Source organism: Chelonia mydas, chromosome 8 (genome assembly GCF_015237465.2).
Source record: "Chelonia mydas isolate rCheMyd1 chromosome 8, rCheMyd1.pri.v2, whole genome shotgun sequence".
Classification (NCBI taxonomy): Eukaryota; Metazoa; Chordata; order Testudines; family Cheloniidae; genus Chelonia; species Chelonia mydas.
This window is the reverse complement of record NC_057854.1, coordinates 56,435,372-56,579,550: the sequence shown is the minus strand read 5'-3', so window position 1 is coordinate 56,579,550 and position 144,179 is coordinate 56,435,372. Positions and strand designations below refer to the sequence as shown.

The 144,179-nt window shown below is 41.3% G+C and overlaps 2 long non-coding RNA genes across 3 annotated transcripts; both read right to left on the bottom strand.

Annotated features, from left to right (window-relative positions):
- Positions 1-32,947: 32,947 nt before the first annotated feature.
- LOC122461487 lies at positions 32,948-125,864 on the bottom strand. Of its 2 annotated transcripts, none has more exons than XR_006283414.1 (4): positions 125,582-125,864; positions 35,807-35,925; positions 35,379-35,451; positions 32,948-34,041 (listed from the first exon to the last, which is right to left on the bottom strand). It is a non-coding gene; the product is annotated as an uncharacterized LOC122461487 (long non-coding RNA). The 2 variants fall into 2 exon arrangements; XR_006283413.1 differs by lacking the exon at positions 125,582-125,864 and adding an exon at positions 76,171-76,435.
- A 9,150-nt stretch (positions 125,865-135,014) lies between these two features.
- Positions 135,015-140,033, bottom strand: LOC122461516. The gene is made up of 3 exons (XR_006283454.1): positions 139,330-140,033; positions 136,255-136,400; positions 135,015-135,134 (listed from the first exon to the last, which is right to left on the bottom strand). It is a non-coding gene; the product is annotated as an uncharacterized LOC122461516 (long non-coding RNA).
- Positions 140,034-144,179: the final 4,146 nt, after the last annotated feature.

Sequence of the window (144,179 nt, the reverse complement as noted above, 5' to 3'; positions counted from 1 at the left end):
TAGCAGCCGTGAGTCAGGCTCTATGGCTCTCTTGGTAAAGGTGTGCGGCAGAGAGTCTTCTCACATTTTGTGTCCTTGTGAGGACAGCTCCCTCACTATTCCGCAGAGAGACACAGCACTCCAAGAGTGCAGGAGGGGCAGAGAGTAGGCAGAATCATTGCTCTGTCTCCCTCCTGCCATGCATGGTGAAGTGCACTGTATTCTGTGCAGTGGTGTAGCAGTATGCATAGCTCCCCTTGCACACCAGGGAGCTGTGGGAGACAGTGAACTTGAAGAGAGGGGAATTCTATTGGTAGTGGAGTATAACTGCACCAGACCATAGGGGGCTGCACATAAAATGGCATGATCAAGTCTTTAAATATGTATTAAGATTTGTCACACTCCCTGAAAAGTTACATCTCTTTTTAAAATATGTATGCATGCTATCATAGAAGGCACATAAAGAGATTAAACCAAATAAACAGTCAGATCACAATATCATGATGATCTATAAAATTAATATACCAAATATAGCAAAAATTCTTCCAAGAATTATGCACATGCTTAACTTTATGCACTGTGAATAGTGATATTGAAGACAACAGAACTATTTAGGGTCCATCGAGTTTATTGTTAAATGGAAGTTCCTTCATTTGGGTGTTGAGAAATATCTATTTTAAAAGGCTTACTTCAATTCATTTCCATTAAAGAATACACATTCTACAAAACACATGCTATTCTGGGACAACCCATCAGCTATATTTACTGATCACAAAGTTACATATCCAAAACTGTCCCAGCAGACAGAAGATGGAAAACAGAGGTCATTGAAGAAAACAAATCAGTCTTTTCATTAAGTTTCAGAAATGCCATAATTCAGAGTTTCCTTAATAGCATCTACAAACTATAAATCCACAACCACGAACACATTTAATACCTTGATAATCTCTAAAGACTATCAAGCAGAAGAAAAGAGGAGGAAGTGTGTGGCTTATTTCTTTTCCAATTGATTTAATACCACAATACAAGATTTATTACCCAAACTCCTCAAACAAACCCCTTGAGATAAATCTTATCTCGCTAAAATCCATAAACAAACACCTGTAACTTCAAAACCCTCACTCTCTACAGTATATGCATGATCATATCTGTTTACCCAGATTTACCAGGTTGTTGCAGGTGGAGTTGGTGAAACACAGAGAAATACTGTCAGAAACTGAGGAAAACTGCTCTTCACTTCCTCTGACATATTGCTTTCCAAAACATTTATTTTGTCTGATGGACAAGAAAACAATCCTCTCAGATTCTCAGGTACTTTATAGCTCTGGCTGTGTCCTAAATACCAGAACAGCCTCTGATATAGTATTACACTGATCTTTGAATAGCTCTTAAGACACTTCATTTTAGCCCAAAATTATGCTTCACACAAAGTAGTAGTCCTCACTTACGTGATTCTTTCAGCAATAAAACAGAGTTAGAAAGAGGAGAAGGAGAGGGAGAGGGAAAGACTAACTTATTTACACGTAAGGAATAAATTGCAAATTAGGTAAAATTTCCAACTTGAATAATTTCTTAGGTGCCCCCCATTTTGGTTCCTTGGGTCCCACATTTGGGTCTTGGCAGGTTGAAATGCATGTGTCCTACTTTCAGGGCTTCATTCTAGGTTACTAATTAGTCAATAGAAGTTTTGCTTGAGAAAAGAGTGCATAGTATAGCTTTCATTCTTGATGACAAAAGAGGCATTTACGTTTTTTGGAGCTCCAGAAAACTTTCTCAGAGGTTTATTCAAAGTCATTTTAATCCCAGCTTTTGCCTATTCTTAATTATGATCTGTCCCAAAAATTAATTTTGCAAAGGCTTCTTTTATTTGGAAACCATTAAAAATTCCTTACCTTATAAAAAGAGAGTATTCAGTCAAGAACAGTCTGTTCAGTTTAATTGGCCTACCACTATAATATATTCTTATGCAGTAACATTGTGAGAGTTCTATTACTTGAGTCACAGTTCTTTACCTATCCTATCCTAAAAGTAGGTTTTGTTTCTTCTTGGAACCAGTGATTTTGGCTGTTATAGAGCCAATCTTCACCTGCTGAATAGTGATAACAGGTTGATTTCCTTCCTTCTGAGACTGCTCTATGAAAACCCATCCATCAAGGTGTATCTAATTAAGAAACTTAGTAAAGATATGTTTGAAGTGGATATCTGAGATTCTTAAAGGACTGGGGAATTGAATCAGTACTTCAGACATATCAAATTAGTTAATGATTTGGGGATCTTTATTCTGCAAGAGCATGTAAATTAAAAAAGGAAAAAAGAATTTCATTTAAGCTCAGTAGCATGGAGGAAGGAGGACATTTGGGTCCCACTGCATGTAATTTTAAGTCTGTTTCATCTGAATAGAGTATTAAAAACTTAGGGGAAAGTTCTCTTGTAGATTTAGTACTTTTTTTTTTTTACACTGAATACTGATGACTACAGTCTTCAGTGTCTCTTTTCTGCTAGTCACCTGAACTAAATGCTGCAAGTGTTTAAGCTGACATGTGGTAGGGTGCTATAGGTTGTTTGGTAGTGCTAATTTTAGATCTTGCATATTCAGTTTGAATTGCATTTCCCAGCCAGCAAGAAGACAATTTTAGAAGGGGTAGATGGGAAACGAAGGTTGGAAGACTCCCCACAGTGAAGAACAGTGAGAGAGAGAGAGAGAGAGAGAGAGTTGATGGGTAGAAGCGTGTAGTAGATGCCTCCTTTGCAACAGCTGTAGGATTCCATACAAGTACAGTGAAGAGTTGGGCCAGATGGTTAAATCCAGTGCAAGTATTACCATTACATTAATTGCAACTGTGCATGGTATCTGCTTTATAGATTCAGTTTATTACATATTTTTATACCTCCATTTTGGTGCAGAGAAAGCCTGAGATACATGAACTACATCCTGAACTAGTATATAGAAAGTGACTACACAATAGCATATCTGCACTATGACCTGACAAGCAAGACAGAGCCACCTCTAAGTTGGCTGGGTGATGCCTACAAAGAATTAATTTCAAACTACAAGAAGAACAGTAAAGAACTTTACTTTATCCATCTGTGTCATGTCAATTCTATTCCAAGTCTGATCAAGTATAAGCTTGGACAAAATATTACTTTTATGAACTGCCAGAGCTGTACATACTTTGCTAACTGGATTATTTTCTTGCGGTGCACTGTTATAAAGTTGGATAAAAGGGCATGATAGGTACTTAAAAGAATTGGAACAAACCCAACACTTAATGCTTTAAGGACATATAGGGTATATCTATACTGCAATTAAAAATCTGCAGCTGGCCCATGCCAGCAGACTCAGGCTTTCAGGACTCAGGCTCATGGGGATGTTTAACTGTGGTGCAGATGTTTGGACTCAAGCTGGACCCTGGGCTCTTGGACCCTGAGCCCCAGAATCCTGTGAAGGGGAGGGTCCCACAGCCCGGGCTCCCGCCTGAGCCTGAACGTCTACACCACAATTAAACAGCCCTAAGAGCCTAAGCCAGCTGGCATGAGACAGCCGCAGATGTCCAATTGCAGTGTAGACAAACCCATTGCATCAAGTTTCTCATCTAAAGTGAGCACTCAGATTTGCCAAGGGACAAAGAATCCAGATATAATTTTTCTATGGAGCGCATTGTGTGCTGCACAGTAAAGTGGAGCAGATCCTTTGCTGATGTAAACTGGCATAGCTCTATTGGCTTCAGTGGAGCAACCCTAATTTACACCAGCTGAGCATCAGGCCTAAAATGTATATACATAAAAATGAAGGATGCTCCATCCCAAAGTTCCTGTTATGCACTTATCCTGACAACTGATGAATAGCTAGTAGTCAAGCATATACTTTACTCTCCATTTCTTGAAGAGGTGTTATTTGTTCACAAGTGCGAGATACCTGTCTGAGACAATATGATTAGATTTTATATGAGGCAAGCGTTCATTGGCTGTATTTAGCAAACTACTGTAATACCACGGAACAGATACTCTGTCAAGCGTTTTCCTGTTGGGCTTCGTTCAGAGTGAATTGTTTCAAAGAAATGGAGAATAAGCAGCTAAATCCTCTCTTTCTAAAAATCTTCCCCAAGAGCTTTGACAGGCAAAGGATTACATCTCTAAACAGAGGCTGTAGCACATAGCATGTAAGATTAGAGCCACAGCAGCTTCATATAATGGACAGTGAATATTGCAGCTTGTTCTAAAAGGATTCATGACCCAGTTCACAGGCCTAAAATTTTACAGTTTTCTGCCTTCCTTAAGTGGAGACACAAAATCTCTGAAGGATGTAGCATTCCTGAAGTTAAATCTTTGAATGCTGGCAGCCTTTCATGGGGTGTTTTTGCACTGTCCATTCTGGTCTTGATCTGATTGCAGAAGTGGGAAAGCATGTAAAAATAGGAAGGCCCAGTTCTTGAAACCAAGCCTCCTTTAAAATGCTCTAATAACAAAGAGACCTTAAAGTGGAAGTGGGCACAGACATACACCCACTTGAAACCAGCTTGGAGTGTTTAAAAAAAAAAGGCACTTAAAGGGGCCCTAGTGCAAATAAATAAATAAATAATAAAAAATTCCTGGAGGGAAGGGAAGGGAATTATCTGAACACACACGAACCTGAAAGTAATTTATTCACAGTATGCTGTCCTGAACTGAAAGGTGAATTTGAGGGAAAAATGAAGAATGGCTCTCATGAACTTTCCAGCCCCTTTTGCAGACTCAAGAGGTTTAGATATAACTATACCTGAATGACAAGTTTCAGAGTAGCAGCCATGTTAGTCTGTACCTGCAAAAAGAAAAGGAGTAAAAGTAATGACCCATCCACTCCCAGTCTTTATTCAAGCCTAAGTTAATTGAATCCAGTTTGCAAATTAATTCTAATTCAGCAGTCTCTCCTCGGAGTCTGTTTTTGAAGCTTTTTTGTTGAAGAATTGCCACTTTTACGTCTGTAATCGAGTGACCAAAGAGATTGAAGTGTTCTCCGACTAGTTTTTGAATGTTATAATTCTTGACGTCTGATTTGTGTCCATTTATTCTTTTATGTAGAGACTGTCCAGTTTGGCCAATGTACATGGCAGAGGGGCATTGCTGGCACATGATGGCATATCTCACATTGGTAGATGTGCAGGTGAACGAGCCTCTGATAGTATGGCTGATGTGATTAGGCCCTATGATGGTGTCCCCTGAATAGATATGTGGACACAGTTGGCAACAGGCTTTGTTGCAAGGATAGGTTCCTGGGTTAATGGTTCTGTTGTGTGATGTGTGGTTGCTGGTGACGTGGGGTATTCTATCTGCTACCCAAGATCCATAAAGACTGGGAGTGGATGGGTCATTACACAAAGTAAAACTATTTCCCCATGTTTATTCCCCCACCCCCACCCCCACCCCGCACTGTTCCTCAGACTTTCTTGTCAACTGCTGGAAATGGCCCACCTTGATTATCACTACAAAAGGTTCCCCCTCCCACCCCGCTCTCCTGCTGGTAATAGCTCACCTTAAGTGATCACTCTCGTTACAGTGCGTATGGTAACACCCATTGTTTCATGTTCTCTATGTATATAAATCTCCTCACTGTATTTTCCACTGAATGCATCCGATGAAGTGAGCTGTAGCTCATGAAAGCTTATGCTCAAATAAATTTGTTAGTCTCTAAGGTGCCACAAGTACTCCTTTTCTTTTTGCGTATACCTGAATGGTGAGCTTTTAGATATCAGCCACGTACTCATATTTACTGGCTTAAATTAAGTAGGATAAAGGGTTTGAGGATTATTGGGTAATTTAAAACCAAAGCTGTATTTCAAAATAACTCCCTTTTGGGGGGCAGGGGTGAGGGGTGAAAAACTTGTCACCTTTTTCAAGAGCCCTACTGGGAATATTTCCTTCAGATCCAGACCAGATAATAGGGTACTTGTTTTGTCAACCACTTAAGTCAAAAAGTGTAGCTAGCCTTAGAAGTAGACTGCAACGAGAGTTGAGGAATCAGTATAAAAATAGTAACTGACTCAATTTAAAACCCAAAGTACACACAAGAATCCCTGACATCTAACACTGACTTGTAATGTTCTTATGATTGATGAACTAACTGCTTACTGAAAATGGCTTGGACAGCTTTAGCAAACACAAGTAGTTTTGGGTTCACAGTCATTTCAGTTTTAGGCATCTGCTCTCATCCCTACTCAGGTTATTCAGGAAAGTAATTAGAAAAAAGTCTATTATGGAAACTTTCACCCAATCAAGCCAGTTAAGCTAAAAATACCAAGGAATTGGAATTTTGTTCCCAATCTCTATACACCACATACAATATTTCTATAGCACTATGTCATCCACCATTTTACCTTATTTATGAAGGCTGATGGATGCTTTCTGCTCTAAAATCCCATTTCCAACCTCTAGCAAGTGAAGTTGCAAGGGTGGCAGAGATTACCTTTGTAACAAGATAACAGGAGTGAAGTAAAATCAGATTATTACCAGAGGTGCACATTCACATTTTAGCAGAGGCTGGCATATTTGTTCTTAATTTATGAAAGCCCTTTCAACTCCCTGTGTCAGCATGGTGTAGGCTGCAGACCTGTTTGTCAGCCCAGGAAGGACCAGTGCTCCATTGTGTCTAAAAATAAACGGTGCCCTGGAGGAAGGGCCTGGAAAGACCTGATAAAATAGCTCAATAGAAAGTCTATGTACAAATCCATTCATTTTCCCTAACCTAGGGTCTTGTGGGCCTCTTCAGGGGCCTTTCCCCACACATCTCTTTTCTCCCCCATGACCCAAGAATCCATCAGCTTTGAATCAATCTCAGCTAGGAGGTATTTGATCAAAGGTAAGGCTGAGCCCAAATCCTTTTAAAGGGCCAGCTGCCTCTGACAGACAATCTCTATTTGCAGGCAGGAAAAAAAAAAGGCTTTTTTTTTCCTTTTTTTTTTTTTTAAGTGTATTAACCTGTTGATATTCAGAGAGATACTGGGTGAGTCCCAACATTAGTAATGCACAAGAACGACAAAGGAGTCACTGTTTGAAACACTGAGTCACCAGTCCTAGAATGGTAATGACTGAAAGTGTTTTTTGTCAGTCTAACAGATGTTAAGCTACAGGTCTGATCCAAAGCCCAGAGAAGTCAGTGGAAAGGGTCCTAGTGACTTCAGTGAGATTTGGGAAAGGTCCTTGCTAAATCAGGTTTAATCTTATTCAAGACTTAGTGGACAGCTATCTTCACCCCATCACAAACCATAACAACTGGCCCCTTTATTGGCAGGCTTAGCTAACAGACCAGACAGCAAATGAATATTCCAAACAAGGTTGAGGAAGGCTGATAGGGCACAGGTCCTGACCCAAAGCTTTTGAAGTCACTTCTCATTTACTTCAACCATCTTTGTATCAGACCCAGAAGAGGGAAGCTTACCAGTTCTGAGGACAAATAAGGGGCTCAGTTGTATTGCTGTAGCACCTAGGAACCATAATCACAGACCAGGACCCCTGGTGCTAGGTGCCGTACAAAGACTTTCAGTCCTCAGTATTGTCTCCATTACCCCTTAAAAAAGGATGGCATTTATTTTTGTTTTGTTAAAAGCAGCTTCACCAGCTTTGCAATAGAGGAAAGGCAGTAGATCATCTAATGTTTGCCAAGTATTAGGTCAGGAGTTCAGGATCAATCCAATTAAGATCTCAAAAGATCAGATACTTAGACATTCACACTGGTCCTATTCAAATGAGACTCCTACCATCCCTCAATATTTTTGTGTTTCCTGGCCTGCCAGAAAGCTGGAAGTACAAGCACTCAAAATAAAAAATGCTGAGGAGAAAAAGTGAGTGTTAACTTTAGCATGGGATCAGATCTAGAAGTGTGTAAAGGCTTAGACACTCTTCTATTTTGTGTCTTAACTGTCTTCTCCAGGCCTAATGAGATATCTAGAAAAAAATCACAATTAAGACTTGTCTTTATTGATAAGTGATTAATATTCACTGATTTTTAATTCTCCCCTAGGCATTCAGATCATATCATGAGAATCCCTTTGTGATAAATGAAGGGTTACGGAGTAGCTCCCTTTTATGGACACCTAGTCAGCCAGTAGCTATAAAATCCCTCTTAGTAGCTGTTCTCTAATTGTTCTACCTGTAAAGGGTTAAAAAGTCATACTGCTATGCATAAGTAAAAGGAATTGAGTAGGCACCTGGCCAAAAGAACCAATGGGAAGGCTAGAACTTTTAAAAAAATGAAAAACAACTCCCCTTTTGTCTGTCTGTTGTTCTCCAGGGAGAGGCAGACAGGGAAGAGCTATGCTGTAAGAAGCTTGGGGCCAGGTATGAAAAATCCTCAGTATCATACTAAGAAACTATTCATTTCAAACCTCAGATATGTAAGTAGATCAGGAAATGTCTAGGACGATGTAATTAGGTTTATCTCTTTTTATTTCTTTATGGCTTGTGGACTTCTCTGTGCTAACCCCCAGGTGCTTTTGTTTTGCTTGTAACCTTTAAGCAGGACCTCAAGAAAGCTATTCTTGATGCTTAATCCTTGTAGTTATTCTTTTAAAATCTAGCAATAGCCTGGGTTTCTAGATGTATTTTTCTTTTTTCTCCTTTTTAATAAAATTGATCTTTTAAAAGAACAGGCTTGGATTTCTGTGTCCTAAGATGTTTGTGCACATGTTGTTTAATTAGCTGCTAGCAACAGCTAATTTCCTTTATTTTTTTCTCAGCTCTTCTCTGGAGTGGGTGTGAAAGGGCTTGAGGGTACCCCACAAGAAGGAATTCCCAAGTGCACCTTCCTGGTCTCTCAAAGGGGTTCTGTACTTGGGTGGTGGCAGCATCTACCAAGCCAAGGTCTGAGAAAAGCGGTAACGTTGGGAGTTTAATACAAGCCTGGAGTGGCCAGTATTAATTTTTAGAATCCTTGTGGGCCCCCACCTTCTGCACTTGGAGTGCCAGAGTGGGGAATTAGCCTTAACACCTTTTTTTAACAAACTACTCTAGATGAGGACTATGTTATACAAACCACAGTGTTTCTTGGGCACATGTTTTATTAACTTGTTAACCTTTATAAAGTATTTACAAAATGTACCCTTAATATCAAGTGTGACTGTGTTATCACTATGTTCACACAGATATTCAAATGAAACAGTTTCCCAAGCCTGTTTTTTTTTTTTGTTAATAACTAAAGGCATGTCTACACTATGAAATTAGGTCAATTTTATAGAAGTTGATCTTTAGTAAGTGATTTTATACAGTCGATCGTGCATGTCCCCACTAAGCGCATTAGGTCATGGAGTGTGTCCTCAATACTGTGGCTAGCATCAACTCACAGAGTGGTGCACTGTGGGTAGCTACCCCACAGTCCCTGCTACCCACTGGAATTCTGGGTTAAGCTCCCAATGCCTGAAGGGGCAAAAACATTTGTGGGTGATTTGGGGTACATGTCATCAGTCTCCGCTCTCTCCCTCCTTGAAAGCAACAGCAAACAATTGTTTCACGCCTTTTTTCCTGGGTTATCCATGCAGACGCCATAGCATGGCAAGCATGGAGTCTGCTCAGCTGCACACTGTTTTTGTGAGCTTTGTAAATACCTCATGCATTATCCTGCAGTTTATGTGGAGCCTAGCTAGGAGCCACCAGCATGAGGAAGACTGTGAGGACGACACGGACACAGACGTTCCTGAAAGCACAGGATGTGGCAATTGGGCTATCATGTTGGCATTGGGGCATGTTGATACAGTAGAATGCCGCTTCTGGGCCTGGCAAACAAGCACAGACTGGCGGGACCACATAGTGTTGCGGGTATGGGATGATTCCCAATGGCTGCAAAACTTTCGCCTGTGTAAGGCCACTTTCATGAAACTTTGTGAGTTCGCTCCCCTGCCCGAAGCACAGGAATACCAAGATGAGACCTGCCCTGACAGCTGAGAAGCAAGTGGCGATAGCCCTGTGGAAGCTTGCAACGCCTGACTGCTATCGGTCAGTTAGGAATCAATTCGGAGTGGGGCAAATCTACTATGGGTGTTGCTGTGATCCAAGTAGCCAGGGCAATCGATAACCTTCTGCTAACAAAGGTAGTGACTCTTGGAAATGTCCAGGTCATAGTGGATGGCTTTGCTGCAATGGGGTTCCCTAACTGTGGTGGGGCAATAGACAGAATGCATATTCCTATCTTGACACCAGACCACCTTGCCAAACAGTACATAAACCACAAGGGGTACTTCTTAAGGGTGTTGCAAGTACTGGTGGATCACAAGGGCTCGTGGAATGGCCAGGAAAGGTGCATGACGCTCGCATTTTTCGGAACTCTGGGCTGTTCTTTCCCAGACCAGAAAATTACCGTTGGGGATGTTGAAACGCCCCCAGCATTTTTGTGCATCTGGGTGAGGAAGATATGGAACTTGGCAAGGAGGGCAGGTGGTTACACAATGGCTGCAGTGGTCATCTGTAGTCTAGTTGCCTTTCCTGCAGCTCTACCAGATGCCTCATCATGTCAGTTTGCTCCCCCATTAGCTTCAGCATCTCCTCCTGCGTGTTCCGATCATGCTCACTGTATGCTTTCCTGGCCTCTGCCACCCAACGCCTCCATGCATTCAGCTGTGCCTTATCAGTGCGGGAGGACTGCACGAGCTCTGAAAACATGTCATCACCAGTGTGCTTTTTTTCACCTTCTAATCTGCGATAATCTCAGGGACGGAGTTGATACAGGGAGCATAGAAACATTTGCAACTGCAGGGGGGGGGGAAAAGGGAGAGCAGAATTTAAGAAGATACATTTCTGAGAACAAGAGAGAGACTCTTTCACAGTGAATCAAGCAATTCACAGCAGACAGCACATGTGTTTCAGGTTCAAGGTCGCATTTTGCCTTTTATATTGAGCACCTGCTGGTATGGTGACACATCACACACGGCTGGGCAACAGAATTCAGTTTCCAGGCAGCCATGGTAAGCCAAAGGGTACATGGAGGTTGGCTTCTTCCATGTTCATAACATGTGGGAATGGTTTCAAACTGCAGCGCCCTCCTTTCCCATAGCAAGCAATGCAGATTGGGTTTGCTGTTTAAAAGGAGGGGCTTCTGTTTTGGGGTGGATGTGCAGCACCCCCCCCTTCCCCGCACATGGATATTCTCTGTGATGATCCCTTTTAGCCAAGCACTAACAGCACAGCATGACCGGGGTCTAATGTGTTGGGGATCACCAAACAAAGGGGATTACTGGTCCCTTACAAAAATTCCCCCATTTCAACCATGATATCACTCTCCTGAGGCTGACTCAGAAAGATAAAGACTGAATGTTGCATGAATGCGACCAAAACTCAGGACCATTTGCTGCCATGCTTTGTGCTGCAGTGATTCCAGACTACTTGCTACTGGCTTGGTGTGGTAAAGTGTCCTACTGCGGAGGACGAAATAAGGCAGCCCGCCCCAGAAACCTTCTGCAAAAGCTTTCAGAGTACCTCCAGAAGAGCTTCACGGAGATTTCCCTGGAGGATTCCCGTTCCATCCCCAGACACATTAACAGACTTTTCCCAGTAGCTGTACTGGCTGCGAATGCATCCCAATTGTTCAGGGCAAATCAAACATTAAACTCAATTCCTTTTAATTGTAGTGTAGTTACAAATGTGCACTCACCAGAGGTGCCTTCTCTGCCTTCAGGGTCCTGGAACAATATGCCCTGGGAGGGTATTGGCTCCAGGGTGATGAAAAGGTCCTGGCTGCCAGGGAGAATGGATTCTCCACTTGCCTACTGCACATTCTCCTCCTCCTCCTCCTCCTCCCCAAAATCCTCCCCCATGTTGCATGAGGCTGCCACCTTGCAGGCTTCCCTGGATTGTGGTAGGGTAGTGGTAGGGTCCCTGCCCCTAGAATGTCATGCAGCTGATCATAGAAGCAGCATGTCTGGGGCTCTGACCTGAAGCAACCATCTGCCTCCTTTGTCTTTTCATAGACTTGCCTGAGCTCCTTAATTTTCACTCAGCACTGCTGTGTATCCCTCCTGTAGCCTCTATCCACCATGCCCTGTGAGATTTTGGCATATATATCAGCATTTCGTCTGCTGGATCAGAGTTCTGCCTGCACATACAGCAATCAGATCCCGTGTCTTCTCCCCATGCAGCAATCAGATCCAGTGTCTCCTGTTCACTCCATGTTGGAGCTCGTTTGCAATTCTGGGACTGCATGGTCACCTGTTCTGCTTAGCTCGCTGTGTTGACCAAACAGGAAATGAAATTCAAAAGTTCCTGGGGCTTTTCCTCTGTACCTGGCTAGTGCATCAGAGCTGAAAGTGCTGTCCAGAGTGATCACATTGGAGCACTCTGGGATAGCTTCCAGAGGCCAATACCATCGAATTGCACAGTGCTGCATCTACAGTACCCCAAATTCGACCCAGGAAGGTCGGTTTTATCACTACTCCCCTCATCGGGGAGGAGAACAGCAGTCGATTTTAAGAGCCCTTTAGGTCGGCGGAACGGGGTTGGTTGTGTAGACCCATTCCTTACAAAATTGACCTAACACAGCTAAATTCGACCTAATCTCTTATTGTAGACCAGGTATAGGGACCTAGACCCGGTGTTCCTCAGAGTGAGGAAAGAACTAGTGCTAAAGAATTGACCTCTGAAATTTGAGAATGGGACTTTTCAAGCCGTGCAGCTTCTGGTGAAGCATGTGATTAAGATCCATCTCCAGTGTGCTAAGATGCTGTGTAGAAACAGGATAGTATTTGTTTTCATTTTTAAAGGGCCATTGATAAGGCTGGTAAGCCTAACAGACCTAGCAGGCCGTTTACATTAAAACCACTTTACATCACTCTGGTAGGCATTTTTAGGCTCCTTCACACTAGCAGAGCAATAAAGTGGCCTTTGTGTAAATAGGGATCAGGTGTGCGTTTGGTTGCCATCTGAAAATTGTGCCGCTGATGATGATCAGAATGTGTCCTGTTCTGAATATTATCCATCCCTTTCCCTCAGAGTGGATCCAGCCACCAGGAATGCAGGGGTGTGCAGAGGCTGCAATGAATGAGTGAGCTCTGTGATGAGACCCCCCAGTGATTAACCATGTGTCCCTGAAGCCAGAAATGTTGCTGCTTCAGGGGAAAAAGGGGCTCTTTGAAGGACAAGTCAGGGAAGAGGTCAGTTTGTAGAATAACTCTGTAATTCCAGTGGTCCCGGTAGTCAGACAAAAGACATTTTTCTATAAGGTTTCCTTCCTACCTTGATTGTTTTGTACGCCTTCTCCCCTGTGAGGTAATTGTGCACTTACAAAATTCAACTCTAGTTGTACATATTTTAGTGTTCTGAAGTTTTGAAAAAGTCCTAAATGAGTTAGAAACCTAAATGTAGGACTTTCAATGAGACTTGGGAGCCTAAGTGCCAGAATCACTTTTAAAACTGGGGCTTATGCACTCTCGAAAATTCTACCCCTTACTCATAAAGAAAATAAGGATACAGGAACATTCTTTATGGTAATGTACCCAAAAATAGCCTTGGTACAAGATTATGTATATTTTCCGTCAAATAAAAATATATAGGCAGGGATTTCCAAACAGGTCTAAACCCCTTAGTCCGCTTTGGAAATTCCAGTCAGTGTGCTTTCTTCTCTTGTTTTATTTCCAAATTTCTAAAGTATGTTTTATTACAGATTTGAAGAGGAAAAAAAATCTCTTAAAAATAGGTTCAGGAAAATGCCATTTTGATATGTAAATGTAAGAATTTAGACTAAATTGTGCTTTTTTAGACACTTCTGTAAGGTAAAAGTTATTAACTAAGCACCTCTTTCTGTCATGTGTGAATGGCAGAAAGTTTCATAGTCAGACATATGACAGTTTTGAATGATTTCTTGTTTCCTATGATGTTTATAAACATTGTAACAAAATTTGTTTTGCCAAGGGCAAACATTGCCTCTGGAAAGATTTTAGCTATCATGAGTATAAAAAAAACCAAAAACCACACACACGGTATTTTAGGAACTATCTGCAGAATTTCCATTATCCAAAGGTACATTACACATATCGCCAAGGTTACATGCTCTCCAAGGCACATTATTAAATATCTGCAAGGTTTCCATTTTCCTGACAGAAACAATTACAAATGCCATGCAAGAATAATTTCACACAGAAGTGAGGCAGGCATCAGAAAGTCTCTTAGGTAACAGTTGCAAATATCTATGCTAATGTTATAGTTCAACTTTTATAAAGAAAGCCAAATGATATGCCACAAAAATAAGTTATATGTTTTTGCAGCAACACACTATGCAAGCATAGTGTATATGGCAAAGACTTGTAGCACTCTTTAAACGTAAATTGTTTCAGACCTTAGACCATTCCCCACCCCCTATTCTGTTTCTATTTCAATAGAATGGTGAAGTTCTGCCAGATATTCTTTGAAGATTGCAGAACACCCACTGGCACTTTATACAAACAAAACAGATGGAAAGGGAGTCTGGTTTTGAGTTTGTTACTCCTGGAAGTCTGAAGAATGGATTACATTGTTCTCACCTCTCCTGTTGACTTATTTTGCCTTTGGTTTGTAATCATAAAAATGGTCGATATTCCTTTCCTGCAGTAGGTTTTCCCCCCCCTTAAACAGGAACAGTTAATGCTGATTTACTTTTCGCATTATAGCACTAAAATAATAAAACTGGTTAATCTCAACTTCTATTTTGAATGGATAAAACACCCAAGTCTATGCATTCATTTATAATTTTGCTGTAGACAGTTACAGTATACAATGATATTTGCATGTGTTCGACCCCCTCTCTTGGCTATTCCTCAATCTTCAGGCACAGCAACCAAGTGGAACGTTTCTTTATTGAAACTCATAACCAGAGCAAGGAAGATATATAACCAAAGGCTAGTTGTAAATCATTTGTGCAGGTCACCAGCCCCCAATGCAAATGGAGTTATTTGAAAGTGGGTAGGCAAAGGGTGTGCTCAGAGTTGATAAAGATCCCACTATATCTGATTAAAGGAAAAGTAGATGAAGAGCCTCCACTGTCATTTGTTTCACAGGTCCTTATTGCGTTTTGTTATACTCAGCTGAATACTGATTTCTTTTTAGATTATTTTCCTTAATGCCTCAATTTAGCAAGGTACTTAAGCACTAGAGCTGGTTTAAAAAAAAAAAAGACAGTTTTTTTTCTATTGAAACCAATGTGCTTAATGGGAACATACTGGCTTTGATTAAAGTAATTGGGAAGCTGTCAGGTCAAGAATGGAATTTCTGGTCAACATGAGAGAAACTCATCCTGGAATAGCCAAGAGCATAGTGATCAGGGCTCTGGTCTGTGGAAGACCCAGCTGTGAGTCTGGGCTCCAAATCAGGCAGATAGGAGACTTGAACCTGAGTCTCCCACAGCCCCAGTGAATACCCTAGCCACCTAGTGATTGGCCATTCTCCGGTATCTGCGTCTCTATGAGAAGTCAAAACAAATGTTAAAAACCTCTAAATTTTGTAGGGGGCTGAACTCTTGTTTTCCAGCCAGCCCTACTAAGCAAATACCTGACTTTAAGGATGTGAGCAGTGACTTCAGGTCCTCATATGCATAGAGTTAGGTACATGCACCCTGCTGAACTGGGGTCCAAATAGGGAACTCTGTACTATTGCAAAGTTTAAAGGCTTTTGCCTTTCGGTATTTCCGGACAAGTAGTGTGGTCCAAATCCTGCCCTTCTGTGCTAATAAAGGACAAGGCTGAAAGTGCCCTGTTTTCTTCCTTCCCTTAGAGCAGCAGTACCCTGAAACAGAACACTATTTAGGAGTATCACGTTCCATGGTACTAAGAATCTCAGTTTTTTTCAGCCAGAGGCTGTAGCCAAACCTCCACTCAACTTGAAGGCATGCTGCTATTTATAGCATGCGCTGATCTACTCCTTTTGGATGAAGCAGCCACGTACACCCTGTTATGACAGCTTCCAGCGTTCCCGCTGGGACCATGCAGGATCCAAGGGGGAGAAATTCTCTGAGCTTTATCCTTGCTCCCATGCATAAGCATTCACCGAAGGCAGGATCTGGTACCATTTCAACCCTTTTTAAAAAAGACTGCCTGTGTGTAAAGACATATAAACTTAAAAACTTGAGCCCACTAGCCACATGTACTACAGAAATACCGTGCACTAAAATTAGTTATCCCGTGCAACATAATGGTAACTGCGTTATCTCAGGATAACATGGTAAATTTATGTCACACTCTGCCTACAAAAAGAAAAGGAGTACTTGTGGCACCTTAGAGACTAACAAATTTATTTGAGCATAAGCTTTCATGAGCTACAGCTCACTTCATCAGCTGCATTCAGTGGGGGTGGGGAAATTGGAATCATGTTTGGCTAAGGGCAGGAATGGGAACAGGAACACAGGGGTAAGGCTTTGTGGTGTCAGAGCTGGGAAGGGGGACACTAAGGAAGGAAACTGGAAACATGGAACTGGAAGTTCACCCCAATAAACATCGAATTGTTTGCACCTTTGGACTTCGGGTAGTGTTGCTCTCTGCTCATGCGAGAAGGACCAGGGAAGTAAGTGAGTGAAGGAATAAGCTCCCTAACATCTTGAATGCATCCGATGAAGTGAGCTGTAGCTCACGAAAGCTTATGCTCAAATAAATTTGTTAGGCTCTAAGGTGCCACAAGTACTCCTTTTCTTTTTACGAATACAGACTAACACGGCTGTTACTCTGAAACCTTTTCTTTTTGCGAATACAAACTAACACGGCTGCTACTCTGAAATCTGCCTACAAAAACAGCTATGTCCGAAGAATTATTTAACACAGTAGATTGTGAGTCAGCCAATGTTCGCTGAGATCTAGCTGGTCCCCTCCGAGCTGCAGTGAAGATTCCATGGAGTCCATTGCCAAACCTCAAAGGCCTTTTCGTGCTATTAGTATTTTATTCAATATATATTGTTTCTGTATTTAAGTTCATAATATTATCCTCTTTTAGTGCAAGTTCAACTATTGGGCCTGATTCTGTTGAGAATCAGGAGTAATGCCATTCAAGTCAGCATGTGTAAAAAGTTATAATGGAGATCAGTGAAGCCTACTGCTTGTATGTACAGAGACAGAATCCAAGGCTGTGGAAATGTACATCAAGGGGAAATGTAAAAAGCTACAACACATACCCATCACTGTCCAATATTCACCATTCCCAGGAGCTTTGAGAAGCATTCTGCTACCCATCTCTGCACCACTGCAATCTACAACTGTAACATCAAGGCATAACAGGCCCTAAAGAAGGAAAGAGACTCATTCATTTCCACGTGTGCTATTCAGCTAGTCCTGTGTGTTTAGAGAAATAGTGCCCCACCCAGTCAGACACTGGCACATCAAGTCTATTATTTTGCCTCCAGTGCAAACTGTGTTAGTATTTAAGAGAGACTGGGGACTAGGACTCAGGTCTTGCTACTGACACACTGTATAAGCTTTGAAAAGTGAAATTCAAACCTCATCATGTGAGCTGGTGGTCACTTGGAAGTCAATTCAGGTTATGCAACACCTGGCATGATCAAACCCTACCTCTAAAATGGGTATAAATATCATGCTTTAAAGCCATCTTTTGATGTTTGATTTAAACAAAATTATAAGCCTGCAATGATATTGTAAATACAAAAGGTTCCATTATAAAGCATCTAGGCAACTCACTAGAATGTGAGATACTATTTCCAAAGTCCGACAGCATTCCAGCTATACCCTAAAGCATGTGTTTTGATCACCCTTGATACAGAGACTGACTCTTGTGTTTTACATACTGTATAGGTGAGGTTTTATACTGTGTTAAGTATGGATAATGCGGTGCCTTCCCTTATTTCAATCTCCATCCATTCTGAATATTCAGCACGGCGCTGGTGTAAAATAATTGCTACAGTATGTCATAAGTGACAGATTTAAAAAATCTGTCATGTCTAAGTGTCTGGCAAGTATTTTACGGAACATTTGATTACAGCTGCTTAGTTCACATTTGGACGTGGTAATGTAGGATAGGACTGACCAATGTATACTGACTGGCAATATGTTACATTATATTGTGTTTCGGGCATTTTTACATTTTCCAAAAATGTACACATGTATGACTAAGTAATCAGGAATTGATGCTAACCACTGGCTGACAGGGTATGTTGTCTGTATGTCACTGCCTCAATTATTTAGGGACTATGACAGAATATACTCATGTTCAGACCCCACACACTATTGTAATAATGTTTGTACAGAAGTATGCTTTGTGAGGTATCATTAAAAAACACAACTTGCTGATCAATAGCATGGCAAAATTATATATAAAGTTATAAACATCTGAAATCATAACTGAAGTATATTTTCCCAGATAAATCTGGGGAATGGCTAAACCAGACAAAGGGCAAGCTGATGCCCCCTCCAGGTGTCCACAAGACTGAGATCATTACCTGCTAAGTGGCCATTCTTTGGTAAGGCAGGGGACAGAGAAAAAAAAAACAGCAGAAAAAACAGCATGGTGTTTCCTCTCCTTACCAGGCAGCCTGTTGCCTTGCTCCCAGCTGGAAATGCTTCTCAAAGCAGTGGACAGAACTATAAAGAGGGGCAGACACCCCCAAGATACCCCCCCCCCCTCTCTCCCTGTCTGTCTCTGCACAGCACCTAAAACAACAAACGAAAACAGCCAGTGGACTCCAGGTTGGGGAAGGGGTCTCCAGTAATTTGCTGGAGCATGTAGTGAGAAGTTTTCCTTGAATCTAATATAGTTTGTGGAGTTAGGCATTAGTAAATGTTTTATCCTTATTTTTCTTGTAACAGTTTTTGACATTTATGACATTACTTATCTTCACGTAAAAACTCTTTGTAGTTAATCTTGTTTTACTGTTTTATCAAATCCAGTGTGTTTAAATTGGAGTGTTTGGGTAACTATTTAAAAGAAACTAGCATGTTATTCCCATAAAGTAATAAGTGACTTAATATATTTGTCCTGTCCAGGAGACGGCAGTACAGGACATACATTTCTGGGGGGAAGATCCGGAACTAGGGGTATTTTGGGGTCACCCTGCAGCATAATGAAGGCTGGTATGAGAACGCGCGCACACACACACAGAGGTGGGAGTGACTTAGATGTGGGAGGCTGTTTGTGAGCAGGCCAGGTTGGAGGCTACAGCAGCAAGACACTGTAAAGGGCACCCCACGTTATAGGGCAGGGGTGACAGTCTCCCACTAATCTGATTGTGCCTTGGTATGTCACAGGGATATGATCTAATTCAAGGCCACAGCTCCCAATGACTATACTGGGCATGAGCGCATCTGCATGGGCGCCTCTGTGGGAAGAGATGGGTCATTTATAAGATTATTTCTCATGTTAGATGTTTGAAGTTAAACCTGAAGCATAATTCAGTTATTTTCCTCTTCTCTAAGTAAGAGGTTTTAGTACTAACAGTACAGAAAAAGGTTGCTAGATTTTTTTTCATGAAAAATCCAGCATTTATCTAGAAAGCTCAATCTCAGCCTCATCCCTCTCTGTAACAGACATGGGGTGGAAATACCACCTGTGGTAACTACTCCCGAAATCAGGTTAGAATATAAAAGCTTACTCCAATCAGTAAGTGATTTACCATATCCAAGTTCTGCTAACATGTGAAAAATGACCACACACCCTGGCACTAAGATCTTTTGCTCATCTAAAGAACAAACAGCTAAAAGTTCTTTAGAGTTTATAATCTCTCAAAGAGGCAATATCATCAACTGGTGCAAATTATCTGAGCCATGTCTATTATGAAGGAAACCAACCTGATTTATGTGTATAACATATGAGAACTTCATCCGGTCGCATAGCGGAAGCTTTAGCTAAAGTCTTTCCATCACAATTGATTAAAGAAACAGTACTATGTAGTAATTACTATGTAGGATAAAGTCTATCCTAGATTTAGGTATAAGTGAAGTTATAACTTCTTAGAGCAGATGGGAGAGTATGCTCATTCTTGTCCTCACTGAACGTGTTCAGCGCTGTAGGTGTTAGAGTTTCAGAGAGCTTTTTGCAAAATTCAATTGAGAACTCATCTGCACCAAGAGTCTTTCTGACCTTAATTTCTCTTATACGCTGAGAGAGTGCTACTATTTCTAGAGTTTCTTCTGAAAGGCAGATTTGTGACAATCTACGGCATCGTTATTGATTCCCTCTTCAGCTAAATATAGTTATGAATAAAACTATTGAAATTTATATACATCCCAGTCAGATATTAATTTATTGCTACTATCACAAACAGTAGAAATCTTATTTTGTTAGCCTTTTGCTTAAGTTTGTATGTCAAAAGCTTGCCAACTCTCTAAGATTCCCAGAAGTTTTGCTTCAAACAGAATAAAGCAACCTCATCTTTTTGGGACAGAAGTTTGTTGATTTCATATCTTAGATTGATAAGGGTTCTGAGTTTCTCTGGGGCGGGGGCAGAAGCATAGTCTACACCCAAGGCCTGGATTTCCTTGGCAAGAGTATCAATGTTGTGTTCTCTCCATTTCTTTTTAAAGGTAACAAAGAGAAATGACCTCTGATGAAGGTTTTAAAGTCTTCCCCAAATGTGGCACCTGATGAAGCAGTGGGAGCATTTGTTTTAAGAAAGTTCTAGCTCCTGCTGGATAGAAACAACAAATGTATCAAAAAGCAGACAGGTATTTAATTTCCACATTTTATTTGGGGTGTGTACCCTGAAGGCTTAACAGACACATGCATAGGAGCGTGGTCAGATATAACAGAAGTACCAATGCCACAGTCAGTAACAAAATTGACCAAGTCTTGTGACATGAAGAAATAGTCCAATCTTGAATATGTTGAATGAGCTGCAGAAAAAAAAAAAACAAAACCCAAAAAACCCCCCCACAAACTAGAGTCTTCCTCTGTAGGTTACCTAATCTCCACATACCTCGTAAATCTAAATCAGCCATGTATTAAGTACCTGGCAAGTACTGGTATTTTTATGTGGAGATAGAAAAGATCAAGGACTGGGTCTAGAGCAGGGGTCTCAAACATGCGAGCCGCGCTGCATCCCTGCTCCTCCACCTACTTCCCGGCATTTAGAACTTTCTGGGGGGGGGAGGAGAGGCGGCATGCTCAGGGGAGGCAGTGGAGAAGAGGCGGGACCAGGGCGGGGATTTGGGGAAGGGGGTGGAGTAGGGCAGAGGTGAAAGTAAGCTGGTACGCCCAGTACAGCGTACCGGTAAGAGCTGGTGCCCCACATTGGGACCAGCTTTCCCAGAAGGCAATTTAAAGCCCTGGGATAGTGGTGGCGGGGCTGTGGCGGGGATTTAAAGGGCCCCGGAGCTCCAGCCGCTGCTACCGCCCCGGCCCTTTAACTCTCCACCTGCCCTGCTGCCAAAGCCCTGGGGTAGCAGCGGCGGCGGGGCTCAGTCGAGGATTTAAAGGGCCCTGGAGCTCCAACCACCACTGCCTCCCCAGGGCCCTTTAAATCCCCGCCGAAGCCCTGCTACCGAAGCCCTGGGGTAGTGGAGGCAGGGCTCCAGAGTGGATTTAAAGGGCCGGGTCGGTAGCATCAGATGGAGCCCTGGGGCCCTTTAAATCCCTGCCAGAGCCCCCCCACCCCTACCCCAGGCTCAGGCAGGGATTTAAAGGGCTCGGGGCTCCGGCAGCTGCTACCACAATGGAGCCCCAGGCCCTTTAAAGCTCTGCCAGAGCCCCGGGGTAGTGGTGGCAGCTGGGAGCCCCCAGGGCTCCTCAGTGATTTAGAGGGCCTGGCGCTCCGCTGCGGTAGCTGGAGCCCTGGGCCCTTTAAATTGCCCCGGGGCTCCCAGCCGCCTCTGCAGCTGGTAGCTCAGGGGTGATTTAAAGGACCCTGGGCCCCCAGCCACCACTACTGCAGCTGGAACCCTGGCCCTTTAAATCAAGATTTAAAGGGCCTAGGGATTTAAGGCCACGCCTCTTCCGGTTGAGGCCACGCCTCTTCCGGTTGAGGCCACATCCCCTGCTCAGGACTCTGGTGTACCGGTAAGTCCTCTAACTTACTTTCACCCCTGGAATAGGGGCAGGGAGGGGGCAGAGACTTTGGGAAAGGGGTTGGAATGGGGCCGGGGAAGGGGTGGGAAGAGGTGGGGCAGGGGTGGGGCCTCATGGACTAGATGAGCAGTCTGAGGTATGAAGTTCAGCATGTGTGATTCTTTGCTTGGAGTAGCTGGGAAGAATGTTTGTTAAAAGTGGCAACATATTTTGTATGAATAGTTACTTTAAAAAGTTACTGCCATTACAGCTATGATGATAGACTGTTAGCATAGATCATCATCAGTGTTACTGACCACATAAGGAATAGTTATAGGTGTTTATATTTTATTAAAACCCCTCTTCGCATTACAGTTTTAAAAAAGCTAATACATTGACTTTTAATAGCATACTATATTACTCTTCATTTTTTTCATTTTTGACTATACTTTTGTACCATTGTATGAAAAGGTTTCAGTGATGTGGCCCTCGGGCCAATGTATTAGTCCTCATGTGGTCCTCGTTGTGATTAGAGTTTGAGATCCCTGGTCTAGAGTTTCATTAAAGTCTTCACCTATAATAGGATGATGGTTATGGTTAAATTTTGGTCATGGGTATTTTTAGTAAAAGTCACAGACAGGTTAAGAGTCTGAATTTTTGTCTATTGTCTGTGACTTTTACTAAAAATACCCAGGGGTGGGGGGGAGCCCATTGCAGGCTAACCACTGGCCCCCAGCCACTGCTTCTGGACGGGGGCTGACAGCTGCTCCAGTACTGACGCGGCAGCAGGCTGAAGTCAAAGAAGTCACAGAGGTTCATTAAAGTCACAGAACCTGTGAGCTCTGTGACAGAATCATATCTTTATGGTCCATGGCACTGATACTCAAAGAAGTGATGAAAGATTTGGGATCATCCTGGTTTGGCCTGTACAGATTGGCAAAGAGGATTACAGAACTGCCAATATCAGCCTTGATGAGAGTAAATCTGTTCTCACCGTCAGACCTTGTGCTCAGAATATTAACATTCAATGTTATGTATTAGCAACAACCCTTGATTAAGAATCAAAGCAATTGGAAAGTGAGAGGCCTACCCAATCTGTTAAATTTAGAAGCTTTAAGTTCTGTCAACTGTGCCTCCTGAAGCATGGCCATGTCAACCTTCTCTTTGTTTAAGTATTGAATATACATCTCTCTTTTAATAGGGTTATTAAACCCCCTTATATCTGAGGAGACAATTATCAGAGCCATCATTGTTAAAATATACCAGATAAAAATATAAAGTCGCTTTGTGAATAAATGAGAAACTGCTAATTTTCCTGAGCAGCATACAGTTCTTGCATATGCAAGCAGCAAAAGTTACATAATCCGGGGCAGGGTGTCACTTCCCAATACATGTTCTTCAGGGGTGGGAAGAAAATTCCCAGCATGGAAGGGTAACATGGGTGTGAGGGGCAGAAGAAGGAATTAACTAATGGAAAACATAATGGAGAGAGAAATATTCATTAGTACCATACAATCAAGAAGAATCAGTTTAAAAAAAATACACCCAACACCCAGAGAGGGCAGCTAGATCAAGTAAAACTTGGAGATCCTCAGTCCCTAGGGCCCCAAATAGTACTACTAAAGTAATCGCCTATCATCAACAGAACCTTGATACACTAGTCCATAAGGAAGCACCATCTAATAAAGCAGTGGTACATTTTACATTGATGCTCCTTTCCCATGAGTTAAGGCAATATGAAGTACATTCATAGTGATCCTTTAAGGAGGTACTAACATATCAATATCAAGAGGAGCCTATCAACTTGTTTAGAGCAGCAATATGAAATCTTAGAGAGCAATACATAAATCCCATATGCTTGGATTATCCCCCTAGGACAGGGTGGGCAAACTTTTTGGCCTGAGGGCCACATCTGGGTGGGGAAATTGAATGCAGGGCCATGAATGTACAGCTGGGGGAGGGGGTTGGGGGTGCGGAAGGAAGGAAGTGCGAGGTGGGGGAGGGGGTGCAGTGTGCAAGAAGGGGCTCAGGGCAAGGGGTTGGGGCGCTGGAGTGTACAAGTACAGAGTGTACAAGGGGGCTCAGGGCAGGGGGTTGGGGTGCAGGAGGGTAGAGGTGAAAGTAAGTCAGTGGGGGCCGGTACGGCGTACCGGTAAAAAGTGGCTGCCGGTACCGACCCCTACTGTCTTACTTGAAAGCGCTGCCGTGGCAGTGCTTGAAGTACCCTGCTTAAAGCGCTGCTGCTTTTGTGCCCCGTCAGTGGCTCTGCCGGGTCGCGGCAAAGGACCCTGCTTAAACCACTGCTGCGGCAGCACTTTATCATCGCTGCCCCTTTTGCCCCCCCAAGTCTGCCAACAGCAGGGGGGAGAGGCAAAAGGAGCAATTGCCCCCAGGCCGGCGATTTAAAAAGTCCCGGGGCTCCGGCCACTGTTACTGTAGCGGCAGCAGCGGCCAGAGCCCCAGGCCCTTTAAATCGCTGCTGGAGCCCCGGGTGGTGCAGACCAGACAGCCTGGAAGGGCTGGCTGGGGGATGCTGACCCCACCCTCCAGCCCCGCCCCTTCTGCCTGAGGCCCCGCCCCTTTCATGGGGGACAGAGCCCCCATACTGGTAAGTTTTCAGTTTTACTTTCACCCCTGGGGAGGGTGAAGAGGGGGCTCAGGGCAAGGGGTTGGGGTCTGGGGTGCGGGGTGCAGGAGAGTTTTGGGGGTGCAGGCTCTGGCCTGGTGCCACTTACCTGGAGTGGCTCTGGGGTGGCAGTGGGGCTAAGACAGGCTCCCTGCCTGCCCTGGCCCTGCACCCTGCTGCTCCTGGGAGCGGCTGGCACCACATCCCTGAAGCCCCTGGGGGAGGGAGAGGCAGAGGGCTCCGCACACTGCCCTCGGCTGCAGGTACCTCCCCTGAAACTCCCATTGGCCGTGGTTCCCCGTTCCCAGCCAATGGGAGCTGTAGGGAGTGGTGCCTGTACGCAAGGCAGCGTGCGGAGCCCTCTGCGCCCACCCCCTGCCAAGGTCGTAGGGACATGGTGCCAGCCACCTCTAGCACTGGCGTGGGGCCCGCGGCGCCACAGGGGTGGGAGTCCCGAGGGCCGGATCCAAAGCCCTGACTGGCCGGATCCAGCCCGCGGGCCGTAGTTTGCCCACCCCTACATTAGGATGTCATCTCTTGCAGGGAGGAGTTTGCAGATTGAGGTACTTTTCTGCTTCCTGAGGTAAACTGAATGATGATATTATCGTCTTGCCATTCTTAATATGGAGCACTGTTGGGTATTTTATTAAATACTTTGAGTCCATCTTCTTGCCCAATTATTTCACTTGGTTAAAAGCTGCCTTCATTGTAATCACAGCACAGGCATAATCTTGGGTGGGGAGGAAGCAGTATTTTAATTGTTGGTTCTCCCCATAACCTTTTCCCCCTCCTCTGGACTTCCGCAATATATGCTCCTTCATTGTATATTTCAGGAACTTCAGAGTCAGTGCTCGAGGCTAACCTCCAGGAGCTGGTTTAGGAAAAAGGGTTAGGTGTGCCCATTCCATATCAAAATGGACATCTAGCAGCAGATTCAACAACTTAGTTAGTATAGGGATGAATTCAAAGGGTTTACCTTTCTCTATTCCCTCAGATAATTCCCAAATCCTGATATTACATCATTGTGAATGGTTTTCTAGCTCAAGCGGCTTGGTCTGAATAGTCTTGATATAATTAGTTCTTCGTAATATGTACTTTGTCCTCTTTGAGATCATCTTCCACTTCAGAAATTCTGTATTCTGATTCACCATCCATCTGGAAAGAGTTTGTAGTGCACTCCAAATCCCAGTCATGGTGGTCTATAAGGTGGGAACTGTTGATTTAATTTCAACAGTGTCTGTAGCCATCTGTTGTAGTACAGCCATCAGCTCTGTCCCATCAGGCTCAGGCACCATTTTGTTTGTGGAAGGGGAGGCAGATCTCTTTTTTCAGTGCTTTTGTATTCAGAGAGGAACATATAGAGCTATAGGGCATCTTCTGGGGTTCCAGTGGTCAGGCACAATATTTCTTAGGTTGGATGGTGAGGTTTAAGGTAGGATGTTTGGGGATTTCCTGCAGGCCTGTTTAGCACTCAAGCTATCTGAATCCACCTTGGTCACAGCAACCTCTGATGTCCCAGGTATTGCCTACTTTAATTTTCACATTAGCCACCTGCAGGAATCAGTCAGTCAGTCACATGGAGCAGATAGAGAACCTATAATACTGTATTCATTTGTATGGTCCACAACAATATTTATAGCCACTGACTGACAGTTTTCTCTGAATTTGATAGAATCCTCATTTTCCTTCCTAGAGTGGATTCAAAGAATTCTGATGTTATGGCTCTACTGTTGGTTATCTTAAGTCATGCCATCTTTTACATTACTTGACTTTTAGTCAAGGTTTTAAGGCCATCTTAGTTTCAGATGTTAAATTCCTCTTGCTGAACAGCCTACATGTCCACTCAACTGAACTTGTTTTTCAAGTCTCTACTCAGTGTTCTAGCCCTGTAAGAGGACTTGCATCACAGTTAACAAGAACTTCATAAAAATAATCCAAAAATCCACAAGGTCAAGTTCTATCCATGACTGATACCAAAATAGATGTCATTCATATTACATAGTATAGATCTTTATTTTATGCTAACCTCTCCTTGCATGCTCTGATCAGCAGTGAAATGCTTAATTTTGACATTTACGTCAACAGCCCACTGAGATGAATGGGAAAAGTTCACACCTTTGATGTTGTTTCAGGCAGACATTGCCGCACTAGTTTACACTTGATTTACATTGCGAAGAGTCTGAGATTTCATTGTTGTTAAATGAAGGCTTAGATTTGGCAGCACACTAGATGGCAGGCACAGTGAGAAGCACGACTCACCAAGACAAAGCAAACCTGATCAGTGACTCCAGTAATGACGTGATAAATTAGTAAAACTACATCTTTCAAAAATCTTGCATGAATGAGGAGCCTGCAGAGCAAAGAAAGCCAGCATTTTGTCTTGTATGTATGTTGTATATTGTTTAGAGATCTGCTAGCTAATAATTGTAAAATCCCCCATGTAAAGTTTTAGCTGAATCTGTCCTCAGGGCCAGCAGCTCTTTTGAGGCATCTGACTGCAAAGCCGGCTAGCTCCACCCACCTAAGTGCTTTGATCTTCAGGTGACATGTCTGTTTGGATCTTCTCCAAGAAGTGATTTACATGGTATATAGCATTTCTTACAGACTTAAATTGACATTTCCTTATTGTTAGGATGATTTCAACATGTTGCTCTACCAGGAAGAAAAATGTCATTTTTTATGTTCTTGCTATGAAAAAAGTACCATCTCCAATATGCCCCAGAACACATCAGGCTGAATGTTTGTTTAATTGTAGTGAAACTTAAACCATGTTCTACATAGCTGCATCTTGGCAAAGTATAGTATTAGACATTTGCACCATGAAATTTTTAAATGATACTTACTGCAGATAAGTTTGTCCTTAATCAGTGTACAAAATAACTGAAAGCCATTGAACATGTGCGTTAAGAGTTAAAAACATCTTTAACCTTTGCATATTGTCCCTTAGAAGCAGGAATATTTCAGGATTCAGGACATGGTAGGATATTCTGTACGTTCTCTACTGCAAATTCTTAGAAAAAGGAAGATGCAGAGTGGCGAAGAAGCCCTGTGTTAATTTGTTTTCCTCATCTGTTTTGCAATATTACTAAGATGTGCCAAGACATAGACTTGAGACAATATGGGACAGATCAATTTGAAGAACTTATGGCACGATAGCGAAGAATCTTAAGATGCTGTGAAGTTAGAATAGGTTCATGCTATCAAAACTATGACCTCTGGTTTATGATTCAGACTGTCGTATCAATAGTTTTCAATACTGAAAGATCAGAAAACCTTTGTGCAATGGAGGCAAGGTTGCGTCCAAAATAAAGGAGGCCTTTTGAGATAAGGGAAGTTTGAGAGATCAATGCATCCATTCTTTGAAGTGAAATGTGGTACTGTATGGTTATGAAGATGTTTAGGGAGACATAACAAACCTCATCATACTAATGAGGCACTTAGCTAGGCATTACCCTCAGAGGCTTTAATCATGTTACTAGATAGTGGCTGAGAATCTATAACAGCGCTCTTATTAGTGCAGGGTCAAGTGTCCTCAACTCCCTGTCTTGTTCACCACTTTTAATCTTTCTTTTACATACAACACTTCATCTATGCTATGCAAGTTGAAGCCCTCGAACACTCAAATGTGTACAACTGTATAATATGTTCAACTGAAGTCATGGACATTAGTATTGGCCATGAGACAGCTACAATAAGTGTAAGATGTAAAGCAAAATAGCATTTTTCTTTCTAAGTTAATTTTCTGTATACAGTATAATAGCACCAGTTAGCATATGCCATTAACATCCAATACATGTATAACAGTGTTGGTACTTGTACCAAACAGTGATCTGTTAGCTTTGGAATAGCAGATAAGTGTTTGCTATTCCCCATGGGCTAGCTTAAAAGATTTGCCATCCTCAGAAGCTCTTTCAAGTGTTACTTGTTTTTAGATGAGAAGTTCAACACACAGGACTCTTCAGGAGGTGTATTTGACATACATGAGCTTTAGAACATAAAAAGGCAGCAGGCAGGTTCTAAAATGGAATCTTATTGATGTTCTAAATGATATTGAACCTCCAAGAGTTATGCCATTCTATATTAAATAGCTATACTAATACATACTCTTGTTTTATAAATCGCCTTTTAAAAACTTTTTAAAAGGACACTTTCTAAAATTTGTCATCTTCCATTTGGTAAGTTTTATTCTTTGTAATCGTAATTAATGGGGCTTGACTCTCCTCTCACACCAGTGTAAGTCACAAGTGACTCCACTAAAGTCAGTGGAGTTAAAGACCTCTAGGCTAAGGTTTTGTAAAGTGTGTGACACATTCTGTACCTCGTGGGAACACCCTACACCCCCATGTTCATCCTTGTAATATAATCGTGTAGTATCTAATGCAAAGTTTGTCATGTCAGGTGTCTTCAGAAGGCTCATGGTGTACGGAGCATTGTTGTTATGGTAATGTTATAGTAATGTTATAGGTTGTAATTTCATGTGTATAGTTATGAGGCTGAAAATGTGTCCTCATGGCTTAAAGCAAGCCCAGGCAAAAACTCTCCAGAAGCAGAGGGGCAGTTCACGCCTCATCAGGGCATGTATGGGACAAACCCAGCCCAGCATCCCAGGAACAAAGGACACTGGGCTAGGCAACAACAATGGGTCTGTTGGACTCTCGAGTGAGTCACCCCCCTTCCTTTGGTCAGTCTGGGACTGCAATGGGGTAATGCTCACCTGACTCTGAAGGGGGTGGGGGGACAAAGCCAAGAGGGAAGAAAGGGAGACACATTTGCTATGCTCTTCCTCTCTCTTCCGCCTCCATCTACAGATATCCCCACCAAGCAACTAAAGCGCTGATCAAAGTGGAGAGCCTGCCTGAAGGGCAACCAGCCAGCCTGTGGTAAGAAGCATCTAAGTTTGTAAGGTTAAGTCGGATTTGGTCAAATGAAATAAAAGCAAAATGCATTCTAAGCTTATTCTTACCAGCTTAGGTTAAAAACTTCCCCAAGGTACAAACTTTGCCTTGTCCTTGAACAGTATGCTGCCACCACCAAGCGTTTTAAACAAAGAACAGGGAAAGAGAACACTTGGAGACGTCTTCCCCCCAAATATTCCCACAAGCCCTACACACACCCTTTCCTGGGGAGGCTTGAGAATAATATCCTAACCAATTGGTTACAAAATCATCTAAGACCCAAACCCCTGGATCTTGGAACAATGGAAAAATCAGTCAGGTTCTTAAAAGAAGGATTTTATTAAAAAAAGAAAGGTAAAAATCATCTCTGTAAAATCAGGATGGAAAATACTTTACAGGGTATTCGGATTCAAAACACAGAGGATCCCCCTCTGGGCAAAACCGTAAAGTTACAGAAAACAGGAATAAACCTCCCTCTTAACACGGGGAAAATTCACATAAAACAAAAGATAAACTAATCCGCCTTGCCTGGCTTACCTATACTGGTTGCAATATTGGAGACTTGGATTAGGATGGGTTGGAGAAGATGGATTTCTGTCTGGCCTCTCTCAGTCCCAAGAGAGAACAACCCTGTAAACAAAGAGCATAAACAAAAACTTCCCCCCGCCCCCAAGATTTTAAAGTATCTTGTTCCCCTTATTGGTCCTTTGGGTCAAGTGCCAGCAAGGTTAGCTGAGCTTCTTAACCCTTTGCAGGTAACAGGATGTTGCCTCTGGCCAGGAGGGATTTTATAGCACTGTGTACAGAAAGGTGCTTACCGTTCCCTTTATATTTATGACAGTATGTCTAAACAGCAATTAAACACCCACAGCTGGCTTCAGTCTCTTGGGGCTCAGGCTGAGGCCCTGTAAAATTGCAGCACACAAGTTCAGTCTCAGGTTGGAGCCTGGGCTCTGGGACCCAGGGAGGCGGGTAGGATGACCAGATGTCCCGATTTTATAGGGACAGTCCTGATATTTGGGGCTTTAATCTTATACAGGTGCCTATTACCTCCCACCCCCTGTCCCGATTTTTGACACTTGCTGTCTGGTCACCCAAGAGACAGGGGAGGGTGGTTGTCACAGAGCCAGAGCTCTAATCTGAGCCCGAAAAAGTGCACTGCAACGTTAGAGCCCTGGAAGCCCAATTCAGCTGACCTGGGCCAGCCATGGGTGCTTAATTACTCTGCAGACATACTCTAAAGATGCTTTTGAAACAGTTTATATTTATTCTACAAATTACCAGGACACTTCGTAAATGCCTCTGAACACAGTTGTACTGAAGTGCCTTGGTCTATACTTTCAGGGAAATCCTCCCTTTTCAAAATGCACATCTTGCCAGACAAAAGCCATGGTAGAGCGGATTTAAGGTTGAGCACACATATTTAATTTAGAGTAAAATACATGACAGGGATGAGGCAGTTATTCTAAAATAAATAAACATTCTCAACCGAGAAAGTCAGGTAGATTAAACATTTAAAATAAAATCCAAGCAGTTAAAATATGGAAATCCACATTTAAGGTACTCAACCTTAACTATACCGTGCAGTGGCGCTGTGCAATGACCATACAATGGTTATTGGATGGATATTGGTGCTTGTGGTCCCAGATTAAATAAACTTGCCTCCCATACACACAATTTTCCCCTGTGGGGTGCCTGAAACAGGGTTTTGGAGTAAACAGAGATACTGTGAATTTGTGTTTGTTTTTTTAAAATTAAATTAAATTACTAAAATGTACTAAACCTTAACTGCATCTTAACATTAGTGTCTAGGAATTTCCTTGTTTTTGTTTTTTTAAAGAAAAACACAAACATGAATACTAAAGTAACTCAAAAGTAATTATTGCCATGTAATATTTCTAATTTGAAAATATGCTTTACAAGTTTTAATTCTTTTTTTGTTTGTTTATTGAGGTTTTTGTAAACATTTTAGCTTTGGGGGCCAGACTCACCAGTACAATTTAGGTGCTGTATGCCACTCTGGAGCAGCACAAAGCAGCAAACATTCTGGGTTTACAGGTATTATGCAACATCGGACACTTTGAAGCAAGTTGAGCATTTAGCCTACTTCCCTCCCTTCCACATCTGCCTGTGTACACTAACCCCAAATTTCCCCTTCTCCTTTTCTCCATGTTTCCATGCACACGACTACACAGTTGTCTCCTTTAGTTAGCCAAAACAAAAATGGAATTGATTGAATACATCACCCTCTCTGTATCTTACTCCAGTGGTAAAGAGGGAGAATAACTGAAAAGTGGCTGGACGAAAATGTGTGCATGTCTACTAGAGCTGGTCAACATTTTTCATTTGAGAGACTCAATGAGCAAATGGCCTGTTTACAAAATGAAAGTTTTTATGCAATTTTTTTTTATTTTATAATTTCAATGAAAAACCCAAATCTTCTTCCATTTTCAGCTTTTCATTGAAGAATTAACGTGACTGTTTTGTCCTTCAGAAATTCAGGAAAAATGCTTTTTCTGACTAGCTTAAATTCCTATCCATTTTATGTATTTCTATAGAGCGTGCGCACACACGCATTCCTGGTCATTACTGTAGTATCTGAGCTACAAAAAAAAGAAATCACAAAAATCTTGGCTTTATTCTCAATACCCTTTTTTAAAGTAGCGGTATTATCACCTATTTACAAAAGGGGAACTTTGATACACAGAGATTAAGGCTCGTCTACATAGGAATACTTACCTGCATAGTTATCCAGTAAAACTCTGCACGTGAACATATTTATCCTGGAATAAGAGGACTCTTCCCCTCCCCAGTTTAGCTTAAATCCTGTTCAAAGCAGCATCAGGTGAACTGGAAAAGAGTACTCTTATTGCAGGATAGAGCATTCACAACCGGGAGTTTTACTGGTAGAGCTATCCTGTTAGCTAGGCCACTAATTTTCCCCACTCATTGAAGCCCTAAGAGATTTGTTGAATGTCACAGGTGCTGGAGTCGACCTGCACCACCACGATGCCATTTTGACAGAACCAGTTTCTAAAGCAGAACTGTGCTTCAAAAGTAAGTTTACTCTGGGATTGTCAACACCTAAAATGCTACAGCAGCACAGTTGCACTGCTGCAGCGTGTCACTACCGATGCTGACAGAAGGGGAGCTCCCATCAGCGGCATAAGTAATCCACCTCCACAAGAGACGCTAGCTGGATGGAAGGATTCGTCTGTCTGTACACAGGGATTTAGGTCAGTGGAACACCACACCCTGATCAACATAGTTAAAACAACATACTTTTCTATTATAGACCAGTCATCAGTGGAAGCAGAGGTGGTGATGCAGGCAAGAATAATAATAATAATAAAAAAAAAACAACAACAACAACAAAAAACAAACAGAAAATTACCTAAGGAGACACTATTGATAAAAATACTGCCACTATTGAGGAGAATGGGGATTATGGAGGAAAATGTTTTAATGTGAGTATAGCTAAAAAGGAATGGATGCAATGTGTGCCAGGGACTACAAGAAACTCAAGAGCTTAGTAAGCTTAAAGAGATTTTGTATTTCACAGTTGCTGGTTTTTCCTCCTGGATCTGCAGGGTTAGGAACACAAAAAATTAAAAGAAGCAAATAAGACAGAGTAAAAAGTAGTCTTAGTCTGTATTAGAAATGTGATCTCACACACTTTCTAGCTGCAAACATCAAACATGATCAAATAAAGGAAAACAAGATTTGTCGCCTATCACCACATATCATGCCTTTCAATCCTATCTTGTTTAAACACTATTTGTATTCTTCTGTTCATTTCAGGTGCTCATGTAGCTGTAGATTTACTGTTACAGCTACAATGCCAAAGGTTCAAAAAGTCTGAACAATTTCAAGGCCAAACATATCTGTTGCAATGTCAGACTATTAACAAACTAGTAAATCAGGAGCCATTATTAACCCAGATGATTTTGCTCAGCAAGCACCATGATTAGTGTCTCTCAGAAAGCTAATATGTCAAGCACAATAGTTACTGTATTTCAGAACTTGATCTCTCAGACTAACTGATATTCATTGCAATCGATAGCTTTTCGAGCAGGATGGTTATGTGCAGCTATTAAGCATTCACCTGCCAACACTGAAGCCCAAAATTCCCACCCTTCAGCAACAGAGCAGCATAATCAAAGGCATGGTGCCCAATCCTGACACCCTTATTGACCTTGATTTCAGTGAAACTTGTTGAATAAGGTACTCCTCATTGTAAGTAAGGGTGTCCATAATAAGGAGGGACCTTTTGCCATGCCTGAAGCAGGTATTCCTCAGATATTCCTCTTCTTTTACCTAGGAACTTTGTTTAGGTGGTCAAATCGCGCTTGACAGTGAAAAATGATCCTTACTAGCATGGATATATTTAAACAGCTATTTTATTCTATATGACAGATAGATCGTGCAATCAATAGGCAGATCCTGAAGTCCCTGCACAGTCTGATTTCCAAGAAAAGCTTGTTTCATTTCAGTACATTGAGTTTGAGTTGGTTCTTATTTGCTCTTACCCCATCCCTAGCTGCTGTCCTTTTGTAATTGAGAAACCAAAGCAAAACTTCTTCCATCCCAAAGAGGACTTGATTAGGTCCATAATGCAAAGAATGGAGGTTAAAATTAATCCTGAAGAGGTACAAAAGAAAAAAAGACTTAGCACTGAAAGATATAACAGCATTCAAAAGAAAGCAAGAGACTCATTACAACAGAATAGTCTCTTCCTTTCCCTCTAGGGATGTTTACTAACTTTAGGTTATTTTTCAGAAACCTTTGTATTTATATTTTTTTGATTTATTCAGTAAAGAGGGATGCCTGTGACAATTAGCATCCCTGCCACACAGAACAATAATTTTTTAAAAAGTAATTTACCCTGATCACCAGCAGAACTCAAACTCCCTTTCACACAGAGCTAAATGGAACAGACACTTAATTGACATACAAAAGTAAATATATATCTTTAAAAATAAAACTGAAGAGTATATTTAAAGCCAGAAGGTTGCATGGACTTTTTAACCAAGCAGTTGTTCATATTCTGGGGAGAAAATGGATAATAAATGGAGCAGGTTTTGAACAATATAGAAAGCTCCTTCAACAATTTATCTTTTCAAAATCTGAAAAGATGTTTTATTTATCCATCTTGGAACGATACTCGGAGTATTTTTTTTTAATTTATGCTATACGCTCTCTTAAACAAATATAGTTGACAATATTTACAAAAGAAAACTGCACTTTAATAATCCTGGGATTGATTCATGTTTGGAAAAGTATAAGCCTCAAGTCAAAAGGACAATAATAAGGACAAAGCCTATAAACATTTGTAAACCCCTGTTTATGAGATTATAGAAAAGGTATAGTGTTCTTTACAAATTTGGAATGGTATTTGGTTGCTCAAGTTTGTAATATAAAGGTCTTCCAAAGAAGGTCAAATTTGTTCATTAAGATATATATAGAGAGAAATCTCTTGAAAGGTGACGGTTTATAATGCTACTTTGCACCACATTGTGTTAAGGCTGAACTTTGAATACTGGGGGCAAACACAAATAATCAATAGATTTGATGTTAATGGGAGTTTTGCATAAAAAGCACGCCGGATTGGGCCCCAAATTCTCCATTTTTATATCCCATAAAATCATCATCATTCTACCTTAAATATTATGTTATGCAGTTGTTTTATTTAGTGTAGGTACTAACATAATCTAGTGGATTAGAAGATTAATAGTTGACTGCCACTTTTCAGATTTCAGGTCCTCCCCTGGTAACCAGCTGGAATCAGGAAGAAAGTGGCTCCTACAGTGTAGCGTTGAAGAACTAAACCTCTTAACTTTGGCTGTTGGCCATTTCATTCTTAGATTTCAGTCAACCAACTTCTTATGCAATGCTGTCAATTTACCATTGAATACCTACAGGTTTACTAAAAACAACATAACATATGAGAGAATAACTGTGTCTTTAGGCCAACTCACCAGCCAATGCATCATATAACATTCCCAGCAGCACCAAGATTTCACTCCCTTTTCTTCCATGTTGAATTTATTTCTTTAAAACAAAACCATTCAACAGATGAGTCAAGTCCTTCCCTTTCCCTACCCCTCGCCCTACCCCCAGCAAGTGACTAGCCACTTGTAAGTATCCTTCTCAACTGATAGGACTGTTGCCCTGCTATTTAAGGCTGCAGATCATGTGGTCCTACCACCCAATCCCTGGCCTCAAACACTTCACCAGGGAGACAGCTAATCAGAGATGGGGCTAACCCCAACTCTCTTAAAGGGCCCTAAGAGATATTAGATTAATTACAATCATTCTAAGACATGTAATGGGATTATAAAGTGACTGTTAATCCTGAATCTAAATGTGCTGTCTGTGAAATACGTTGTCTTTTTCCTTTACTCACCTAGACTGCCAAACCTTCTCAGCCACATACATTGGGTGGCAAAAATGAATTATGTCATGTGAATGACAGCAGGATAAGGCCCATAAAATTTGATGTGTGTCACAGAAAGCACCTGCAGACTGAATTAAAGACACAGAGGCAATTAATCGCATCCACCCTCCAGCCAATAAAATAAAACAAACAGGAAGACCAGGAGGACATGCTTTATTCCATCAAAATTTAATTGTACCATTATTTTATCCATCTCTTTACAGGCCTAGATAATAATCTTTTCAGATGCGTGTCTGCCAGATAAAATCAATCATTAATTTATAATATATGATGTGTAACCTGGTTCTCTCTCCCAACCATCAGTTACTGAAATTACAGCAAGAAGCTAAACCATAAATATTATATGCCATCTCTTCAAAGTGCCTATATTGCTTACAGCTATTAATCAACTTGCCTCCTTTGTTGATTGTAGTTGTCTGATTTAATTGTGTCTATTAATTGTTTGTTTGGCATCAAGACCTTAGCACTAAAAATCAACAGATGCAATTGACGCAACTACTAATGGCACCTGGAGCCTGGTTTATGCTGAGCACTTTAGTTTTCTATTTCTGACTTGGGAGAAAGTGGGCAGTGGAGTTGTTTTAAAATCTAAACAAAAAAAACAAAAAGAAAAGAAAAATTACATCTGGAGAAAGCAATTAAACTTAGAAAGCAAAGGGGCCACTGAACCATAGCTGTGCAATATACAGGTCTGCACTAGCTTGGCTCCACCAGCTAGAGAGGGAAGTGTTTTTCATTACATTAGAAGATAGGTACAGGATAGTGCCTGCAGTGACTGGAAAGGGAGGATTTGGGTTCAGTCCCAGCACAGAGAAAACTGAACTCCTAGGTACCCACAGATTTATGACTGCATAAAAACGTAAGGGAGTCTTTTTTTAAAAGGGCCCACAGAGAGTCAGATACACATTTCTCAGTTGACTTTTAACAAGAGTTGGACGCTTAATTCCCCTAGGCCTTCTTTGAAAATGCGAGTGTAAGAGCTGTTATTTTTCATAGTTAGATTCACAGGGCCTGAGACTCATTCTATACCACTCCGGCAATGTGAGGCAGCCATAAAGTGGGCAAAAGTGACAGTTGCATACACTTTTAGGCTCTGCACACTGTCAGTGCAGTACAAAAGGGCCTGAGTATAAATGAGAATCTCCCATAGATTTTTAAGGTCAGAAGGGACTGTTGTGATCTAGTCTGATCGGCTGCACAATACAGGCCATAGAACCTCAGCTGACTTGGGAGAAAGCAGCCAGTTATTCCTAACACCCAGTAACTTGGTTGAACTAGATCTTTTACAAAGACATCCAATTGTGCTTTAGAGACTCTGTGTGACAGAGAATGTACCACTTTCTTGGTAAGTAGTTCCAATCATTAAATTACCCTCCTAGTTTAGCATCTTATTTCCAGTTCAACTTTGCTGACTTTATTATTATTACTCCTACCCAAGGCCTAATCAGGATTGGAACCCCATCGGATGAGGTACTGTACATACATAAAGGGAAACCAAGCCTGTGTGAAACATTTTAGAATTTAAAAAGAGACAGAAAGAAAAGCAGATGAAGGGTGGTGTAAAGGGCTACAGCATTCAAGCAAAAAGGCCATGATACCAATTGGCATATGTCCTGTTTGATCCATGTCCATTTTTTGGTACTGATTTGTTCACAGGTTTATTTTACTTAGATTACAAAAGCTCAGTATCATGTATATATTTTTCCTGGGGACAGTTTTGGGTGGAACGGGGGGGGAATGAGTGCAGGGGGAGGAGGAGGGCGGCACTGGGCAGGAAGAGTGGTGTTGGGCGGCTAAAGGCTGGGATGCAGGGGACCAACAAGTAATGGCAATTCAGCACATGGGGGGTAGAGGGGAATAAGGGGGAATAAGGAGCAGTCCAGAGTCTAGGTTTCAGGGAATGACGATGTCAGGGGCCTGTGCAGACTCTTTTTGGCTTAAAAAGATTAAAAAGCCCTGACCTACCCTCTGAAACCTTGTCTTAGCAAATGCTGGCTTGTTTGGGAAAGGTTCACCCTGGCTCTGGGATCTCCATAATTCACCCCTGTGAGCTCCTCCAGGACTTGTGGTAGGGCTAAGCAAGTGGTGAGAGAGGGCACAGGACCACAAAGATTAGGCCACTATTCGAATCCTCCTCTACTACTAATCCTCCTGGCTAGTATCACTTGTGCTAAAGAAGAATCTCTACTAATTCCTATGACACATGGTTGGGCACTTGTGATTGTATCTATTAGAAGACTATGGTATGCATGCACGCGCGCGCGCACACACACACACACACACGCGCGCGCGCCAGTTCATTACTATAGGGCCTAGGACATAGTGTAGTAGTTCTTCAGCCATGCAGCAGAGGACAGTTGTGCACATACACAGTCGCCATTACAGTAGTGCATTATGATCACTATTGGGATCGGCAATCTAAATTCCGGGCACCCCAGGATGCAGAACTGTCTTTGAAAGACATATCTAAAAGTTTTACCTTTTTAGCGGGGAACATTTACCTTAACACTGTTTCTATTAACTTACCTCCAACCCCTAGTATGTGCAGAAAATTGGGATCCCTATTCAAAATCTAACTTATAAATCCTTTAAAAAGCAAGCAAACTCTTTACAGTTAATTCACAGAAATATTCATATTTTCTTCCCAAATACTTGAATTGCATTTTTGCTATTTCCCAGCAAGATTTAATACATGCATAATTTATCCAAATACTTCTCACACCATTAAGACATTAAGTATTCCATCCCACTAGACATTAAACAGTGAATTTCAGAAGTGAGATGAATTGCTGAAATTTCATTTTGCTTAATTTGAATAAGGCTCTAAAGTAATGCACAGATCATGTTTGCATGAACAACTGAAAGGCCATGGATGTCACGGAGGTATCTTGAGAGCCAATTAAAATCTTCTATAAAATCATTATGCTGAAAGGAAGCATTGTAATCCATATTTTTACAAGTTTATAAAAACTTGTAAATTATATTGAAATAGCTTAATACCTCCTGCTGGGTGATATCAACTGCATAGGAAGATGTTGAAATGAATGTGCTGGCTAATTTCAGAAACTGTTCGATATTTACAAGAGATTTTTTTAAGGGGTAAATATCACAATGCTGGTCACTTCAACTTAAAGCTTTACTGCTATTCTTATTGGCCTGAAAAAGTTATAAGACAAAAACTTTTCAAGAGAGAGGCACATAGGGATTTTGAAACTTTCCCTCTTCTTTGCTCATCTATTTTTAAAAGTTTTACTTTCACTCAAGGATTTGAACTTTGCTTTTATTTGGGTCTCTCAGCCAGATTCTCAACTCACTTACAGTGGAGTAAATTGAAATCACTGCAGTTACACCAGTATAAAACCTATGCAACAAGATGAGAATTAGCTCCTGCCTTCTAATTAACTAGGTCCAACAATGCATCACATTCAACATTTTTGGGGTGGGGAGGAGAAGTCCTTGTGTTTGAAGGATGGAGGACTCAGGACATTTTGAGCTCCCTCCTCTCAAATGCAGCTGAGGACATGGCTCTACGACATTCCTGGGGATTCCCTGATCCTGTGGCTGCTGTGTGTTGAGCTAGTCCCCAAGCACAGGTAAGAGCAACTTAGAGATCTCTTGGGCACAGAAGAGCCTCTGCCCTGTCCACTGTGGCAGGAGATCATAATGCAGAGGATGAGGTGTGCAAAGATAGCTTTAAGCCACCAATCCACACCCTATATCCTGGCAAGCTACGTGCTTGGCCAGTTCCCTCATGTAAATTAGAGATGCTTGAGAGCCACTTTGACTTCTGCCATCTGCAAAGAGCCCCAAAGGGCCAGTACAGCAGCTGCAGATCACAGGGCCCAGGAAGGACTTGGTCACACCCCTTTTCACTAGCCATGGTTCCTATACCAGCTGCCAGCAGGAGAACAGTGTAAGGCCTGGTCTACACTATGAGTTTGGGTCGAATTTAGCAGCATTACCTCTATTTAACCCTGCACACGTCCACACAACGAAGGCCTTTTTTTTTTTTTTTTTTTTTTAAAATTAAAGGGCTCTTAAAATTGATTTATTTACTCCACCTCTGATGAGTAGACACAAATCAATGGTATTGGCCTCCAGGAGCAATCCCAGAGTGCTCAGTTGTGACTGCTGGAGAGCACTCAACTCAGATGCACTGGCCAGGTAGACAGGAAAAGGCCCACAAACTTTTGAATCTCATTTCCTGTTTGGCCAGCGTGGCGAGGTCACCTGCACAGGTCACCATGCAGAGCCCATCAGTACAGGAAACCATGCAGTCCCAGAATCGCCGAAGAGCTCCAACATGGACCGAACGGGAGGTACGGGATCTGATTGCTTATGGGGAGACGAATCCGTGCTGTCAGAACTCCATTCGAAAAGAAGAAATGCCAAAATATTTGAAAAAATCTCCAATGGCATGAAGGACAGAGGCTATAACAGGGACCCGCAGCAGTGCCACGTGAAAATTAAGGAGCTCAGGCAAGCCTACCAAAAAACCAGAGAGGCAAACAGCTGCTCCGGTTCAGAGCCCCAGACATGCTGCTTCTATGATGAACTGCATACCATTCTAGGGGGTGCAGCCACCACTACCCCAACCCCGTGCTTTGACTCCATCCAAGGAGTGGGAGGCAACATGGAAGTAGGTTTTGGGGGCGAGGAAGATGATGAGGAGGAGGTTGTTGTAGATAGCTCACAGCAAGGAAGCGGAGAAACCGCTTTCCCCAACAGCCAGGATCTGTTTATCACCTTGGACCTGGAGCCAGTACCCCCCGAACCCACCCAAGGCGGGCTCCCGGACCCTGAAGGTGGAGAAGGGACCTCTGGTGAGTGTACCTTTGTAAATATTATACATGGTTTAAAAGCAAGCGTGTTTAATGATTAATTTGCCCTGGCATTCGTGGCCAGTACAGCTACTGGAAAAGTCTGTTAACGTGTCTGGGGATGGAGCAGAAATCGTCCAGGGACAAAGCTTTGTTCTGCTGAATTGCTAGCATTCAAACAATGCCGGTGTTTGCTGGCATTCTAACAACATCCATTCTTTATCTTTCTGTATTACCCTCAGGAGTGATATCATTCATGGTCACCTGATTGGAATAGGGTGGTTTTAGTAAGTGGACATTCAGAGGTGCCTGTTCCTGCTGGGCTGTTTGCCTGTGGCTGAACAGAAATCTTCCCCGCTGTTAGCCATGTGGTGGTGGGAGGGGTGAAGCCATCATCCCAGAGAATTGGTGGGGTGTGTCGGGGGCAGGGAGGTTAGCTGGGTTTCTGCTGTACGTTAACCCGGAAACCGCAGCCCCTCCTTTTAAATTGCCAACCCATTTTAAATGGCCAACCCAACAGCTACTTCATATGGGAAATGAGGGCGCTGCTGTTTGAAACCATTGCCACATGTTATGAAGTTTAAAAAAGCCAAAAGACTGTGGCTTACCATGGCTGCCTGCAAGTCGAATTCTGTTGCCCAGCACTGCATGAGTGATCTCTCACACCAAGCCGGCTTACCCTCAATAAAAGGCAAAATGCAACCTTGTAATGAAAGCACATGTGCTATGTAATGTTATGTTAACAGCAAGGTTTACTGTGAAAGAGTGTACCCATTTTTCTATAAAATGTGTCTTTTTAACTACCACTCTCCCTTTTTTCCCCTCCCCCAGCTGCATATGTTTCTCCTTCCCAGAGGCTAGCAAAGACTGGAAGGCAAAAAAAAAAAAAAGCACTCACGATGAAATGTTCTCTGACCTCATGCTGTCCTCCCACACTGACAGAGCACAGCAAAATATGTGGAGGCAGACAATCTCAGAGTGCAAGAAAACACAATATGACTGAGAAGAGAGGTGGCGGGTTGAAGATGGTAGGAAAAGTCTGTTTCTGGTGGCATCAGCTTGCTGAAAGAAGGCAGGAGTCAATGCTTAGGCTGCTGGAGGATCAAACTCATATGCTCCAGCGTATGGTTGAGCTGCAGGAAAGGCAGCAGGACCACAGACCGCTGGTACAGCCCCTGTGTAACCAACCACCCTCCTCCCCAAGTTCCATAGCCTCCTCACCCAGACACCCAAGAACGCAGTGGGGGGGCCTCCAGCCACTAGCCACTCCTCCCCAGAGGATTGCCCAAGCAACAGAAGGCTACCATTCAATAAGTTTTAAAGTGCTGCGTGGCCTTGTCCTTCCCTCCTCCACAACCCCTCCTGGGCTACCTTGGTATTTATCCCCCTATTTGTGTGATGAATTAATAAAGAATGCATGAATGTGAAGAAACAATGACTTTATTGCCTCTGCAAGTGGTGATCGAAGGTGGGAGGGGAGGGTGCTTAGCTTACAGGGAAGTAGAGTGAACCAAGGGGGGCGGGGTTTCCATCAAGGAGAAAAACAGAATTTTCACACCGTAGCCTGGCCATTCCTGAAACTGGTTTTCAAAGCTTCGCTGATGCGCTCCGTGCCCTCCTGTACTCTAACCGCCCTGGTGTCTGGCTGCGCGTAATCAGCGGCCAGGCGATTTGCCTCAACCTCCCACCCCACCATAAACATCTTCCCCCTTACTCTCACAGATATTGTGGAGAGCACAGCAAGCAGTAATATCAATGGGAATATTGGTTTCGCTGAGGTCTAAACGACTCAGTAAACTGCACCAACATGCTTTTAAACGCCCAAATGCTCATTTTACCACCATTCTGCACTTGCTCGGCCTATAGTTGAACAGCTCCTGACTACTGTCCAGGCTGCCTGTGTACGGCTTCATGAGCCATGGCAGTAAGGGGTAGGCTGGGTCCCCAAGGATAACTATAGGCATTTCAACATCCCCAACAGTTATTTTCTGGTCTGGAAAGTAAGTCCCTTGCTGCAGCTGTTGAAACAGACCAGAGTTCCTGAAGATGCGAGCGTCATGTACCTTTCCTGGCCATCCCTCATTGATGTTGGTGAAACGTCCCTTGTGATCCACCAATGCTTGCAGCACCATAGTTAGGGAATCCCATTGCAGCAAAGCCATCTACTATGACCTGCACCTTTCCCAGAGTCACTACCCTTGATATCAGCAGCTCAGTGATTGCATTGGCTACTTACATCACAGCAGCCCCCACAGTAGATTTGCCCACTCCAAATTGATTCCCAACTGACCGTTAGCTGTCTGGCGTTGCAAGCTTCCACAGGGCTATCGCCACTCGCTTCTCAACTGTGAGGGCTGCTCTCATCTTGGTATTCTTGCGCTTCAGGGCAGGGGAAAGCAAGTCACAAAGTTCCATGAAAGTGCCCTGATGCATGCAAAAGTTTCGCAGCCACTGGGAATCCTCCCAGACTTGCAACACTATGCGGTCCCACCAGTCTGCACTTGTTTCCCGGGCCCAGAATCGGCGTTCCACGCCATGAAACTTCCCAACTGACACCATGATGTGCACATTGCAGGGGCCCGTACTTTGTGAGAAGTCTATGTCCATGTCCTCATCACTCTCTTCACCACGCTGCAGTCGCCCCCTCCTCACCTGGTTTCGCTTTTCTTGCAGGTTATAGTTCTGCATATCTTGCTGGATAATGCGTGCGGTGTTTATAGTGCTCATAATTGCCGTGGTGACCTGAGCAGGCTCCATGTTTCCAGTGCTATGGCGTCTGTGCTGAAAAAAGGCGCGAAATGGTTGTCTGCCGTTGCTCTGACGGAGGGAGGGGCGACTAACAACATGGCTTACAGGGAATTGAAATCAACAAAGCGGGTTGCTTTGCATCAAGGAGAAACAGAATGGCTCCCTCAAGGATAGAACTCAAAACCCTGGGTTTAGCAGGCTGTTGATTTCACGGAGGGAGGGAGGGGGGAGAAAATGAATACAAATGAATACAAAACAAATCTGGTCTATTTCTTGTTTTGATCCACTTCATCTATCTTTATACATCTTGCTGGCAGGAGACGGTGCAGTATGACTGCTGGCCATTGTCGTCTCCTGGCTACTCACCAGAAGTCGATGTAGTACGACTGCCGGCAGGACTGAATCTCCATGAGATGAAACTTAAAAAGGGAAATAACCTGGCTGAGTCACTCCCATGTCTTCCCAGGCACCCCTGACTGACCTAGCCGAGGTCGGCTAAAAGAGCACCCAGGAGTACGGCAACGACGGCTACCAGTCATACTGCACCCGTCTGCTGCCAAAAGACAATGAGCTGCTGCTGTGTAGCAATGCAGCACCGGGTCTGCCAGCACCCAGGAGACATATGGTGTCGGTGAGCTGAGCGGGCTCCATCCTTTCCGTGGTAGAGCGTCTGCATGGGTAACCCAGGAAAAAAAGGCGCAAAATGATTGTCTGCCATTGCTTTCATGGAGGGAGGAGGGAAGGGGGGGCCTGACCATATGTACCCAGAACCACCCATGACAATGTTTTTGCCCCATCAGGCATTGGGATTTCTACCCAGAATTCAAATGGGCGGCAGAGACTGTGGGATAGCTACCCACAGTGCAACACTCCAGAAGTCGATGGTTGCCTCGGTACTGAGGATGCACTCCGCCGACTAAATGCGCTTAGAGCATTTGTGGGGGGGGGGGACACAATCGACTGTATAAAAACGCTTTCTACAAAACTGACTTCTACAAATTCGACCTAATTTCATAGTGTAGACATATCCTAAGAGGCATTGCACAAGCCCAGTGTTGCCAGAAGTGCCCCCTACACTGGGATTATGAGTATTAGGGTTGATTTGCACCAGTAGTGCCAGAGAAATAGGCTACACCTCACAGGATCAGGTCCAAAATAACTATTTTAGTTTTTTTATATGATGACAATTAGACTCGTAGGTAGGCACTGACCCTCTTAGGATCACATTCTTTTAGGACCCTCAACAGAAATAAAAAGAAACATGTAGTGGCTAATGCACATAGTCCATTCTTCATAAGTGAAGCCAAGTGTTAAAGCCAAGATGAATATCTGAGACTGCAACCAACTGGCTGAAAGTAAGGTCATGAGCAGAGCTGGATGAATTATGATAGTTCAGTTTAGGCAACATGCTGAAAAAAAAAAATCAGGAAAAACCATTTAGTTCTCAAAATGTTCAGAATTTGTTGGCAAGTTGTAAAATCGATCTTTGGACTAGTAAACCTTACTTGCCTGGAATTTCAGAGAGACATTAAAATCGCCATTCTGTGACAGAAACTTGAGCTCAGACCTCCCCTCTGCAGGTGTGCTCCTAATCACTAAGCTAGAGAGAGACAAAGCATGACTCTACAGCCTGGTGACTAAGGCACTCCCCAGGGATGTGGATTCAAATCTTGTCTCTGCCAGATTCAGAGAAGGGATTTGAATCCATGTCACCTACCTCCCAGATGAGTGCCTTAATCACCTGGCTATAGAATCAGTGCATATTTAAATAGCTTTACAAAGTGAAACAGCTTCAACAGCAGAGATTAAGAGTAGCCCACTCAGTATAGCCTGGCATTTAGGCACTTACCTCCATAAGAGGAAAGCTTAGTTAAGCCTCTGCTTCAGAATGGGGATTCAAACCAGGACCTCCCACATCCCAGACAAGTCTCCTAATCATTGATCTTAAAGAACAGGAAGGAACACACCCGCACCAAAAAGCTGACCCTGAAAAACTTTTCTTCAGCCAAAAACTATTGGGTTAAATTTGTGCAGTTTGGGGTTGACTGGAACTGCATTTTTCAATGAATAAACTATTTGTGTATATATATCACGCAGCTCTAGTCATGAGTGATGATAGAGCACCAGCCTTCTAAAAAGCACTTTTTTTTCAATTGGACCTGTAAACTATAAGAGTATTTCATAGCTACTGAGCTTGATCACTGAGACTTTAAAATAACAAACTCCACACTATTAGGCCTATCATACTAAAGCTTGCTAATCTCCAATAGTAGTAAAAGTTCACCAAGCACCGTCTAATCTTCACTACAGTATGAAACTTAACGTTTTAAGAGATTCTTCATGCACACCAACCACCACGTTACTTTTCTAGGGACGAGGGTAGGAGAGAGATGCTGTCCATCTCAAATTTAATTTTCAGAAGCTGCCACCACGTCACAATTCTTGTTATCATCAGCCTTTTTCTGAAGTGAAAGCTGCATCTTCGTGATAGCACGAAATAAGACTGCTGAGCATGACAGCTACATCTGCAGGACTCCCTTGGAACTCAGAAAACTACGGACTGATAATACCCAGAAGTCATCCTTCTACAGGCTTCTGGATTTTAACAGGTTTTGCTGTTTGTCAAATACAGTGGTCCTTAACTGTGGGCCGCTTGGGGCCCAATCAGCACACAGCTGTGGCCCATGTGACATCCTCAGGGCCATGTGGATGTGGCCCACATAACAGAGAACTGCATATGCGGCCCACAGTGGAAATAGGTTGAGAACTATTGGTCTAATGTCTGCTGATATGTTGTCATTGAAAGGAACATGGAGAATAAGGTATAAACCCAGTCTCCTGTTCAATTGATCCAAAGAACGTAAGCATCATGCAATGAATAAGGAGATCAAGTCACAGGAAAAAGGGACAGGAAGGGGAAGATGTGGTGACAGAATAAGGGGAGAGGGAATGTTGTTTTCATTTATTTATTCCCAGCCAATTAAAATATTTAATATCTTCTATGCTGTATAGTACATACACAGTATGCTTCATATAAAAAACGTGGCACATGCTGTGGATAGATGGTTTGTCAGACCACAGAATTTTGCACAATTATCTAAATTACAATTTTAAAACAAGTAAATTGCTGCACTAACCTTTTGAAAGTACAATTTAATTATTCTCTATGCCATGATTCACATTTATGCAAGCTTTTCTTTGGAATTAATATGTCATTTATCTTAATTGCTTTAAATGCCATTAGGAGATCTGATTTCTACAAGCTCACATCAGTTTATTTTGGGAAACACTGTATGATCACCTTTAACCAGCTTTTACAATACTAAAATAACTATGGTCAATGTTTTAAATAAAGTCTAGTCCTATTATGTGGGATGTTTGGGAGTATTGCATCTAGAACCTATTACTGGCACACACCTTTGTAAGGAAATATTTTGCTTAAAGTTCATTCCATGGTGAGTTTGGCAATACAATGGTCCCAATCTTACCCCCCCCCCCCCATTTAAAAAATGGTAATGATTCCCATTGATTTGAGCGATAATAGGAAAAGGCCCACTGTCTGGAATGAGAGCAAGTGTGTGAAGTGAAAACAAACATTGCTATTTATGTGTTAGATGCCTCAGGTTCCCTCACTTACCAGTAGATAGAACATATTTTGCTCTGAATCACATACTTGCTGATATCAACTCCAATTTTCTGTATCAGGCATATGTTTATTTTCCTTGTGGATTTTTGACATGTGTTACCGACTGCACTTGAATCCAGCCACAAGAACTTTTAAAATACACAATATAAAACTTCTCATCAGCAACATGAATATACAGTTAGCAAACAGCACAGCTGAGTGTGGATGTCAAGCACAGGGATAGGGGAGATATTCTCTCTTTTTTTTTAGTAATATTGTTTTCAGACAAGACCATTTTCTGTAATGCAGTCCCAGCCACAAAAATACATTGGCCATACGATCAGAGATGAGAAATGGAAAACATCCTATTAAATCATTTTCACCATCCACCTACAAAATACAATTTCCCACATTCTCTATCCTCAAGAGCTTTAAAATGACTCAGATAGGACTTCCCTTGAGAGTCTAATAGATTCTCATAGGCCATTTTCCCTGTTATTATTTTATGACTTATTTCAAACTAAAAAGCCAGCCCTTTGGAAACCCAGTATACTGAAGCAGGTCATTTCATACTTAATACATCAGACCACTATTCAGAAGTCTTCACTATCCAGCCCTCATCTTTCAGAATGAAATAGCACAGCTTAGATTTAACATATTAGTGCTCGTTTCCATAATAGAGCCCTTATTTAGGAATTACTTGTGATGGTAGCTCTGTAAGTCTAGTGGTCAAAAGCCTTGAAAGAATCATGCCAAATTGATTGTCTATGAACGGGAAGATCATTTGCACATTTAAAGATGATGACTGGAAGGAACAAACTCTTCAACACCACAGATTTGCACTCCTTTTATAAAAGGGCTTTTACCTCCATTGTCCCTGAAAGAAGTGCATGGCCACATTCAGTTCTATTCTACTTAGATTCTAAAGATGACAGATATCTGTTCCAGTGCAGCTGCCTTAGTGATAGCTCCTTTTTGGCAGTACCTACCTTCAGAGATTGCAGTGGGCTAGATGAAGTGCCCACTCCAGGGGGCCTGTTTCTGTTGATTTACAAGCTACATGGTTTAAACTGTCTCTGCCTTTCTGAGGCTGCCCACCTGCTGTTACTATTGGAAGCACTCAGTCTACCTCTAGCAACCCTGTCCTCACACACACATGCACATGGGAACCCTAGGCCCCCATCCACACAATATTGTCTACCATGCAGCTAACTGGTTAGAGTCACAGTTAGCTAGACTAAAAAAGATCCACACTGAATATGGCAAATCAGTCAACCCATGAAAAATACCACCCTTGCTTCAGGCTTAGCCTGGCATACTGCTCAGCTCCTGAAAGCAGCTAGGCACATAGTAAATTTGCACTATGGATAGACTCCATGACTGTGTAGTCTATAAATCTAGTCCTCTCTCCCTTCATCCCACAGTGCATTTTCCCCATGTGGTATGGTTGCCACTCTGTGTGTCTGAGTCCCGTGCAATGCACACCTCAAGTGTAACATCCCCCAACTGTAATGTCTTGGTAATGTCTTATGACCAGCCCAACTAGGAAGTGGGAGCTGTTGCTAGTGGCCGGTCTCCAGCATGGTATAGCATCTCTTGCCAATGGTGAAAATAGCCCTCATATAGATGGTTTATCATTGTAAGGCAGTGCCTCTCAGGAAGCAGATGGATATTAATTTTGAAAAGAAATCCCATAAGCTTAAGTAGAAAGGCTGAGAGGAGGCTCTTGTAGAATTACCCATAGTCCTTGACATGGGCAGCTGATGTGGGATATAGTTGCCTAAAATCTTGCAGGATCTACTACTAAAATACATGATTAAACAGAGAGCTAGGTATTGATGTCAAAATATGAATGGAAAAATTATTGATTACATTAATCACTAATGATCTGGATGATGGGTTCATGGATGACACTAAGCTGTGGGGGGAAGGTAGATATCCTGGAGGTAGGGATAGGGTCCAGAGTGACCTAGACAAATTGGAGGATTGGACAAAAAGAAATCTGATGAGGTTCAACAAGGACAAGTGCAGAGTCCTGCACTTAGTACAGAAGAATCCCATGCACCGCTACAGGCTGGGGACCGACTGGCTAAGCAGCAGTTCTTCAGAAATGGACCTGGGGATTACAGTGGATGAAAAGCTGGATATGAGTCAACAGCGTGTCCTTGTTGTCAAGAAGGCTAACGGCATATTGGGCTACATTAGTAGGACCATTGCCAGCAGATCTAGGAAAGTGACTATTCCCCTCTATATGGCACTGGTGAGGCCACATCTGGAGTATTGCATCCAGTTTTGGGGCCCCCACTACAAAAGGGATGTGGACAATTTAGAAAGAGTCCAGCAGAGGGCAACAAAAATTATTAGGGGGCTTGGGCACATGACTTAAGAGGAGAGGCCAAGGGAACTGGGTTTATTATCTAAATACTGCAAGTTTAAGGTTATTTCCAATAGTAAGAAAGTATAAGAGAATACTACTGATGCTGAGGTAATCTCTATTTATCTTTAATAAAGTGGGTAAGGTTTTAATATTGGGCATCTTTTTTTTTTTGATATATCCTTTTATATTCTCTCTCTCAGTATTTGTATTCTGTCATCCTCCAATAACAACCGATTAAAATGTAAACAAACATTGGAACATTTCAGCATCTGGGCAAAAGATCGGTTTGAGCTCAGTCTGAAAAATGGACGAGGATTTAGGGGGGTTATAATTTCTCCCATTTCTAGTAATAACCATGCCCTCTGTTTTCCAATATCCCTGTCCAGAGAAACTTCTCTTGCTCACAGTATCTGGCTCTCCTCTAAGGATTTTGGCAGATTTCTCAGATGCCCACTATAGATACAAACAGCTAAGCTGAATAATGCCAGCTTTAGGCCTTTGTTAATTATATTAAAATATGAAAGGGAAGATTTGTTTGATGTATCTTTAGCAAGTTATGGACAGAAACAGTCAGGTAGGAATATGTTTTGGTCTGGATTTCTGCAATCATTTCAGACAATCAGGTATCTAATTTTCTGTGGCAAACAGCTATGACCTAGCCACACTCACAAGTGGTATCCAGAAACATGCAATAACCAAAAACAGCTGACTATAGCAATTATTTCCAAATTATTAGTCATTTACATTGGAGTGTTTCTTTTAAATCTTTATGCACGAGAATTTGTACACAGAAGTAATGTAATAATTAAAAAGATGTATCATGCACTGTATACTATTGCCCCGTTATTTCAGCTAAATACACTACTAAGCAGAAACCAATGTAATGGAGGTGGCTGAAGAGTGAGTTTATTTAGCACTAGATCTGATATGTCATATGGAGAGTTATGAACTGGTAAAATGCTTTTAAAAGGGTATCAGCAGCATAGTTTGACTAAACTTAGTTAACGGGGAGATATTTTCGGTCTGGTACTATAAAACAAATTTCTTAGTTACATAGTGGAAGATGAACTTCAGGAGGAAGTTTTTATAGCTCCCCCTACCCCCTAAGAATGAATTAGTGCCACATAGAAAAGCACAAAAAAGGTGTTCGCTCTACAAGCTACAGGTTACAGACTAACACGACTATCACTCTGAATCAGCAAAAACAATGAGGAGTCCTTGTGGCACCTTAGAGACTAACAAATATGCGGTTTTAGCCCACAAAAGCTTATGCCCAAATAAATTTGTTAGTCTCTAAGGTGCCACAAGGACTCCTCGTAGGTTTAGAACTAGAATTCTTATATGTTCATTACAAAATATCAGGGTATGCATAAAGAGGTAAAAAATTACTACTACTAATGGACAAATAAATATGGCCCAAAACCGAAGCCACCCATTCACTCTCCTCTCTTGCTGAATCTGAAGCCTTCTTGTACCATCCAATCTTGCTTGGGGCATGAACAAGGCTCCACCATCTCTGTCTATCCTAGGATGCTTTTGCAGGTCTTCTATGTTAAGTCCCATAAGTTTTCCCTCTCGGAGTGAAATTCAATGGAGGGATTCTTTTAGTCTGCCTCTTTTGCATATTCCTCCAGCTGCCCAATGACACCTGCCATGACAGATGCACTGGCTTAATTCTAAACACATGTCCCAGATATTTCCATCTTTTCTGGATAACTTTGGAAATAAGGAATTGAACTTTCTGAGGAACACTGGCATTTGTTACATAGTCATTAAAATTAATATCTAGTATTTTCCTGAGACATTTGATTTCAAAGTCAGACATCTGACTATGCCTTTAGTTGATTTCCAGCTGTCATATCCATATGTTAAGAGCGAAATAACTTTTGAGTTGAAGATAATCATTTGGTCTTTCACAGTTTTTCAATTACCAAATCTTGTTTAATCATGTGAAAGCAGCTGTTGCCTTGCCAGTTTGTGACAGGTTGTCTTCTGAATAGCCTCATTGGCTTGCATGTTCCTGCTAAGGTATGTGAATTGCCTCAACTCTTGCATTCCTTTGCCGTCTAAGGTAATACTTGAGTTTGGAGAGACTGGGGTTCTCCTTAGAGCTTTTTCTGGCCCTAAGAACCAGTTATTAACCCTTTATTGCAATGCTGGACAGTGTTTTGGTCCTTCACCTAAAGTTTTTGTGTTTTCAATTACAAGTTGAAATTTTCTTTGGAAAATTTCACAAAACGACACTTCTTCGGTTTCAGCAAAAGTTTCCAAAAGAAAACATTTTTTGACTACAAGGAAAGATGGTTTCTCAGGTAACCCGGGCTCAGATTAGTCAATTAGTCAAAACTACAGCTGGCTAGAAAATTTCCATCAAAATTAAAATTTAAAAGAAAATCCACAATGATTTCAAGAAAAATGTTTTCCAATCAGTTCCTTTGGTCAAAACCCAAACCTCAATGAACCTGAATCTAAACCCAAACCCAAAACCCAGAAATGAACCAGAAGCCAGTACTGATTGTGTCCCTTTAGCAATTTAGTTCCTCCACTTGTTCTTCCATACTGTGATTAGCAACAGTTTACATGCTGGAACAAAGGCTCAGGTAAATGTTGTACTGATGGTACATAATCCGCCCCTTTAAAAGAAAAGGAATCAAATGTTCAAGGACAAAACTCTGTTTTCAGATTAACAGGATACAGCCCTCCTTACATATTTTGCTCTTTGTGTACAAATACTGTTAACATGAAAGTGAAATCTGCACATCCAAGGAAAGCAAAATGTAAGAGTAAGTAGAATTTTGCCACTAAACCCTGCGTCCAACACGAGTGTGACGGCAGCCTACTTATTTCATGTACCTGTCTCAAAAACTGAAGGTTTATTAACATTTTAAAAGGTGGTCAAGTGATGTTGTCATTGTTAGCCTTATACAATTAAAATATTCATGTGAACAAGGAAAGAAGGCTCCTATGTCACAATAGTGCACCATAACGGAGGGAAAACGGATGTCTGATCCTATGTTAATAACTAGGCAGCAGTGTTCTGCCATTTGGAATAGAGTCACGCTATTCATGCTCTAAATAAGTACCTCAGTTTGCTGTTGCAACTGATTAGCTCTCATCTATACCTACCAAAAATGCATTTATAAAACTCTCTCAGGATTCCTTCCAGACAACGGCAGAAAAAGCGTGGCATGCTTTTAGAACACCTGGCTTGACCTTACTTTCTTTAAGTGCTACCATAAAGGAACACTTTTTCATCTCTAACGTGATTTAAAATGGGTGACCAGCAGTGGAAGAACACACAAGTCTTTCAAATTGACAAATCTGTATTAAAACCACTACTGCTGAAAACCATTGATCAACAGGTTCTTTCTTTCATCCCAGCCACTGTCGGCTTGACAAGGTGTCCTTAGGCTGACTCATTTCCTCATGCTTCATATTAAATTGCAATGAGACATAAAGATTCCTAATGTGTACGGTAATGTTTATATGGTGTCTTGCTTAGCCCCAGGGATGCCCTTGAAAAAAGGATTTATATATAATAAAAAAAAATCTCAACAGCCCAGCAGGCATGTCCTGCTGAGATAAGATGTCCTCAATAAATGGTGTCTAACCTATACACTGTATATACATTATATGACATATGCATGGAACATACACATTGATTTAATTCTGCCCTTCTGTTCAATCCCATTTTAATATATTTTAACTTCTTTAGCCTGTAAAAGACAGTCACAGTTCTAGCACAGCAACACATTACTCAAAGGATTGAATGTACATTTCCTAGCCTTTAGAAATATAGGTTATTCTATCAGGCACATCAGTTCACAGTAGAAAGTTACTAAACATTTTAATTCTACTTATTTTCTTGGTACTCTGTGGCCCAGATTGTCAAAGAAGATAAGAGACACATTGTCAAATACTCAGAAGCTACTACTGGGGACATTGTCAGTAGATCTCAGCATCCAGAAGGTCCCATTTTGACATTTATAGGCAGGATTTTCAAAAGCACTCAGCACCAACATGATGAGCAATTTTGAAAGCCTGTGCACCTAATTTGGTGCCTGAATAGCTGATGTCTTGGCAAATCTGACCCTCATTTTGGGTGCTGAGCACTTTTAAAAATCTGGCCATATATGTTTAAGAAAACAGGTATTTAAGAGTTATGTTAATATATCCATTCCCATTGCGTGCAAAGCACTGAATATGCAAAATTAATTTGAAATAGTAGAATTTAAAGGATTTTTTTGGTTCCAATGTGGCTTATTTTATTATATCTGAATCCAGTCAGGAAAAAAAAAATATGTTGTAACTGAGATTTGGAATCAGGTTTGATGATTTGAGACTCTAATAATAATAAAAAAAGACAACATGTTCACTTCACTGCTGTAGAGAGCTCTTGCCCCCTTCATATTCCCCTTATGGGTGTTATTTCCATTATGGGGAACTCTAGTTACCATTGAGACTATCCCTTCAAGGAAACAAATCAATAAATGCCCACTTCTTAAAAATGGAAGTGAGAGTTCTGGCTGAGCAAGAAGGTTATTAGGTGGTTTCAGATTATTTTAACAATATTTCTTTTAGACATTCTTATTTCTGTTGTTCAAGATGAGCAAACACCAATTTACAATAGCTCATCATAATAGTTCAGCCTAATGGTAAGAGAGCAATACAAGCTGACTATACAATAGATGGCCTTATGATTTGGGAGAGCTCTACTGGAATTCAGAGAAAATATATGGCTTTGAATGGAATTCCTCGATGCTATATATTCCTTTACTTTGTTAAAGAAAATAAAAAGCAACAAACAAGAAAAAATGTATTTACCAGAGCTGCATTTCTTTTTAAATACAGTAAAACAATTAATATACTGAAACGTGAATTGGATTTTACCAAAAGCAGGAAAGACACTAAGTGGGAAGCAGCATGGCAGATATGCAAATCAACCCTATATTTAAATATAATTACAGTGCAATTAATTGTAAGAAAATATCTGGGCAGGAGAAAAGGTTGTCGCCATAGAAAACATTTTGCACTTTTAAGTATCTTCCTTGTAAATTTAATTTTTCTTCATTGAACAGAAGAAATCAGAGCTATAAAAAACTAATCTTGCACTACAGTAAAATAAACTGTAACAGATTTATTCTATACCATATTTACTGTATGAATGTTTCTGCTCAGCAGAGTAGTTAAAAAGTTATATTATTAGTCACCGAGTGGAACTTTAGAATGGAAAAGGTGAACCTGTCATTGTAGGACCCTACCAAACTCATGGTCCATTCTGGTCAATTTCATGGCCACAGGATTTGAAAATTAGTCAATTTCACATTTTCAGCAGCCCCAGAGCTTCCTGCAGCAGAAGGAGGTACCTGGAGGTGGGTCTGATCTCCCCGTAAGAGCAGCTGTACAGGGGAAGGCCAATTCCTGTCCCTCTTCAGCCCAGCCAGGACTAGCATCTCAGCTGGGGTGTGCCCAGAAGCATAGTGGAGGATTGGCTATCACAGGGAAGGGATTATTTCATGGTCTGTGACACGTTTTTCATGGCAGTGAAATTGGTAATGTTACAACCCAATGGCCCCCTCCCCTTAAGGAGTTTTTTGGGAAGGTAGATTAGCACTGTATATTGCTAACGATGTTGTGAGCATTGCAAAGTATTTTGGGGAGGGCTAAAGGTGTGAGAGCGGAGAGTGGAAGATTTTTTTGCAGGAGTATGAGAAGCCGAAAGGGAGGTGGGGAGCAAAAAATGGGTTAATTTAACACTGCAGCTAGCAAGCTTAGTTTAAAGATAAAAAGCTAACTTTAGCCCAAGGCCAGCTGCTACCTGCCAAGACAAAAGGGGGGAAGTTTAACATACACCCCCGATCAGCTGTAAAAAACAACAAAAAACTAAGTGAAACAGAGCTGCAGAAATAGGAGCGAGAACAGTGAGAGCAAATAAGACACAAAGCTGCAAAAATAACAGCAAAAACAGTAAAAGCAAATAAAACGGCAACAGCAAAGGCCAAAACAAAACACAGTCTCCAAAGCCAAAATGTTTTAAAAAGTCAAAAAGGCCACAGCAAACCTGTTTAAACTGGTACAAAAAGCACCAAAAACAAAGGGCCCTAAACAAAAACACCCTTCGTCCCCCAAACCCAAAACTTATAACCCTCCAAAAAGCTAAAGCAACTCAAAAAGCACAGCAAATCCTTAAATGGCCTGGGCCAAAAAAAGCACTCCCGTCCACTTTCCCCCCTCCCTTCTTCTAACGTTACACCCAGACTTGGCCAGTCTGGGTTGTGCGTATGTGAGCATGAAAGTGGGTTAGGGCTTGGGGCATTAAAGCTTTCCTTCTTCCCATAAGTAACGTAAAAGCGTTCCCAACACTCTCTGCTGTTATTTTATTATTTTATTAATAAAGCTTTAAAAATTTAGACACTTGGTGTGCCTCGTCATCTCCTCCCTCCAAAAAATCCTGTGGCCCCAGCCTAATCAACTGTGGGCCCAGGCAAATTGGTAACAAAAATCTATCACAGTAGGGCCCTGGTCATTTGCCAACAGATCTGCATTTAACTGGAAATCACAAGTGCAAATGAGAATTTATATCTCCCCCACAAAATATCACCCAGTCCACAGAAATGCCAAGTGCCTTCAACTCCTACTGAAGTCAACAGGCATTGGGAGTGTTCAACACCTCACAGGAATGTGTCTGCAGTAATTACAACAAATACCAGGCTGTTGTGACGGACACAAACACAACCAAGCCGAATACAAGTTAAGATTTTCAGTTCTAATTTACTCCAGTTGCTTAGGCATTACACAATTCTGAGAACAATGTGTGGAATCCAGACCCCTCTGAATTCGGCAAGAATTTTGCCATTGTCTTCCATCCAGCGTGTGCTATATAGACAAAAAGAAGTGTAACAGAGATCTAGGCCAAGACCTATACTGGGTTTTACTAAGATGCAAAATTCAGGAATGGAAAATGCTTGTGGGATCCATATGTTTCCTCAATCCTGACTGTGTAGCTAGGACAGTCACTGACATAAATTACATCAACCTGAAGGTCGGTCTAGGCAGGTGTTGTTATCCAGGGTTTTCAGAACCCGAGCAGGGGTAACTTAACTGTTTCACTCCCGGTGGTGTCAGGAATAAATCAATGGAAACAGAACTCTTCCAACTTTGTATCAAAGACTGATACAAACAAGCATGCTCTTACCTAAAACTACTATTTATTCAATTTAAGCACACACTGACATAATCAATAGGTTTAGAACATCCCAAATGATTACCTAAAATCTCAGATGGTATTGAGTAATTAGCAGCAGGTCAGTGACGGCCGGTCGCTTCCCCATAGGGGAGTATGGTGTCAGGAAAATGTCTCTCCAGGTAGCTTCAGAGAACTGCTCTATTATCTAGTCTTTTTATAGCTAATTTTTACAAAACACATAGCTCATAGTGACCCTTACTGGGTCATTGCTTCTCCTAAATTCAATAAAGAACTTACCAATAAAACATTCTTAATAATCTTAGCCACAATAAGCTTCTGTATCAAAGGCGCCCAAATTCAAGGTTTCCATCCACTTATTTTCTTTCAGTCTCTTAATTTGTGGACTCTCTTCTCCCCTCCTCCCATTCCGATCAGCAGGAACTGCAGGCCTGCAGCTAATATTTGAGCTTCCCTCCAAAAAGCCCTGCTTGTCCAAATTAATCCTTAGCTATGTAATGGTCTATTTTATTAATTCTTGGGGGCTGAATTGCACAGTATGGTTGCAATTAGCTTTATGAAATTCATGGGTAACACCTCTCAAATCTGGGGTAGCAGTGTGTCATCGGTGCATGCATCCATCTAGAGTCTGGTAAGCCACGTTGTCTGAGGGCTTGTCTGGTGAACACATGCTATGTTGATGGGAGAATGCTCTCTGGGAGACGTAATTACTCCACCTCAACAAGAGGCAGAAGCTGTGTCCCTGGGAGAGCATCCCCCACCAACATAAAGCGCTGTCTGCACCGTGCTAAGTCAATGTAACGTACATCGGTCGGGGGGGGGGGCTTTTTCACACCCCTGAGGGACATAAGTTACATCGACTTAAGCAGTAGCATAGACGAGCCCTTAGAATTCAGCCTCTTTTTGGTGTATTGTATAATTTTTCAGCCAGGGACACTACTAAATGTAGTCACCGGCTCTCACCCTCAATTATTGACGTCTCAATTCTCCATTTTTGTTTCCTGAGCCTGAGGAGAAAGCTTTTCATTCTCTCATGTTAGTGTCTAAACTGACAGCTCTTATAGAATCATAGAACTGGAAGGGACCTTGAGAGGTCATCTAGTCCAGTCCCCTGCACTCAAGACAGGACTAAGTATTATCTATACCACCCCTAACAAGTATTTGTCCAACTTGCTCTTAAAAATCCCCAATGATGGAGATTCCACAACATCCCTAGGCAATTTATTCCAGTGCTTAACCACTCTGACAGTTAGGAAGTTTTCCCTAATGTCCAACCTAAACCGCCCTTGCTTCAGTTTAAGCCCATTGCTTCTTGTCCTATCCTCAGAGGTTAAGAACAATAATTTTTCTCTTTCCTCCTTGTAACAACCGTTTATATACTTGAAAACTTATGTCCAGCCTCAGTCTTCTCTTCTCCCGACTAAACAAATCTCCCTCCCCCCAATCTTTCCTCACAGGTCATGTTTTCTAGACCTTTAATAATTTTTGTTGCTCTCCTCTGGACTTTCTCCAATTAGTCCACATCTTTCCTGAAATGTGGCACCCAGAACTGGACACAATACTGCAGTTGAGGCCTAATATGAGCGCAGAGTAGAGCAGAAGAATTACTTCTCGTGTCTTGCTTACAATACTCCTGCTGATACATCCCAGAATGATATTTGCTTTTTTTGCAACAGCGTTACACTGTTGACTCATATTTAGCTTGTGATCCGCTGTGACCCCCAGATCCCTTTCTGCAGCACTCCTTCCTAGACAGTCATTTCCCATTTTGTATGTGTGCAGCTGATTGTTCCTTCCAAAGTGGAGTTCTTTGCATTTGTCCTTAATGGATTTCATCCTATTTACTTCAGACCATTTCTCCACTTTGTCCAGATCATTTTGAATTTTAATCCCATCTTCCAAAGCACTTGCAACCCCTCCCAGCTTGGTATCATCCACAAACTTTATAAGTGTACTCTTTATGCCATTATCTAAATCACTGATGAAGACATTCACAGAATCATAGAATATCAGGGTTGGAAGGGACCTCAGGAGGTCATCTAATCAAACACCCTGCTTAAAGCAGGACCAACCCCCAACTAAATCATCCCAGCCAGGGCTTTGTCAAGCCTGACCTTAAAAACTTGTAAGGAAGGAGAATCCACTACCTCCCTAGGTAACCTATTCCAGTGCTTCACCACGCTCCTAGTGAAAAAGTTTTTCCTAATATCCAACCTAAACCTCCCCCACTGCAACTTGAGACCATTGCTCCTCATTCTGTCATCTGCTACAACTGAGAACAGTCTAGATTCATCCTCTTTGGAACCCTCTTTCAGGTAGTTGAAAGCAGCTATCAAATCCCCCCTCATTCTTCTCTTCTGCAGACTAAATCCTCCCAGTTCCCTCAGCCTCTCCTCATAAGTCATGTGCCCCAGCTCCCTAATCATTTTTGACAGGTTTCAGAGTAGCAGCCGTGTTAGTCTGTATCCGCAAAAAGAAAAGGAGTACTTGTGGCACCTTAGAGAATAATAAATTTGAGCATAAGCTTTCGTGAGCTACAGCTCACTTCATTGGATGCATCATTTTTAATAATTTTTGTTGCCCTCCTCTGGACTCTTTCCAATTTTTCCACATCCTTCTTGTAGTGTGGGGCCCAAAACTGGACACAGTACTCCTGATGAGGACTCACCAATGCCAAATAGAGGGGAATGATCACGTCCCTTGATCTGCTGGCAATGCTCCTACTTATACAGCCCAAAATGCCGTTAGCCTTTTTGGCAACAAAGGCACACTGTTGACTCATATCCAGCTTCTTGTCCACTGTAACCCCTACGTCCTTTTCTGCAGAACAGCTGCCTAGCCACTCGGTCCCTAGTCTGTAGCTGTGCATGGGATTCTTCCGTCCTAAGTGCAGGTCTCTGCACTTGTCCTTGTTGAACCTCAACAAATTTCTTTTGGCCCAATCCTCTAATTTGTTTAGGTCCCTCTGTATCCTATCCCTACCCTCCAGCATATCTACCACTCCTCCCAGTTTAGCGTCATCTGCAAACTTGCTGAAGGTACAATCCACGCCATCCTCCATATCACTAATGAAGATATTGAACAAAACCGGCCCCAGGACCGACCCTTTGGGCACTCCACTTGATACCGGCTGCCAACTAGACATGGAGCCATTGATCACTACCTGTTAAGCCCGACAATCTAGCCAGTTTTCTATCCACCTTACAGTCCATTCATCCAGCCCATACTTCTTTAACTTGCTGGCAAGAATACTGTGGGAAACTGTATCAAAAGCTTTGCTAAAGTCAAGGAAAAACACGTCCACTGCTTTCCCCTCATCCACAGAGCCAGTTATCTCATTATAGAAGGCAATTAGGTTAGTCAGGCATGACTTGCCCTTGGTGAATCCATGCTGACGGTTCCTGATCACTTTCCTCTCCTCTAAGTGCTTCAGAATTGATTCCTTGAGGACCTGCTCCATGATTTTTCCAGGGACTGAGGTGAGGCTGACTGGCCTGTAGTTCCCTGGATCCTCCTTCTTCCCTTTTTTAAAGATGGGCACTACATTAGCTTTTTTCCAGTCATCCGGGACCTCCCCCGATCGCCGTGAGTTTTCAAAGATAATGGCCAATAGCTCTGCAATCACATCTGCCAGCTCCTTTAGCACCCTCAGATGCAGTGCATCTGGCCCATGGACTTGTGTTTGCCCAGCTTTTCTAAACAGTCCTGAACCACTTCTTTCTCCACAAAGGGTTGGTCACCTCCTCCCCATGCTGTGCTGCCCAGTACAGAAGTCTGTGAGCTGACCTTGTTCGTGAAGACAGAGGCAAAAAAGCATTGAGTACATTAAGTTTTTCCACATCCTCTGTCACTAGGTTGCCTCCCCCATTCAGTAAGCGGCCCCTACTTTCCTTGACCTTCTTCTTGTTGCTAACATATCTGAAGAAACCCTTCTAGTTACTCTTAGTATCCCTTGCTAGCTGCAACTCTAAGTGTGATTTGGCCTTCCTGATTTCACTCCTGCATGCCTGAGCAATATTTTTATACTCCTCCTTGGTCATTTGTCCAATTTTCCACTTCTTGTAAGCTTTTTTGTGTTTAAGATCAGCAAGGATTTCACTCAGAGCGACAGGAGCTTGCAGCCCTGCTGCCCGTGTGGCGGCACAACTGCGGGGGAGGGCCGGGGACAAGCCTCTCGGGCCAGGAGGTCAGGGGCCGGGCAGGATGGTCCCGCAGGCCGCATGTGGCCCGTGGGCTGTAGTTTGCCCACCTCTGGTGTCGACATACCCATAAAGTTCTTATACTGGTGAGCCAGAATGGAGCACTGCCATACCCTTTCCCCTCAGCCAACATACTGTCTGCAGAGATGTAGACCTGCAGCTGGACCATGTACATCCAATAGGGGAATTCTCTGCTGGGCATTTGTGGACAGATTATAACCTCTTTGTTCTATCTGTCCCAGCCTGATCTGCAGTTACCGTCTTGTTACTATCAATGAAGCTTGGACTAACAGCAGAGAGCCAAATCCTCAGCTGTTGGAAATCAGCCAAGATCCATGGACTTCACTAGAGATGCCAATCTATACCAGCTAAGTGTCTGTCCCAGAGAGGAGAGTGGGTGTCTCCTATAAAATAAATCATCATTTCCAGTGAGAACGGACAATTGACCAATTGCCATCATTCACTTACTTCACATTCTGTCAGGAGGGATGGCAGAGACAGTATCAACATTTAAAAATTGGGTTTTCACAAGAGTTCCTATTACTCTGTTATCTCCCTACTTCTTTTGAAGGAGAAGTATTTCAGAGAGCCTGCTGTCTTCCTGTAGATCCAGGACGATCAGGTTTCTTAGTGTCTAGGTTTCTTCTCTTAGGCATGATTTGTCACACATTTTGTAATAAATGTAAAAACAAAAACAGGAAGGGGAACTGGATGGCTCAAACAGGAGGCTTGACAATGGGCTAGGAAGGCTTTTGACTCCAAGGTCATTGGTTCAAATACAGCATATACCATTTGTGCTAAAAGCCACTGATATCTAGTGACTGTTTGGTGACCTGTGCTGTGTATGTCAATCCAATACCATAGGTCTACACCACCACCACACGCAGGCCCATGGCAGAGAAACTGCAATAGTCTCACCAGGTCAGGTGAGAAGTACCTGATCAGGGTGAACCAAAGGAAGTTTGCACTCCTGCTCTGGTGGTAAATATGACTTCAGTCTCCAGCATTAGGAGAAAACATTTTATGACAGCTGAAGTCACTCAGAAATAAAGGAAGAGAAAAATAAAAGCAGGAAGGTGGATCATCTTCCTACATGTTGTTTTGATCAAGCTCTGGTGAAGCTTCAGAAGTGCTAGTTGAGTGCTCTGAGTGGGTGAGCAGCCTGTTAGCAGAGGCATGGTGGAAATGCTTTCATTAACGCTTTTAACAGCTATTACAAAATAATAAGTTGCAGGGGGCTGGGAAGATGGTAAAAGAAAAACAGATAGAGGAAAAAATAGAAGACTGCCAGTCTGATTCCACTGTTGATTAAAATTGCCCTTTGTTGTATTCTTCTTACAAAATCTCATGTTACTGTATTAGTCCATGCACTCTGATACAGCTCGGATTTAAAATGTAGCATCTTTACAAAAAGAATGTAATGGGATTATGTGACCTAGTAACACTTACATGCATTATTCACATAGGGCTAAGATTTTGCCTAGCCCTTACATGGTGCACTGGGTCAGTGGGGACACCTTCCCCTCTCCCTTCACAGCTCACATAAAAATCAGGAAGAACTGCACTCCCTTCAACCAGGGGAGTGCAGACACCACTGTCTGGTAACTCCACTGGGGGCACATGATTCTCTAAAGACCCTGAGAAGAGGCAAGGAGAAAGCAGAACCATGGCTCTGTCCAGATTATGTATTCGCCAGAAGAGGGGAGGGGAGTACACTGCAGGCTTGACGCCCGTTGTTTTCAGTTTTTACTTCCCTGCACAATTTCCGGGTTTTGCAAAAGCAAGTATTTGGGTTTTATCGATTTTAACAAAAATTCTGCAAGTCCTGGAACTTGCCAGGTCCAACTCCCCACCCCCCAAATCTCTTGCCGGACAGCACAGTGCACCCATGCAGAGGAGGATAACTACCGGCTGGTGGCTGCTGCTGTGTTTGCGGGGGAGACACACATGCAGGGAGCTGGGTCCTAAAAGCTGAGAGGGGCTCCCTGCCTGTCTCACTCATCTATCATCCAGCTGCCTGCCCATCTCATCTAACTCTCACTCCCCATTTTGGGGAATGAGACGGGCAGGGAGCCAGGTGGTAGTTAGAGTCTGCCAGACAGAGCACACGACTAACCCCAACCTTTCAGTGTGGCCCAATCTGCTTCCCCTGTTCCCTGAGGGAGCAAGATGTGCAAGGAGCTAGGTTCCAGAAGCCGAGACAGCTCAACCACTGCAGCAACAGGTCCACAGGGAGCAGAAGGCTGACCTCACGCCTCACCCCCAGGCTGCCTCCCAGGAGAACCAGGCACCCTGAGCCTTATGCATACTTTAGGAGGGCATGGCAGTGTGTTTAAGTTCCTCTGTGTTCCGGGGAACTCTGGGAGGCATTCTGGCCCTGGTGAAGAGTACTTCCAGTGCTTCCACTGGGTTGAGGCAGAACAATCTAAAAGGGATGCTTTTAGCTCAGACAAAAGTCATAGGCTTGATCCAAGAATTACTGGGTGACATTCTCTGGCCTGGGTTATTCAGCAGGTCAGACTAGCTGGTCATAATGATTCTTCAAATGACCACTGCAACTAAAATGGAGGTGGGGGGGGGGGAGGGAGGGAAATCCAGAAGTGTTATACCCTGCACTATCCCTTTTTGTATCCAGGTAGAGGGCCATTTCTGGGTGTACTAACTTCCTTTGTAAAATACCTCAAAACCTGTATCTCTCAAAGAATCTAAGTGGATTTTAAAATCAGCCTCAAGTATCCATTCCTTCCGCCACAATGATACTCCACTAAAATAACTCAAACTGGTTCCACACCCTCAAATCATCCTTCCTCTCTCCAGTAATGCTTATAAAATGGGAAAAAGTCTAGCTATGCCTGTGGTGTGGCCTCTGCAAGCTGGGCTCAGAATGCCTGCCCCCAGTCTACCACATGGCAGGCAAGGTTAAGATGCCCAATAATAGATTGCAGCTCATGGAATGTAACTTTCCTGGCTGCTCCCCCCTCCCCCCCCCCATCAAGCCCAGGATCTCCTGAAGGTTATCCTGAGGGAGTTACAATATATCCACCAGTGTGTCTAGCTCAGTCCCTTAGGTAGGTCAGCATAGTGGAAGGCCTCACTGTTTTTTTCTCTGTTAGGGTTACCCCAAAGTTTTTAGCCAGGGCCCAAAAGGTGTCTGTCAGGCTAACACACTTGTCCAAATGCACCCTGTACATTGAACAAAAAGTCACCCAAGTAATGCACTACCTGCCGTAAACCAGCTTCCCACATCACTGCCCTGTGCATCTCTATACTAAATTTCTCAAAATGCCGAAGATATTGCCCATCCCACAGGCATAGCTTTAGCAAAATAAAATTGTCCTTCAAAAGATACACCCATAAAGTTAAAATCAAAAGGATGCACCGGCAGCAATCGAAAAAAAAGATTTGACATTACACTCGGCCATCACCATCCATGCCACACGACCCAACCATGAGCATAGCCTCGTAAATGGAGGAAAAGTGCACAGAATACAAGGCTGGGTCTATTCCACCATTAACTGAGCTACCCTGTGGTATGAGAGGTGATGAATTAAGCGGTATTCACCCAGCACTTTTTTAGGGCCAAGCCCAGAGAAGAAACCCACAAGTCCTGTACAGGTAGATGACTGAGTGGCCCCACCCCCCAACCACAAGTTAATGTGCGGTGAGGACATTCTGACCTTAAAATCTATGGAACTATAAATGAAACAATTGAGCCCTGTTTTATTAAGCCGATTTCCAGGCTATATCTTGTGATGAAGTAGTAAAGCAACATTTGTTGATTGCTTTGTTACAAAGAAGGGGTTGTTTGTTTGGTGGTTGTTTTTCTACAATTGTCTAATTTTTTTAAAATAAATAATTTTTACATTTACAGCCGGATAGTCAATAAAGCAAATGTCTGTCGTCTCATTAAATCAATATTTTTTATAACTTCTTTTGCTGCCAAACTCTGCTACAGATGAAGGATATCTGATTATTAATTAACAACAAATAAACCTGGTGAGACTTTCATCTAATTTCTAAGGCTTCCCCACCACCCTCAGAGGGCAGTAATAATCAAACACACTAGTTATACATCAATTAAATAACATAATAAATTTAAAAAGCCCACACCATTGCAACTTCAAAACATTCAAAAGCATTGAAGTTAAGCATTGAGCTAGAACTACTTTCTTCCACCCATATCTGGGGTGGATTTACTTTTCTCCTTCCCTTTGAAATTAATGTGAATTACGCATTGGACTCCCCGACTTGTTACATCAGGGATGGGTGGGGGGGCAGGGAAGACATACCTTGTACCAGTGCCAATACCTGGAACAACGTACGTCCCCTGGTGCAGCGCCGCCCTTCCCCCCAGTAAATTGGAGAGGCAGAGCCAAGGCTTTGCCCATTCCTCATCCCATATATGCTTATTCCCAACCCACCCACACGAGATGGGAAATAGCATCTCCCTGTACACCAACCCACCCTGCACTGTTACCCTCCCTTAACTATGCAGGCAAACAGGAGAGGCCAAAATCTGGCTTTGTACATATGATGTAATGATCACGCAGTTAAAAGCACTACAATGAGTTGAAAAATTCCAAACACATTGGCAAAGGCAATGGTATTATTGACTTTAAAGTAGCCCAGGGTTTTGGGAAAGTGGTAGGAACATTACTTTCAGAGCTTGTCTTCACTGCAGTGCCAGCTCAACGTATAACTCAGATGTTGCCCCTACTCCAACTCATGTCCACACACACACACACACACACATCATTAGCATGAGTTATGTGATGCTTTAAACTCAAGGTAGGTGACCATCAGGGGAAGCGGGGTGAAACTTGAGTGCTACTCATGCTTGAGCTAAAATGCAGTTGGTGTGAAGCTTTAGAGAGCATATGGACAGCTGTGGTTTCTATCAACACTCAGGAGAAGACAATTTCAAACCCAAGTGTCCAGAGGTGCCAAGAATATCCCCATGAAAGTCCCTATGTTCAAAAGAACCTCTCACTTCCTCATAAACTGCAATCATTACTCTCCATTGTGTTCAGAGTTGTTTGGAGCATTAGCGCAAATGATTTTCATGGGTTACAAAACATAGTTGAGCCATGAAGTACTTTTTGCACCTCCTCATCTTGAAAAGCACATACACGTAAAACCCTTAGACTTACAGTTCAGGAAGATAAGGATAGGGGTTCTCAAACTTCACTGTATTGCAACCCCCTTCTGACAACAAAAATTATTACACTACCCCAGGTGGGGGGACCGAAGCCTGCCTGAGCCTCACCAGCCAAAGCGGGGGGAAGGCTGAAGCCAAAGCCCCAGGGCTTCGTCCCAGGGCTCGGGTCTGCTACCTGAGCCCTGCCGCCCCAGGCTGAAGCCAAAGCCTGAGCCCTGGGTGGTAGGGCTTAGCCTTCAGCTTCAGGCCCTCGCAGTGGTGCTCGGCCTTTGACTTCGGCCCAAGGCCCCAGCCAGTCTAACACCAGCTCTTGTGAGCCCATTAAAACAGGGTTGTGACCCACTTTGGGGTCCCAACCCACAGTTTGAGAACCGCTGGATAAGGAGATGACTAAGAAAGAGTCAATGAAAGGGCCAGTTTAGCAATCAGCACAGGCTGCAATGATGCATCTGAGTACTGAAATTTCCACTGCCTTCTTGAAGTACAACACAGGCAAAACTTCCAAGTAAAATGGGTAAGGGTGATCGACATTCATAGATTTTTAAGCCCAAAAGCCACCATTAGATCATCTAGTCTGACCTCCTATATAACCCAAGCCACAGAATTTCACACAGTTGCTTCAGTACTGAGCCCACTAACTTACGTTTGGCTGGAGCACATCTTCCACACTCATCCACTTTTCATATTAAGTTTCAATAGATGGAGAATCTAGCACTTCCCTTGGTAGTTCATTCCAATGGTTAATCACTCACTGTTAAAACAAAATGTGCCTTATTTCTAATTTGAATTTGTCTGGCTTTAACTACCAGAATCTGAGCACTATCTGTCTCTCTGCTGCACAGAGTGCTGTCAACTGAATAGCACGTTAGAAACATTTAAGATGTTTCCAGATGTGAGCAAAAAAAAGCATTAAAACAGAGGAATGAATGCATTTTCTTTTCCTGGTCCTTGATCATGTGAGAGTGGTACTTACTTAATAGTTAACATAACAGTACCCTGCACTTATATAAGTGCATGCGACTCCTTTTGCTATATAAAAGATCCCCAAAACATCTTGTTGATGGTTTAGTGTCAAGGTTCCTCCCCCACTCTGAACTCTAGGGTACAGATGTGGGGACCTGCATGAAAACCTCCTAAGCTTACTTTTACCAGCTTAGGTTAAAACTTCCCCAAGGTACAAATTAATTTTATCCTTTGTCCTTGGAATATTCACTGCCACCACCAAACTCTAACTGGGTTTACTGGGAAACGTAGTTTGGACACGTCTTTCCCCCCAAAATCCTCTCAACCCTTGCACCCCACTTCGTGGGAAAGGTTTGGTAAAAATCCTCACCAATTTGCATAGGTGACCACAGACCCAAACCCTTGGATCTGAGAACAATGAAAAAGCATTCAGTTTTCTTACAAGAAGACTTTTAATAGAAATAGAAGTAAATAGAAGTAAAGGAATCACCCCTGTAAAATCAGGATGGTAGATACCTTACAGGGTAATTAGATTCAAAACATAGAGAATCCCTCTAGGCAAAACCTTAAGTTACAAAGAAGACACACAGACAGAAATAGTCATTCTATTCAGCACAATTCTTTTCTTAGCCATTTAAAGAAATCATAATCTAACACGTACCTAGCTAGATTACTTACTAAAGTTCTAAGACTCCATTCCTGTTCTATCCCCGGCAAAAGTAGCATACAGACAGACACAGACCCTTTGTTTCTCTCCCTCCTCCCAGCTTTTGAAAGTATCTTGTCTCCTCATTGGTCATTTTGGTCAGGTGCCAGCGAGGTTACCTTTAGCTTCTTAACCCTTTACAGGTGAGAGGATTTTTCCTCTAGCCAGGAGGGATTTTAAATGGGTTTACCCTTCCCTTTATATTTATGACATTTAGTTAGTTAGATTTTAAGCTCTTTGAATGCTTTGAAAGAGGGACTGTCTTGTACTAGGTGTTTGCACAATGCCTACCATAACAGAAACCCAATTTCGGTTGGGCTACGTACTACTGTAATAGAAATAATTAATAGTTTCTGGATTGCGTAGCAGACAGTCATATTTTTCATAGTAAATACATTACCTGAATAGAAGTTGATGTTTCACTCTCCATATCTGTAATCATTCAATCAACTGTTTATGCAAATACGTTTCAACCCACAAGTTGTCTGGAAACTGTTCACTTTGACAATTTGTTATTCGCTCTTCATGGTGTATGAATGGTTACCTAAGTCTCTTGATATTGTTTCTGCTTGGATGACTGACATTTTAAAGCAGAATAATGAATAACAAACGATGAATAGCAAATAAGAAACAGTGAATAAAGAATAATGTATTCATGCAGGATATATGAATATCTTTGTGTGTGTGTCAGTATGGATATTTGTAAGTGGTGAAGTTCACCCCTGTGCAGAGAACAAGCATGTAGCTTACGCCTCACTTAGTTTCACTTAACCCCTTAAATAAAGTTAAAATGGAACTGAAGTTAGGCATAAACCACATGCTGGCCCATGGCACAGGGGTGAATCTTACCCACTAGCCATTCCCAAAATATTTTTTGATCAAATCCCACTTGTGCAAATGTTCAGAAACTTTGAATACAAAGGAGCATACATATCATTCACTGAACAGATGTTTGGAATATAATCAAATATTTGAGCAGTGCTTTAGCAGAGTTTGACCAGCTCTCCTTTGTAGTAGGAGTTATCACTAACAAAAATTTACAACACATTTCAAGTGACAGATACAGGGAGAGGTGCTAAGTGTTTCTTTGCCCAGAGTCAACTGAGTTCAGGGTGAGGTGAACTGTATAGGCCAGGACTAGAACAGATGCCCTAGAAGTGGAAAGAGTGTGGGTCCACTGTGTCAAAATGTGGAAAGATTGGGGGTAGGGACTGTGTGGAGGCAGCGTACAATGTGATGCTCTGGCTTGTACAGAGCATTTCCACAACCAGTTGGCAGCCTGAGGAAAAATTCCTCCATCTTTCCCTGTATTAGTCCAGTGCCCCTCCCACCTAGCAGGCCCTGTGCTTAGGATTTTGCCATTATAGGCCAGGAAAAACACTTAAACACATGCATAACTTTAAGCTAGTGCTTCAATCCCATTGATTTTGATGCTTTGAACTATGCTGGATTTAAGCATATGCTTAAGTGCCTTGCTGAATTGTAATCTGTGTGAAAAATCTCAAATTCATGTCCTAATTCTACTTCCCATCCCTTTTCAGAGTAACTACTTGGGTAACTCTGACTTTGACAGCATCCAGGTTTTCTTATTGTTGTTTCATCTATTGTCACATTTTAGTTTTGGGGAATTACACTCTTTACCCAATATGTTGCAAGTTACTCATCCTGGACTAATGGATCTGATCCTGACAAGGGCTGACGGTTTTACAGCAGCTGATAGGATAAGGCCATAATCTGGGTACCAATAGGTAGAAATGAGTAGCAAGCAATTTGGTACCTGCACATTCTGTAACTTTATTACACATGATGAATAGTAATTCTAGATAAATAAGCAAACACTTCTCCCCCTCCCCACCCCCCCCCCAAATAATGGCTTTATCTTTTGCCTATATGCTATACTATTAATTTACTCTTTCTTATTCACTTTTTGATGTAACAGTTCAAGGGGGTTTAAATTCCTTTTTCCATGCTTCCCCTTTTATCATGCTTCTAATTACCTAGCTAATTGCTCTGAACCTGTATGAACCTGTGCATTTTTGAAATGTTTTTCTTTAATTACAATTCTTTACTGAAGAACATACCACTGGAAAAAAAAATATCTTATAAATCTTGAAAACTCAGATCCATGAGCTAGAAGTATAATGTATTCAATTTTCACTCTGAGCTTGTTTTCACACACACACAAAATATAGCAAGCAAACAAAAGTGTCCATCAGAGAAAAAGTTACTAACAAAAAGTAGATAAAAAGTTAAGTGAATTTAGTGATCATGAATGACGCTGAACTAGGAGCCCTGTAAAGAAATTAAATTCCTTGTTCATTCACAAGACTGTACAGTAGAATCTTCCCCACATGATTGTGTCTAAAACTTGACCTGGAAGTGCCATCTTCCAGGGGGGAAATGCACTGAACAATTCTAGCTAGTAGTATATCTTTATTATATTAGAATCGATTGGTTAAATTGTGGAACTGAATAATAGTCTTGTTAAGACACATATTCCCCCAAAAGGGTAAAATGGGAGAAAATTGATGACTGCTATAGTTATTCCTTTATATGCTGGTGAATAACTTGTGGGGGGGGGGTCCATGCTATATGTTAGATAAACATGTTGCATCACATCCTCAGCTGGTGTATATCCATGATTTACACCACATGCAAATCTGGCTCTATAGCTTTTAAAAGTAGTGATGATGTTATAACAACATGGCAGTAAAATATAAGATACCTGCAAATATTGCCATCGGGGCTAAATGTAACCGAAGCAAAATTGAGCTCCAGTAGTGTTCCCTAGAGATATTTAGCTGTGATCAGGAATCAGACGTGTGTTTCTGCATACTTCTTTATTTGGTAATCCACAGTTGTCTGAATTTTATATTATTTTTTAAAAAGGAACAAACAGATATTGCCTCAGATTATTTATGTACAAACCCCCAAATGCAAATCACTGTTTGTCTGTTTAGTAACAACACAGACTATGAGTGGCGAACAGCATATCTTTATGTAAATCTCAGATCATTCCTTGGTTTGAAAATAGTTGCTTTCATTTTTTCCCTGTATATTTTCTCCATTAACCACCAACATATAAACTAGAATTAGTGACTTCTATTTGTCCCAGGATAGTCCCTAGTAATTTGCATCACAGCTAGTGAATGAATGAATGAATGTTATCCCGCATTGGTACTCTACTTTTTAATGAATTTCCCAGCAGTATGTTAATCAATCAACTTGAGTGGTCTAGAACTCTGATACTTTTTAATTAAATTCATAATCTATTATATCTACATTTTTAATGCTACAACTCAAAGACATTTAAAAAAAAAGAGTATTATCTACATATCATAAAATTCATCAAACTTCTCTAGTTAAATCGCAATAGGAGGTTCAGCACATATTGTAACAACTTGGACATCCAAGTTTTGTGTAACCCATGCTTGCACAGAGTGATGGTCTGTCATACTCTAATGGCTGGATCACATTCACGTTTATGAATCAGTTACTGGTTAACAGACTTGAGTGGGATTTAAGCACATGCTGAAGTGCTTTTGCTGAATCACAGATTAAATGGTTGCTTCTCGGAACAGCCAGTTCTAGAACACACAAGGCAAGATTATTCTCAATGTGGATCCCAAGCCTGCAAAGATTAATGCACATTCTTAATGCATCAATGTTTGCCGGATCAGAGTCTGAGTCATAACACATGGGAGTTGCTCCAAGACATACTTACTGTTGAGCCACTAACAGTATTCCCAACTCTCAACATTCAAAAATCTTGAGTCATGGCCTTGCAAAATATGAGACAATTAAAATGAATGAGTTTTTTCTTAACCCATTTTTTTCCTTTCTGGTGTCTGAGACATTAGACTCATTTTCAAGCTTTTCTCTGCAACCAGGAGGGCTAGAAATGTATTTCATTTTTTAAAAGTAAGCTGAAATTCTACTGTAATAAAAGGTCTCCAGGAGCTAAGACTCTGGGGGGGGGGGGGATAAATCTAACCCAAGATGTGATAAAATCATGAGTGTTGGCAACACTGCACTAAGCAATAGTGACCCCAATATAAATCAATCCTAGATAGAGGGGCATGCAAAAATTAGTTCAGTTTAGAAAGGGACATTTATTTTAAATGAGGATGCTAGTCAAAAGAGACCATTCAGATGTACGCAAATTAAAACTCCTTAGATCAGTGTAGCAGCTACATCAGCATTCCATGACAGTTGCAGAAGACAAGTATACCTCTGAGGAACACAGAGACAGGAAAATGAAAAAAAAGATTAAATTGCAAGGTTTAGTAGGTTATTTGAGTCAAGCAAGTATCCTTCAGAAACTGGAAATCAAGTCCAGTGGAAACAGGTAGGAAGGAGCAAGTTAAATGTAAGAGTGAAATTAGGAAGGCTAAGAGGAAAACTGAAGAGTAAACAGTCAAAGACTATGTAAGTATATCAAAAGGCGGTAGTCTGCTTGGTGGGTCCACAGGAATAACCAGAAGCTAAAGGAGCCATTGAGGATAAGAAGATTCCAGAGAAGCTAGATATTTTCTTTTTGTCACTCTTCACCACCATATATTGATAATTTTTTTTTATCATGATGGGGCAGCATCCAATGTTCTACCTATCTTTAAAAGGTGCAGTAAGGGAAATTCTGAGAATTACAGACTAGTGAGCCTTATTGCAGTATCTGGTAAATTAGTTGAATGATAATTAAAAATACGAGTAGCACTGGTATTTGTTTCGCAGGAGTGACACCTCAAGACCTCAGTTAGGATTGGGACCCCACTGTGCTAATTGCTCTTCACACTTGTAACAAAAGACAACAGTCCCTGCCTCAAAGAGTTTGCAATCTCAGCAAATACCTAGATGAATAAAATATGATAGAGACAAACCAGTATGGCTTTGGGAAAGGAAAAATCATGCCCCTCTAATCTATTAGCATTCTTTTGAAGATATCGACAAAATAACAGTTAAAATGGTCAATGTATTTTATCTCTCATCACACAAACTACTTAGATTCTTTAATATTTTCTTGTGAAGGATTCTGAAGAAAGATTTTTGAAAATCCAAATAAATTACTTACATAAATGAAAACCTAAGAGTCGGAAAACAAGAAAAATAAATGGTCTACTTTCCCCAGGGCAAAAAGGCTACATGGGGTTCTACAAGGTCTCCATACTATGCCTAGTGTTAATATACGTATTAATTTTTTAAGGCATTGAACATGAGGTGGCAAAAGCTGACACTGACACTAAATTACTTAGAATAGTTAAGGCTACAGAAGAGATGTTGATGGAATTCAGAGGGACTGAACAAACATGGGCGAATGAGGAGCAAGATGGTAGATGAAATTCAGTGTGAACAAATACAAAATAATGCACATTAGAAGCAATAATTTGAACTAGTCAAACACGACTTCTGAGTTCTAAATTAATTGAAAATCACCCAGGAAAAAGGCGCGCACGCGCACACACACCCAAACTGAACCTTGGGACTAAAGTTTTTAATTTTTTTTAAGCCAGGAGAAATTTCACAACTGATTTCAGAGTAACAGCCGTGTTAGTCTGTATTCGCAAAAAGAAAAGGAGTACTTGTGGCACCTTAGAGACTAACCAATTTATTTGAGCATGAGCTTCCGTGAGCTACAGCTCATGCTCAAATAAATTGGTTAGTCTCTAAGGTGCCACAAGTACTCCTTTTCTTTTCACAACTGAGTAGAAACAACAGAAATAGTTTCTAATGGAAAGACTGATAAAATCAGATGAGACTACAACATTCATATCCAGATTTCAAACTCCCCAATATTTGAATCCAGGGTTTTGACTGAGCTTCTTATAAGAAATTCTATATGCAAAGTTCAGTTCTGAATCTGGGTTTCAGGTCTGGTTCTGTTCCTAAGTCTGATCAGCCCTTTCTTGTGATGTAGAAATCCAAATTGTTCTTCTGTTGTAGACTACATTGGAAATTATAGTGTGAGCAGATCATTATTTGAACAGTAAGCGAAAACCTGCTCTGAACTGCTTATCCAGTTGTCTTTATCGTTTGCTTGCTTTCATCTGTGTTCATTTAATTGGAGTGAAAAGCTACATGCTCTACTTTGCTGTTTAATTTTTAAAACATAATTGCTCTCAGCTTCTTTTATTTATATATCACAATAACCTTTTCTAATATAGTGTTTTAATGAACAGTTCATTTCTCTAATATCCTTGGCTCGTAATGGGTTGTGGGATTTTTTTGTTTTGTTTTTGTTACCAAGTATTTCCTTTCAAAGTTAGTGAAAAAAATAATTAGTGTGTCTTTTGTGCAGTTAATGGTCAATTATTATTTGAATGGGCTATCTAAGATCCATATCCAGTCCCACAGTAGTAGATAAATTGATGGTTGCATTATGGGAAACAATACATGAAGATCACATAAATTTGCATTTATCACTGTTTACAGTAGGCTTCATTATTAAGTTTTGCTAAATAAAATACATTGTTCTGATTATTAAACAAAACTTAGTACGAACGTTGTTATTGATGTGCAGTATGGGCTACAAGTATAAGCTATTAAACTGAAGTCTCCTCTAATTTTCTGAACACAATCAGATTTCAGTCATTTTAGTATCTTTTCAAGGTTCAGCTTTTCGTATTTTTTTGTATAATTATAGCAGACCTCTGGCAGACAGAGGTCTATTTACTAGACTAGGTGTTCATAAAATGTATATTTGTTGTAGCTCTGCTGCCATCTACCCTCGGAATCATGAATGTGCAAAGATGATACGCCTAGGCATAAAACCTTCTCAGTGGTGTAAATGGACGACAAACAAAAGACCCAACAATATATAGTTGCATAAATTCTAATCTCATTCAGCATGCAAGAAAGGTGTAAAAGTTAGTACTGAGCTTGGATGTTACTGGTCACTCTTTCTGAAAGGGGGTACAATATACTGCCGAGACTGAAAAATGCAATTTACCACTATTTCTCCTAATAGAATTCTCTTGTAAATCAATTTGAAAGGGTAATCACAGTGCAAACAGAACAACGGGATAACTTTACTGTGAATTTCTTTGTGGACAATGAAATATTTAAAACTCTGTTGAGTCAAAGACTGTTGATCTTTCTTCATCTAGAAAGGGATGAACTTTACATGTAACAGTGTGTATTTGTATTTGTTTCAGTTTTAACATTTTTTCTTCCGACAGTGTGATCTTTAGAAGTCAATCTGTAAACCAACTCCAAAATGATAAAAATAAAAAGTCAATATAAGTTCCATGGTATTTAAATTCCAAATCGACAATAAATCTTAAATAAGTTTCATAAGAGAGCAAAATGTATCAGATTCATTTTAACAAAAGCAGCACTGACTGAATGACAGTGGAAGATGCCACATCTCTCCTTAACATAATGAAAATAAGTGACACAAATATTTCCTTAAGATTATTCCCCCACCCCCACCCCAGCATAGCACAACTGGCACTCAGATGCAAAGAGGAATAATTAACATTTGGTGCTTGATCCTTCAAACTAGCAAGTGAAGTTAAAGAGTATGGATGTCCAATGAATGCAGGACTAAACCTAAAGTAAAGTAAAAAAAAAACTTTTGTTGCATTTGTAATATTCTGCCTTTGCACATTTAACACTGATTTCAATTCACTGGCTTGGAACAAACTGCTGCTGTTTTTCAAATGGCTGCAACAAACTGAGATGCCATAGTAACTGGGCATGCTAGAAATGGATGCAACTTATTGTTGGTCCTTCCCAGATATAAAATTACTTACAGTTCAGCTGGTCCTTTGCTGGCTCCTTCCATTCCCCATCCACCTGTGCTGCTATTTGTACATCACACTTAATGAGGCATTTGTCCATTCTAAATGTTTCTTATTTGAAAGTTAATGAACAAATTTTCATCAGCCATAGTGAGCTTTATACGTCTCTCCAAGATTTAAAAACAAAGTGCATGATCCTGTGAACACTAATGAACGTGTTTAATTTTAAATTTGTCTTCAATGGAAAGACTTGTCCAAAGTCTCATACCATGTTATTAGCAGAGCGGGTAACCCAACCCAAGTCCTGTGGTTCTGTGTTCAATGCTCTGTTAGCCCAAACCACCCCAATGCCTTGCGTGTTATATCTTAGTGATTTTCTATATAAAGGTTTTACAATAGTCTATATCACTTATGTGACAGAAAAATAAAATTTGATTGTATTGTATAAATTGAGATATCATGGACCAAAGATACCTCTGCTGATTAGATTTTCTCTCAGTGAGGTCCTAGCAACACTGTATTGCCAAGAAAGAAAGAAAGAAAGGATTAGACACAATTCAGTTCAAAGCCACTCTGACAAAAATCGAGATAGGAGTCTAACTTTTTTTTTTCCAGACACTAACACTCCTCAACCAGCTATTGGTGCCAAGCGCAGCATTGCCAAAACCATTGTGAACTATGGCAGCTATTAAAAAAAAAAAAAAAACACCTGATCCAGAAAATATATGCACCATCTGCCATGCAGGAATTAGACATGCTTGAGTGTCTAATACGCACAGCTGTAGATGTGCTGATGATGATCCATCTGCAAAACATGCCACATGCCAGTTGCTTGAGTTATGGTAAGTTGAGAAGGTTATTCTGCAGGAAATAACCAGAGTAGAGTTAAGCACTTTCCCTTTCTTATCTATTTTTTTCTTCTCTCCATGTTATACAGTATCAATAGTACAGAATGCTGTAGAATCAATTCTCCACCAGGCCATGTTTATTCATTGTGGGCTCAATTTCTTTGTGTGCTCATTTTGTACTCATACTTTATGCAGGACATGAAGCCTGAGTTAATTGACTGTTTGGATATATATATTGGGTTCTAACTGGGCACAAATATTTAGGTTGCAGTTTATTTTCAGTGAACATCACTGTTTCCACTCTGAGTAGACAAATATCATTTAGTTTTATTTCTTGCAATAGGGATAGTAAGTAAAATATTTAGCCATATTACAGAGACTTTTAAAAAGCAGAGTAATGCATCATTTGATCCAGTTGTGCTTCAAAGTAATCACATTCAGTGATAAATTACTTCATCAGATTGGATCCAGGTGTTACTACCTGACTCATAATTGGGAAATACACACACACAAAAAAATCAGTAGTTTTCCATGTGCATAAGTTAGTTGTGATCAGAGGTATCTATGCATTCCCTGCTTCTTTCTGTAGCTACAAATAATGGACATTAAAATGTAAATTACTAGAAAGAAGTATTGATTAAATCAAGACAAAAGGGAACTCTTTAGAGGTCAGTAAGGGATACATATTTTTAGAGAGGCCTACAAAGTCACTTGTATACACAATTTTTGCACGTACACAAAGGATAGAATTTACATGCCCAGAATTCGGTTGTTTGCAGTCGCATGGAATCTGTGCCCGGTTTATGCACCTAAACATATTAAGTATTTATAAACTCTCTGGACTCAGTTATGGCCATTAGAAGAAAAGCAGAGCTGTTAAGAGGAGGAACACCAGACAAGTGGTGAGGGACGGAGGCACTGTACCTGTAGAAATGCATTGGAGGAGTATGCGTAACCCACACTAGGAAAGTATGAATCTTAGTCCTTTCTCTAATGGATGGTCCACATAAAAGGATTACAAGACTGCTACAACATAAGGCTAACAGATTTGGCCTGGCCTACCGTACAAACTTATATTGGTATCACTACGTGCTCAGTCTTTTAGTGCTGAAGACCCTGGGCTTAAACTATACTGAGACCCAAACAGGGCCTGTTACACATACTCACCAGTGGCCTTGTAAAAAATCCACACCCCTAAACAACACAGTTATACCGTCTCAACCCCCCAGATTAGACAGCACTATGTTGATGGGAGGGCTTCTCCTGTCAAAGCTACTGCCTCTCGCTGAGGCGGATTAATGACACTGACAGGAGAAACTCTCCCATTGGTGTAGTAGTGTCTTCACTGAAGTGCTACACCAGTGTAGCTGCGCTGCTGCGGCATTTTAAACATAAACCTGCCCTTCGTCCTTCAGCTCAAGTTGAGGAGCAGTCTTAAACTATACTGAGACCCAAACAGGGCCTGTTACACATACTCACCAGTGACCTTTGATGCAGGTGTCAATTGCACCTGCCAATGCAAACTTCTAACCATAAATTAGTGTTCTTGGGGCAGAATGGTTATGACCTGTTCAGCCACAAGCCTTTTGGGAGGTTGAGCTGTGAGTATTAGACACTCACACATGTCTAAATGCTAAAAATAAATATCAGTAGAAAGGACTTGATGGGCTCAATAATTAGGTTTACAGTAAACAAATATATTAGAAAATATATGCAAGCTGTGATCCTACAAAATGGCTGCACTAGTGAGAGAAAAAATATTTCATGGTAAACAGATTTCTTTTTCTTGATCAGCATTAGGTACCAGATGTGGGGGATCAACTGATATTCCTCATCATGTGCAATCCCCAGAAATGGTATATCAGTAATATGAAAAGAGAGCACCCTATGTGCTTGGAGAATTAACTGAAATAAAAAGCGGCTCATTCACTTTATTTTCATTTAACTGGTCTCATCCACTACCCTTCCAATTTAAAAGCACTGAAGGTGAAAGTCAAACCGCTATCCCAGTCACTCTTCTGCATAACATATTGGTTTCTGCAAGAGTTTTGTAAATAAAGATAATTTGCAAGACAATTATTATTAAGGAGATCCTAAACATAACAGACTATTAAGTGAGAGAAAGAGTATTTAGTTAGAACAGGAGACTGGGTATCACAATTCCTGGGTTCTATTCCTGACTCTGCTGCTGTTCCACTGTTTGAGCTTCGGTGTGTCTGTGACAGATACGGCAACTTCCTGCAACATCCTGGACAAACCTTATTGAATTAAATATTTTAGGAGTTTCTGTTAAAAATGCAACTATTTATGCATTATTGTGGGATGGTATTTAACGTCTCTAAGGAGGAGACATGACTAGTGTAAACCCTAGGAAGTTTGATGAGCTTCAAAAGGACTCAAAGAATAGGCCAGGCAAGAAGGAATGGCAGGGATAAACAAAGCTGAATTTGGTTTCCTAGGAAATATTTTGGAGGAGGTGAATGCAAATTTCCACCTCTGCACCCAACCTTCCAAAGCTGTTCCCTGAGGAGAAACCCATTCGTTATGGATTAGCTCTTCCCAGATCAAAGTACTAGGCTATATATGGGAGTGGCCCACAGATTTATGAGGGTTCTTATTGTGAGAAAAAACTGTTATAAACTTGTAACCACAGAAAACCCGTGTGGGGTTTGAAGGACTGTTCACTGGTCAGAACCTTGGTTGGAGTTGGGATGATCTCAGGTAAGCTTATTAGCCTGTGTCTAGGTTCTCTTATTGTTTTAATATATGTTTTGTCTGTAGTGTTACTTGAGAATAAATGTATTTGCTTGGAAAGGCTTGTGTGGTAACTTACCTGTGGGCAATTACACTGTTTATTGACTCTGTGGAGAAAAGCAAAAGATGGCCTGTTGAAGCAGTCTGAGTTAATGGGGAATTCACAGTATAGGGAAGGAACTGTGCAGCTTAGTAATACCCCAGTCAGGAGACAGAGTGACATGACTCTCCGTCCAAGAGAGGTGATGGCTGGGTAGCCAAAAGCCTCAGAGTGGCTGCCATTTCTGGACCATGGAAAGCAGACAAAGGTACTTTTGCTCTGAACTGCCCAGGTGCAGACACTCCACTTCAATTCTTTGCATGAGGTCTTCTGACAGCTGAAAACGCATACAATGTCTGTGCACCTGGGTAAAAAACCCTTTATCTCTCTGTGCCTTTTTGAAAAATTAGTTTAACTATACTTATCTAAGATAGCTGCATTGTTTAATTCCCTGCTGCTTTGAGATCCTCAGATGAAAACTGTTTCATGAACCAAAGTCAGTGAAGAGAAATGAAGAAAATTAAGCAAAATCACAACCAGAGTTACATCAAGTAAGCAATACAACATCCTAGATGGAGCTACTATAAGGTGGGTGCATAACGGATTGGAAAACCATTCCCTGAGAGTAGTTGGTGGTGGTTCATAGTCAAGCTGGAAAGGCATATCAAGGTCCTGCAGGGATCAGTTCTGGGTCCAGTGCTGTTCAATATCTTCATCAATGATTTAAATAATGGCAGAGAGAGTATGCTTATAAAGTTTGTGGATGATACCAAGCTGGGAGGGGTTTCAGGGCTTTGGAGGCTAGGATTAAAATTCAAAATGATCTGGACAAACTGGAGAAATGGTCTAAAGTAAACAGGATGAAATTTAATAAGGACCAATGCAGAGTACTCCATTTAGGAAGGAACAATTCGTTGCACACATACAAAATGGGAAATGACTGCATAGAAAGGAGTACTGCGGAAAGGGATCTGGGGTCACAGTGGACCACAAGCTAAATTTGAGTCAGTGTAACACTGTTGCAAAAAAAGTCAACATCATTCTGAGCTGTATTAGCAGGAGTGTTGCAAGCAAGACATTAAAAGGAATTCTTCTGTTGTATTCTGAAGATTAGGGCTCACCTGGAGTATTGTGTCCAGTTCTGGATGCCACATTTCAGGAAAGATGTGGACAAATTGGAAAAAGTTCAGAGAAGAGCAACAAAAAATGATTAAAGGTCTAGAAAACATGACCGATGAGGAAACATTGAAAAAAAATAGGTTTCAGAGTAACAGCCATGTTAGTCTGTATTCGCAAAAAGAAAAGGAGTACTTGTGGCACCTTAGAGACTAACCAATTTATTTGAGCATGAGCTTTCGTGAGCTACAGCTCACTTCATTGGATGCATACTGTGGAAACTGCAGAAGACGTTATATACACAGAGACCATGAAACAATACCTCCTCCCACCCCACTCTCCTGCTGGTAATAGCTTATCTAAAGTGATCATCAAGTTGGGCCATTTCCAGCACAAATCCAGGTTTTCTCACCCTCCGCCCGCCCACACACAAACTCACTCTCCTGCTGGTAATAGCCCATCCAAAGTGACCGCTCTCCCTACAATGTGTATGATAATCAAGGTGGGCCATTTCCAGCACAAATCCAGGTTCTCTCACCGCCCCCGCCCCCCCCCCCCCCCACACACACACACAAACTCACTCTCCTGCTGGCAATAGCTCATCCAAACTGACCACTCTCCTTACAATGTGTATGATAATCAAGGTGGGCCATTTCCAGCATAAATCCAGGGTTTAACCAGAACGTCTGGGGGCGGGAGGGGTAGGAAAAAACAAGGGGAAACAGGCTACCTTGCATAATGACTTAGCCACTCCCAGTCTCTATTTAAGCCTAAATTAATAGTATCCAATTTGCAAATGAATTCCAATTCAGCAGTTTCTCGCTGGAGTCTGGATTTGAAGTTTTTTGTTGTAAGATAGCAACCTTCATGTCTGTGATTGCGTGATCAGAGAGATTGAAGTGTTCTCCGACTGATTTATGAATGTTATAATTCTTGACATCTGATTTGTGTCCATTTACTCTTTTACGTAGAGACTGTCCAGTTTGACCAATGTACATGGCAGAGGGGCATTGCTGGCACATGATGGCATATATCACATTGGTGGATGTGCAGGTGAACAAGCCTCTGATAGCGTGGCTGATGTTATTAGGCCCTGTGATGGTGTCCCCTGAATAGATATGTGGGCACAGTTGGCAACGGGCTTTGTTGCAAGGATAGGTTCCTGGGTTAGTGGTTCTGTTGTGTGGTATGTGGTTGTTGGTGATTATTTGCTTCAGGTTGGGGGGCTGTCTGTAGGCAAGGACTGGTCTGTCTCCCAAGATTTGTGAGAGTGTTGGGTCATACAGTGCTAATAAACAATGGTCACATAAACACCACCCTATACCGGAAACCTACTGACCGCTATTCCTACCTACATGCCTCCAGCTTTCACCCTGACCACACCACACGATCCATCGTCTACAGCCAAGCTCTGCGATACAACCGCATTTGCTCTAATCCCTCAGACAGAGACAAACACCTACAAGATCTCTATCAAGCATTCTTACAACTACAATACCCACCTGCGGAAGTGAAGAAACAGATTGATAGAGCCAGAAGAGTTCCCAGAGGTCACCTACTACAGGACAGGCCTAACAAAGAAAATAACAGAACGCCACTAGCCGTCACGTTCAGCCCCCAACTAAAACCCCTCCAACGCATTATTAAGGATCTACAACCTATCCTGAAGGATGACCCAACACTCTCACAAATCTCCCCCCAGACGTTCTGGTTAAACTTGGATTTATGCTGGAAATGGCCCACCCTGATCATCATACACATTGTAAGGAGAGTGGTCAGTTTGGATGAGCTATTGCCAGCAGGAGAGTGAGTTTGTGTGTGGGGGGGGAGGGGGTGGCGGGTGAGAAAACCTGGATTTGTGCTGGAAAAGGCCCACCTTGATTATCATGCACATTGTAGGGAGAGTGGTCACTTTGGATAAGCTATTACCAGCAGGAGAGTGAGTTTGTGTGTGGGAGGGCGGAGCGTGAGAAAACCTGGATTTGTGCTGGAAATGGCCCAACTTGATGATCACTTTAGATAAGCTATTACCAGCAGGAGAGTGGGGTGGGAGGAGGTATTGTTTCATGGTCTCTGTGTATATAATGTCTTCTGCAGTTTCCACAGTATGCATCCAATGAAGTGAGCTGTAGCTCACGAAAGCTCATGCTCAAATAAATTGGTTAGTCTCTAAGGTGCCACAAGTACTCCTTTTCTTTTTGAAAAAAAAAAATAGGGTTGTTTAATGTGGAGAAGAGAAGACTGGGGGGACATGATAACAGTTTTCGAGTACATAGAAGGTTGTTACAGGGAGAAAGGACAGAAATTGTTCTACTGAAGCTCTTAGGATAGGACAAGAAGCAATGGACTTAAATTGTAGCAAGGACAGTTTAGGTTGGACATTAGGAAAAACTTCTTAACTTGGTGGTGGTTAAGCCCTGGAATAAATTGCCTAGGGAGTTTGTGGAATCTCCATCACTGGAGATTTTTAAGAGCAGGTTAGTCATACACCTGTCAGGAATGGTCTAGATAATATTTAGTCCAGTCCCCTGCACTCATGGCAGGACTAGATGCCCTCTCAAGGTCCCTTCCAGTCCTATGATTCTATAATCGTACGAATACCATGCAAAATCTTTGCAATTATTAAGCAATATTTTACTTCTAGTCCCTATTAAAACATCCAGTATACAATGCATAGCCATTCACATTTTTGGAGCTGTGCACTACATTAGAATAATTAACCACAATAACTTAGACAGTAGGGTGGTTAATTGCTCAGTCACAATATTTCACATGGCTAGGGATTGCCATTGTTGAGAATCAAGTAGGATGACTGGAACTGGAGTAAGAGCATCAGATTTCAAGAAGACCAGTACAGGGTGACACCATGGTGGTCTTGAATGTAAATAGAGCCCAACCTGCTAACTCTCAAACTCCAGAACACTCACATATTCAATAAAGATCTCTTTCCTACCACACTGCCAGCCCCATCATTTATTACTGTTACTCCTTTTGGAGCTCCTGTCGGCCATTTCCATTAAGAGGAGATATTGATGATAAATGTGGCATTTCTTTGATGAAATTCCATATATTTACAAAGAATGTACACAATGTTCTGTTTCTCTAAACAGAGTGGGATCAAACAATAGGAGGCAATTTCCTTGCTCACAGTTCCAAGCCTGCCTTTCCAATCAGCACTCTGCCCAAAGGCTCTCTCCCAGCATTCTCTCAAAGCCACACTACCAGCACTTCTGCTGCAGTCTCCTTCTTTCAGGCTGCTTTCTGACTCACAGACATACACAGCTCCACCAATTAACCCTCCAGCCTGGTGTTTTCATTCAGTCTAGTCTTTGGACAGTGGCTTCCTTTGTTTCAGCTGTTGCTAAATGGGGATTTAATTGTTCCCTTATTTATCCTAATGAAAGACAGCCAGCACACCCGTCAGCTTCATTGAGGTCTCTGACTGCCCGTAGATCAGGCATACTTGCTGGAAGCCAACCAGCCTATGGCATAGTATTAATGGAATAGAGGAGATGAAGGAGACATGTTCTCCCTCTTTTTATTATCCTGTTGCTGTTCCTCAAAGAGCTGCCGCGACCCTCAGACACACTCATTCTTCTTCATCTTCCCAGCCCAACCCTTTGTTTTATTTGGAGGGGCACAAATACTTTGAAAAGTGCTTTGAGGTCCTCTGATGAAAGCTGTTTCATATATGTAGACATCTGTAAACATAAATTAAACTGCAAAACTAGTACAGATAAGTATGATTAGATCTATTCTACAAAGACAGAGAACAAGAGTGAAATTCACCCCAGTGCAGAGCCTACCAAGCATCTCTGCCCATTTCAGAATTGTGCTAAGGGTTTAAGAGGACCAGTGGACTCTGTGGAGTCCATCTGTAACTGGGTGAATTTCTCCCTAAGTGACTCAAAGTCATATAGCAAATCAGTGAGAGCCAGAAGTAGAGCTGAGGAGTCTTGACCTCCAAGGCTTTCAGTACAAGTTGGGCATCTCTCAGTTTGATGTATATTTTAGTAAGAGTTGAAATAATTCCTGTATGGAAGTACATATCTTGGAGATTGTATAAACAGGTTATCAGACTGACCAGGTCAAACAGGCAGCAAAAACAAACTAAACCTCTTCTCCAATTCCAATGAGTTGTAGTTAATACATCTGCCTTGTCTGTCTTGTGCTTGCCCATGTATTAAGGCACAGCTTTGTGCTGTTTCAAGAATCTCTCAAGCATATAATAAATAGAGTTCCCACTCACTGGAACCTCCTGCTACAGCTGATATTATAAGTTGTTTTTCTGCTACTGCTCATTTGAAATTTTTCTGGTCTTGGCAGAGTAGCTAAAGTAACCACAGCTGAAAACACACAGTAGAAAGTAAGCAGTTTCCAAGCATACTTCTGCTAAATCTGCAAATAGACCAAACTGCTTCCAAATTCTTCCAGTTTGGGTTACCCTATTACAGCTTTCCAGAACAAGAGGCAGCCTTAATAACCTCCAAAAAATTGTGTGTGGGGGGGGGGGAAGGGAGGGGAGGGTGATGTGAAGTTTAGGAGTATAAAATTTACACACACACGGAGTCGGGATTTTACAGTTTCTGGAGGTTTGTCATTTTCTGCCACTACAAGATGTACATCGTAAACAGAGGATTGATCCTCTTTCATTCTTTTTTTCCCATGTGCTATGGTCACAGATTTATTAGCCTAGGATATGTTGTGATCTGGGAGTCCACAAGGAGACACTTCGACTGCTTTCCCTCCTCCCCCAGTGAATTTTCTGCCATGAAGAGAATTAGAAAATACCTCCCATCAAAACCATTTTTTCTAATTTATATCACTAGTAGCCTATGAAAGGACCAGAAAGTTTAGGCCTGATTCTGATACCCTTACACTGAACACCACCTAATATCAGGGGGTAGCTGTGTTAGTCTGTATTCACAAAAACAACAAGGAGTCCGGTGGCACCTTAAAGACTAACAGAGGAAACAGATTGATAGAGCAAGATGGGTACCCAGCAATCACCTACTACAGGACAGGACCAACGAGGAAAGCAACAGAACACCACTGGCCATCACATACTTCCCCTCACTAAAACCTCTCCAGCACATCAACAATCTACAACCTATCCTGGAAAATGATCCCTCACTCTCCCAGACCTTGGGAGGCAGGCCAGTCCTCGCTTACAGACAGCCCCCCAACCTGAAGCAAATACTCACCAGCAACTACACACCACACCACAGAAACACTAACCCAGGAACCAATCCCTGTAGCAAACCTTGTTACCTACTCTGTCCCCATATCCACTCTAGCGACACCATCAGAGGACCCAACCACGTTAGCCACACCATCAGAATAAATGAAAAGAATAAATGAATACCAAAAGAATAAATGGACACAAATCGGACATCAGGAATGGTAACATACAAAAGCCAGTAGGAGAACACTTCAATCTTCCTGGACATTCTATAACAGATTTGAAAGTAGCTATACTTGAATGAAAAAACTTCAGAAACAGACTTCAAAGAGAAACAGCAGAACTAAAATTCATTTGCAAATTTAACACCATTAATTTGGGCTTGAATAGGGACTGGCTGGCTCATTACAAAAGCAGCTTTGCCTCTCCTGTAATTGACACCTCATCTATTATTGGGAGTGGACTACATCCATCCTGATCGAATTGGCCCTGTCAACACTAGTTCTACACTTGTGAGGTAACTCCCTTCTCTTCATGTGTCAGTATATTTATGTCTGCATCTGTAATTTTCACTCCATGCATCTGAAGAAGTGGGGTTTTTATCCACGAAAGCTTATGCTCAAATAAATCTGTTAGTCCTTAAGGTGCCACCGGACTGAATAACACCTTTCTCCATTAATAGTCCCATTGACTTGAGTAGGAGGATCAGAATCTGGTATCTTCAGCAGATGGCTTCTAGTCATGTTTAGCTTCTCACAACTCTTGATGTGCTTTCCCTTTGACTGTTGTGCCAGGTGTTGTGATTTTTCTAAATTGACAGAGACACATCTCATTAAATAGCTCCAAAACTGTTTAAGATAAAAAAAATCTGCAGAACTGATCAAATATTGGCCCAGATTGTAATAGTCTTCATCATAATGGATAAAGCAGTGCAAATAATGGATGTCTTGGCTAACTAGCAGTTCTGAAAAAAAAATGTTTTGGGTCAAATGAAACGTTTCATTTTAATTTCAAGTATTTTAATGTTATTTAATTTTAAATTAGTTGGAAGGAAATTACTGAATTAAAAGACATTTGGAACTGAAATAGAAACCTTTGATAAAGTATCAAAAAATGTTTAGATTTTCCAGTTTTACTTTTTCACAATAATAATTCAGGCAAACTGGAACAAATTGGCACATATTTTGGGGGTGTTTAATCTGCATTTTTAACCAAAATTTTGGATGAAAAAAATGTCACCCAGCTCTATCAATGGAACCAAATGTGGAGTAAAGTACTATTCGGTATGCAAAAGGCTCCAGAATCTGGTCCAATATTTGTTGAACCAAAGGCCTCTTTATGGTTCACAAAGCATTCTCTATCTATTCCTGATTTCCACGAGTGCATTTGTTATTCATAACTATTTATAAAACAGTTTGGACAAATCATCTTCGGGGTCTGGATTGTGTGTGTTTGTGGATGTAATTTGGTTGGTCTTCGAGTATACTCCCTGTTACCTGATTGGACGATGGAAACTAATGGAATAATAATGGATGCCCAATAGGAAAGGCGCTCTGTTCTCAGATTATTTTTAAATGTTCAGTTTTTCAACTCTGCATACAGAAAGCTAAAGAATAATATATATCAGTCACACCTATTTGTTGCATATGACTGTCAGGTAGAGCATGTCTGCCTTTGTTAAAAGCTCTTCTCATGCAAGCTTTATTTCCTTTGTCTCACAGTTGTTTTGTATCTGTAGTAAAAAGAAGAGTCTGGGCAGCCAAATTCAGCACCCCAGGTCTCACCAGTCACTTCCTAGTCTCCTCTAGGAAGTTAAGGAATGGGTGTCAGATCACTTGGAACAACTGCTGACCTCACTTCTATGATGGGTAACAGATGTTCAGCAACATATCAATCATCAGTTTAGTCTGTGTATTTGCATTCGTCCTCACAAGTTCTGTTTGGAGGGTATAACTTAGCTCTTGTCCAGTGGTAGTGACACAGACATGGTTCTTCTGTACCAGGGAGAAAGGCAGTGCTGTACAAAGGGAGGCACACTATCTGTTGGGGCAAGCAGAGCCCAGATACATGGGCTCCTCAACTGGACCGTGCTGTTCCCAAAGCCAGCTCCACATAGCACAGAGTGTATACCACTTGCATAACCATGTTGGAGAGCACTTGGGATGGGGCCAGACCAACTGTCACACAGCTCCTCTGTACAGCAAGTGTTTTGTGACAGCAGAGGCTACTCCACCAAATAAGCTGCTGTTATAGAGCTTTGGAAAGAAGGAAAAGAAGCTAGGGTTTGCTTCCCACTATCCCTGGCAGATCTCACAAACACCTAAAGTACTCAAACTGGGTGCTGGCACGTGGATTTCCCCCCCAAAGGCATTACACACAGCAAAGATGGATTTTGCACACACACACACAATTATTGAAAACTTTCCCATGAATCTGTTTCTTGGGCTTTATTACATTCTCTAGAGCCAGTGACTCACTTGCAATATTAGCTGCAGGTGCTTCTAAGCTATCTAAGGAGCTGAACAAATACAAATGGAAATACTATTATTTTCCTCTGCAGTCTACCTCCTTGTTTTCAAGAGCTACAAGAGTAAAGTTAAAAATCCATAAAAGAAATGCAACACCAAGAATCTAAAAGCATTCGCTAGGCACGAATCAGAATCATAAAATATTAGGGTTGGAAGAGACCTCAGGAGATCATCTAGTCCAAGCCGCTGCTCAAAGCAGGACCAATCTCAACTAAACCATCCCAGCCAGGGCTTTTGTCAAGGTTCCTTCCCCACTCTGAACTCTAGGGTACAGATGGGGGGACCTGCATGAAAGACCCCCTAAGCTTATTCTTACCAGCTTAGGTTCCTCAAGGTACAAACTTTGCCTTGTCCTTGAACCCTATGCTGCCACCACCAAGCGTGTTACACAAAGAACAGGGAAAGAGCCCACTTGGAGATGTCTTCCCCCCAAAATACCCCCCCCCCCCAAGCCCTACACCCCCTTTCTGGGGAAGGCTTGATAAAAATCCTCACCAATTTGCATAGGTGAACACAGACCCAAACCCCTCGATCTTAAGAACAATGAAAAAGCAATCAGGTTCTTAGAAGAATTTTAATTGAAGAAAAAGTAAAAGAATCACCTCTGTAAAATCAGGATGGTAAATACCTTACAGGGTAATCAGATTCAAAACAGAGAATCCCTCTAGGCTAAACCTTAAGTTACAAAAAGACAAAAACAAGAATATACATTCCATTCAGCACAACCTATTTTAGCAGCCATTTAACAAAAGGAAATCTAATGCATTTCTAGCTAGATTACTTACTAACTTAACAGAAGTTCTGAAGAGCATTCCTGATCTGTTCCCAGGAAAAGCATCACACACACAGACAGACCCTTTGTCCCCATCCCCCCCCGCCCCAGCTTTGAAAGTATCTTGTCTCCTCATTGGTCATTTTGGTTTGGTGCCAGCAAGGTTATTTTAGCTTCTTAACCCTTTACAGGAAAAAGGGTTTTGCCTCTGGGGCCAGGAGGGATTTTATAGTTCTGTATACAGAAAGGTGGTTACCCTTCCTTTTATATTTATGACAGCTTTATCAAGCCGGGCCCTAAAAACCTCTAAGCATGGAGATTCCACAACCTCCCTAGGTAACCCATTCCAGTGCTTCACCATCTGTCTAGTGAAATAGTTTTTCCTAATATCCAACCTAGACTGCCCCCACTGCAACTTGAGACCATTGCTCCTTGTTCGGTCATATGACACCACTGAGAACAGCCTAGCTCCATCCTCTTTGGAACTCCCCTTCAGGTAATTGAAGGCTGCTATCAAATCCCCCCTCACTCTTCTCTTCTGCAAACTAAATAATCCCAGTTCCCTCAGCCTCTCCTCATACGTCATGTGCCCTAGTCCCCTAATCATTTTTTGTTTCCTTCCTCTGGACTCTCTCCAATTTGTCCATATCCCTTCTGTAGTGTGGGGCCCAAAACTGGATGCAATACTCCAAATGTGGCCTCACCAGTGCCGAATAGAGGGGAATAATCACTTTCCTTGATCTGCTGGCAATGGTCCCACTAATGCAGCCCAATATTCCGTTAGCGTTCTTCGCAACAAGGTCACATTATTGACTCATACCCAGCTTCTTGTCCACTGTAATCCTCAGGTCCTTTTCTGCATAACAGCCACTTAGCCAATTGGTCCCCAGCCTATAGCAGTACATGGGATTCTTCCATCCTAAGTGCAGACTCTGCTCTTGTCCTTGCTGAATCTCAGATTTCTTTTGGTCCAATCCTTCAATTTGTCTAGGTCACTCTGGACCCTATCCCTACTCTCCAGCATATCTACCTCTCCCCCCACCCCACCCCACCGTAGTGTCATCTGCAAATGTGCCGAGGATGCAATCCATCCTATCATCCAGATCATTAATGAAGATGCTGAACAAAATTGGCCCCAGGACTGACCCCTGGGGCACTCCACTTGATACCAGCTACCAATTAGACATGGAGCCATTGATCACTACCTGTTAAGCCCAACGAGCTAGCCAGCTTTCTATCCACCGTACAGTCCATTCATCCAATCCATACTTCTTTAACTTGCTGGCAAGAATACTGTGGGAGACCCTATCAAAAGCTTTGCTAACGTCAAGGTATATCATGCCCACTGCTTTCCCCATATCCACAGAGCCAGGCAACATTCTGTCATTTTACCTATCCTTGTCACTCACAAGATTACCTGTCAGAATAAGGATTTGGAGTGTCTTACCAAATCTTCCTTTCCTGTGCAAAAGGACACTGCACAGAGCTGGGAACAAAGAGCTGCCTGCAATATTCAGCATTTGTTATAATCCAATTAACTGAAACATTTCTGATGACAAGGAGTAACTGCTGATAAAAAACGCACTATTCAGCTTTCAAGTTCACAGACAGCTACTTGTAGAAACATGTACTGCCAGCTTTATTTTTTTCCCTATCTAAGCTTTGTGTACACCACTCATCACTATAGCATCCAAATATGGCTTCTACGACTGCTTCCTTTTGCAATCATGAGGCCCATATCTGGCATGTGAATAATAAGAGTTCAATTTCACCTCTGTGTGGGTGGATATCCAGTTTATTTGTGGATTCTTAAGTGTGATCAGGACAGCAAAAATTAATCCATATCATGTTAGTGATGGGTAACTGTGAATAAATTTAGGGCTAATTTATAACCCCAGAGTTTCCAAACCCTGGATGCAGCCACAGTGTGCGTGCAACAATCACATCAAACCTCACACCCACTGGAGTTCAGGCTTAGATCAGAGGACTGGAGCATTCTCAAACCTCATGCCTTACTAACAAAAATTCAGAGAATGTGGTCTGAGATTCCTTCCACAGCTGAAAGGAGAGTGAACCTCATTGCCAGACTCCTTTGTCTTCCTCCAAACCAGCCCAAGGATAATTCAAGTGGCATTTAAAAGATTTTTTTAAAAAGACTTTGGCATTGTTGGGAGAAAGCAGGAAGAGAGATTCTGGCTAAAATGGGAGGTTCCCCCTGAAGATTTGTGTTTGTTAAATTGCAACCTGCTCTCAAATACCTCTACTGGGTATTTAAGGCCCGGTAGGTATTAATTAATGACAGGGTCACATTCAAACATCCTCACATTATGAAATTAGTGCAGAACAGCCTGCAAGCCATCACTGGAGTGCAAGAAGTAAGGTAGGAGAAGTAAGAGAAGGCATTTCTGGGCAGCCTGGAAGGATGCTGACCTGTTCCCTCCTTCTGGAGCACAGTGAGTTACATCATCATAATGCAAACACCTGCCAAACTGACACAACACTGGAAAATAAAAGCCATACAGATTTTATTCATTCATTTACCCTGTTCGCTCACTGAGCCCTACCATATTCTAAACAGCTGCATTTAAGGCCTGATCCAAGTCTCACTGAAAACAGTGGTAGCTTTTGAATTTACTTCAGATCAGGTCCTAAACCCTAAAACATGGAAAGAATGGGGAGGGAGTAGGGGTTGAATGATAAAACTACTTACTACCTACTTCCCAGGCAGCTTATTTCCCATCTCGTCAAAGTTACTCCTTTTCATATATGTTTCACTTATCTGCTAAAGATGCAGAAATGTCCTGGAGCAACAAAGGAAGGAAACAATTTGTTCTCACTTAGACTCTACGTGTTTTACTTTCTGTGCTGAGAATAACTGAAAAATGACTGTGCTTGAAATGTAGACGCAAGATTCATTGCTCGGCTATAGGTTCACATATCATTGTTGACATGCACACAATGCCCTTCTGCTTGCTTCAGGTCACATATGACTTCTGCTCTCTGATTCATCCCATATAATATTGGAAATTGTTTCTTTACAAACAAGACTCTGAAAAAACAACCCCAAACCATTTTTAAATGTATGTTTGTAGAAGAAATAACTAAATATGAGTTAATAACTAATTGCTCAGAGCTAGATTGTGCTCACTTACACAGAGTGCACATTTACTCTGTCAATACCCCCCTGAAATAAATGGGGATATTTGCAGAACAAGGTATTACTTAGTGGGAGTAAGGATGGCCCTCAATCTGTGGCAGAACTATTTAAGGACAATTTGGCTTCCATGTATGGATTGAGGTCACTACATCACTGTATGGTAAATAAAATCCACATTATTAATTGGTCAGTATCATTGTTTCTATGGGGTTTACAAGTTCCAATCTTTCTCACATATAGAAGGGTTGTACATACCATGCAGGGCTTGGGTTTTTTCTCCATACTAAAAATGGCATACAATTTTTTAAACAGTGAGGAATAGAATAGAAAAACCTACCAAAGGAAGTGGTGGACTCTCCACCTCTTGAAGTTTTCAAATCAGGACTTGGTGCCTTTTTTCTATGCTTTAGTCAAACACAACTTCTTAGGTTTAATAAACAGAAACTATCACCTAGGTTACATAAAAGGATACACTACATAGATGATCCCTTCTGGCATTAAAATATATAAATCTATCAAAAGACTCCCCTGAACACTCTACACTTCTCCAACTGTCCAAGGATCTAAAAGCACTTTGCAAACATTTTGAAGGTGACCTTAGGCAAATCAGTTCATTTATCCATGCCTTAGTTTCCTGACCTGTAAAATGGGGATAATGATACTGACCTCTTTTGTAAAGTGCTTTGAGGTCTACTGATAAAAAGTTACGTAAGAGCTAGGTATCATCATCATTACTAGCAAAGCCTCCAAAGACACCTGTGATAAAGGATCTACATTAAAGTCGACATCACATCCCAATACCAAAAATATGTTACAGCTGTTTAACATGGCAAACCTACACAGCAGCACAAGACAGGGAGCAAGGAACAATAGCATAAACTGGCTAAGACTGACAACAGGAGTCAGAACTTTCTCGGAAACTGGCCCAAGACTGTGGTTTGAACTTCCTAAGGAACCAAGCCCCATCACAATCACCATAACCTTCTGCTTTAAGTGCAAGGTGCATTTCTTTGAGTTTTCCAAACACACTCCCCTGTAGAGCGATTCAAGAATTCTCCACCAAAATGTTTTCATCAAAATCAAAAACTTCTATATAATGGTGTTGCTTCTGATGACTCTTTCAACCAAAACAAAAAATAGATTTAAAAAAATGTGGAATGATTTTAATGAAATCTTGACTTTTATTTCATTTTGACTTTTTTTTAAAGTTGTTCTCATTTGGTTTCTTTATGATTTCATCATATTGGGGTATTTCAAATTACACACATCCTGCCTCTACCCTCCCTTCTCTACAATGACGCAGTAAAATTAGAAAACAGCATAGCCCTGGAAGGATTTGCTGTTCTGAATCAAAAAAAGAGGTCAAAATGTTTCATTTCAACATTTTCAAATCAAAATGGATCAAATGAATTGAAATGGAACATTTCAATGTTTCTGAATTGAAGTTTTCCTGGCATGTCCATCTCATAAAAAATTCAAAGATTTCTCTTTTTCCCAAAATTTCAAAGTCATTAAATTTTGAACAAGATAGAAAATTCATTTTCTAGCCAGCTCCACTCCTTTGCACACACTTCTCCCCCCAGGGGAGAGAATGAGAGAACAAGTACATGATAAATGTTCGTCATATTTCTTAATGCACTACTGGACGGCACTCAGCGATAGGTGCAGTATAAAAATCTACATAGAATAGAAATGGAGTGGGGAATTTGGAAAGGGAGAAAAATTGCATCATGTACCCAACTAGGAGTTTGTCCAGGACAACAGCTAAAAAGTTAGATTTTGTTCAAGACCCTGAAAAGTGCTGGAGGGCAGGGAGAAGGAGATGTCTGTGTCATGGTAAGGATATTACAGTCTGTAAAGTTTAATAGTAGAGGTGATCTGAAAATGTACCATGCTTCTCCCAACCTCCAAAAACAAGTCAAAGAGTTTTGTTTTGTTTTGTTTTGGGGGGGGGGGGAAGGGGGAGGGTTGTTTTGTTTTTTTCTTCAAATGAAGAGAGAGGTCAACATTTCCTTCAGAAAGCAGACACTTCCATAGAAAGTGTCATTTAATCAAAAACCCAGTTTTCCATTGAGAAGCAGTTTTGACCAGTCTTGGTTAACATTTTCTTACCAGCCTCGGTTAAAAGGTCCCAGCTTGTCACATGGCTGCTCAGGTGAAATAAAAGAAACTGGGACAGAAGGAAACTAAGGAGAAAGGTGTGAACTCTTCTTTCTTGAGTGGCTACAGCAGAGAAAGGCTATAGGCTTGTGACACTGACAAACTGGCCAACCTGGTTATTACTCTAACAACTTAAGAAGAGGAAAAGGAGTACTTGTACACTAACCACTCTCCCCTGACCTGGCTACACCAGATGAAAACAACCAATGCCAAGCTCCTGAGGTGGAGCCTGCTCCTGCAGGATTATGAAATGGACATGGTCGATGTGAAGGGAGGTGCCAACATGATAGCGGATGCGTTGTCCTGGAGAGGGGGCCCTGAACTTCCCCAGGTCACTGGTCAGAGTGACCCCGCTCAGTTCAGTCTTGAAGGGGGATAAGAGATGTGACGCAGTAGGGAGCGGGGTGGATTGACCAGGGAATGCCATCTAGCTCTGCTGGGACTGTCTGCATGGGGGTGGGAGAGCAGGGGATGACTCCACTTCAGTGAGGATATCTGAGCCTGTAACCTGAACTGGGAGGGGGTTGGACCCAGGTGACATCTTTGTCCAAGAAACTGGACAAAGGCTAGAGGAGGAGCTGGGGGAAGGAGGAGTGAGACTGCGGGAGGGGGTTTTTTTGGTTTCTGTTTTGTGCTGGGTGGTCGAACACAGGGAACCCCAAGGCTGCCTGCCCCCCAGAAGGACTTGACTGAGGGGTCCTGGTTGTACCCACAAGCTCTGTTTTAGACTGTGTTCCTATTATCTAATAAACCTTCCATTTTACTGGTGGGCTGAGAGTCATGGTGAATCCCAGGAAGAGGGGTGCAGGGCCCGGACTCCCACAGGGATGCTACTCTGAAACTTAACAAGAGACATTGAAATGTAATTGAGACAATCTATTTGTATGTGATTTTCAAAGAGATGTACTAGCTCAGCAGTCATTAACCCAATCAAGGGTAGATGCTAAGTGTATTTGTCTGTGTTTACCTATATCTTGTTAGAAGTTTAACAAGGTAACCAGCTTAGTTTGTAGATACTAATTCCCTTTCTGTCTTAATTGCCTTATATTATACATGTGGATGGTTCAGTTAACCTTAAGATCAAAGATATAAGATAATGATTAGTTTCCTGCAGTATCTATATTGTTTTCAGCTTAACTATTAACAGCTATAATAAAGTACCTGCTAATTGCCTTATGTGAATGAATACAATTAGTTTACCTGTGTATGCATAGGAAATAGAAGATTCGCTTCAAAGCAAGGGTCCACAGACAATCTGCACTGCATATTCTTCCTCAGGGGAAGGTCTGACTGTGACAAGAGACTTGTCAGCTTGCTAAGGAGCTATAAAGGAAACCTGCAAGCCTGATCCTGGCATCCATTGCTAGTCTGCTTAAACTTTGAACAGGGAAAGTATAAGTCGTAAGACAGAGATCTTTCAAATAATGATTTGGAATAACCTGGAAAATTCACGGAAAGACTCGAACAGACTCCACACCTGGACTGCCTAATGGACTATAACCCTTAAACTGATTCCACAAAGACTTTTACAAATCAGCAGCCTCACCATCTCTACTATGACAGGTTTCAGAGTTCAGAGTAACAGCCGTGTTAGTCTGTATTCGCAAAAAGAAAAGGAGTACTTGTGGCACCTTAGAGACTAACCAATTTATTTGAGCATGAGCTTTCGTGAGCTACAGCTCACTTCATCGGATGCATGTTAGTCTCTAAGTTGCTACAAGTACTCCTTTTCTTTTTTCATCTCTACTATGAAACTAACCTGAGGACTTTACACATATTTGTATTAATATTGATCTTCTAACCATTTGCAACTCTTTCTTCTTTTCTTTTATCATTAAACCTTTAGCTTTAGTTAGTAAAGGATTGGCATTGGCATAATTATTGGGTAAAATCCAAGACTCATTGACCTGGGAATAAGTGTCTGGTCCTTTGAGATTGGTGAACCTCAAATATGGTGAATCAGGGTTTCAATAACCCCTCACTATACTAGACTCGGCTGTCTAGATAGGTATCAGGGGCTGGACTATTTAAAGGGAATTGTGTTTGGCTTCCTTGTTAACCAGTGTGGTATTACAGAAGTTGTTTTTTACTGGCTTGGTTTATTCTATAATTAGATTCACCATCAGTTTGGGGGATTGTCTGCCCTGTTCCTTGCAGTCTGCCCTGAGTGTAGCATTCCCAGTGTGGCCCATCCAGGCATCCCAGCCACAGGGCTTTACTGTCCAGTGTTTTTCAGCTGACTTGTTTTTCATTTTGTGGACAATAAAACAAACCCTGAGGAAAAGCTGCCTGAAACTTTTTGTTTCCCTTCCCTGGCTGGTGAAACTGCCTGCTAGCTTACAGGCTCTTATATGATGACAAAAGGTCAAGACTTTATTCTTCAATGTCCTATCCAATAGCACGTACAGCAACCCACTGTCCTACAGAGACTATGATGGGAATTGGCTCAAAGTGAAGAATGTCACCTACTGAATCATTAATACCACTTACTGCAGCACCTACCTTCCCCTGGAGGTCTTCAGTATATGTACAGAATGAGCCTGACCCTGCTTTGTTTGTGAGTTCTGGATCAGAGTAGAAAGAAATATAGCAGCAGGCTTGTATTTAAAATAAATCAAATGGGCACCGTGGTAGAGGAAAATCTTCTTGGAGTTCTTTAGAGTATATACAATAACTTTTCACATTGTTGGTATTTATATTTCACTTAACTCTGGGCTATAAAAAGTTGTTTATTCTGTTTCATATTGAAGCAAATATGCAGTTTCTATAGCAACTCTCATACTTTTAATGCTATGACTTAGACAGAATGTACTTAACCCTATGAAATTTGTGGGTCTGACACTTCCACTACTAAACACTAAAATATTTTGCCATTTACCACACTGTCAAAATCCCTCTCAGGGGTTAAATAACTATTCTGTGCATGGTTTTATTTTACTTTGTGAAAAACTGGCTAACATATGGCTTTTATGAACAAGAGGCAAACTACTAATTATTAATACACTGGAATTTATGGGCATACCATGAAGAATCCTTAGGCCACCTTAACAACCAACCTGTAAAACTAACCAATGGGGTTCCAAAAAAAGGATTGTATTGCTAGCCATTAAAGTTGCAAATTGAGCATCAGATCTAAGAATCTAGCAGTGTTCTGACTCCTGCATCAGCCTGAATGGCCCTGAACCAACTGAGCTGTATCATAGATGCAACTGAAGACATAATTAATCAAGATGCACCATGAAAGATGTATTTTAGATTTGGTTCTGCAAGGCTTCATCAGTCAAGATTTGTATAGTTTAAAACAAATATAAAACCATGGATGATTTGGGAATGGCATCCACTTTACTTAAGCCACCTAAACTTCAGAGTTCCTGGGGCTGGATAAAAGGTCTGGGCCTCTCTAGAATTCAGAGAGACTTCAGTCTAGGGGAAAAAAATAGACTAGGACCTGGTGGATAAGTCTGGGGAGGGTTCTTCTGGTTTGCTAGAGATACTATCTACAAGCCATAAGGCTCCAGCTTTGATTCTCAGCTGAGGTAATGTGTAAATGCACATACATGAAATCCAGCCAACTGATGCAGCGTTCATCTAATCAATTTGTGTTGGTTCTAGTGTCTAGCCTCATTTAGCAGAACTTTGGCCTGATTTGGGAGCTGCTGGGTGCTGAGCACTTCCAAAAAAAAAAAAAAAAAAAATGCAGGCCAGTGACATCTAACACAGTAAATAGGATCACAACAGCTAAACTGTGTCTGAATAAGGACATTGAATCTTCACTCAGGCCTGGAACAATTGAAAGCTATTGAGAATAGTGATTCAGTGAAACCTTGGTGATAGTAATCCAGAAGGACAAAAACACCACCTTATTCTATAATCTATGAGGATTCTCTTCCTTCCCTCCCTTTTTTTTTTTTGGGGTGGGGGGGAGGTGGGATTGTCAAACATGGGGAGGGATTAGTTGCTCCAAACTGTCAAGTTGTTGAGTTTGAGGATTTCAGGGTTGTTTTTTTATGAAAGTCTAACATTTAGTGAAAAAGCAAACATTTAGTGAAAAAGCAAAGATTTCCTGAAGACATTTCCATTTCAACAGAATTGCCATCTTCCCTCAAAAAGAGTTTGACCAAAAAAGTTTGAACAGCAACAACAAACAGAATGGATGACCCTGAAAAAGAATCCCAGACCCAAATACCCTTCAACTGTGGGATAGTTTGGATCTGAAGCCAAACTTTGCGACTACTGACTGACTCTAACCTGCTACATCCTAGAATATCCTGTGAAAAATTAGTGTGATGGAAAAGGCAAGGATAATCAGACAGACTTGTGGTGGCTAGAATTGCCTGGTCTAGACAAAAGAAAAACAAACTAACTGTCTCATTTCCTACATTTAAAATGGATGGCTTGCTGAGGTGAGAAATTTGCAACGTTTCTGTATTTTCTGCTTTGTGACTCCAACAACAATTGGCCCCTTCACACCAGACTTCATTACATGGTACAACTTGACAATGCTATCAGTTATGATGCATCACTTGGGAAAAATGCTTCAGCCTTATGTAACTCCAGAACCAAAAACCTGATGTGAAAAAAAAATAAAGAAGAAACTCAGTTTTTGTTTTTTTTAAAAAAAACAAAAACAGGAACCAATGACAGCTATCACATTATGCCAAAGCCATATCGTCAGGAATCCCCTTTATTCTGATATACCCCAAGTATGTTTGTGGCTTTTTTATGATGCTTTGTCAAAGCCTAACTTCACTCTGTTCCGGAGCAATTTCAATAGTCCTTATCTGGTACTCTGAAGGGCAGCAGTGCAGACTAATATTTTTAATTAAATTTTTGGCGTGTCAGACCATCAGGATATATACATGAAGATCTGAATCAGAAAGCCCTGTCTAGAACTTAGTTTGCAGAGTTTAGACTTCAGATGACTGTGCAGCTGGCTTACAGAAGGGGCTAACATTAATGAGATGGATCAGACCAGGTAGAGGAAACAAAGCCACTGCGGAGAAGGCAACTACAAAATTTCTTGGAGGAAGAAAACCACTTTTGATAGATTTCAGAGTAGCAGCCGTGTTAGTCTGTATTCGCAAAAAGAAAAGGAGTACTTGTGGCACCTTAGAGACTAACCAATTTATTTGAGCATAAGCTTTCGTGATGCATCCGATGAAGTGAGCTATAGCTCACGAAAGCGTATGCTCAGATAAATTGGTTAGCCTCTAAGGTGCCACAAGTACTCCTTTTCTTTTGATAGAAGCAGCCTTCATTTTTGCACAGACCATGTCAAGCACAAAGGTTCCAAGTGCCCGTAGCCATGAGTTGTTGCGGAACGAATAGCACTTACGAGGCAAAGTTCACCCCAGTGTAGAGAACCAGCACTACAGTCCTTCGAAACAGGGCCATCAGAGGACTTAAGTGGTTTATAGGTTGCTCTTGTTCTTTTGCAGGGGGTGAATTTCAGCAAACAGATTCATATATTTTAGGCCAGAAGGGACCATTATGATCAACTAGTCTGACCTACTGCATAACAAAAGCTACAGAATCTCCCCCAGTAAATTTCTGCATCAAGCTAATCACTTTTGTTTGAAAACTGCAGACAAAATCTGATCATCCTCTATATTTATGAGAGATTACACTGCTTTAAAAAAAAAAAAAAAAGAATCAGAAACTGATTTCTAAGAGAAAGTTATTTTATCTAGGTTTGAAGTGATTTTGGAATCTAGCAGTGATCTAAAGATTTTTTTTTTTTTTTTGGTATTTGTCCCCCCATGAAAATGCTTGAAAAATTGATAGTTGAAATCAAGTTTGAGAAAAATGTATAAATATTTTAGGTACTAGTTCTGCTATCAACACAGTAATGCAGGTTATCGGGTTTGATTTTTATCGTCCATAGTTAGAACTTGACATATGAAGTATCACTCAAATCATTTAAATCATCTATGGCCCTTAATTATTCTATTAAAAATGTAAGAATCAAGGTAATTGAAGAAAACTGGCTTGAAATACACGAGACACAACAACAACCCGGGTACTATGTATTGGTTATATAGCTGGGGCTTATTTTTAATTAATTTGGCAGAGAAGTCTCCCAATGGGAACCAAACCACCAACTGCAGGACTCCCATGTGATGTTAGTTTCCAGCATTCAGATCTAAAAACGTAGATCTCAAATATATTAAATTATATTTACCAGGCCAAGTACAAAAGCTCAGCACATTAGTGAGCTGACCCTTTAGATTGCAATACTGAGTTCGAGACCCAGCATTGTCAGGAATGCATGGATTCAATCAAAGTGTGGGATAGAATGATTCTGGATTTTGATTGCACCAGAGAGGGAGAAACAGTAGTTGTTCACCCAGGAGAAATTTGAGAAGAGCATCTAGCCACCTACCGTACTTGAAGCCAATTTATTAGGATTCAAGGGAAAACAGAGGGGAGAAAAGTCAAAGTAGAATGCATTTCTATATAGCTGCAAGGACTAGCGGTATATATATTTTTATGGAAGAAAAAGTGTGTACACACACGTATAATTTTCTGCACACACAATTTACCCATGTCAAATCTCAGAACTACTAAGAAATCAAAATTAAGATTGCATTATTATATAGATTTAATAAAAATCACACACACTACAACCTATCTTAAATTACCATCGATTGGACAGAACAAAATGTATTGTCTAGCTGAAAGTCTTTAGTGCTCTGATTCAGCTCAGGATTTAGCATAGCTTTATGCAGGTGAATAGTAGTCCCATTAAAGTCAAAGTTGCTTAAAGTTGCACGCCTGCTTAAGTGCTTTTCTGGATTTGGGGGTCTAAGTGAACCATATTGTCCTGGAAATGTTGGGGTCATTGGTTCCTGGACATGGACCTTACTGTAGATTTCACTCTAAGATTTTATTTATTTCAAAAGCAGTTAAAGAGAAAATTTACAGTACTATCCTTTAGACTTTTTTGTCTGTGTTTATAAATAACAAAATGTGGTTAAAACTGAATTTTAAAAAATCAGATTATAGTAAATTTTAGTGGTTTGTCTAAAAGCGTAGGTGATTTGAATTAGAGTAACTGCATTATAGCAATCTTTTTTATTGAAACCAGGCATATTAAGCTTAACTGCATATACACTAATGAAAGCATTTCTCATCCTGCTCTTCATCTGCAGAATTACAACCCAGGCTTAAAATAGGTTTTACAAGGCTACAGCAGCAAACAATAATAGCATTGTATTTCCAAGATACGGGGAGGATACTAATGCAGCATGCTGCTCTGATTGCAGCAGAGAGCCTCTCGGGAGAAAAATGCACAAGAACTTGGACTCGTTATGAAATATACACATTGTCACAGTCTCACACTTTGTACCCAAAAGCTAAATCATACAACTTTGAGTATGGCTCAAATGATAGTAGATATCTGTACATTTACACCCAAGGTTGTTTTGTACATGTATGTAATGGAGTACTTTTACCAGTACCTTTGGAGATATTCAGGCAGGTAGGTGCTTTTAATTGGAAGACCATTCAAGGGGAAATAGAGCAAGGGACTCTGATGTGACTGACTGATGTGGGTAAATGACACACAGTCATCAGTTAAAAGCAGAGAGCTCTGCAGGATATATAAGAGCCATTAAGAGTAGGCTTCTGTAAGTTTCCTCATACAGATTTATGCAACTGGCCCCATTAATGTTAATGGTAGATTTACAAGGGTAAAATTTCAGAAGATAGACCAAAAACATGCAATAGTAGAGGACAGAGAAATATTTATGGATAGAAGGCAGGCAGATCCAGGTGTGGAACAAGTTTGAGCCACTTTCTTAGACTGTGCTCTGGTTTCCAGTTATTTTATATCCATACTACAGCATATCATGATGCAGGACTGTTATTGTGAATACTATAGATACCACAATAAAAGCTTTCTTTCCACCACTGAAGGTCTTTTGTACCTCCCAGTTTGGAAGAGACAGTGTGTCCTAGTGGATGCAGCACTAGACTGGGGCTCAGCAGATCTGGATTCTATTGGTTGATTCTAATGGGTGTCACAGGCAAGTCACTTCACCTGACTTTTCCTCCATTTCCCCATCTGTAAAATGAGAGTAATGATTGATGGGCGATCCCTTGATTTGAGGATGATCTCTACCATGGATTTACATATGGGTCCTGAGAGGACTCAGACGTCTGATCCTGGAACTGCAAATTCTCCCGCAGTAGGTACAGACATTTCGTGGCAGACCAGCTACCTTCTGGGAGAAAGTTATTTCTTTCTCCTTCCTTCTCTCTTTTCAGCTTCAAGGGCAAGGTGCTTCTCCTCGATGCGGGCCACTGCCTGATGGAGGATATGGTGCCATTGGGGGTCAGTTGGTGGCTTGCTCCTCCCAGCTTGTGATATCCACATCAGTTTTCTTAAGATAAGCTTTCAGTGTGTCTTTGTAGCATTTCTTTTGACCACCATGGAATCTCTGGCCATGGGTGAGCTGAGAGTAGAGGACTTGTTTTGGGAGGCAAGGTCTGGTGTCGACGCACAAACATCCAGCCCAGCAAAGTTGATACATGAGTATCATTGCTTCAATGCTGGTGACTTTGGCTTTGGCAAGGATATTGGAGTTAGTGCGGTGATCTTGCCACTTGACGAGAAGGATCTTCCAGTGGCATCATTCATGATACCTCTCCAAACTCTTGAGGCGCTGTCAATAGGTCATCCAGGTTTTGCATCCCTAGAGGAGTGTAGGAACAGCAATTGTCTTATAGACCTGGATCTTGGTGTCCTGCCATAGGTCATGGTCTGTGAAAATGCATCAGTGCAATTTCCCAAAGGAAGCACTTGCACACTGAATCCTGTGCTGGATCTCTCTGTCAAATTTTTTTTTTCCATTTTGAGGAAGTTGGCTACCGAGGCAGCAAAAGTACTCAACGATCTCCAAAGTCTGACCCTAAATAGCGATTTGTGGTGGGTCATGTGCAAGGCCTGAAGCAGGTTGATAGACCACTTTCGTCTTCTCAATATTGAGTGAGAACCCTAGGCTTCAGTAAGCTTGTGCAAGAAAATCCAGTATGGACTGAATGCCATTCTCTGTGTCATCCTTGCACTATCATCAGCATACTGAAGATCAGTAATGGAAACCCTGAAGACTTTAGACTTCGAGCGGATATGTCAAAGATTAAAGAGTCGCCCATCCATTCTATATTAAATGTCAACTCCATCGGGGAGGTGATCTTTAATGAGGACCAATGTGACTGCTAAATAGATGGAAAACTGGATTGGGACAATAATGCATCCTTGCTTAACCCCAGTTTTGATGATGAAAGGCCATTACAGAGAACCATGGCAGTCATCTGATCATGGAGAAGCCTTAGGATCTTAATAAATTGTGGAGGGCAGCCAAATCTGGCCAGCACCTTCCACAGGGCTTTGCAATAGAGAGAGTCAAAGGCCTTTGTCAAATCGATGAAAGCCATGTGCAGGTCCTGATTTTGCTCCCAAGACTTTTTCTGCATTTTGCGGGCAACAAAGATCATGTCAGTTGTCCCATGGGATGGTCTAAAGCCGCACTGAGATTCCGGCAATATTTCCTCAGCAAGGGGAAGTAATCAGTTTAAGGATACTGGCAAGAATTTTCCCTGCTGTAGATTATCGAGGCAATGCCTCAATAGTTTCGACACTCTGATTTATCTCCTTTCTTAAAGATTGTTACAATTTTAGTGTTTCTCAAGTAATCTCCTTTGCAAAGGGCTTAGGGATCGGAGGATGAAAACCTCTATGTAAGAGCTAGGTATTACTGTCTGGGCACTTTTAAAATAACAGAGTCATGCTTTAAAAGTAAGTTGTTTCCTAGCAACCCAGGCTCCAAATAAGGAAGCAGAGTGAAAAAGTACATCATTTTCTGCACACCGATTTCAAAATTTGGATTAGTCAAAGATCATGCTCTGGTTGGATTAGCCAACAAACAACTGACAGCATGGCAGCTGTGGCTGTTTAATAATTTCTATCCAGTTAACCTGCAACTTCACTGTTAAATTGATAGCAGAATATGTGTGTAGTACACGAGGAGCTGGTTGGCTCAAACAGTTGTTAATAGGATACAGATCCTTTCACAGTTAGGCACCTAGCTGAAATCTAGTTCAGGTCAGTAGTGATTGAAAGTAGTTTGTGCTGAAAGGCTGTTATAGTGGACAAGCGCTCATAGTCCAGAGACTACTGCCACAGAGAGCTCAGGGACTGAATAGACATAGAAAATAAATTCTGCTCTGATCTCTACATATTGTCTGCTTTGGGGTCTAATTCTGTTAAGTGCTAAGGACTTCCAAAAGGGACCGATGGCCCTTTGACTTTTATTCTCCAGGCCTGTCCTCCTGTAGCGTTTCACCAACACAACTTATTAAAAAAAAAAGGGGGGGGGGGTAGCATGCTTGAATCTCCTGTGAAATCTTGTACAGATAGTGCTCAAGTAGGCCCGTACTATCTCAGAACAAAAGCCATCTTAATGCTTTAAAACTGACAGGGTTTGATTTTCCAGGATCCTGAGCACCCTCACTTCCCATTGACTTCAGTATCGGTTGAAGGTATGCCCAGCCTGATGCAAGTGATCAGCACCTTTCAGGATCACTTGTTCTCTCCTCATAAAGCTGGATGGTAGGTAAAAGGTTTGGGGCTCTGTGGAACCCCCCCAAACTCTAGACTGTCCAATCAGCCTATCCCACTTTCCCAGTTAACATCCTTGGGCCAAATTCTGTAGGAGTCAATGAGTAGAATTCTATCAGAGTCAATGGAGCTGTATTCATTTACACCAGAAGAGTTCTGTCTGTGTACTTTTGTGGCCCTCATCAGCACAGTATCTGTGCAAGTCTCAATCATTAATGGATTTTATCTGCAGTACACCCCAGTGAGGTAAGGAGACTTGTTTTGTTTTAAGTACAAATGGGGAATAGAGGCACAGGGCTGATTAAGTGATTTGCTCAAGCTCACAAAAGGAAATTTGTCGCTCACCCAGAAATTGAACCTGTGTTTCCCAAGTCCCAGTCCAGTACCCTGTCCACTAAACCATCCTTCCTACCCACTGTGAACATAAAATGCTTATTTTAAATGCTTTTTCCAAATACACATGCATTTCTTCTATCATAGAGCAAAAGGCTAGTATACCCCTTTGGTCTCAAGGAGAGACCAAATTTTAAATTCCTCCTACTGACTGGGGAAGATAATATTGCTTAAATTAGAAGATCTATTTTGTAAATACTGAACACAGTTGCTTTTCTTTGAATATATATTAAAAAAACTAAGTCTGGATTGTATTGTGCATTTGGGAGAGGAAATATTTTTGTTCCAGTAAAAAACAAGTGTTATGTCTATTCCTAATGAGTCACAGTTGAGAGGCATGCTGCAGGGGCAACAAACACATAGTGTAACAGAGTGAGAGGCCAATATACTGTGACTCCTGGAATTCATTTAAGAATGCATCCATTACAAGAATCAGTGGAAAATAGAGTTCTCAGCTCTGTAAATATTAGCAGCTCAGCCTGTAACCTAAATTTCCACACACCCCCAAATAAATATGAAAGCTTATGGCTAAATTAGAGAGTGTAATGTTAAAAGAACATGATCCCAGTTAAAAAACCCACCAAAAACTATCAGTGCTCTAAAATAGCTGTCACCTCTAAAATGGCACATCTCTTAAGAAAGTTTGATTGCTAATTTCTTATTGAGTCCAATGGGAGGTGCGGGGGAGACTACTAATCTGACATGTCTTCCACAAGACACCCAAAAAGATGTGAAGATTCTTAAGTAAATAAAGTAGCTTCAAATCTAATTCTCTCAGACAGTTGTTCTCTGTCAGCCTGACCTGGATCTATGAGCTCTATAACCTGTCCAGTACTTAAACGCATTAATGGTTAGTCTTTACACTGGAAGAAGTCATTGAGTATGATAATCCTAGGATCAACCTGTGACCCATTACACCTCAGTGGATTTGACTGCCTGATCTTTTCTCATTCATGTGTAACCCCAGCATGCCTGGTTCATTTAATTCCTTAAGCTTTAATTAAAAAGCAGTAGTGAAAGCCAACAAGACCAAAGCAGCCACAAATTCCTTTATAGCTTGTAGAACAACTAAAATCAGTTTTGAGAGACAACGGTGAGCATGGCCTTCAGATACAAAGACGACCTATTGAAACTTCTCTTCCTGTTGTATCCTTCTGCAGAGGGCTACTTTACGGAGCTGGTCTTTTATTTATACTCTTGCATCAGGAGTTTAAATGAGATGAGGAAATCATAAAAATTTGTGTAGGAGTTTATGCATCACACACAATATTATTTTACCCATGTACATTTTTCCGTAGGTTCCTTGCAAAGCTTGAATCTTGAGTATGTTTAACTTGGGGCAAAAGAATAAAAAACTTTTACTTGTTGCCACCAGCCCTGAATAAGAGGATCAGACAGAGGAATCAGGACCCTGCTCCCCACTTACTCCAGGGGAGTCAAGGGAAGTAACCTGTGCAAGAGACTTAAGTCTTTTTCCAGATTACTTCCCTGCTCAGGGTTGACTCAGCTGCAACAGCCAGTGCATGGCGGGGAGGGAGGGCAGGCAGGAGGGAAGGCAGGTAAAGTCAAAACTCCATCCACTCCCCAAACTCTTTTAGAGGCATCTCCTCCCCTCAAGCTAGTAACCTGCAATACAAGCAGACCATACAGGGAAGCAGGGAGGCATCTTACTAGCCCTTACTCTCCTGTGTCAGAGTGTACAGTGGATCCCAATCTGACCCTGACCTAGTGCCGAAGTTATTCATCTGGAATACTAGAGTACAGTATTTACTAGTGTGGGTGACCTTGCTCAGAAAATAAGCCACAACCCCCGCCCCCAACTCTTCCATAGCTTATTTATAGAACCAAGCTGAGTACAACCTGCAGACCCTGGAAGTACTAAATACCAAGTTCTGGCCTCATAGAATAATTGCACCAACAGGAAATGCATCATGCTTTCTGCAAGACATTTGGCCGCCCTTTGCCAGAGTCAAGCTGTGGGTACTCAGCACTTCTGAAAACCAGTCCACTCTTATTTTAGGTGTTACAAGGCCCTTGGCCTATATATTTCATACCCAATGGTATTTGTGCCCACATAAACTAAGGCAAAAGTTGGTATATAATCTTCACTGAAACGTGAAGGGTGGTTTTGTGTTTAGCACACTGGATGGGACTCAGGAGTTAGGTTTAATTCATTGCTGTGCAGGGGTGCTGGAACTATTTTTATAGTGGGAGTGCTGATGATGGAAGCCATGGATTCGGTGTTAGGTATTACTACATCAAGCCAGGAGCTGCAGCAGCACCCCTAGTTCCAGCACCACTGTTGCTGTGTGTCACGATCCCTCAGTGTCAGAACTTCTCTTGTGTTAGCATGTGTCATAAATATAAAGGGAAGGGTAAACACCTTTAAAATCCCTCCTGGCCAGAGGAAAAACCCTCTCACCTGTAAAGGGTTAAGAAGCTAGGATAACCTCGCTGGCACCTGACCAAAATGACCAATGAGGAGACAAGATACTGTCAAAGCTGAGGCAGGGGGGGAACAAAGGTTCTCTCTGTCTGGGTGATGCTTTTGCCGGGAACAGAACAGAATGGAGTCTTAGAACTTAGTAATCTAGCTAGATGTGTTAGATTCTGTTTGTTTAAATGGCGAAAAATAGCTGTGCTGAATGGAATGTATATTCCTGTTTTTGGGTCTTTTGTAACTTAAGGTTTTGCCTAGAGGGATTCTCTATGTTTTGAATCTAATTATCCTGTAAGGTATTTACCATCCTGATTTTACAGAGGTGATTCTTTTACTTTCTTCTATTAAAATTCTTCTTTTAAGAACCTGATTGCTTTTTCATTGTTCTTAAGATCCAAGGGTTTGGGTCTGTATTCACCTATGCAAATTGGTGAGGATTTTTATCAAGCCTTCCCCAGGGGGGGTGTAGGGTTTGGGGAGGATTTGGGGGGGGGGGGGGGGAAGACGTTTCCAAGGGGGCTCTTTCCCGGTTATATATCTGTTAGACGCTTGGTGGGTGGCAGCAATAAAATACAAGGGAAAAAGGAAAATACAGTTTCTACCTTGGGGAAGTTTTAACCTAAGCTGGTAAAAATAAGCTTTGGAGGTTTTCATGCAGGTCCCCACATCTGTACCCTAGAGTTCAGAGTGGGGAAGGAACCTTGACAGCATTGTTATGTTGTGCCCCACTCAACAGTGCCCTTGCTTTCGGGCCAGTCTAAATGTCAACCTTCCTCCAGAGATGAAGGCAGCACTTTAACATTTGCCTTTTCTCATTTGTGATTTTAGCTGTGAAAACTTAACACCGAAATAAGGCATGTTTCTGTCTTTCATTTTTATTGGCTTGACTTCTTTTAGTTCAATCGTTTTTAAAAAGTCAAATTGAAAGCCGTAAAACTAGTTTATGGAATTTCACCTTTTTCTCAACTGGATAAGCTTATAAGAACTTTGCTGTTTGATTAAGTTAAAATGCATGAAGAACCAGAAAAATTTAAGGCAATCGTTCATTTAAATGGCTGCTAATTACACTCTCCTGACATAGTTATTGTACTATAAGCACACTTAGGATAAAACTGCTCTACTACCTAATTGAACTCAAAAATATTTCTGACATTTTAATGAACACACCAATTAGTTTTATTTTACAAGACTTTCAAATGAACCACAGAGGATTAGAAATATGACATTCAAGGTCTGCATATAATTTAAGGTGCCTAGCAAAGAAGGGGAAGTGGTAACATCACATAGGAGTGATAATATGTAGGGAGGCATTAGCATTGAAGACATGCTGGAATAAATAAGGAGAGTTTGTGAAAGACAGATATTCCTTTTTCTTCCCTTGGACTCCAAAGCTCAGCAAAAATCAGTAGAAGAGACTCCACCACTGACACCAGCTGCTCTCTGTAATATTCTGAGGACTCCCAAACCCACTCCGCATTCCTCACCAGAGGCCAATTTGGATCTTAGTTACAGTGTCTGAGTCACAAGGGCTTCCACTGAAGTTGATGGAGTTGCACTGATGTAATATTGGAGTGAGAAGAGACTCAGGCCCCTAGACGTTAGGGCAAATCAAATCAGAGACCAACCCTAAAGAGTTGGAAGCTTTTATGAGACCCAGTGCATGCTGGAATAGGATACCCGGGGTAGTTTAAAGTTAATTTTATACAGATATCCAGGCAGGTTGGATCTATTCAATACAGCTGTTAGCATTACATTAGTATTGAGCCAAAGGGCCAGATCCTTAGCTCCTGCTCCAGCCCCTTTGCACTAGTTCCATGGAGATAGCCATATTCCCATATCCCTGGGCCTGCTCTGTGCCATTTGCTCCTGGGCCCCCTGGCTTAAGAGGCCTATCAGGGCATTAATAGGGTGTGTTGTGGCAGATTGCTGGAGCTCCTGCCTGCTAGGTGACCACCAGTTGCATAAGTCAATGGAAAAAGATTCATAAAATAGATATACACCTAAGTACTGTACTCATCCTTGCATACAGTGATGTACACATCTAATGCCTTGAGTTTCTCTTTAGAAGGCAAGCCCTCAACTTCTTGATGCATTGCTGCAACTCTCCATTCTCTCTAGATATGTTTTTGTATTACGGAGACCAATGCTAAATGCAGTACTCTGTCTGCCATCTGAATAAGAAAAAAAAATATCACTTTCTTGATCAAACAGACACTTCCTTTAGATACATCCCAGATTGGCATCTGCTTCCTTTGCCTCAGCATCACACTGCTTGTCAATATTTAATTCATTCATGGTATTTCTTACTTTCCCCTTGACTTTAAAAAAAATAAAATGAGAACAATGAAATCAATACACAATGGGGAAATAATTCATTCATTAACAGCCAGCAACATTTTATGAGACATTAAGGAAGCTCCTGATGTAACCTTATATTTTTCTCCCTCATTATTTTTAAGTGTGCAAATGTTCTTAGAGAAAGTACAACATGATCAGCCCAGGATGAAAAACTACAGAATCCGAGTCAACCAACCAACTTCTCTTTTGTACAAAAGGGCAAAAGCATAAAAACTTTGAGGAAAATTTTCAGCAGGTATAAACTGGTGTTGCTCCATTTGCTTCAGTGCAGTTAAGCTGATTTGCAAAAACTGAGTATCTGGCCCTTAAGACCTTTTAATTTTAGCATCTAAATTGCAATTAATAATGTGATGCTAGCCATTTGATTTAGTAAGCTGCACAAGGAGCAAAGCAATGGAGAATCAAAGCCAAGTTTTGGCATTGACCCTAAAGGGTCAGTACCAGAACTTTTGTTTCAGTTTAGGAATATTACTCATTCTCTTAATGTCATAAATATATCAAACAATGGTGTGACTCCACTGAAGTCACAACAAATTTACCATTTGGCCCATCCTATCTGAATGAACAATCTGCCTACCAGCATGAAAAGGGTAAAAGAGCAGATGAAAAATGAGAACAAATCATATTTCTAATAAACCAACTGTGTAAACTGCTTCCTTATAGTTGTCCCCAGAAGCCTTTTCTACAAGCTCTGGTAAAGGGCAACTAAGGAGAATGTTAAGTAGAACTGGTGAAACTTTCTGATGAAAAGTTTTTTAGTTGGGAAAAAAGAAAGTGTGTGTGGGGGGGAAGAGATTAAAAATGAAGCTTTCATGGAAAATATTGTTCAGACTGAACATTTAGGGCTTTTCTTGAAACAGTTTTTCCCAACCGAAAACAAAAGAGTTCTCGTTTTTATAACCACCCAAAACTTTTCTTGGGGAAAGAAGCCATTTCCCAAAACTGTAACGTTAAATATCTTAGACTCTCACCTTCTTATAGTTTCAAACCAGAGCTATTATTTCTGATTTTTTAAAAAAAAATCTCTAGTCTTTTAAAACTGTCACTCTCATTTGTCCTTGTCTAGGTTTCTCCTTGAAGCAGGAGATTGTGCAGAGGATTCAGCACTAATCCAATGAGGTAGAACAAATCCATAGTTCAGTAATCCAGAGAAAACATAGCTGACTCACTTTTTCCTTAAATTGGGCATCCTCTCTATCACCATTACTTTTGAAGATATTTTGAAATTGCATAATGAAATGGTCTTAATATGCAATTCTCCTCTTACACTAATTTTATACTGGTGTAACTATTGACTTCCATAGAGTTACTCCCAATTTAAGCCAGTATAAGTGGAAAAATCAGGCCCTTAATATTAAATTTTGTCAGTACTTCAGAAATAAAATGGTTTCATAACTATGTATGCATTTGTATAAACTGAGGGCCAGATTCTTACCCAATGTAAATCAAAGCAGCTTGGCTAAAGTTAATGAAATTATGTTCTGTGACAAAGCTCTGTCCTTGTCTCTGTGGGTCCTGCATTTCCTGGTGGATTTCACTAGCTTCAGAGGCTCACTGTGACCCTCCATGTAGCCCTTCTCTCTAGAGGCAAGGGTCACAGCCTACTGAGCCATTTTCTTTATAAGCCAGCAAGGAAGGTGAGGAGAAGCTATCCTCCCTTGCACAGTCTGTTGTCTCCCAGCCTCAGTGATTAATCGGGGGGCAAAGAGGGGAGCCCGGGCCCACCCTCTACTCCGGGCTCCAGCCCAGGGACCCTAGTAGTATGAGCTATGGTAGCTGACTTTTTAGAAACAGGACGCGTACAATTCCCTGGGCCACTTCCCCACAGCAGCCCCCACTTCCTCGAGATCCATTTCACCCTTACTGCAGGGCCTCCTTCCTTGTGCCTGATATGGTTTGTACTGCTCAGTCTCTCCAACAGCGTGACTTCCTCCTACAGCTCCTGACATGCGTGTCCACCTGACTAACTGGGAGGCTTTTAACTAGTTTCAGCTAGCCCGATTGGCTTCAGGTGTCCCAATCAACCTTGTGTCCTCCCTGCCTTCTGGAAAGCTCGTAATTGGCCCCAGGTGTCTTAATTGACCTGGAGGAGCTGCCATTTGCTTATCCTGCTAACAGTAATTTGTTTAGCCTGTGGCTAATATATCTGTAATCCCATTACTTTACTATAGCCATCTGGACTTGCCCAGTCACAGTTTATTTATACCAGATGAGGATCTTGCCCTAAAAATGTCTTCACTCCATCAAAGCCCACAAAAAGAGTAATTATTGCTATCTGAAATAATTTAGAAGATAAAATATAGGCCCTTAAGGTCCAAGCTTTACAAATTCAGGATTCAGTAAATCAGATATATCCTTTTGAAACTGGATTGCTCCAGATACATCAGGAAACAAAAGTATTTCCTGCAAATACATTTTAAAAAGTTTAAGAAAGAGACTCCTTACCCAGGGAGGACAGAAAAGTGAGATTGAGAGTTTGAGCATTACTGGGTTTTGAACAAAACCAAACTGGGGGAAAAAAAAACACACAGGAGTTAGACAATGTATTTGCATCATTAGAATGGCTAATAATACATCATGGTATATCTACACTTGGCTTTGTAAAGTTACTACATGTTAAACATCACTATAAATACTACTGCAGACAGACATATATTGCTAGACATGTTTAAGCTGAGATTGCAGCCTACAATTCAAAGTGTCTACCAACAAATGTTTGTATCCTGGAACAACTTTTGGTTAGAATCTACACTATTTCAGAGTACCTGCAGCCCAAGTTTTAGTTAGGGGCATATAGTAAAAGTCATGGACAGGTCATGCGCTGTGAATTTTTGTTGACTGCCCATGACCTGTCCATTACTTTTACTAATACCCATGACTAAAATGTAGCCTTACTCATCGGTCATGTTTTCTAGACCTTTAAATCATTTTTGTTGCTCTTCTCTGGACTTTCTCCAATTTGTCCACATCTTTCCTAAAATGTGGCACCCAGAACTGGACACAATACTCCAGCTGAGGCCTAATCACAGCAGAGTAGAGCAGAAGAATTACTTCTAGAGTCTTGCTTACAACACTCCTGCTAATACAGCCCAGAATGATGTTTGCTTTTTTTGCAACAATATTATACTGTTGACTCATGTTTAGCTTGTGATCCACTATGCTCCCTGATCCCTTTCTGCAGTACTTCTTCCCAGACAGTCATTTCCAATTTTGCATGCATGCAACTGATTGTTCCTTCCTAAGTGGAGTACTTTGCATTTGTCCTTATTGTATTTCATCCTATTTACTTCAGATCATTTCTTCAGTTTGTCCAGGTCATTTTGAATTTTAATCCTATCCTCTAAAGCACTTGCAACCCCTTCCAGCTTTGTATTGTCTGCAGACTTTATAAGCGTATTCTCTAGGCCAGTATCTAAATCATTCGTGAAGATATTTAACAGAACCAGAACTGATCCCTGTGGGACCCCACTCAATATGTCCTTTCAGCTTCACTGTGAACCACTGATGATTACTCTCTGGGAACGGTTTTCCAACAAGTTATGCACCCACCTTATAGTAGCTCCATCTAGGTTGTATTTCCCTAATTTGTTTATGAAAAGGTCATGTGAGACAGTATCACAAGCAGTTCTAAAGTCTGATATACCACCTCTACCGTTTCCCCCCTATCCACCAGGCTTGTTACCCTGTCAAAGAAAGCTATTCGGTTGCTTGACCAGATTTGTTCTTGACAAATCCATGCTGGCTGTGGTCATTCTGATTTTTTTTGGAAAGCAAGTTGGGCTGTTTTGAGGAAGCTCTCTCTCCTTTGCACATGACTTTCATTTTGGAAAGACAGTTCCACCGATACAGGTGAACATTATTGTCATGATCACATAGGATGTTGCAGTCCTTGGGCTATTTTGCACGAATCCCATAAAAGGCTTTGAAGAGACGGGGACCTTGGGACAAGCCACTTACAAGAGCTTTGTTGGGTGCAATAAAACAAGAAGGGGATTATTTGGCTGTCAACCGCTTCAGGGAGGATACCACTTGCCACAGCCTTACTGCACAGCGACAACCAAGGCACTGATAGCAAACAGTCCACAGTCAGGCCTACCTTCCTTCAGGGAAGGTCTGGCAGGCAGTCTCTCTAGCAGCCTCAGGTTCTCTCAGAGAATTAGATACCTAACCTTCCCAGTCAGCCCTCAGCTGAGCTGTGCCCTCCCCTGCTAATCCATTCCTCCAAAACCGACATCCCTTGCAGATGTAGAAGGGTGTGGCTGATTGATCATACAGCATCTTATTCACCCTTTCCTGACTATTGAGGAGGTTGTATACCCCATCACAAGGACCAAAACATTGAATTTGAGCTAGTATTTAATGAGAAGACAGTAAAGACAGTGAGGGGTGGGGTAATATGTTCCTGGCAGACTAGGTTACCAGGCAGATGGGCTGCTGTATTCTAAATGAATTGACGTATTTGAATCAGTGATTTAATTCCTGTTGTAGTTAGGTATATGCATACCTGGCCAGCCAGACAAGATTATAAATAACATTTTTAAAATCAGATTTTTTTATTTCAATTAATTTTTCTTTTTAAAGAAGACGCCTGTTTAAAATTAAATTTGAAATTATGACAACCTATGTTAAGACCTAAACTTTCTATAATGTATTCAAATTTAAATGCATATTTTCAAATATGCTGCATCAGTGAGCCTTCCTCAAAATTTTACAGTTAAAGGGTGATCTCTGTGTGTATGGTTTTTTAATTGTGTACAGAACCACAGGGGAAAACATCCTTGAGGTCTCAATCAAGGTTTATAAATCTATCACAATTTCTATTTTCAGTCTCTATAATGGAACAAAACCTGGTAATTACTTATTTCCAAATATAAGGATTTTCAGTGTCTGTTGGGCAGAAAAGCTTTTCTGTATTTGAACTACTTCATTTAAGTTGAAACACTGACTGAAAGTTGAAAAAGCAGGAAAGCTTATTTTCCTCTCACACACTAATAAAACCAGGTAGGAGAGTAGGACAATCAGGGTCCACACATTCCAAGGGATGTAGGCACTTTTGAAAAACCTCTAGGTACCTGTCTATATCTTTAGGTGCCCAAATACCTTTGAAAATCTGGCCAATGGTGATGAGAAACAATCAATTCTTTAACTATAGTTAATACTCTAATAAATCAGTTTTAAATGCAAGCCATGTTTTAGCAATGCTTTTCTTACACATCCAGCACATTTTAAAATAGTTCATTAGTTAAATAAAACTATTTTAAATGTTTTGTATACTTTTAATTGAATTCCAATTTTCATCCAAACATAGCTTAACACAAATCCTGAGCAGAAAGCTATCTAATAATTAAGAAATACATCATTTTACATTGTTAGAAAACAGTGAATTAAGAATCTGAATAAATGTATGTTAGGCTATATAATTGCTTAAATAAATATACATAGATGGAGTATATCCTCCTGGTGGGCAAAAGTTCCAAATTGAGCATAAAAGCTGCTATATTTGGTTGCAAGTTACCATGTTTTAATGATTATACCAACAAATGAGAATGAACATCTCTTTAGGAAAATAATTAAACCATCTTTGCCCATTCCTACACCTGGGCTTCTCCAGAGGCTATAGAGGCTGGTGAAGTAATATATTTTATTGGACCAACTTCTCTAGAGAGAAGATTGAGCCACAAAGAGCTCTTCAAGTCTGGGAAAGGTACACCCAGCATCTCAGCTACATGTAAGGTGGAAAAGATTGTTTAGCATAAGTAGCTACCTCACCCATCTTGTCTCTCTAATATTCTGGGACCAACATGGCTACAACTACGCAGCATAAAATCTCCATTGTCCTGCAAGATGTTTCTCTTGTCCTGAGCCCCACCCTGGCATGTTCCCTATGACAGGGCTTGCTATGGTATCCTTGAAAGGCAATCTTATGGCTGTCTTCCACAGTGTCTGTGCTGAGGGAATCGCCAGACCCACAACTGGGAACCTAGGGCTCCATTATGCTGACCCAATCCTTTTTACCTGAAAGTGGCTGAAGCTCAATCTTTAGCTGTGGAAGTCCTGAATTCAATCCCTGCTGAGGACCAAGAAGGATGATACATTTGTTCCTATATTAAACCCATGGAATAAGTGCATTTCCAGAGCTAATAAATATAACAGGCCAGAGACATAGGCCAAACAAAGTCTTTCATGAGTACCACAACTTGAGGAACAGAAATATTTCTGAGGCGCACACTAGACATTGGCACAGAGAGGAAGGAAGCATGATGCTTGTTGAACAATCAAAAAGGAGAATTACCTAAGAACCAAAAATATGAAAGAATGTGATTCAATTGCAAAGGTATTGCAAAGCTTTTGTATACAATATGAATATAGCCTTTAGTCTGAGTTTAAGAAATCAAATCTACTGTATTATTAATATGCCTTAAGTAACAGGCAAACTAGCCAATTCTTCTGCTACAGGCATCTGCTGTTCCTCACAAAACAGTACTAAGTTTTGACATCTCAGTTATCTGGCACAGCCTGTTTGTCAAGAACAATACCTAACATCACAAGGATCCTGGTGCGTCTTTCACATTTGTTATTATATGCACCTTAAAACTGCAAGAATAGATCAGCCCTTTCTTTATAGATACTGGCATCTCTGATAAAATGTTACATGGGACATTACTACTAGTGTCTCCTTTTAATTCCTTGTTCAAATTAAATAGCTCTCCTTTAGATCTTTAGCCCTGCATCTGAACTTTGAGAAGTTTTGGATGTTAGGCCATTTCTATTCCATGAATATTTTAGACCCACGCCTGGAATCTACAAGCAGACAACACGTCTAAGGCATCTTGCCAATGTCAAATCTAACTTTGTTCTTTTCTTGGTACTTCTTTTTATGTCCTTTGCTCCAGTAAATCAAGGGCCAAATGCTGATACCTTATTGCAGTTTAGAAGCATTTGACTCCACGAATAGTCACATTGACCTCAGTGGAATGACTCATGAGGAAAAGTATTGTTCAGTATGAACAAGGGCATTAGAATCTGTCCCCAAGGAAAGGAAAGCAAAGCAAAGCGTGTGAAAGCCTCCCCCAATTCATGATACCTTTTGTATGAACTATACATATTGCAAAGGAATGTTTCCACCACTGATCATTGTCAATCAACAAAGCTATTTACAAAAATCTGAGCATCCTTTATTACAGACCCTTTTACCTCAACAAAATGAATCTGACTGAACTGGTGAGGACCCATGCTCAGGGGAGTCAGACTGAAGGAATTTAGTCACTGGATTTGTTTTTAAAGCTTTGAGGCTGAAGAAATGGACTTTCAACATCTCTTTGAAAATAAATTTTGCTGTGGCCTGAGAGGTTCCTGTCTAACTGAGATAATTTATTATATTCTAGCAAAATATCAATCTTTGTATTAAGTTGTTACAACACTGAATGAGTTCCCCCTCCTGAATGCTCACCAGACTGTTGTATTGAGACCAAAACTTGGGTCTCACATGCTCTTGCTCTGGTCTTCTGGGCACATATTCAAAGTGCAGATCCAGTGTCTGACACCCTTCTTGGCAATAGGAAACCCACAGTCCAATTGTTTAGTCCAGGGGTAGGCAACCTGTGGCACGCAAGCTGATTTTTAGTGGTACTCACACTGGCCAGTCCTGGCCACCAGTCTGGGGGGCTCTGCATTTTCATTTAATTTTAAATGAAGCTTCTTAAACATTTTTAAAACCTTATTTACTTTACATACAACAATAGTTTAGTTATATATTAAAGACTTATAGAAACAGACCTTCTAAAAACATTAAAATGAATTACTGGCACGTGAAACCTTAAATTAGACTGAATAAATGAAGACTCGGCACACCACTTCTGAAAGGTTGCCGACCCCTGGTTTAGTCCATGAAACTAAACACCGCTCTCTCAAGGCCTTCTTCCTTCCCCCCGCCCGCAACAGTGGCTGCATGCTCCCAGGGTTTCAGTGAAACTGTGGACCCTCTAGTTTATTGTTCCCCTCCCTGACGATAACTTGCTTACACTGTCATGTAACACTCAGACTCAGCAAAGGACTTTCTAAAAACCACACACACACACTTCAGACACAGGAAATATATGGACCTATGGGAGGAAAACCCCCTCCATGTTCATCCCACACACCTTTATTTACTTCTGTTTTGAATTAACAGAATCATAGCCAGACTAAGCAGGTACAAATCCCAGGCTGTACTGCTCTCCTTCCCAGGCACACATAATAAAATTCCTGTGTTTGGAGGGCTCTTCTGATAGAAGACACAAGAATATGAATGCCCATTATTGTAGTTTATACCAATACCTTTGCGATGACCAGCTAAACATCGCTTATCTTCTTCCAAAATGTGAGGAAAATAAGGATTGTTAGATATTCAGGTGTGTGCTAGATGCTTGAACTTCATGAATAAATTCAGATCTCTGCAATGGTTATTTAAAAGTCTATTCGAAGTGTCATTGTAACATAGGGCTTTCTCTTATGGAGTGTTAAGTTACTGTGTGCTACATGAGTTGAGGCACTAAAGTACATTGTCCCTTCTATTTGTTACTCATTTGAAATTAAACATGTATGCTTATAAATACAAAATGTTCTAAGAAGTCAACTCCTGGCTGACTAGTTAACTGCCCCATCACCTACAGTTTAAAGAAAATAGATGTGGTGAATTGGAAGAGTTTAAAGCCATTTTTGAACTGAACTCAAGCATTTATAGCTTGTGAAGTTTATGTACGACAGACAGACAGACGCAGGGACAGAAATTTGTGGGATGCATTTTGCAAAAAAAGTCTAAAGCCTGGGTTGTTGCTTGGTACAATCAGAGATTTGTTCCATGTGATACTCACAGGTATTACTATCTATTTTGCCTAGTTAAATACACTTTCAAGCTCAGAATCCAAAGTGCACACACACACGAGTTCCTTCCTCATCCCCAGTCAATTTCAGCTCAGCTCCCTAACCAGATTTTGCATTGTTGGACCATCCCCTCTGAACCTTAAGCAGTCCTACCCATTTTTGATTTATACAAGATCAGAATGAGAAAAAAAATGTAAACCTCATATCAACATGGGGAAAACACAAAAACAAAACAAAGCAAAGGAATGTAACCCAAAATATCTAGACGTACAACATGGAAGAGTCTTGGCTTCTGAATAATCTAATTTCTCACCATCGAGGAACCTGAGAAAACAGAAGTGTGGAACAGATGAAGAAGATGCATTTCTGAAATTTTAACTACTAGTCCTTCAGTTTTTACTTGGCCAAATACCAGTGGCTGCTTTACCTACTTTGTCATAACAAATATGTTCCTCCTGGCAATTTAATGCCTTCTGTTTAGTGCTATGTTGACAACATCCCTCCTAGCCTTTTTGTAATAAAGCTAGGATGTAGCTTTAATTTGAAATAGGACTGTAATACCCTCAAGTTACACTTTTGTTTTTAATTTAGTCCAACAGCACTGTTTTTTTTTTAAGTTCAGGTGCCCTGAATAGTTAAAGCCCAGAGACAATCGCTACAGCTGAATTCTAAACCCTCAAAACAGGGTTGTGTTAGTATTTTCATTATACACTCTGAGCACATGAACTGTTCTTCACTCTAGTTCTAGAGTGAATATTGAAGTTACACAGAACATTAAAAATGCCAGAGTAAAGATGTGGACTTCACAGACTCCTAAGGTGTATGAGAGTTAGGTATCTGGCTACATCCTCAAAGTGTTCAGTAGTGCTTTCTAACCCCCTTCCCACCAGCTCTTTCAAGGACTACCTGAAAAGCTCTGACTTCAAAGGGCATTGAATCAGGCCCCAGTAGAGGCAGTGGTTCTTACCAAACCTTTTCCCCAGCTTCCGCACACTTCACAATGTATGCAGCAGCCATCCCTTACCAGATCTTCTGGGAACGTTCATCCAAATCCTTTGTTCCTGTCAGAACTTCCAAAAGGAAATTTGACCCATTGTATCTCAAGTTGGGGACCCAACAACTGAAACAGCCACAAACGAGTGGCCACATTTGAAGTGTTGAACTAAACCTTTCTCTCACTTTCTCTTTCTGCAAAATTGGGAGCTAGTAGACCTAAGCATTGGTGAAAGTCAGGTCAATAATGGATATCTATTATTTCAAGTCCTGTAGTGCATGGGTTGCCAGCCTGAAGGTCACAACCCCAAAAGGCTTTGAAGGCACATGGCCACCTCGATCTGGCTAGATGGGAATGAGATCCTGACACTTTTCTGTTGCTAACATGGATGAGAACCATTGGTACAGAATATTAATTTCTAGTGGCCTTTTCTTCTTTCGAAGATAATTTATTATCCCTTTAAGATGCATTGGGGCTAAAGCTTTTAGAGTAAAACTCATCTGGTGAGAAATCTTGCTCTCTTTTAAAATCCAATTCAGACTGCAGTCCAAGGTGAGCCTTTTTCAGGACAATGGAGGAATCACAAGTGAGAGAGAAGGTAGAGATGACATAATAAACATAAGATAACAGATCCCAGGGAAGCCAGAAGGGCTTGTTGGAAGTTATTGATGAGAGTGATGGGATCTGACAGAGATAAGGAATATAGTAAGGGAGCTGCAGTGAGAAAACAGGTATGCTTATTCAGCCCCTCTCTAATAGCAGAGCACACAAATGCTTGTGCATGGACATTTGTTTCTAAATATTTCTGGCAGAATGACTAACCCAAAAATACACCCATGAGAGCTATAACTTTCTCCCAGCCATAGTTCAGCCAGATTCACTATTTATCATCATTTATTTCCAGTAAATAGATGCCATACCAGGCCACTTATCTCTTTGTCAGAGGTCGTAAATGGCGCTACAGTACCATGGGATTCCTGTTCAGGAGGTTTGTTCTGACTTTGAGGCCTCTAATCTTCATCAGATAATACATCCCACTTATCACTGTCACTATCAGAAGCATTATCAGCATCTATGGATTTATTAGCAAGACCAGTTTAAAAATGTGAATCATTCTGCAGTTCATTCTCGGTATTCATACTTGCCTGACAGTTAGCATTAACTCTGAAAAGCTCTTTCAATCTCTTTGAACTTGCTCTCTAACTTTTCAATAGTACCCACAGAATGTCAGGTTTTTTTGAACAAATCAGCCTGTAGCACAAATTAAAAGACATCTTGAAATCAATATTTAATATGGTTGATCTTGCCAGAATTCAGATTCCACTCAAAATCCAGGGGTGCACAGTGCTCCTGCATGAAAGAAACACAGGACACCACCTTCAAAAAAATATTCCTTGTCCAAAACTCCTACTCCATATGAATTGCTCAGTCTAGTCCTCTTGACTTCAATGGGAGCTGAAGGCCCCACATAGCTTCAGAGGTCAAGGGTCTTCACACAAATATCCTTTACCATGTCAAAATGGAATAATATCTAGTTCTTACCTAGTGCTTTATAACCATACATCTCACACTGATTTCTCTTGTAAAGCACTACCATTAGCTGCTATTTCACACATGGGGAAACTGAGGAACAAGGAGGGGAAATCATAGAAATGTATAGCTAGAAGGGACCATGAGAAGTCATCAAGTACAGCTCCCTGTGCTGATGCAGAACCAAACAAACCTAGACCATTCTTGACAGGTGTTTCTCCAACCTGTTCTTAAAACCTCCAAGGATAGTGATTCCACAACCACCCATAGAAGCCTATTGCCAAACTTAACTACCCTTATTTAAACTACGAGCTTTTCCTAATAGCTAACTTAAATGTCCCTGGTTGCAGATTAAGCTCTTGAAATTCCATGACACTGCTTTAACAAAATTATGCAAGAAAATTCTGAAATTTAGATGCCAATATCTATAACTTCCCTCTCCTTTTTAGATTTCTGCTCATCTCATTTTTAGATTCCCTCATCACTGGTTATATTTCTGCTCTGGACTGAAATAAAACTGCTTTATCAAACAAGTTTCAGAGTAACAGCCGTGTTAGTCTGTATTCGCAAAAAGAAAAGGAGGACTTGTGGCACCTTAGAGACTAACCAATTTATTTGAGCATGAGCTTTCGTGAGCTGAAGTGAGCTGTAGCTCACGAAAGCTCATGCTCAAATAAATTGGTTAGTCTCTAAGGTGCCACAAGTCCTCCTTTTCTTTTATCAAACAAGTTGATTCCAACACTGTCAAAGACCATGGAAACACAAGGATTCCTGACTTGCAGAAGTTGTTGCTTATATAAGAAGTATAAAAGCTCAGTTAATAGTATCCGATATTATATATTAATGAGAGTGACACTAGTAGTGTGAATGAAAAAGCTAGTTTGCCATGGGAATTTATGGTGCCATCTTTCTATTGCTTCTTTTGTTTCTCTCTCACAAGTGGAATAGTAAATGTGGTTAAGCAAAATCCTCTGCAAAAAAACTTTCAGGCTGCAAAAAACCCAGGTAGGGGGAGTGAAAAAAAGAAGAGTGGGAGAAATATAAAGGGGGGAGGGGACCCTGAACATTTAAATAAAGAAGTTTCCGTTAAAAAAAAAGAAAAGTATAAAGGAATAATTGAAAATAATGTCCGCCCGCCCATGGGAAAAATAATTTGATGAAAAACATTTCAAATCAGGAAAATTTTGATACTACATAGGTCTGATGATCACCACATCTTATCTTTTGGGGAAGAAACACCTCTGCTATTATCTGATTGAAGAAAATAAACAGTGGAATTTAAAAGAGTACTTGTGGCACCTTAGAGACTAACAAATTTATTTGAGCATGAGCTTTCGTGAGCTACAGCTCACTTCATCGGATGCATTCAGTAGAAAATACAGTGGGGAGATTTATAGACAGAGAACATGAAACAATGGGTGCTACCATACACACTGTAATGAGAGTGATCACTTAAGATGAGCTATTATCAGCAGGAGAGTGGGGGTAAAATCTTTTGTAGTGGATTCAAGAAAACTCAAAAACTGACCATCTTATTTTTTCCTTCCTGCTGACTCACTCCTTCAACATCCCTCTAGTGTCTTCAGGTATGTAGTGCATTTAATGTACCTGCATCATTCTGTCATAGTGGGCACCATCAAATATTTGGTGCTTCTCTGCATCTCCTATTCTAAATATATGAAGATGCCATGGCTTCTGTAGGACCTTGGGATGGTGGGTAATGGTGAAAATATTAATGGATTATTGTTATTTTTTTATCCTGTGATTGTATGCACATTATTTGAACACAAATGTACTAAGTGGCAATCTCTTACAAAGGAAAGAAACATGGTGAAATACACTTAGCTTGTGCAGTAAGTTACAATCCCATTATACAAAACTCATATCTCCAGCACTTGAGGACTGCATTTAAATCCAAAATGGGGTGCCATTTGCTTACTAGCTGCGAGTGCATCTAGACAACAGTTGTCAGAAGATTAAAAAACTCGTAACGTAGAAAAGTCATGCTGCACGTCACCACATTGTAGGGTGACCAGACAGCAAATGTGAAAAATCGGGATGGGGGTGGGGGTGGTAATAGGAGCCTATTTAAGAAAATGACCCAAAAAATCAGAACTGTCCCTATAAAATCGGGACATCTGGTCACCCTACCACATTAGTCCACAACCACCATTAAACAACACTAGAATTGTTGGTTTGCCCAAGACCCACCCCTTATGGCTGCAGGCTTGATTGGTGACACTGTCTGAACCAGCCCTGAATTACTTACTTTTGGACTTTCATATGCAATCAAGCGTTAGTGGAAAGTACACAGATGAATTTTCTGGCCAAAACCATAATACCTACAAAGCCATGGTCTTGTTTGTTTTCATTTTTGGGTTTTTTTTTCAAGCTTTTGTGGAAATGTAAAAAAAAAGTGCAAAGGTCTTTTTTGATCCATCACTCCTAGCCCGCCTGATGATAGTGTCATTCCTGGATCCACACACTGTAGCCTGCTAATCTACCTAATACTGCAACACTTACACAGACTGAACATTTTTTCAAAATATTCACTAACAAAATGAAGCTTCCAAATTCACTTTCCCCTTTCTTGAAGATGCAGAAGTCAAATTCCCAAACACAAATGAACCTTTCATATGCTAATTTGCCTAATCCTGTGCACTGACAGGTCTATCTAGGCAGCAGATGTGAATAATTCCCTTATCCTAGAAGACCTGAATCTTTGACCAGCACCAAATATCAACATAGTTTCCTGATATATTTAAATGCGAGGGAAAGATCCCTGCCTGAAATTAATGTGGAGTATGTTAGGCTAACCCCAGCCCACACATGGCTCCAGTGTTCTTCCTGGCTGAACATTAAGCAGACAGTGGGATTTGTTCAATTACATAGAGATAGTCTATTCAAATGAGAGAGAAAAAGAGAGTAAGAACGTAGAGAAGCAGCTCTTCTAGGTAACTCAGAAGCACCAACGGATGGGGTATTCCAACCCAAGAGAGGAGATTGAGAGAGTCTGCGGGGGGTGCCCCCAACTGTCCTATTCCAAGGCCAATTCCTGTGTAGCCTTAATAACCCAAGACAGCAAAACAAGCCATATTAAAAAAAGCAAAAACCAAAAAAAACACAGAATGATCAAGTAATGCTCTAGCCAGTCTACATTTCCCCCTTCCTCGATGGCTCGCTCTCCCCCACCCTCACTCACTTTCATTGGGCTGGGGTGTAGGAGGAGGCAAGGGCTCTGGGTGCAGGCTCTGGGGTGGGGCCAGGTATTAGAGGTTCAGGGAACAGGAGGGGGCTCCGGGCTGTGGCAGAGGGTTGGGGTGCAGGTTCTGTCTGGGCCTGTGAATGAGGAGTTTGGGGTGCAGGAGTGTGCTCCAGGCTGGGGCTCAGGGATTTGGAGTGTGGGAGGGGGCTTCAGGTTGAGGCACCAATGCTAGAACTCTAAATAATAAGAGGGGTGAACTAGAGTGCCTCGTATTAAATGAGGATATTGATATAAAAGGCATCATAGAAACTTGGTTGAATGAGGATAATCAATGGGACACAGTAATACCAGGGTACAAAATACATCGGAAGGCCAGAATAGGTCATGCTGGTGGGGGGAGTGGCAAGATATGGGAAAGAAAGCGCAGAATCAAATGAAGTAAAAATCTTAAAATGAACCAAGCTGTACCATAGAATCTCTATGGATAGTAATTCCATGCTTGAATAATAAGAATTTAGCAGTAGGGAATCTAGTACCAACCATGTGACCAGGAAAGTGATAATGACTGTGAAATGATCAGGAAGATTAGAGGGGCTAAAAAAAATTTAAAAAAAAAAAAAAAATGGGGGATTTCAACTATCCCCATACCAACTGGGTACATTTCACCTCAGGACAGCATGCAGAGATAAAGTTTTTTGTAACCTTAAATGACTGCTTCTTGGAGCAGCTAGTCCTGGAATCTACAAGAGGAGAGGTAATCCTTGATTTAGTCCTAAATTTAGCACAGGTTTGGTCCAAGAGGTAAATATAGCTGGACTGCTTGGTAATAATGACAAGAATATAATTAAATTTAGCATTCCTGTGGTGGGAAACCACCACAGAAGCCCAACACAGTATTTAATTTCAGAAAGGGGGACTACAGAAAAAATAGAAGTTAGTTAAACAGAAATGTAGAAGGTACCGTGCCAAAAGTGAAGTCCCTGCAAGCTGCATGGAAACTTTTTAAAACACCATAACAGAGGCTCAATTTATATGTATACTCCAAAATAAACAACATAGTAAGAGAACAAAAAAAGTGCCATCATGACTGAACAAAGCAAAAAGTAGTGAGAGGCAAAAAGGCATCCTTTAAAAAGTGGAAGTTAAATCCTAATGAGGAAAATAGAAAGGAGCATAAACTCTGGCAAGTGAAGTGTAAAATGTAATTAGGAAGGTGTAACAGAATCACCCAAGTCTCACAAGTGCCCCCCTCTGATTGGGCATGTCTGCATTCTTTCAGTAAGTAGTCCCGGCCCTGGTATGGGGCTGTATTTCCAGGGCTTCCTCCCGGAAGACACTATGTTCCTGCAGCCCTCCCCGGGCTCAGTCCCTACTCAGTCCTAGCAGCCAGCCAGCCAGGATCCTCTCGCTCCCCCCAACTTAGCCCCCAACTTAGCTATCCATGATCCTGCTGCTCTGCCAGCCAAGCACACAGTCCTTCCTTCTCCAGCTCCAAGGAGCTACTAACCGCTGCTCTGTTCTGCAGCTCCTTTTATATGGCCCTCCTGGCCCCTAATTGGTGGTTCCAGCAGCCCCTCTGATTGGTTGCTTCCTCGCAACCACTCTAGGCCACTTGGAGGACTTCTCTACTGATCTTTTCCTTGGATGGGTATGACAGAACCCGGAGGTCTCCAGCAGGGGGTCTTTGGGTCTAGTCCACCCCCTCACAGAAGGCCAAAAAAGAATCTGAAGAACAGCTAGCCAAAAACTCAAAAAGTAATAGGAAAAAAAATAAGTACATCAGAAGCAGGAAGCCTGCTAAACAACCAGTGGGGACACTAGGTGATCGAGATGCTAAAGGAGCACTCAAGGATAAGGCAGAGAAACTAAATGAATTATTTGCATCGATCTTCATGGCTGAGGATTTGAGGAAGATTCCCAGACCTGAGCCATTCTTTTTATGTAAGAAATCTGAAGAACTGTCCCAGATTGTGGTGTCACTAGAGGTGGTTTTGGAACAAATTGATAAATTAAAGAGTAATAAGTCACCAGGACCAGACGGTATTCACCCAAGAGTTCTGAAGGAAGTCAAATGTGAAATTGCAGAACTACTAACTGTAGTCTGTAACCTATCATTTAAATCAGCTTCTGTACCAAATGCCTGGAGGATAGCTAATGTGATGCCAATTTTTAAAAAGGGCTCCAGAGGTAATCCCAGCAATTACAGGCGAGTAAACCTAACTTCAATACCGGGCAAACTGGTTGAAACTATAGTAAAGAATTGTCAGGCACATAGATATACATAATTTGCTGGAGAAGAGTCAACATGGTTTTTGTAAAGTGAAATCATGCCTCACCAAACTTCTATAATTCTTTGAGGGGGTCAACAAGCATGTGGACAAGGGGTATTCAGTGAATATACTGTACTTATATTTTCAGAAAGCCTATGACAAGGTCCCTCACCAAAGGCTCTTAAGTAAAGTAAACCATCATGGGATAAGAGGGAACGTCCTTTCATGGATTGGTAACTGGTTAAAAGATAGGAATAAATGGTTAGTTTTCAGAATAGAGAGAGGTAAATAGTGGTGTTCCCCAGGAGCCTGTATTGGGACCAGTTCTATTCACCTGATTCACAAATGATCTGCAAAAAGGGGTAAACAGTGAGGTGGCAAAATTTGAATAGTTAAGTCCCAAGCGGACTGCTAAGAGCTACAAAGGGATCCCACAAAACTGGATGACTGGGCTACAAAATGGCAGATGAAATTCAATGTTGATAAATGCAAAGTAATGCACATCGGAAAACATAATCCCAACTATACCTATAAAATGATGGGGTCTAAATTAGCTGATTCCACTCAAGAAAGATCATTGAGTCATTGTTGATAGTTCTCTGAATACATCCACTCAATGTGCAGTGGCAGACAAAAAAAGCTAACAATGTTGAGAATCATTAAGAAAGGGATAGATAAGACAGAAAATATCATATTGCCTCTATATAAATCCATGGTTTGCCCACATCTTGTACAGTGTGTGCAGATGTGGTCATCCTATCTCAAAAAATATATATTGGAATTGAAAGGTTCAGAAAAGGGCAACACAAACGATTGGGGTATGGAACAGCTTCCGTATGAAGAGATTAATAAGACTGGGACTTTTCAGCTGGGAAAAGAGACGACTAAGAGGGGATATGATAGAGTCTATAAAAATCAGGACTCGTGTGGAGAAAGTAAATAAGGAAGTGTTATTTATTCCTTCTCCTAACACAAGGACTAGGGGTCACCAAATGAAACTAATAGGCAACAGGTTTAAAAAACAAACAAAAGGAAGTATCCCTTCGCACAACGCACAGTCAACCTGTGGAACTCTGCCAGAGGATGTTGTGAAGGCCAAGACTATAATAGGGTTCAAAAAAGAACTAGATAAATCCATGGAGAATAGGTCCATCCATGGCTATTAGCCAGGATGGGTGGGGATGGTGTCCCTAGCCTCTGTTTGCCAGAAGCTGGGAACGAGCAACAGGGGATTGATCACTTGATGATTACCTGTTCTGTTCATTCCCTCTGGGGCACCTGGCATTGGCCACTGTCGGAAGACAGGATACAGGGCTAGATGGACTTTTGGTCTGACCCAGTATGGCCATTCTTATGTTCTCTACAAGCTACAACAAAGGTGGTCTCAATTCACACAAATGTAATTCATATTTTGGTCACAGCAAGCTGCACAGTCTTGTGTTAAAAATATTAACTGTGGAACAGATTTTTAATGCCATTTTTATTGGACAACTTCTCTAGACATTTATAATCCATAACTCTCACTTCTGAATTGATTTGCTGCTGCTTCCGAAAAGTCATGTAGTGAAGATCTTGATGAATTGTAATTCTAAAATACCACTTTTAAAAATTCCCATTTACGTGTATGCTGTCTACACACTGCAGACATTAAATATCATAAATGTACAGTTAATGTCTAATTTCTAGAAGTTAATGTCTTTTAGTAATTACATTAAATGGAGATATTGACTTTTAGAGACTAAATTCCAAGTCCTTTTCTATTGCCAAAAGCAGTCAGGAATATCTTTAAATAAGCTTATGTTACAATGACACTTAATGATCCATCAGCTAAAATTGAGAGAAAAAGTAGTCCCCGAGAGTTAACAGAATTAGAATTCACCAAACAATAGTGGAAAGTTCAAAACAGGTAGATAAAGGACTAAAAGCTCAGCTACTGACAATCAGGAAAGCTCTATAAAAGTCTGAAAAGGTACACTGTTTTACAGCAGCTAAGGAACTTGCTTATAATAGTCTACCAAAGCTATAAAAAGAATTGAACAGAGGAAGACAATTATACAATACACACTGGTTTTTTTCCCTGCTTGAATCATGTTTTTCCATTAGATCCTGTGTAACTGCTTAGGTTCCTTGCATACTCCAGTATGTTATATTTATCTTCATAAATATTGAGAGTATTTGGGCACCTCCTGTGCTTGAAATTGGCTTTAGCCTTTATTTATTTACTTTTAAACAGTGAGGATGATTAACCAGTGGAACCAACCATCAAGAGGAGTGGTGGATTCTTCATCTTTTGAGGTCTTCAAATTAAGAGCTGGATGAATCTCAGGAAGTCAAACAAGTCACAGGTTATTGGTTCAGTTCAGGAGTAACTGGTTGAAATGCACCACCAGAGATTAGCCTGTGTAATTTAATGGTCCCTTCTGGCCTCAAATCTTATGTATAACTTCCACATGCATTCCACTGCAATGTAAGTCTTCATACTTAAGGATTGTGCACTGTAGACATACCCTACAGTGGCATGTAGAATGCATATCCCCCCTTCCCCAGCACAGGTATAGCAGTGAGGCACTGTTTAAGCATGTAAAGACACACCTGAACCCTATATGGGTCTCTGCATGCCCAAGCAATGCCTCCACTGTCTATCCTACACTTTTTTTTTTTTAAAAGCAGTGTAGTATCCTACTGCCTCTCTATTGTTGAAGTCTTTCCCCACCGTAAGGAAAAGACTTCAGCGGGAGGGAAAGAGTCTGGCAGAGCGGACGCAGCAGGGAAAGGCTCCAGCAACTCCTTGCTGCCAGAGCCTTTCCCCACTTCCTCATACTTTCATTAAGATGTGTAGCTACACACCACAGCGTGGATTCAACCTGCTTTTCACTGTAGGTGTAGCTACACCTAGTGTGCACACCGCCACTAGTGGTGTGCAATGTAGACATAGCTTAATGGTAAAGGCTTCAAGGATAAAAGACATTTCAGTCAGAGGGCTACCACAAGAACTATGCACCACTCCATACCTCAAAATAAGGCTAGAGAGAAATTTGGCATCTAGAACTTGTGGGACTCTCTGCACAAAGCTGATCATCATAATACTATGTCTACTGAAGTCTATCCTCCATCCCAAAAAGCATGCATTTGTTTTGCAGCAATGGTTGCCATGGGAACCGAAAACTTCAACACAGTTCTCTTTTTTGATGATAATGCTGTTTCTGGTGGTGCTATTTCTAGTGGGTAATGAAGAAACATTTGCTTTGTAATTTCCTGTTGCTAATGCTGTTGGTGAGAGTAATTCTTACTCCCAGGGAGGGTTGCTTTTGGTGCTACTAGGTACACTTTCATAGATTAATATGAACAGACAATTGACCCAATTCTCTATCACAATATGAAGTACTAGTTACTCCACAGTTGATATAATTAGTATGAGATATGAATGACTATTAGCAAAAACAAATGTTTTACCCCCACGTAGTGAGAGGAGAAAGAGAAGGTTCCCAAATAAGGATTTTTGAAACCTTTATTGAGGCATATTTTGTTTATTCTCCTCTATGGCTCAAGTGAATTAACAGTGCAAGGAAGTCCACCTAGCACAAGTGCAAACTTGGTTAGCCATGTATCTACACAGGACCTTACTCTGCACTCACAGTATCTGAGTGCCTTCCACTACAGCATTAAGCAACAGGACTAGTATCTGTCATTTGTTTGTTCTGTCATCCTCTCCTCGCTGGGAGAAGATTATGCAGGGAATGTTTTGTTTTGAATTTTTACACACACTTAACATGTACATCCCCACACTTCTCTATCATTGTGCTAATGGAGTAACAAGAAGTGGTACAAGTCTGTTATCTTCTGCACTGACCTGCCTCTTGAGGGGTTGGAGACACATGCTTTGCCAATGGGATTCAGAGCTATTTCTAGGACAGATAAACATGGTAAAATAGCTTAGAATAGCTGTATTCCCCCTTTAAGGCCCTTTAACACTGCCAGAGAAATTTGTGGCCTTACTGTAAGTGACAGGCTTAAGTACTTCTCTGAATTTGTGTTTTCTGAAAAGAGCTTATTTCATAATTAGTCAATGGAACAAATCCTGTAGTCCTTATTCAGCGTTAATAGAAGTTTTGCCTGAAGGTGTTGGTGAGAAAACATACTTTTTTTGGGGTGGGGGGGATGGGATGGTGTGAAGGAAAGGTGGCAGATGACAGTGCCTGTCATGTTTGCAATCCTGATCCTTAGCTGGTATAAACCGGTATTGTTCCATTAAAGTCAATGTAGCAACACTAATTCATACTACCTGGAGATATGTCTAAATTCTTCCCTAGTCCTGATGTTGCCAAAAGAAATTGCAGAAGTTTGTGCCAGAGCTGAATTTAGGTTAGTAGTCTTATCCAGATTTGCATTTTATTTGCTAGTTTTGACAGTTGCCTCAAACAAAAAAAAAAAACAAACAAAAACAAAAACACACAACACTTAGTAGGGCTACACCAAAATTAACTAAAGTGAAGTCCAGAAGCTACTGTTTCTCAATCAGACGGATGCAAAGAAGTACCTTTCAGCTTGGATCTCTTTCCTTTGATTTTGTACTTAGAAGCACAGAAAAATATTCAAAGTTTAATTAAAAAATTAGGGCCACCACCTCCGCTAATATAAATTGGTGACTTCAGTTGACCCATGCAGATTTACACCAAATTAGAAGCTGGCCTTTGCATCCCTGTGGTTTTATATCAAGTTTCATGCTGGAATGATTTTTCCATTTTGTAATATCCAACTTGTAGACCCCTGAAAATGGATGGCAGAAGCAACTTTAAGCAAAGCATCACATATATAAAAATAAATAAGCCCTTTTCAGTTAATGCCAAATGCACTTTAGCTACATTTTGAGTGAAAGGCTGTATTTTATAAGCCGTAGATAGCAAACCTTATAGTTTAAATATTTAATGTGCTATTGAAAAGAGAAAAGGTATAATGGTGGTACCATATGTAAAAAACTAATATAAAGAAAGCAAACTGTCTTAAATCAGAGAGTTGGCATAGATTGTTCTCATCAGATCGCTTTTTCAGTCTATATTTTATTATGAGACCACAGTTCTCTCCCATCCAAGATTTTTACAGTAATGAGTTTCAAAATGTGAGCAAAATATGGAAAAAACATCCAAATGCAAAGTTGGGGTATTGCTTGGGAAATATGTCTTTGTTCAGAGAAGAATTAGAAAAAGGTAACATTTCTCAATGTTGAGGCAGCTTTTAAATCGCCCATTAGAAGATTCAGAACCATTCGTTTTACTGCAGGGCAAATGACATTATGGAGAAGGGCAAGAGAGAAATACATTTTATGGAAAAGAAAAGCAATTACATTATTTTTAATGCATAGTATGGATTTCATTTAAGTTTTACCACACCAAAAAGATTGACTTTTTGCATGTTGTACAAAATTTGTTTAAGACGTTCTGTGTTAGAACTAGAATACCTGTAATTCAGTGCCATAAGCATAGCTTTTAAAACAGAAAAGAAGGTAAAAACCTAAGGGTTTATGGACTGATTCTCAGAGGTGAGAAGTACCTGCAGCTTCCAAGGAAGTCAAAGGAAGCTGTGGATGCTCAGCATGGGACGGGACGGGGGGTGGAAGAGTGGAGAGAGAGAGACTTAATTCAAAGCCCATTGAAGCCAATGGGAGTCTTCCCACTGACTTCAGTGGGCTTTGATCAATCATGTACATTCCAACAGCTTGATCCATTTTTCAGAGAAACAAAACCCTGGAATTTGTTTTCCTTTTGAGATGCACTGAACACAATTTCTGTAGTGCAGGAACAGCAGTTCTGCATTGTCCCAAGATGCAGGATAACTTATTCCAGCTTTCCTTATTTCTAAACAGGTGAGCTTCAGATATTTTAACCTTTAGAGAGTATATGTTGGCCTGGATGACTTCTTTTAGTTTGTTGGTAACTGCATTTCCTTTTTTAAGGCCTGATTCAGGAAAGCACTTAACCAAGTGCTTAATTACAAGCATATGCTTAAATCCTTTGAGAACAAATAGGGATAGGATTACGCATATCTTTAAATTTAAGTACGATTAGATACTTGTATAGCTCTTGGGGGAATTAAGGCTCTGAACCTGCAAAGCGTGTTTCACACATATAAATTACAAAATACTGCAGAACAAAGAGGTCAGTTTAACCCCTCTGAAGCACACAACCCAGTATGCCACCCTAGAGGGAGATCTTCTGCTGGTCTACATCATTATAGCTCCGTTGCTTATGGTAAACTCAGTTGCATGAAAGATGCAACTGGATTTCGCCCACAGCGTAAGAAAAAAAATGAGTTGAGCACTATTATGCTGGGATACTTCCATGCACTCCAGTCAAGCCACCCAAAATATTTAGCCTGCAGAGCTGGAATGGATTTTTCTTTCAAGATTTCCAATACTTCCCGCTCGTGGCTAAGCTAGAATTACCATGGGATCAGCTGCTCTCTTAGCTTCTCTCCATCTCATGTGGAGTGGGGAGGGGAGAAGCACAGAACAGCAAACAACTTTCTAAAAGATTCAGGTTGGGGTCTGGGAGAAGTTTGGCATGGGGGGGAGTAAAGTGGTCTCAGTTGGTTCTTTTAATCAAACATTCAGGTAAACTCAGCCTTTGTAGCATTACCTAAGCTTCCCTTTATTGTATTACTACAAAAGGAACAATTAGATAGAATACTAAAAATACTGTGATAAGTTAAGACATTAAGTAAGGCAACTAGCAGGACTTTAAAGGGCAAACATTATATGAGTCTTGGTAAGAAACGGTGATCCCAAGTGATGTAGCTCCTAACATTTGAGATTATACCTACCTTGTGTGTTAGAGTATGGTTTTTTAGAAATATTTTTAAATAGTACCATATTAACAGTGCTGGAGCCTGAATTCTCTGTTTTTGGATATAAGCAAAGCGTTGGAACAATCTGACCCAGTGAACAGCATACTAGGGTGGGACTCAGGAGGAGTTCGATTCCCAGCTCTGCTACAGGACATTGATCCAGTCACTTAATCTTTATGCCTCTGGTTTTCCATCCCCCAAAATTGGTCTTTTTGAATACTTAGACTCCAAGTTCATTGAGACAGGGACAGTCTCACCATGTGTTTATAAAGCACCATATGGCCCTGATCCGAGTTGGAGCTTGTATTACAGTTGCACCTACAAATAGATAGTAAGCATGGGAAGTAGCAGTGAAGCTTTCTGCTCATATTGCCTTCTTCTGAAGAACTCACCTCTAGTTCTAGGAGAGAAGGAGTTAAGTCTCCATGGCTTTGGTATAGAGTCTGCCATCAAAGCTTCCAGTTGTACTGGGACTTCATTTTAGATATGCACCCTGCTGAGGATCTTGACTTGAATCTGGCCCAATGGATTCTTTAATTTTAAAAGTATTTTCTTGGAATTGAAGTTGATCTTTAGGGTAAATGGAGGTATGTGAATAGACAATATTCAAAAGGTATTTAAATCCCCAATGGATACATCAAAGCATGTGCCCATAGTTTTAAAGAGCGGGGAGAGAGGGCTGATAATCCTCACTTTTCCATTTGACAGACTCTTAACTGACATCTTGAAAATGGTTTGGAGAACTGGTTTAGATTAATTTGCCAGAATAGATAAGAAAAAAAATAGCGTTCTGAATACCAGGCAGGCTTTGATCCTCTGAAGATTAGAGTGACATCACGTGCAGATATTTTACTGGAACTGTGTATAGTGCCAAGGTTGTTTTTTCAGCAAACATTTTACTGATTAAATCATATGCAATTATTTATCATGGTTTTAAAATATAGTTGGAGTGAAGGTAAGAAAGATAAGCATATTACAATCCGACATTAGCTGTGCTAACTTCCCACTCACTTCTGTTAATGCATTTCAGCCTTGACCTGCAATAACCTTGCTCTTGCATATTGGGTCTCTCCTTTTACCAGAGATGTTAACTGTACCCAGTTACATGCTAGTTTTGTGACTGGTACAAATGGGCATTGGTCTGCACACAAAATAGCAGTTAAAAGGTTGTGATCCTACGCTGTATTGCTTTTTGGACTATTTAAAAGAATAAAGAATAGACAAATGTTACTTCAGACTTAATGTGTTGCTTGGATTCCCTTAAGAAATTCTTTAAAAAAATATATATTTTATATAGATCACATTTTTGTTTTGCATTTATGGGTCTGAACCAAAGACCATTAAAGTCAATGTGAGTCTTTGCATCATGTTCTAAAACGCACAAATATACCTTAACATCTACATCAGAATCAGCTGCAAACTGATCTTTTGTAGTCCAGCCATTTCATCCTCCTTCCTTTGTGACTGGCTTCTCCTGGCAATCTTACTATTGGTAGCTCTTTGTTGAAGTTTCCATGACGCAAAGGTGGTAAAATGCAGCAAAGAGAATTATCTGATCAGATTCTCTACACAGCAAAGAGGAAGTAACAGGTGTAGAGAGGTTTCCAACATATGTAAAAGGGAGACGTCTCTCTTCTTATAGGACTGATTACCCAAAGTCTTGTTCAGATGCTATTGGAGAAATAATTGAAGATTACATCTGCTCTTTCAGAATCTTTATTACAGATGGAATCTTTAGAGCGGTCACTAAGTTTTAAAGGCTAATTTATTTATTCTCATTTCAGTATATAAATGAGTAACTGGCTCAAGTGAGGTTTTTAAAAAGTCAATGATATATTAAAGTAAAATTATCTGCTCTTCTTACTATATATACACACACACACACAGGGATGTACTATCATAGAAAAATACTTGTCTTAATATTTATTCCCTCTACTTCCCTTTCGCCTCAGCTTTTTTTTTTTTTTTTTTATTTGATTGGAATAACCCAAAAACCCTAATTCCCCAATATGATGAATTTATTGAATATTTAAAAGAACTGTTGTGCTCTTCTTTAATATTTTGGTCTGTTGTGAACAGGCCTGGCCCTAGGTGTTCTACCAGCCAGGGTGGAAAACAGCTCTCCCTCCCCCCATAGCAACTGAAAAGGGCATGGGGAGAAAGCTGAGCAACTCAGAGATGAAGTTGGTTCCCACAGCAACCACCCTGCTCGCTTACCCCCAAAACTAACCCTGGCTGTACATTATGCATTTAAAAAAGTGGTAAAAAAACCTCTGAATGAAGTTATTTGGTGGAGGGAGTAGGGAGGCAGGCATAGGACCACACTCACACCCACCACAATACAAATATTTCATCAGACTGACATCCCAAGGAAGCCCACCGCAATTCCTAAATTGATATTTTCCAGGGGTGGCACAATTTGGGATGGTTGGTTTACATATGGTAGCCTTATCTGCACAAACAGTTGTACTGCTTTAACTGTACCAGTGCAATCAAAGTGATACAAGCCACCTAGCGTTAATACAGTTCAACTGGTATAAGTGGGCTCAGTACAGCTTATTCCTAAACTATTCATATAGGTCATCTTTATACTGGTAAGACTGTAGGGTCCATTCTAGCTCCAGCACTTTTCAACCTATATACACCAGTAAGATTCCACCAACTTCAAGTACATGGATGACATTGTGCTGGCTACTCAGGCTTCCTCATTTGAAACTTCGGAACAGGTTCTAGAACAGGATCTAAAAGCACTAGAAACCTATTTCAAGTCATGTTGGTTAAAACCAAATACCTCAAACAGTTCTCAGCTTTCCATTTGATACCACCCAGGCCAAGAAGACATTAAACACCAATGTCTGTGGATCACGGTTTATGCACGATCACTATCCGCGGTCACCACGGATAACCCTGGACCGCATGCTCAGCTTCCGTCGCTACCTTGAACAAACCAAAAAGAAAACGAATGCCAGGGTCAACATCATACAGAAGCTTGCGGGAACTTCTTGGGGAAGCAACACCCATACACTCTAAATACTGCACTAGCCCTGGTCCATGCCACAGTAGAACACTGTGCTCCAGTTTGGAGCTGAAGCCCACATGCCATTTTAGTGGGCACCACAATTAACAATGCTCTTCGCATATTCAGTGGCACCCTCTCACCAACACCACTTCCATGGCTATCAGTATTGACTAACATTGCACCAGCAAGTATCTGATGAGATGCTGCAACAGTTAAGGAATACGTATAGATATTGCAAATCCCACACTAACATGACCTAGAACACCACCCTTGCCACCGACTAAGCTCAAGAAAACCCTCCTGGTCTCATGCCGCAGCCCTCCTGGCAGTAGATAAGGATGTTTAAAGAAGATGATCTGAAGCCTGGGCAGCTGCAGACAAACAAAAATTTAATTGATGATCCAGCTGTGCAAGAGCCAGGCTTCTCCTCCCCATGGTGCATATGGACAGCTCTAAACCATATCTGCATCCAACATGGAAGATGTGCATACTTGTTCCATAGATGGAAAGTAAAGGAATCGCCAAACTGCAGTTGTGGCATGGTGCAAACTGTCAGACACATCACAACTGGTAAAACAGCATCCAAACTCTAGGGGCTGTACGGGTATAATTATCGCTTACAAAACCAGCCCTAACCACTTATACCACTGACACCCCTCCCCCCCACCCCTCCAAAAAACCCCAACCCTACTGACAAGGCCTTAGCAGAGATTCCACTGTTCTCTGCATACTGGGTCTTTAAGTATACAGTAATCACCCTACCTGCAGCAGGGATAGCTATTAGGTAGCTACAACTCTGTTTTCATTCACATGCAGCAGAGAGACACTGCTCTCACACAGTCTCCAGTTACATTTCCTTAATTTGAAAGAAAGTGATTGTCACTTCACAACCCCGCTGCTCCCAATATTTTGCTCTTTGAATATAAGTAGATATAATAGCATGGAGGCCATAGGGATGTTTTAAAGCCAGGGCTGGCCTTACCAGGAGGCGAACTCAGGTGGCTGCCTCAGGTGCCAGACTGTGGGGAGGCACCACTAGGACCCAGAGTGTAGAATATTGTGTCTGCTGCTGGAGCATGTGTATTCTCTCTGCTCTAGATGCACAGAGATGGTGGAGTGCTGGGCTGGAGGAAGGAGGGCACTAGAGACATAACAGGCAGGAGGAGAAAAGGTGAGAGGGAATAACAAAGCAGCAGGAGCTGCAGAGAGAGAGAGGAGGAGCCTCTTATATACCTCCCTAGCACCCCCAGGAGCCTGGGCTGATTAACACCAGCTTCTCAGGGAGCTTCCTGTTTCCTGCTGCTTCCCTGAACCCACTTGAGAAGAATAGGCAGTCAACTGAAGTAGTAGGAGCCAGTTAGGCCCTTAAGATGCTGATATCTTTCCTCACTCAGGCCCTGATACCAGCCTGCTTATTTGTCCCCTTCAATTGAGGGTGGAGAGCCACTATAGCTGGCATAGAACAGCAGTCATGAGTGAAAGAAGAAAATGCCCCTCTGGGGCAGCATTCAGAAAAAGAAAGCAAGCGAAGGAAACTGAGTCAAAATGGCAGTTTATTTCAGCTGTGTTCATGTCCCTTCCTGTTCAGGAACATTCATACAAACAGGTGTTGTTTGCAGAAGTGTTTGGGCAATGGCTGTTTCTACAAATAGCTTTTTTTTGCATGTAAATACAGGTATTGTGCAGAGACGAAAACATTCACTGTTTGTTTTTTTACTATTCCAGGTTAGTCATTTGTTATTTTATTTTAATTATCTTGTTTTCAAGAGTCTCAGTTCTTGAATCAGAGAGTAGAAGCTATCATCTGACTTTCCTGAACCCCCTCTTCTGGCCTTCCACCACCCCCAGCCTCTCCAACCTCATTATCAGAAGCAAGCTCCCCACAGACCAAGCCACACAAAACCAAAGTGGTACCAGACCCTTCCAGAACAGATGAAAAACCCATAGACATATCACAACAGTTATTAATGTGCAACACCAACTGACCCCAGTTGTTGGTGGGTGGGATCAAACCTGGAACTTCCGGAGCTTAGTGCATGCACCTCTACTGCATGAGCTAAATACCAAACTAGCTAAGGCAGTAGAGCAGACTCAAATCTCTGTGTCTAAGTGATCTCATTGCCACTAGATGGAACAAAGCACCACACCCTGGAGGCGTGTGGGTTACAACTGCTCCCCAAACACACCTTTCAAGATCCACGGGCACCACATATGCCTACCACAACATATAGCAGACCTTATCCAGTGCATTAAATGCCAAAGAACTACATGCATGAAACCAGACAATCACTACCCTCTGAAATGAACTTGCACAAGAAAATGATAAAAGACAAACACCGTATCACCTGTGAGTAAACACTTTTTCACAAAATGATCAATCCATACCTGACCTCTCAGTCCTCATTCTCAAGGAAATCTGTACTTCACCTTCAAAAGATGAGCCTGGAAGCTTAAATTCATTACTTTACTAGACACTAAAAATCAGATGGAATGGAGACACTGGATTTATGGCTTATTGACCCACTAATACTTCATCGCTCCCTACCTTCTTCTCCCACCTATGACTGGAGTGGTGTTAATAGGCCATTTCACCTTGTTTAATGTAAGTAGCTAACATAGATTTCAATCTGTTCCACCTTATATTTAGCTATGACACACTGAGTAGGTTTCCCAGACTTGAAGAAAAGCTCAGTGTAAGCCTGAAAGCTTGTCTTTCTCACCAGCAGAAGCTGGTCCAATAGCAGATATTACCTCACCCACTTTCTCTCTAGTGTGATTTAGGAGGCAGAATGCATACCATGAACAGAAAATAGTTCAAATGAAGATGTGATGGGTTGCTGTACTCACCACTAGATGGTGCTGCCCCGGCAGTTTTGGAGATTAGCTCAATCAGGCCGACACCTCTTCCAGCAATTATACCCCATTTTCTCCTCTGCAGTTCATCTTTAGCTTTCAGAAGCCACAGCTGTCCTCTTCATGACTCAGTCCTCCAGCCAGGTCACTATTGTGGTTTCCCTTTTGGGAGCTGTTGGAGGCAAAGTACATCAAGCACAGGTGGTAGGTAGCGTAGGTAAGGGAAGGCTGTGCCTCCCCCAACATCCTGGCATAGCCCTTCCCACGTTCTCCCTGAAGGCCCCCTTCTGCTTGCCCTTCCCCCTTGGCCCCAGCCCAGGCAGGCTAGTCTGGTCGCTCATCTTCATCTACTAAATACAAGCATACTGGGGCTGGGGTTAGGGTTGCCAATCCTCCAAGATTAAGTTTTAATTAATAATTATGTAACATGATGAAACCTCTAGGATTACATCCAACCAAAATTGGCTACCCTAGCTAGGGTTAGAGGTGGCCATGGGCCCACCGCCAGAGGGGGCTCAGGCAGGGACTAGCCTCTCCTCTGGATTTGCCATGCTCTTCAATCCCTCCTCCCGTGGAGTAACTTTGCAGTCCCGGAAACACTCTTCCCAGTGACTGTCTGCTGCCCCCACTGCTTCCAGTTTCCTGTCTTTTGTAGAAGCCCTGCCTGTCCCTCACAAGTGAGCTTCTCTTTAGTTAGCTGCCTCTTTAGGCCTAGCCTAAAGCTCCCCTGTTTGCAGCCTACTTAGCAGATTGAGCCCACCTGGCCCAATTCAGTTCTGTGAGCACACTCCCTCACAGAAGAGTTCCTACAAACCAAACCAAAGAACTAAAATTAATCCACAGACTATTAGGTGAATACTTGCAAACCACACACAATGCTTTCACAGAAATCAGGGGTGGTTTACAATAGATTTGGAAGCAGGAAGTGATTACACACAGTTATTTTAGGGTTGCAAAATAGATATACAAAGGATCAGCACACATTTCAAAACTTCTTGTACCTACAGTCAGCTGTTCAGCCAACAGCAACATGCCTATTTCTGTGAAGGGCTGATTTTTTCAGTTGCTTATTGTTCTCAATGCAATATGAAGCACTGATTAAACAGTGTTAAAATTCACTGTGAGCAAGAGAAAAGTAGTTCTGATGTAGCCTACATGCCTTCAACCTCTCTTCACTACAAACACTGTTCACAATAAATGCTTCCCATTTGACTGTTTCTTCCAAGCAAATGCAGAGCAAATTCTACTTACTATTTTATTATTAGGAGTAATATTATCATAGCACCTAGGAATCCTTGTCATGGACCAGGTCTCTGTTGTGCTGGCCATTACACAGAACAAAAGTTGGGGGGTGGGGGGCTGTGAATGTGAACATCTATGACTGTTCTGGTCAAACCAGGATGCATGGTCATTTTAGTTGGCCCAGCAGCTCAGTCCTGCATTTCTTACATAGCGAAAAAACACCTCATTGGATCAGTATTTGTTTCGCTTTGTAAAAGGGTGGCTGGATAATATATTATGATCTTTTTAGTGATTCAGTTGATTGTATCCTGTAAAACCAACCTTTTCCATTTCCAGTACCAAGACACTGCATTACATTTCCATAGCAGCAATTTCCCTCACACAAAATTAACCCATTTATTAAACCCTTTTTGTGGTGCTGTTTATTATGAGTCGCCTGATAGTAAAAATGGAAATTATCTTTTATTTCTACTTTTTTTTTCAATCTGTATAGTGTTTATATTAACATTTGAGTTCAATGTTACTCTTACTTTCTTGCCAGGGACAAACTATACATCAGATTTATGATTTGAAAGAGTTCAAATGAAATCAATAAATGAAACAATCTCCAAAGCACACACTTAAAAAGTTGTGATATTATTCACCAAGAAAGTAGTATTTAAAAGCTGTGTGTGTGAAATATGCAATACTTAAGCTAGTGTATTTACACAATAGACTGCAATTACTTTGGATCAATTTTTTCCCCATTTACATGCAAGTAACTTACATCAATGTAAATATAATCCATGCACATTTGTGGTCAATATCTGGACCACTTTGTACAGATCATTTACCATCCTTTTAATTTTCCTTTTAAAAGTAAGCTTAGCATTAAAAATAGATGTTAATCTTCAATAACCAGAGTCCATGAGTAACTTTAGATAATTTTACATCTTTCCATTGTTGTTCCTGGAAACTGCTATAAACAGGATAAACTGATTCTTGGATTGAAATCAATAGAGCTGTATGTGCATAAAAAATTGTCCTAGTGTGATTACTCAAACCAGCACACTCTGTTCCCCAGGTCTGTGTACCTGTTTATCTGTGATAGTTCTAAAACATCCATCACCATAGTATCTACTGTAGGGTTTTGTAATGTACTAGCTGGTGGGTTTTTTTAAATATATATATGTACCCCCAGTGTACTAAAGATAAGAACTCTACCCCTATTAATAATAAAGGAGATTCTCCTTACTTCAAGTAGTAGAAACTGATGATTTTGGAAGAAATGGTCATAAGCATTGGTCTCTGATGTCACAGATGTGTGGTTTTGCTGCCAGGATAACTGAATATAGGCAGTCTTGGATTTTACATCTTGAATGCTACATATTGCATTAGTCATTTCACTTAGTATTTCCCCTGTTCTTCTGTCTACCATTATTAGTTAGGCACTGTGCAGCTATCTCATTAAACCAATAGCAACATGTGCAAGGAGTCTGTTTTATGTCCATGTGTTTGTGTGCCTTTCCCTGGAAATAGTTTGTCAGTCAGTTCTGCAAGTAGTCCGTGGAACTTTTCACATGCAAAGGGAGAATGAATAAGTATTTTCCCCTGATGTACAAGCCCATCCACAGCTCTCCCACAGCTTGATCACTACATAAGTTTATGTACATTTATGTCCTGAGTTTGGGGCAGAGAGAAGAATTCCTACCATGAGAAGGTCTTTTCTTGGTCATAGGAGTAAGCTACATTTTTATTAAGTGCAGGATTAGGTGCTTAAAACAAGAGGAAAAAAAGCAAAAAAGTAGGGCCAGTGCTGTACTTGTTCTTCAATTCATACTAAGTTTCCACAGGCAGATAGGGTGGAGAATAAGTTGTGTACAAAGTGTGACCATAAAATTTAAATTTTAACTCCAGATTAGGTTAGTTAGTAGCCTGGTGATGGTTAAGGGCCCTGACTGGGGATCAGAGACCCACCTTCAACTCCATGCTCTTGCTGCTACAGAGCAGGGACTAGAGTCTAGGTCTCCCATACCCCAGGCAGTGGTATAGTGGAATCAGCACCCCACTGTGGAACTTTTGCAAGGTCATGCAGTGCAGAGGATGCCATTTTACTCCAAAAAATGGCATTCTTCACACAGCCTGACTGCATATGCACTACATGTATGAGGTCACACCACATAGAGGAGGCCATTTTGTACAGAGGTCATGTTGGTGGGGCCGGATCACGAAGTTCCATAAGAACCGGTATGTGCACATTCAGGATTATACCACTGATCCCAAGTGAAGGCCCGATGCACTGGGCTGTTGGCAGGGGTGAAAGTAATGCGGTACGGGTTGGTACGGTGTACCGGTAAAAAGTAGCCGCCAGTACCAGCCCGTACCGCTAACTTTAAAGAGCTGCTGCTGCAGCGCTTTAAGGACCCTGCTTAAAGTGCTCCTCAAGCAGCACTTTAATGTCACCGCCCCTTTTGCGCCCCCCCGCCCGACGGCCCTGCAGGGGCAGCGACAACCCGGCAGGGTCGCCGATGTGGGGTGCAAAAGGGGCAGCGATGTTAAACCGCAGGTCCTTTAAATCGCTGCTGGTGCCCTGGGTGGCACGGGCCAGGCAGCAGAGATGGGCCCAGGCCCCAGATGGCAGAGCCGGCCCCGTACCGCTAAGAGCTCAATTTTACTTTCACCCCTGGCTGCGGGTATTCTGAGGTGGATGAGTCTCTCTCTCTTTCACATTGACCAAAAATTCCATCCTGGACCTCAGAAACCCTTCCTACTAAACTTTTGTCAAACCCGATATGCTTCTGTAAAACTTTCAGTTTTGACAAAAAAACAAAAAAGTTGTGTCAGAAGTTTTTTTTTAAATCAGATTTTCATGGTTGTCTGTTTCTTTATATCTTATCTCCCCTCCTTGTCACTAAAACAGCTTTTCTTAGTTCACATTAAAGTGCCATATCTATTTTTATCAGGCACCACAAAACAAATACCCTACATCGCTTCTACATCATTAAGTTATAGTTGCGTCATTGAGGAATCTTAATATAAAGAATCACAGGTGCTCTGCATATTTAAATAGAAGGGGACACAGGAATTTATTCAGTTGCAATCTATTACAGCTAAAATTGAAACTATGTAATCAGCTAGATGATTTGCCTGATAATGTATTTGTCTTCTTAATGAGCTTCTTTGTTGAAGTGGTTAGAATGATTAATGTGTCTGAGCACATCATCAGTAACCTTGAACACCAAAAGTCAATATTTGGAAAAAAATTCTGTACACAGTGATGTATGATACTTAAAGCTGCAGAAGTCTCTGAAGGGACACCGACTAGTTGATAAGCAGGTATGTTTGACATGTTGTTATTTAAATAGGATTAAGTATACAGGGTAAGTGATGGGGGGAGGGTCATTTATAAACTTCTTTTAACAGGAGAATTATGGATCCTCAATATTTCCAAGAGGATTTCATTGTTTTGATGCTTCTGCTAATCACCATAGGGTAGATCCTGCAGCCCCTTATTTACCTCAGTGAGATGACTCAATATTAACGGAATAAAGGCTACAGGGTCAGTCTTTGTGTCGGGGCAATGCAAGCTTAAGTTGTGTTCACAGAACTATCTGCTAAGATAA